Source organism: Adiantum capillus-veneris, chromosome 7, assembly GCF_014529385.1.
Source record: "Adiantum capillus-veneris isolate H3 chromosome 7, ASM1452938v2, whole genome shotgun sequence".
Lineage (NCBI taxonomy): Eukaryota > Viridiplantae > Streptophyta > Polypodiopsida > Polypodiales > Pteridaceae > Adiantum > Adiantum capillus-veneris.
Genome location: NC_140937.1, coordinates 115,883,889 through 116,028,067, shown reverse-complemented (window position 1 = coordinate 116,028,067; position 144,179 = coordinate 115,883,889). Strand labels below are relative to the sequence as shown.

Genomic DNA, 144,179 nt, shown 5'->3' with positions numbered 1-144,179 from the left:
ATGAGACCCGTTGAAGGCGTGTTGATCCCCTTGTTCTGTCTCTCTAGCTCAATGACTCTATGGATGACCTCACAAACTCTTTGTTGTTGATCCTCCACACTAGTAGCACCCATTGTGGATTGCAGGACATCTAACCAACCCACGTGATAGGTGTGACTTGTGTATAGATCGGTTAGAGTTTCTGTTTGTAGTTCGTACTCCCACTTCTCATTTAAGAACGCTCCATCTAGGATTAAGGTGCTAGGGGTGTCCTTTGAACTAGATGCAATGTGGCTCTCTAGGGGTTGGCCCTTAGCGGTTGCTAAGTCAGGAGCACTCGATTGCTCTCCTAGCAAGGATATTGACATAGGGGATTTCGCTTATAACTCTCTTCGTTGCTCCACCTTACGTAAGCTCTCTATTTCCTTTTCCCTTGCTGCAAGGATATACCGCTCAACCTCTTGCACTTCTGCAAGGCTTCTACCATCAGGTAATATAACCTCAGAGGGAAATAGTTCTGAAGGGTCAAGGGGTGCAGTGAATGGAGTATTCACATGCACATGCTCTAAGGGCATAGGGTCTACGTTGGTCATGAATGGAGAATTTACTTTCCCATTCCCCTAATTTACATCATTAGCTCCATGTTCGGAGCGAGTGGCTCTACTAAAGGTTTCCTTCAAGTGGCTAAGCACGCTCGGCCTTGACCGTGGGCCCATGTCATGCATGTCTTGGCTTAAGCTATCATGATTAGGCATTGGGAAACCATCCATGACGTTGTAGTCAGAGGAAGAGTCACTAGCTGCTATGTTCGGGTCTTGGTTTGTACTACCTTGGATCCCCGCTGAGGGCCCGGAACCTAAGGTAGGTGGATATTGAGAACTCGCGTAAGTCGAAATTCTCTCTAGTTGCTCTGTCTCTAGCACACGACCAGAGCGCAGATGCATGTGCCTTTGGTACCCTATAAGCATTGGCGAATAACTTCGAAGGTCAACCGCTTACTTTTTTAGGCGTCCGTTTTCACTCGTTTTTTAATGTTTTTAATGATCGGTTTTTTTATTAAAGTGTGTGATAGCTCAAAACGAGCGTATCACTTAGAGGGTCGCGGTGCACTTTACAGCACAATGTTTGGTCACCTGAAGCTTCGTTGGTCATAAAAAAAGTCAATTTTTAGCTACGTGTGAAGCTAAAATATGTAATTTTAAAGGGCGACTGAGGCCTAAGCCTGAGCGTGAGCTTGGGCTTGGGCCTGGGCTTGGGTTTGGGAGATATTCCCTATCCCGACCTACCTTTAAATTTTTTTTAAGTTTTTTTTTTTTGTTGGGGTAAGGTCACCGCGGCCTGCGCGCGAGCACACACACACTCTACCTACCTACTTACAACTAATACACCTACTGTTACACACTAACACACTTCATTAGCTCTCACATATCTACTTCCTACTTACTATAATTTAGATTACACAAAACTAACAACCTTAATACTAAGACCTTATCACAGAGAAAACACGGTAACCTTTCAAAACTTCATGAACAAAGAAATACACAGTAGCAACACAAAATCCTTCTTCTCAACACACACACCTTCCTTCCCTACCTTTCCTACAATTGAAATTGCACCACAAAAGAAGCACAGGGTGCCATTCAAGCTTAGTGTATGGAATTCCCCGGCAACGGTGTAAAAAATGTGCGCATATGTCGCACGTGTCAGTGCAAGGAACTTGCTAATACACTGTGTGCGAGCCACAGATGGCTCTAAGCACGCAACTAGCCTAAACTAGTAAGCTCAAAGAAGACAATGGTGTGTCACTCACCCCTCTACGCTTGCTGTCGTGGAGGATTCCTCGCCGCGAAGAAGAGGGAGATACCGCTACGCCGCGCTCAACCGCCTCGCCGCCATCGTGTCGCCGCAATGCTCGATTGCACACACACACACACACACACACACACACACACACACACACACACACACACTTTCTCTCTCTCTCTCTCTCTCTCTCTCTCTCTCTCTCTCTCTCTCTCTCTCTCTCTCTCACGCATACACACACACACAAGGAGATGAAGAAGAAGAAGATGGAGATGGAGCAAGAGCACTCTTCAATTGCACAAAATGAGAGAATGAGTGAGTTTTAGGTTTAGTTGACTTTTATATGAGCTCGCCCCATTCACACTTGGGCGTCCATGCTTAGCCAACTAATCCCTTGAATGTTCCAGTTAGAGTGTGCCTCTCATCGTTGATCACTCTTAACTTTTTCCTATTGGACTGACAAGCCCGGTATCTGACTCTACCAAATAAATAATACAGTGTTCGTCGTAGGTGATAGGAATGTGCGTGAGGGTTAACAGTGAAGGTCAGATCCTGCCCTCTCCACTGCTAAGGCTTGCTTCCCACGACATCGTCGTCATGTTCCTCACACCACATGCAAAAGCTTGTCTATAAAAAAGAAGACAACACCCTTGCTTGTTCCAAAAATAGCATGTGGCTATGATACCAATATGAGGCAGGGGTATTGAACTCTCTGCTCTCCTCCCAACCTCTTGCCATTAAATAGGCAACCACTAAGTCAAGTTCGGAGTTGGCCCCTTGCCTCTAGGCCCTTCGCCCAACACAATGTGCGGCTTTCACCTTGTTGTTTATGTGGAGCTATTTGTAACATATAAGGAATTTGTGATCATGTGTGTATAATGGAAATACAATTTTATAATAAAACACAAAAAAAATGACGCGTGATTGTAAGCACTCATTTACCTTTGTGACTCCTCATCTTGTTTAATGTTGAATCTTTAGATTGAGAAAACCAAGTCCATTCTCTTTGCCTTTGAACACTCTCTCTCTCTCTCTCTCTCTCTCTCTCAAATACTATTCTTTATTTATTAAACGTGACATTTCTTTTTTTTAGGAAGGCCTTCTTCAATTCTTTAACATTTCTTATGCTTGTTCTTATATTTTTCCATGGTGAAACTCATGATGCTATGCCACATGAGATAGCCTAAGCTGGTTTCATAGGGAATGAGGAAAATTGAAGAGGTAGCTTAATAAAGCATCCATCTCTAATTTAGCAGTATTCTAGTATTCTTTGATTGCACACCAAAGTGTCCTATTTTTCTACTAGCCTTTTCAATTTATTTTGTGAAGCTAGAAGCAAATTATTGAGGCATTGTAGAAGGACTACATCACTAGAATAACATTTTGCTGTCCAAAATTTTTTTGAGCCCTCATATTGTTTTGGGCATGAAATGCTATTTTGGCCCTATAGTGGGCCAGTGTGGTCTTTTAGACCCATGAGGACACATAGATGTGCTTATCAGAAGGCTTCTAGATCTAAGTTACCCTCTAGTGCCTCTACTCCTACCAGTTGGACGAGACCATGAAAGGATCCCATACAAACCATATTTAAAGGGGAAGTAGTATGCGGTTTGGAGGAAGCCAATTCATGTGACACTATATGAAAAAATCTACGACCGAAACTCTAGATAAGACTAGCCATATTTGTTGTGAGCACATTTTTTATTCCCACATAAATGTTTTCTGTGTGGATATCTACAAAATGGACAATAAAGCCAATGTGGTAAGAATAGGCAGAGGAGACCATTCACTCTCACGGTTGTAGAAGACAAGGGGGATCATCTAATTGAGCATGGGAAAGGCATTATCTTTCACAAGTGCAACCATTTAAGTAATAAAGAATGAGGCTAATTAAGTTTCATGCATTCAAAATGACAGATGTAGGCCCACTAATCACCCATTCGTATGCCCCAACAAGGGGAGGGGGGACATCTTGTCCTGTTTGTACATGGCCATAAGGCCACTCACACACATGTGAATGCATGCAACTTACCCCTCATAAGACAATGATGGACAATTATAGGGATTGGCTATGTGGATGGCTCTTTATGCATGTTTTTAAAAAGCGATCTTCTACAACAAGCATTAAGGAGAAGGGAGCTAGACATAAAAAAATCTTGAACATTTTGTTGTTTTTAGTTGGTCAAAGGGTCCCTTTGATATATATATCGGCTTCATCTTGAGCTTCTCCTATTTTAGAAGGCCCGCTTGGGTCCAAATTATCAAAAAGTTTAGATGGACCCAATGACCATTCTTTGGTGCGTGCGTGCCGAGGGGGGACCCACTGATAAAGAGAGTTTTGGAGGACTAGGTTCCCATGCCATTGCAGCATAGGTCCACCTTTTTAGTTTTAAAATGTAGTCAAGCCTTAGTGCTCCCTCTAGCACCTTATGTCTTTTCCATCCAAAGAATGGGATGACAACGGTCAAACGTATAGGCCACTTGACTTATTCGTTTGGGAATGGTAAACGGTCCACAATAGCATGGTGAAATTTTAGCAACTTTTTTCGTCTTCAGACTTTCTAAATGCTCTAGAACTTTGACGAAAACCTTGTCTCCTTTAAAAGTAGCAAGATGATGATGCTCATCTGCGTACTTCTTATATCGATCTTGAGCTTGCTTAACATTCTGTATAGCAACTCAAAGCATGTCAAAATGGTCTTGGAGAAAATCCTTCCCTTGTTGTATCTTCTCCTTAGCCAACCCCACCGTAACGGGTGATCTAGGTTGAAATCTATATAAAAGCATAAATGGACTAAACCCTGTAGTCACATGCTTTGAACTATTATAAGAAATTCCAATATAGGTAAGTAGTCTTTCCAATTGATTTGCTTCTTGCTAACATACGCTCGTAGCATATCCTCTAGCACTTGATTAACTCTTTCGATTTGACTATCTGTTTTTGGATGATCATTCGTACTTAGATTAAGTTTAGTTTCCAACTTTTGAAACACAGCTCTTTAGAAGTGATTATCAAACTTTCGATCTCTCTCACTAATGATACTAGCTGGAAGCCCGTAGAGTCTATATATATGCTCTACAAATAGCCGTGCTTAATTCTGGGTTCTTAACCGTAGTCTTAGTGGGAATGAATCGACCCATCTTTGTGAGACAGTCTACAATTACCCACATGGCATCATGGCCACGATTTGTAGTATGTAGTCCTACTACAAAATCCATAGAGATACTCTCCCACTTACCTTCTGGAATCTCTAAAGGATGTAAAAGGCCACCTACCTTGAAGTGCTCTACCTTATCAACTTGGCACTGTTGGCAGTTTAGTACGTACTCTTGAACATCATGATTTAAACCCGGCCAATAAAATTGCCCTCGAAATAAGGCATATGTCTTACAAATACCTGGATGACCAGCACTTGGACTATCATGACACTCAAATAAGATTTGGCGCCTAGTGTCTCAGTCCTTTGGCACACGTACTCTACCCTTGTGGAGTAAGTAGCCATCATCAATGGAAAAATTCTACCATCACTTAAGCTCTTCCTGAGTAGGGGTGGAGCTCTGTGTGTTGACGTTTTTATTTGCGCATGCAGAGACATGTTGATTTGGCTGTACAGAGACATGTGAGTGTGAGGGATCCCTTTTTAAAACTGCACTCCACACTTTAGCATATGATTGATCTTGTGCACACTTGCCACATAATGACTCCAAAAATCCACTCTTTATTTCCGTGAGAAAGCAAGTGAATTAATTTGAGGCATCCGACTTAGTGCATCCGCTACTACATTATATCACCCCTTGCAATATCGTAGCTTACAATCATAATATTGAAGGATTTTGCCCATCTAGCTTTATGGTCCTTCAAGTCCGTTTGAGTAGTAAACCATTTGATACTCTCATGGTCAAAAACTACTTCAAACTCGGCACCATATAAATAGTGTCGCCACTTTCGTAAAGCGTGAATTATGGCATAGAGCTCTCTCTTATAGACATAATAATTCTGTTGAGCTCTATCTAACTTTTTACTTTCAAAGGCTATAGGTCTTCCATCCTGGCGAAGTACCGCACCAATTGCTTTATCACTAGCATCAGTCTCTACCACAAACGGCTTAAGTGGGTCAACGATTGCTAGGATGGGAGCAGTGGTTATAACTACCTTGAGCTATTCAAAACTGCGTTTTTTGGCTTCTTCCCAAGAAAAGGTCTTACCTTTTTCTTTAAGTTGAACCGTCATAGGAACAACGATTTTGACATAATCACGGATATACTGTCGATAAAATCCAACCATGCCAAAAAATATTTGAAGCTCCTCAACCGTGTTGGGATGTGGCCATCGAAGAATGGTAGCGACCTTGTCAGCGTCCATTTTGATGCCAGAATAAGAGATCACATGACCGAGGTAATGTATCTCTGTTTTAAAGAAACCGCACTTGCTTTGCTTAGCATATAGCGCGTGAGTTCGTAGTTGTTTGAACACTAATCGTAAGTGTTCTACGTGTTTATCTTCAGTCTTACTGTAAATGAGAATGTCATCAAGAAGAACCACAACAAATTTTTCAAGATAGGATGTAAGACACTATCCATGAGTGTCATAAATGTAGCTCGAGTATTGCTTAAACCAAAAGGCATAACCAAAAATTTAAAATGCCCGAACCGTGTTCTAAAGGCAGTTTTGGAGATATCTTACAAAAGGATACACACTTGGTGGTATCCTGAACGAAGATCTATCTTTGTATAGTATCTTGCCCCATGGAGTTGATCAAACAACTCATCCACTCTTGGGAGAGGATACTTGTTCTTTACGGTTATGGCATTTTAATAAGTGATAATCTACGCACATGCACATAGTACCATCTTTCTTTTTTACCAATAGAATTGGTGATGCCCAAGGCGAAGTGCTAGGTCTAATGAAACCACGGACGAGGTAGTCAGCCAACTAACTCTCAACCTCCTTGGCTTCTTTAGCACTCATACGATAAGGTGGTTTACTCTCACCGGTTTAGTGCCTGGAAAGATATCTATGCCATGCTGCACATCACCTGTAGGGGGTAAACCCGACAGTTAATCACTTGAGAATACATCACTATACTCCGTGAGTAAGTGAGTCAGATTTTGTCGTGCAAAAGGAGAGAGTAAACTAGAGTTATGATGGGATGGAGAATCTTGTAATTCGTGTAATGTTTGTTTTACAGCAGTTGCACGTTGCTCTAAAGAATTTAAATTGAGAGCACTTTGCTCGTTAGATTTGTTAACACTTTGCTAATCATTAGAATTCATTGCACTTTGCATACCATCACAAGAATTCACCGCACTTTGCTTTTGAGAATTCACAAGACTTGGAGACAAGCCGTAACACAAAAAGACTTTATCTATTACATCTGCTTTCTGCAAATAGAAAGCTCGGCTGTGTATATAAGAGGTGCATATGGTGTATTTTTCTCACCAAGCAAAAGCACATGTTTACCGTTGGCCATAAAGGATAAGGAGTTGTGTTCATGACTAGTGTGCAATGTGTTTCCTAAACTATGCACCCACTCTCATCCTAAAACTACATCAGCACGGTCCATGTTCATAACTTGAAAGTCAAGGGTCATCATATGATCTTGAACAATAAGCTCAACCCTTGAACTACCGTGTCCCATACTTCTTTATCATTTCCAGACATCTACTCCACCACATAATTGTGGGAGCAGGGAGTCTGTGTAAGCTTCAATTTCTTGACTAGCTTATAGTTCAAGAAGTTATGAGTTGCACCATCATTCACAAAAATACGAACACATTGTCCGTTAATAGTGCCATGCATGCGAATCAAATCATGGGGGCCAAAGGTGGGTTGCCACCTTTGCCACATTGAAGCACGCACACAACACTTGTGCTTTTCTTCCATATGAAGAACCTCTACAACACAATATTTAGGAGATGATCTAATGTGAGGTGTTGCGCCGTGTGCATGGCCTTTTCTTTGCCTTGCAAAAGAGGACAATCTTTCTTGTTATGTTGGTCTAAAAGACATCTAAAACACAAATTGTGTTTCTTTGCACGCTCAAATTCAGCAGTGCTGAGAGATCCACATGGCTTGATTGCTTAGGCTTCTTAGCCTCTCGGAGAGGTAGACTGTCTCTTATTCCTCTTGGAACGTGTGGGAGATCCTCGCCATTGGCTCTTAGCCACATTGCTCTTAGCAAAATTATTCTTAGAGTAGGGAACATTTCCTTTCCTCTCTTGGTCATCATCATATCTTTGGGCATGACTGACGGCTTCTTCCAAAGTTTTTGGATGTTGGTCTTGACATGAAGATGATAGTCTTTGTCAAGACCCCTATTAAAATCCCGTATCTTTTGGAATTCATTTAGACCTTCTAGTTTTAATATGATTTCCCGATGCTTCAAAAGGTATTGTGTGAGGGAGAGGCCAGACATGTGGCATGCATCCCATGCTAACCAATTCTTATCTTCTTCATTGGAGTCCAAAAACTCTTTGGAAAAAGAAGCTTGAAACGCAACCCAAGATGGAGGACGAGCATCTATTGGAAATGTCATACACCACTTATATAGGCCTTGTCTTTAAGAGATAGACTTGTTTCCACAGTTGTCTTTATATCCGGGGCGTGTCTCAATCTATGAATATCACTCCATTTGTGTAAGAACGTATTGACCACATCCTTGTTGCGATCACGCTCTTCGCCGTGAAACTCGGGAATGGTGATATTCTTAAGTAATGCATTGCTACCTTCTGCATCTTTTTAAGAACTTTTCTCTTGGACTCCTTGGGTAGTGCGAGCTTGGTTCCCTTGAACCGTGCCACTTGTGGCTCCTTGAGCCGTCTATGAATTCATAAATTTCACAAGTAGCTCTGTAATATTTTTAACATTTGCATTGAGTGCAGAGAGATTGCGTTCAAGTACGCTTTGGCGATTTTCCAAAGTCTTGAAAGCAGCCATATCTACAAGGCAATGATCTCTTATATCATCATTGTCATGTATTTTAGTGTTAGCAGCACCAACGGTGCCCTGATTTTGATCTACATGCTCAAAATCAAAAGTGTGTGTACTGGCCATGGTAAACACACACTAATGTAAAGAGAGAAAAAAAAAATTCAACTTGTACCTTGTGAAATTGAAGTCTTTGTGTTTTTTATGCTCCGTGATTTGCAATGCATGCAAACCTCGCCTTGCGAAAATTGTAGCGTTTCACGTGTCGTTCGTCGTAAGAACACCTTTGTTGATTCTTCACAAAAACTCCTTGTTTTGTGAAGGCTTTTGTTCACTTTGAAGCTACCTCCAGAATTTTGGAGGAAAACTTGCCTTCCTCCAAGAAGTGAAAAGGACGGGTGCAACTACTTCCTTGAAGTTTGAAGCTTTTCCTTTCCTTCTAGCTTTCTTTTCAACACAAGTATGCTATCTTTCCTTGTTATACACAACAAGGGTCAATAGCTTGATGGTAAAGTGTTGGCCTCTTACCATCATCGGGTGGATTCAACCCTCCTTCATGCAAGGGTCAAGTGGGTCTTCCTATGCGCGTAGCACGACGCCAACGAAAGCCTTTGGAGCCTCGTTATCGTAGAGTTTCCGGTCGAGTTTGCCTTGGTTGCCCATCTTAGTTGTACGTTGTGGAGTGTGGTTGCGATTGGTTGTCACTATCACGCACGCTACGCACAAGAATGTGTGTATGCCTTCTTTTGCTATACAGTGGAGACCTCGCTATCTGTAGATCATGGGAGAGAAGCAACACGTCGCATGCACATGCAACCCCTTTCTCAAAAAATAGCTCGAATACCAGTGAAAGGGTGGTGGTAATGTGTGTGCTAGTCTCCACCCAACCATGCTATCTTATAGCCTCCCCCTACCGTACACATTGTCCGGCCGTGCTGGTGGCCTTGCCCATAGGACCCATATCCTTACACATTCGATTCATCTTTTGTACAACTCCATTATGATAAGGTGTGTACGGTAAAGTACACTCCCTCTTAATACCTCTCTTGCGATAGAAAATTTGGAAGTCCTTGGAGACATATTCTCCATCATTATCGGTCTACAAGCTTTTGATCTTCTTTTTCAGATCGATTTTCTACCAGTGCTAAGAATTTTTGGAAAGTAGAGAAGACATGATCCGTATGTCGCAAAGGATAAACCCACACCTTTCTAGTGGAATTGTCTATGAAGGTCACAAAATAGCTAGCCCCCCTAGAGACTTCGCTGTTATAGGACTGCAAACATGATACGGACAAGCTCCAGTGGCTGCAAACACATCCTATTCAATGGTGATGAAGTGGTTCGAGTTTGTTTAACATAGATGCACTACTCACACATAGAAAATTTTGAATAACATAACAAAGGAAAGTAACCAAAATGAGCTAGTGTTTTCATTCCCTTTTGGCTCATAACTAGGCTATGCCACAACTCACTAGACGACAACTCACCTATGGATATACAATCCTCTTTTACAGACAAAAAAAACATAAATCATTCCATGCTTTTGACCCCTAAGAATCACAAGATTTCCCTTCTTGATTGACCATGAAACATTCCCAAAGGTGTTTTTGTAACCCAAGTCGTCAAGCTGACAAGTAGATATCAAGCTCTTCGCTAACTTGGGAACATGTTTGACATTCTTCACTATGCGTGAGTAGCCTAATGTCTCCAACACCATGTATCTCAAGCTCATAAGCATCACCAAGCTTCACTTTGACACAAGTATCCGCATAAGTAAAGAACCATTCTCTATATGAGGTGTCACATGAAAAATGGTTCCATAATCTATTCTGATCAAACCAAGCATCTCATGCAATAAGAGCATCTAGACTAAAGACTAGAACATCAAAGGAACTAGGACCTCATGTACATGTGCAATCTTAGGAGATTCTAGCACATTGAGCTCCTCAATCTTAGATTTTCCCTTGCTATCAATGTTGTCTTGAGACTTTTTCTTGTCTCTCTGCCATGTACGACAATCTTTCTTTAGATGTCCTTTCTTGTGGCAATTGTTGTTACCATATACATGTGGTAGTGATGTGTGTGAACACACTAGGACCGTCGGGGCATTTTTCCCTCTTTAGGAGGTTTTTTCCCCCGTGCATTATATATAGGCCCATCACTCTAGGACTATCTATCTTTCCATTGCACTGTGCGTTTCTTTGCAACCCTAATTCAGACAATTTCTATCAGAGCAGGTTGCGTCCTCCCGAGCTTAGTCGCTAGCAGCTCGAGCACATGCCTGCTCACTTTCTCTGATTTTTGTGAGCTTTTGCGAGCGTTCTGCTCCGGTTTCTGATTCGGGCTCATTTTGGCCTCTGTTTCCACTACAGGCAGGTCTGCATAGGCAATTTCACCACTTTGTGCAGAATTTCTGGCAGTATCGTTTTCTGCATAATAGGTGCCTTACAATCTTCTACGGTTTGTGCTATATAGCACGTGTTGTTCCTGCTCCATTTCTCCTCTTTTTGGGCAGTTTTCACATCAGGTGCAGCATTTACCATGGCTGATAACAACACAGATGTGTTCAAGATGTTTACTACTGAGGACAGGTTGGATGGGGACAATTACCCTATGTGGGCTTATATGATGCAACATGTTCTTGTGTCAAAGGGTGTCTGGAATATTGTGCAAGGCATTGATGTACGTCCTGGTTCTGATGATGTAGGCGATGTTGAGGATGTTGCAGGTCTTGCTGCAAGAATTTTTGCTATTAGAGTTGTTTTGCCTATGGCAAAACAAGCTCGTTGGGATGTAAAGGATGCACAGGCTCATGCATTGATTGCATTGTCTATGAAGCACAGCATTACTCCTCACATTCGTTCAACGAAATCTACAAAACAGGCTTGGGAATATTCTAGCAGGTCTTTATGCAAGCCGCAATGAGGTAAAATTGCTTTGTTGCATAAAGAGCTGGAATCGAAGATTATGCATGAGGAAGATGATATGGACACTTTCCTTGCTGGTGTCAAGGATATCAATGAGAAACTTATTTCTGCAGGTTAAGTCATTCCAGAAAGTTCCCTTGTGGAGATTGTTCTTGATGCATTACCAGATTCTTACCAGACTTTTGCTAGTACTTGGAGACTTATGACCCAAGGAAATCCTGAAGTTGTCAAGTTTGATGCATTATGCACATGGCTGTTGCAAGAGTCACTTTCCAAAAAAAACAAAACTAGGCAGCGTGTAGTTGAACAGGCAATTATTGCTTCTCAAAGAAAGGGTGGTAACAGCAATGCATCCACTTCTTATGGTTCTGCTGCGAGTGGCAAAAATTATGTTCCAAATGCTTCTGCTGGTAGCAATTCGTCTGGAAATTTTGGTGATAAGAGCAAAAAGAAGATGCATTGCCATTATTGTAAAGTTAACAATCACTTGATCAAGCAGTGTCCTAAGTTAAAGGCCAAAGAGGCTAAGAAGAAAGAGGGTGGTTCCACTGCTAATGCTGGTTCCACTACGAATGCAGTCATTGTTGTGTCTTATGTGAAAGGAGACTGTGATGCTGATGTTGATGCAGAATGGGCTTTTAGTGCAGAGTGCACTTACAGTCCTATTGTCCATGATGCGTGCATGTCAGTTGCTGCAGATTCACACGTGTGGTATTTCGACAATGGTGCTACAAAGCACATTACCTCACATTGTGAATTGTTCACCTCTCTCGAGTCTGTCCCTCATGGAAATTCTGTCACTGGTGCCAACAATTCCTCGAATCATGTTTAGGGAGTTGGAAAGATTGTGCTTATTGCTGCAAATGGCAGTTCTTTCACACTTGTTGATGCACTTTATGTACCTGGGATCAAGAAGAATCTTTTGTATGTATCTACACTTGCTAGACTTGGACTTGTAGTCAAATTTGTGGATGACAGATGTACAATTCATGATCTCAGTTTTGGGGATGAAATTGTTACATTTGGCCTTTTGTGCCGTGGGTTGTATAAGCTCACTTTGTATGACAAGTGTGGACACAATTTTGCAAATGCAGTTGCAGATACAAGGCCTGTTTTAGATGCAAAACTGTGGCATGCACGTTTTGGTCATCTGAATTTTTCTAGTTTGCTGCGTTCGCAGAAATTTGATATGGTTGCTTCTTTACCGCCTCTTGAAGCACATGTCAAACATGTTTGTGAAGGCTGTATTTTGGGTAAAATGCAGCGTTCTAAGTTTTCAAAGGATGGTTCAGTTAGGGCCGCATGCAAGTTGCAGCTTGTGCATAGTGATGTTTGTGGGCCCATGCAAACTCTGTCCTTAGGAAATTACCTGTACTTTGTGACTTTCATTGATGCTTACTCCAGGCATGCATGGGTATTCCGCTTAAAGCAAAGTCCGAAGTTTTTATGTGCTTCAAACAATTTCTGGCTATGGTTGAAAATGTATCAAAATGTAATATGAGCACCCTCCGTTCCGATCGAGGGGGGAAGTATATGTCTCATGAATTTAATGCATTTCTGGCTAGTCGTGGGATAAAACACCAATATACAATGCCTTATACACCTCAGCAAAATGGTGTTGCTGAGAGGAAAAATAGGTCATTTACGGAAATGGTACGATGTATGGGCTTGAGGCCATCATGTGTGCCACTTATGTACTTAACAGGTGTCCTCCGAAAGCTTTGCAGTCTATTACTCCATATGAAGCATGGCATGATAGAAAGCCTTCTATTGAGCACATGCGTATTTTTGGCTGTTTGGCATATGCTTTGGTGCCACAAACACATCACAAAAAATTGGATGATAAGGCTGTCAAATGTATTTTTGTTGGTTATACTACTAAAAGCAAAGGTTACAGGCTGTATCATCCGCAAAAAAAGCGAGGTTCTGGTTTCACGGGATGTAGTGTTTGTGGAAGATTTTGTTCAGCCCTTGTTGTCAAGTACTAGAGACAGTAATGTAAGCTCACAGGACATTTATGACACTCTGTTGCCTCTTTTCAATGGTGGAAGTTCGAATGTAAATTCCAATGAGGCAAAATGTACATCCTATGGGGGTTTTCGAAAATGTTGTTAGGAAATATGACGTAGCTAAGTAGATAATTGAGTAGATTACTTAATGGAGAGAGATAATTTACACACACAAGAGATTATAGAGTAGAGAGAGAGAGAGAGAGAGAGAGAGAGAGAGAGAGAGAGTACACACGATATACGTGGTTCACCCAATGTGGGCTCCGTCCACGGGAAAGTAGCCACTCAATGGCTTTAGTACTTCAAAACAAGAAGTAGGTTACAAAGGGATTATACCCTTTTGGAGCTCTCACCTTGCTTCACTCTCACCACCTCACACCCACCTTGTTGCATCAACTTCACACTATAAAATCTATGTAGAAATGGCCTCCTTTTATAGGCCAAAAGGGCTGCCCTCTCTCATGAGAGGCAGCCATGTGTAGCCGCCCTTGTGTAGATAAGTCCAAAATCGGACCCTCCAACCTGCCCATGTGTGGCCGCACCTGAGAAGACAAGTCCGCTTTTGAATTCGGCCACCGGCCAACCGGCCATTGACTTCCGACCACCGGCCACCGGCCATTGACTATCGGCCACCGGCCAACTGGCCAACCGATCGATTGTTTTTTGACCACTTTTCGACCGCCGTCTGGCCATAATATTCCGACAAAAAGGAATATTTCGACGGGCGTTAAAATTTTGGTTTCCGGCGAGTTATTTTTCTTCACGCACGATGGCTTCTCCTTATAATGGGGGCCTTACAAATGTGTGTTTTTAACATAGAAAATTAAGAGGGGTAAATCAAGCTCCATACTTAACAAATGTTACAGATCATACTATCACTGATGCAGATGTGCATGTACTTGATGAGGAAAGGGCTGAAAATGAGCAGGCTAGAGGAATGCCTAAATGGCTGGTGCATACATTGCGTGACTGTAAATTGGATGCACCTTTGTCTAGTCGTACTCGTTCAAGCTCTGGCCATGTATCTTATGCGGCAGATTGTTATGCTTTTGTGTCTACCTTACATGATGTTGAGGAACCTCTCTCTTTTGATGAAGCACAAAAATAAAAAAAATGTATGGCTGCCATGCAATCAGAATGTGATGCACTTATAGAAAATGACACTTGGACTTTATGTGATTTTCCTCCTGGTAAAAAGGCCATTGGTATGAAGTGGGTTTACAAGTTGAAATGCAAGCCGGATGGTGAGATCGATCACCATAAGGCTTGACTTGTTGCAAAGGGCTATGCACAACAAAAAGGCAAAGATTATGAAGAGACTTTTGCTCCCACCTGTTGAATGACTACTGTGTGTTTTCTATGTGCATTGGCAGCTCATTTTGGTTGGGATGTACATCAATCTGACATTGTTACTGCTTTCTTGAATGGTGACATATTTGAGGAAGTTTATGTAACGCAGCCTCGCGGTTTTGTCAAGAAAGGACAAGAGGACAAAGTGTGCCTAGATTAGAGAGTACACAGCAAAATAACCATAGCTTAAGAGAGTAGAGAAGAGAATCTGCAAGAGAAAGGCCTAAATCTAGCCCCAAACTCCACGGCACCTCTCTTGTGGAGTTGGTATTTAATATATTATTTTTGAGTTTTAGGTGCCAAAAATTGAGGCCCCTCTTTTACAACCACTTCACTTTTGTAAATGAGTGAAGCTCATTAGTTCTTGCATGACCCATAAGGGGAGTTCCCACTACAAATATTTACAGAGCCATAGTGGCTTATTGAAATGAGATTTTAAGATACTGTGCAACTATAAAATGGCCAAGAATAATTTCCGTCGCCTCTTCATCAACTCCCCGCATTCCACTCTACAAAATCATCATCAACTCAATTAGTAAAATAAATAGACAGCACATAATTAACCATTACGCCCAGCTATCCCAATTGCAGTTAACCACTACAACAAGAGGGTGCCCAGTCTCGTAACATCCCTCCCACCAGGGATAGCAACTGTCCTCAGTTGCTCAATAGAGAAATCAACTGGACCGTGAGTGATGGAAAGTGTAGAGAAGGTTGGGAAAGTTGCGAAAAAACTTTTCAGGCATCCATTTGGCATCCTCTCTAGGGTGGCCCTTGAAAGTCAAAAGGTAACGGTTATAAACCATTCCAGTGCGTGTAGTGGTGGTCTCATGGTCAACTATTTTGTCAGGGATGAGTTGCTCTTCTTGGTCTACAAGTGAAGGTGGGTCTTCGTAAATGTGGTGTGTAGGTAGGGGTCCTCTGAATGGTCGTAAAAGACTAATGTGAAATGCATTGTGAATGTGCCAATGTGCAGGTAATTCTAAACGAAAAGAAACATCATTAATGACAGCTGAAATTTTGAAAGGTCCATAAAAACGAGGAGCAAGCTTAACAAAGACATTAGTATCAACACTTTTGATCCTTCGTTTTTCGATGCGAAGTAAAACATGATCACCTTCTTTGAATTGGCGTGCCTTGCGGTGCTTGTTAGCATGCTTGGTGTAAAGTTCTTGTGAGTGTTTAATGGCAGAATGCACACTTGCATAAATATCATGAAAGTCAGTAGTGAAATCATCAGCGGCAGGCACAACATTAGAAAGACGTGAAGGAGGAGTAGGAAGTGAGTGACCGTATACAATTTCAAATGGAGATTTACCCGTGGCAGTGTGAGTGGTGTTGTTGTATGCAAATTGCAAAATATGTAGGTAGTCATCCCATTTCTTAGGTTGAGAGGAAACATAAGCCTTCAACAAGTCAATAATAGTGCGGTTGGTGACTTCGGTTTGACCATTAGATTCAGGATGAAATGCAAAAGTAAAGTCAAGTGTAGTGCCAAGATTTTCAAATACAGTAGTCCAAAAAGCACTACAAAATTTTGAGTCTCGATCGGAAATAATCACTTTAGGCAAACCATGATGTTGAAAAACAGTCTTCAGAAACAAAAGTGCAGCTTGATGTGCTGTGAGTGTTTTCTTACACGGAACAAAATACGCTTGTTTAGAGAAACGATCAATAATAGTCCATATCATGTCATGTTTGTGCATTGTGAGTGGGAAACCAGTAACAAAATCCATGGAAATATGTTCCCAAGGTCTTTGAGGAATGGGGAGAGGGTGTAAAAGTCCCAATTTCTTACCTGTAGCTGCTTTGATTTTTTGACAAATCAAACAAGTTGACACATACTGTTTAACATCCATTCTCATAGCAGGCCAATAGAAATCACGACATAAATTTTGAAAAGTTGCAGCAAATCCTCTATGTCCAGCATAAGGTGGTTTGTGCAATTCTTCAATAATTAATGTACGAAAAGATTTAGTCACACACAATTTTTGTTTGAAATAAAGGAAGTTTTCTTGAATAGTGTATTCGAGAAATGTGTGTACAGAATTATCAAGCATGTGCAACCATGTCGTTTTGAAGTCATCATCATGTGCATAAGTGTCAGGCATAGTGTCAAATGAAGTTCCCGTAATGGTTGATAGATGATTAAGTGAGGGTCATCTACTCAAAGCATCGGCTACAACGTTTTCTTTACCAGGTTGGTATTGAATGTTGGGCTGAAAACTTTGAATAAAAGCGGCCCACTTAATATGTCTATCATCTATTAAAGGCTGAGAAAGTAAATATTTGATACTTTGTTGATCAGTTTTAATGATCAAGTCAGTACCCATTACATAGTGTTTCCAGATTTTCAATGCATGTACCACAGCAGTCAATTCTTTATCATAAGTACTGAACTTTATTTCAGACGGTTTGAATTTACGACTTTCGAAAGCAATGGGATGGTTATCTTGCATAAGGACTGCATCGATACCTTTACCACTAGCATCAGTGACTACCACAAAGAATGGTCGTTCAAAATCAGGCAATTGCAATACATGTGCATTAGTCAAAGCATGTTTAAGTGCATTAAATGAGCTTTCTTGCAAATCAGTCCATTCATAAGGCGTGTTTTTCTTCAACAAGAGAGTCAAATAATGTGCTTTGTAAGCAAAATTACGAACAAATTTCCTGTAATAGCTGCAAAGACCAAGAAAAGATCGTAGCTCATGCAAGTTTTTGGGTCTAGGCCAGGATTGAATGGCTTCAATTTTCTTTGGATCGACATGAATTCCTTTACCCGATACAATATGTCCCAAATATTCAATTTCAGATTGGAAAAATGAACTCTTTTCAGGATTCAAATACAAGTGATTTTGTGCAAGCAGATCAAATACACGTGTTAAATGTTGCTTATGGTCTTCTTCAGATTTACTGAATACCAAAATGTCATCAAAAAATACAATCACAAAATCTTGATGGTCAATGAAAATTCGATTCATCATGCGTGTGAATGTAGCTAGTGCATTTGTCAAACCAAATGGCATGACAAGAAATTCATAGTGCCCAGTTTGTGTTCTGAAAGCAGTTTTGTAGACATCATGTTCAAACATTTTGACTTGGTGATATCCTGATTTAAGGTCAATTTTGCTAAAGATGTTTGCCCCTTTCAGTTTGTCTAGTAGATCATCCACTCTAGGAATAGGAAACCTATTCTTAATGGTGATCTTGTTTAAAGCCCTGTAGTCAATACACATACGAAATGTTCCATTTTTCTTCTTGACAAGAAGTACTGGAGCTCCGTATGGTGAACTACTAGGTCGGATTAGGCCTCGGTCAAGTAAATCAGTGATTTGAGTTTGTATTTCCCTGTGTGCGGTAGGATTTACACGATAAGGTGCTCTACAAGGAGGTTCACTACCCGGTATGATGTCAATTTTGTGGTCTTCTGGGCGTGATGGTGGAATTCCAGGTGGGAGATCATGCATGAAACAATCTTTAAATTGTGAGAGAAATTCATCGGGTGTGGAGTTACGTGAAGTTTCAGTTTCAAGAGAAATTTGATTTACCAATACTAGATATGTTTTCCCCTGTTTTCGAATTGCTCGTTTGGCTTGAGTGTGAGAGAGGAGTGGAAATTTTTGATGTGCCAGTGTTGCTTGGATGGAGAATTTTTTATTATTATGAGTGAGAGATATTGTACGTGTTTTATAATTAATCAACGGGTCAAATTCATGACGAAATGGCATTCCCAAAATCATATCGAGTCCATGCAATGGTGCTACCAAAAATGTACGTGCTTGTGTGAATTCACCAATGCAAACTTCAACAATGACTTGAGTTTTACAATTAAAACGTTGATTATTAAAAACAGTTTTGACCTTGTGGGGTGATGAAATTTCAGAGAGTGATAGTTGTTGTGCCAATCGTGTGGAAATGAAATCATGGCTACTACCATCATCTAGCAGAATGGTGACATTTTCACCCTTAACAGTGCCTTGCACTTTAAACAAAGTGTGAGGAGATATAGGAGTACCTGAGGATGGGTTGTCATCGTTATCATAATCAGGATCATATCCCTCACCGTAGTTAACTTCCACTTCATTGTCGTCGGGTGTAGCATCTTCGATGAGGTTAAGAGTAGCTCCGTTGGGGCGGTTGTTGTTGAAGGGTTTTTGACTTGAATTCCTGTTGACTCCATTTGAATGGCCATTGGATTGACCATTGCCCTTAGCATGACCATTTGGGCACTTATCTGCATAGTGACCATACTGAAAGCATTTAAAACACTTCACCTTTTTGTTACCATTAAAATTTGGAGGAAAACGCTGGTTGAAAGGATGTCGGTCGCCTCGTTGCTGAGTGTTGTTGTGGTTGTTGCTCGTATAAGGTTGAGCAGTGGCAGGAGGATTGTCAAATCTTCGTCTTTTGAAAAAGGTACGGCTTTGGTGTTTGCTTCTGTCAGAGTTAGGAGAGAAAGGAGGTCTCTTGTTGCGGTTAGTGTTAGCAGGTTGATCAGTGTGAGAGGAATGTCCACCTTTCTTCTTTTCTGCGTTGAGAGCCAAGTTAATGGCCTTTGACAGAGAATCTGGTTCGAACATATCTACCTGAGCACTAATTTGTAGTGCCAAGCTTGATATGTACTTTCGCTTCAATTTCTTGCGACTAACATGTTCAATAGCTTGCAATTGAATTAGACAATTCCAAAAACGGTCAGTATAACCCTGTACATCTTCATTTCTACCCTGTCGAATTAAATCCCATTGACGTCGTGCTTTAGCTTTGTACTGTGTTGGCAAAATTTGGGGTAAAAACACTTTTTAGAATGCATTCCAGGTGCGTGGTCTTCTTCCATGTTGTTTGGTGGCGTTCCACCACAATGCAGCGCTGTTAGTGAGATGATTGGATGCACACTTTACCATTTCACGCTCGGGAAAGTCTTCATCATGAAAGTAGTCATCTAACTGACTAACCCATGCTAGAACCGTGCTAGCATCTTTAGTGCCATCAAAATCTTTGAAAGTGAAGGCTTTTCTGCTAATTTTGTTTTTCTTGGGTGCCGGTGCAGATTCGGTGCGTGCAGAATGTAATAATTTATCTTCAAGTTCTTGCCTTCGCATGCGTTCATATGTGAGTGACTGCTGCAAATTTTGAAGTTGCTTTGCAATCGTGGGTGCATGAGGAAGATATGCCATGATTGCGTGCTTTTCTTTTTCTTTTTTCTTTTTTTTTCTTTTTTTCTCTTTTTTTCTTTCTTTTTCTTAAAAAAAAGTAAATAATTAAATGGTAATGCTTAAAAAGGCTATTTGGTGATATTCACAGATGCAATATGCGGAATAAAATAAAATAAATAACAGAAATGTAATGTACTTAGCTGAAAAAGAGCGGTGGCGTCCAGTCCAGAATGGCGATGCGCTAGGAAATTGCCAGAGAATAGACAGTCCGACGGTGTGTCACCGAGCCAGTTGAATTTCGTGGCACCCGATCTCCCGTATCTCAAAAGCAATGGCAATCAGCAATCCCGAAAGACAGTCGAAGATTTTTTTATTTTTATTTTTTATTTTTTTTGAAGGTTGGCGGCCCAAGAATTCTTAATGAAGGGCGGAGTATGTGATTTTTACGGTTGTGTTTGTAGTGGTGCCGACCAAGGGGTGCAAGGCTTACTAATTGTGTCCAAAGCCAAAGTGTTGAGGATATTGAAAGGGTGTTTGTCTTCTTTAAAGGTTATTAAGCTTGAAGATGAAATGGACGGCTAACTGAAATACCTCTTTGAGCTTAGCTTTAAGTCTTTGAAGTTAACTTTAACTTTTAAGTTTGCATGGGATTCTGTGGAAGAACAACTCAAGCCAAAAAAAATTGAGATGGCGACCTCTAGAAGTTTTCCAGGCTACAAGACAAAAGCAAGAATTGATGCATAAACTAAGCCAATACTTTTGACAGTATTTTCTGCAGCTTTTGATGAGGTTGACATTTAGCTTTTCTTGTGTGCAGGAGGGTGTTCTCGCAGATTGTTCTCGTCCGTATCGTCATGTATACGCAAGCTTAGCGAGTGCTTAAATTTAACCGTTGAACATACCCGTTCTTGATCGTCTTGAAGCCGAAATTGAAAATTGATTGCCGATTAGCCACCAATTAACAATCGAGTTTTTCTTTTGTGAACTCGCTCAATTATACTTCAAATTTCCACGAACCCTTGAATCCTTGAATTGCAAAGTCGATGAATTGCAATTGGGGTTTTGTCGATTAGAGAAAACTCCTTCTTAAAACTGAAATCTGGTGCCGATTAATCCTCGAACCTGAGGCTCTGATACCACTGTTGGGTGAAGAGGGGGAGATCGACCGCTTAAAGTACTCAACATAAGCTTTCAAGCCATCACCATCAAACTGTCCACCTCTTCTTCCAATTTCCAAGCACACACACTCACCTAGACTATGACACACACACACAGTAAACAGAGAATTGATATAGACAAGCTTGTAAGGAGGTGTAAGAGATGTGTAAGAGATGGAGACTAGATTAGAGAGTACACAGCAAAATAACCATAGCTTAAGAGAGTAGAGAAGAGAATCTGCAAGAGAAAGGCCTAAATCTAGCCCCAAACTCCATGGCACCTCTCTTGTGGAGTTGGTATTTAATATATTATTTTTGAGTTTGAGGTGCCAAAAATTGAGGCCCCTCTTTTACAACCACTTCACTTTTGTAAATGAGTGAAGCTCATTAGTTCTTGCATGACCCATAAGGGGAGTTCCCACTACAAATATTTACAGAGCCATAGTGGCTTATTGAAATGAGATTCTAAGATACTGTGCAACTATAAAATGGCCAAGAATAATTTCCGTCGCCTCTTCATCAACTCCCCGCATTCCACTCTACAAAATCATCATCAACTCAATTAGTAAAATAAATAGACGGCACATAATTAACCATTACGCCCAGCTATCCCAATTGCAGTTAACCACTACAACAGGAGGGTGCCCAGTCTCGTAACAGTCAGAGCGCATTGGCAGTTGCGAGGAACCCAATTTTTCATGCTCGCACAAAGCACATTGAGGTGCATTACCACTATGTCAGGGAGAGGCTCTCAGCAGGAGAGGTCAGCTTAGCTTATGTGGCAACACACGACAACCTTGCAGATCTTTTCACAAAGGCATTGTCTCGTGAGAAGCTTGAAGCTTTCCGCAAAGCTTTGGGCTTACTCCCCTTTGTGGATTGATCATGTCCTCAGGGCATGGCACTTCCCTTTACTCATGTACCAACTCTCGTTCTCACTGCATCACTCCACGGGGGATTTGTTACCATATACGTGTGGTAGTGAACACATTAGGACCGCTCGTGCATTATATATACGCCCATCACTCTAGGGCTATCTATCTTTTCATTGCACACTAAGTAAAATACTCTCAGTTGTGTGCCTTCAGCTTCCTTCGTCTTCTCCAAGTTGTGTGCGTTTCTGTGCAACCCTAATTCCAACAATTGTAGCACTCGACATTACACAAAGAACCTTTAGATTTTCTTCAAGAATTCTCTAGATCCTTAATGTTGGCACGGTTATGAGTGTGACCTCTCTAACCTTTGTCACTGGCAACAACCTTGCTTTGTAGACTCCATAGACTTCGTGCGTATCTCTTCACTAAGAATACTAGAAACTAAAACATCATAGGCCAACTTGCCCTCAAGTGCAGTGTTGCTAATTGTTGTGCAAAATATGTCTCATGAAGGGAGTAAAGAGCACAATTAGAAGATGAACCACACTTTGTCGTCAAATTCCAGTCCATGTGTTGTCAATTGACTGAAAAGTACATTTAATGCTTTCAACTGCTAAAAAACTATCACCTACTTTCATGCACACCTCAAAAAAGCTTCTTCATGAAGTACACTTTGTAACTTGCACTTTTGCTCTCATATGTATTGCATAGCTTGTCCTAAAAGGATTTAGCACTAGCTTCACCCACTATGGTGAAATACATAGATTTGGCTAAGTGTAAGTGAATAGTGAAACTAGCTTTTGCATCTAGCATTTTCCACACTGCACTTTTGTATAGCCATCTTCCTTTGCACACTCAAAGATGGCTTTAATTCACATTTTTGGATAAGCACATCATGGATTTTCTATTTCCGCATACAGAAAAACGAACCATCGAACTTTTTGATACTGTAAATATCCTTCTCAACAAAAGATGACATTTTTGGAAGACTCGAACACTATAGTGAGAATGCCATATGGCAAGAAGATCTGGTGAGATTCTGACAGAACCTCCTTTGTAACAAGGGAAAAATCTGAAGCCAAAATAGTGCTCAAACCCTCATAAAATGCATTAATAAACTCGCAATTTTTTTTTCCAATAGTCTCCTTTGTCCGAGAAGTGGAAACTGAACCCAAATGATGCATAAAACCATAAAATCAACGCAAAAAAGTGAATCTAGTCATAAACTATCAATTGTCACACTGAAATGCATGAAATCAACTCAAAAGAGTGACTTTGGTCATAATTTGTCAACTGTCACACCAACAAGCGATTGCCATACACGATGTCAAGTAAAATATCCCATCAGATACATAACCTATGGCAAGGATGTCATAATGGGGAACTCCACCAACCTGTAACAGCGAAGGCATCTTAACATTTGAAAATACCTCTCGCTCAAACTCATGCAAGACCCTCCAAAAGGCTAAGTAGACACAAAAAAAACTAGCCATGATCTAAAAAAGGGCTCTTGCGGTCCGAGTCTCAGAATGGCCAAGAAATTACCAAAGAACACCAAAAAATGGCTCCACACAGTGTACAATGGATAATATCTACAACTCAATGTACATGAGTTAGAAATCATGCATTAACAGACACAAGAATCTGATGCAAACAGAAGACAAAAGCCCTGCGGAGATATCTGCTTTCAAAAGAGCTCAATAGAATTGTGTGTACTCAAAAAAATACGAATCTCCCAATACATAACAACCGTAGCAAAACTGCTACCAAAACCATTACCAAAATACCTGTGAAGGTTCTGTACTTGTGTGTCTGAAACCTAGAGATTGTGCATGCACACTAAAGCCTATCAATGTGTGTCGGGCCACAAAGCGAGTGGGCCCTTGCGGGCTCCAAAGCCCCCATATAAACCTGTTGTGAGAAAACTTGTATGTCGGTGTCAACTAGAATCCGATGCTGACTTCCTCTGTACGGGGGAAGTGCCAAAACAATGCCCACCCTCAAAGCCGAAGCATATTCAAAAAATGCTCCCTATGTGTGCGAGTATATGCAAGCACACTAGCCAACGTCAAGGGCCGGATGTCAAAAATCCACCGTGTAATGTGTAGGATGTTAAGATAAACGCCGATGTGTGCCATCCGATGAGCTATGCCTGGCTAGAAGGCTATGCACACTCTATATGTGTGCCAAAAAATGACCCAAAAAATTGACCGTCGTGGGTAATAATTGATGTCGAGGTAGCGAGGATGTCAAAATTGTAGGGTGAGGCGGGGACGATGGCAAATTAGAGAGAATATATATATATATATATATATATATATATATATATATATATATATATATATATCCCAATCGAGGGGTCGAGAACGTATTGGATGTCGCTAATGTGAAGCTCAAAGAAGCCGTTCTTCCTCACACACAAGCTCGTGTGTGTGTATATGTAGGCACACACTTACACACACTTACGATCCTCTGTTTTGATCCTCCTGTGCGAAGCCTTGCTTCTTTATCTCTGAGTTGGCGAAGAGGAACCTAAAGCCCTTCGCCGATGCTCTATGTGAGTGTGAGTGTGAGTGTGTGTGTGTGTGTGTGTGTGTGTGTGTGTGTGTTCACGCACTCACTCTTGGTTAAGCTCACTTTCAAAGCTCCAAAAAACTACCCAAATTCTATTAACTCAAGTATGTGGTCCCAATTTTCGCAGCAAGACACATTAGTTAGAATCTATGAAGATGCTCGCAAAGGTTTAAGGCGAAAAGCCGGCACGTGGAGAGAGAGAGAGAGAGAGAGAGAGAGAGAGAGAGAGAGAGAGAGAGAGAGAGAGAGAGAGAGAGAGATGCCAAGCATTGCAAGCTACGAGCTGGAACGTGGAGAGTAGAGAGAGAGATGCGCCGTCGTGATCATGACTGTCTAATGGTCTTACGGAGGCATTGCAAGGAGAGAGAGTTTTTTTCTTCCTGTGCATTGAGCCCGTAGAGACAAGCGAGCTTGGCTTGCACCTGTGCTTTAGGACGAGAGAGAGAGAGAGAGAGAGAGAGAGAGAGAGAGAGAGAGAGAGAGAGAGAGAGAGAGAGAGAGAGAGAGAGAGAGAGAGAGAGAGAGAGAGAGAGAGAGAGAGAGAGAGAGAGAGAGAGAGAGAGAGAGAGAGCTATCTGATGGCGAGGCCCGTGAGTAGCATAGGACACAAGAGGAGAGAGAGATCGGCTCGATACGCATCAGGACCAGTAGCTGTGTAGGTGCTGCGAGGAGATGGACATTTGTGGGCACACATACATCTTCTTGATGAGCATTTGTTGCACAGGGTGGATATCCGAGCGTCGCCAGCCAATAGGGAGAAGGCTCTTTGTCGTGAGCAAGGAGGCCGGTGGAGTTACCTTGTCATGCACAGAAAGCAGCGAGAGGCAGGGAGAAGCAAGTGCAAAGACAGCTTGAGGAGAGCAGGCGGAGGGTTGAGGACTCCATGGCAGCGTGTTTTGGGGGGGTGGGTTTGTTGACGGGGCATGAGTTTTGCCTTTGAAGCCTTGATTCCAAGAAAGGATCTTGCGTTGAAATTAATTAATGGAAACGATCTTAGACCCAGTATGGAGCGAGCTTCTAAGCCCAAGTCCTGTGTTGCTGTTTCTTTTTTCCAATGTGCGTTACAAAGTTGTCAGGCCCCCCCCCCCCCGTTCCTCGTAAAATTTTAGCATTGCTAGATTTTCACTCCCTACCCGCTTAATTTTTGCCCGATTCTTCACTGCCCAATTTCACATATTTTACCAAACTGCCTTATTATGTAGAATTGCCACTAGCACTGCTCTATGGTTCCATTCACACTACACGATTATGCTTTGCTACTCGATTCCCTAGAAATGTCAATTTGTGGCAATGTGCATGCGTGCACGTGTGTGTACGCAGAACCAAATTTTCCACCCTCAAGTCTTGCTACTTTGATTCTACTGTCTTGCTACCCGAGATCTACTCTACTGTGATTTTGTTGCAGATCGAGAATTTTCTAGTTCTCCCAAGCTCCAAAGGAAGGTTCTTATGGGCATGGCGAGGGGGGAAGCTTTGTCAAAGCCGCTCTGATACCGGTTGTGAAGTCTTAGAGGGCCTAGTGCTTTCGCGTGTAGGGAAGGGAAGAGCTAGACCAAAAAGGGGGGAAACACCACACACCTAGAAGGAGTAGTGTGTGTAAGTTTCAATTTTGTATATATTGAACAAGGGTTAGTAAAAGAAGTTAATGGGGTTAGGATCAGTCTAGTTGGGTGCACTCACGGGCCTTCACCCAAGAAAAGTGGACTAATTTTTATACCAGCTCTTTTAAATTGTTTCCAAGAATAATCCCATATGTAAAATTGCCCACAATTGATGGCTTTGATAACACAACCTTTCTAATTGCGTGCATAAAAAGATAATGTGAAAGAACTAGTTGCCTCGATCAATCACTCCATCAATCACGCTTCATAGATAACAGGCTTAGAAGTGCATCCCCTTGTATCCCCATGAGTGAAGGCGGCAAGAGTCTTGTAGATGTTCCTTTCCTTCAACCAGCCATCTATTAAGATGATTGCTAGGTGCTTCCACTCTTGTCCATATGAGTCAGCATGGCAAAAGCCCTATCCACTTTAAGCGCAAGAAGATCTAGTGAGATTCTGACAGAACCTCCTTTGTAACGAGGGAAAAATATGAAGCCAAAATAGTGCTCAAACCCTCATAAAATGCATTAATAAACTTACAATTTTTTTTTCCAATAGTCTCCTTTGTTCGAGAAGTGGAAACTCAACCCAAATGATGCGTAAAACCATAAAATCAACGCAAAAGAGTGAATCTAGTTATAAACTATCAATTGTCACACTGAAATGCATAAAATCAACTCAAAAGAGTGATTTTGGTCATAATTTGTCAATTGTCACACCAACAAGCGACTGCCATACACGATGTCAAGTAAAATATCCCATCAGATACATAACCTATGGCAAGGATGTCATAATGGGGAACTCCACCAACTTGTACACAGCAAAGGCATCTTAACATTTGAAAATACCTCTTGCTCAAACTCATGCAAGACCCTCCAAAAGGCTAAGCAGACACAAAAAAACTAGCAATGATCTAAAAAAGGGCTCTTGCGGTCGGAGTCTCAGAATGGCTGAGAAATTTCCAAAGAACACCAAAAAATGACTCCACACAGTGTACAATGGATAATATCTACAACTTAATGTACATGAGTTAGAAATCGTGCATGAACAGACACCAGAATCTGATGCAAACGGTAGACAAAAGCCCTGCGGAGATATCTGCTTTCAAAAGAGCTCAATAGAATTGTGTGTACTCAAAAAAATACGAATCTCCTAATACATAACAACCCGTAGCAAAACTGCTACCAAAACCATTACCAAAATACCTGTGAACGTTCTGTACTTGTGTGTCTGAAACCTAGAGATTGTGCATGCACACTAAAGCCTGTCAATGTGTGTCGGGCCACAAAGCGAGTGGGTCCTTGCGGGCTCCAAATCCCCCATATAGACCTGCTGTGAGAAAACTTGTATGTCGTTGTCAACTGGAATCCGATGCTGACTTCCTCTGTACGGGGAAGTGCCAAAACAATGCCCACCCTCAAAGCCGAAGCATATTCAAAAAATGCTCCCTATGTGTGCGAGTATATGCAAGCACACTAGCCGAAGTCAAGGGCCGGATGTCAAAAATCCACCCTGTAATGTGTAGGATGTTGAGATAAACACCAATGTGTGCCATTCGATGAGCTATGCCCGGCTAGAAGGCTATGCACACTCTATATGTGTGCCAAAAAATGACCCAAAAAATTGACCGTCATGGGTAATAATCGATGTCAAGGTAGCGAGGATGTCAAAATTGTAGGGTGAGGCGGGGATGATGGCAAATCGGAGAGAAAAATAATTTTTTTTAAAATAATATATATATATATATATATATATATATATATATATATATATATATATATATATCCCAATCGAGGGGTCGAGAATGTCCTGGATGTCGCTGATGTGAAGCTCGAAGAAGCCGTTCAACCTCACACACAAGCTCATGTGTGTGTGTGTGTGTGTGTGTGTGTGTAGGTACGCACTTACACACACTTACGATCCTTTGTTTTGATCTTCTCTGTGCGAAGCCTTGCTTCTTTATCTCTGTGTTGGCGAAGAGGAACCTAAAGCCCCTTGCCGATGCTCTATGTGAGTGTGAGTGTGAGTGTGAGTGTGAGTGTGTGCATGCACACACTCTTGCTTAAGCTCACTTTCAAAGCTCCAAAAAACTACCCAAATTCTATTCACTCAATTATGCAGAGCTTCTAAGCCCAAGTCCCCTGTTGATGTTTTTTTTTTCCAATGTGCGTTACAAAGTTGTCAAGCTGCCCCCCCCTCCCCGTAAAATTTAGCATTGCCATATTTTCACTCCCTGCCTGCTCAATTTTTGCCCGATTCTTCACTGCCCCATTTCACATATTTTGCCAAACTGCCTGATTATGTAGAATTGCCACTAGCACTTCTCTATGCTTCCATTCACGCTACACGATTATGCTTTGCTACTCGATTCCCTACAATTGTCAATTTGTGGCAATGTGCATGCGCGCGCGCGTGTGTGTACACACAACCAAATTTTCCACCCTCAATTCTTGCTACTTTGATTCTACTGTTTGCTACCCGAGATCTACGCTACTGTGATTCTGTTGGGCAGATCGAGAATTTTCTAGTTCTCCCAAGCTCCAAGGGAAGGTGCTTACGAGCATGGCGAGGGGGAAGCTCTGTCAAAGCCGCTCTGATACCGGTTGTGAAGTCTTGGAGGGCCTCGTGCTTTTGCGTCTAGGGAAGGGAAGAGCTAGACCAAAAAGGGGGGAAACACCACACACCTAGAAGGAGTAAGTTTCTTTATTTTGTGTATATTGAACGCGGGTTAGTAAAAGAAGTTAATGGGGTTAGGATCAGTCTAGTTGGGTGCACTCACGGGCCTTTACCCAAGAAAAGTGGACTAATTTTTATACCAGCTCTTTTAAATTGTTTTCAAGAATAATCCCATATGTAAAATTGATAAAATTGCCCACAATTGATGGCTTTGATAACACAACCTTTCTAATTGCGTGCATAAAAAGATAATGTGAAAGAACTAGTAGCCTCGATCAATCACTCCATCAATCACGCTTTGTAGATAATAGGGTTTGAAGTGCATCCCCTTGTATCCCCATGAGTCAGGACGGCAAGAGTCTTGTAGATGTTCTTTTCCTTTAACAAGCCATCTATTAAGATGATTGCTAGGTGCTTCCACTCTTGTCCATCTGAGTCAGCATGGCAAAAGCCCTATCCACTTCAAGCACTTCTTAGGTGATTTGTAGCTGCTCTATGGAATGCAATGAGTGCCACTTGTAGTATATTCTTCCACCCATATGTAGACATAGTTCCATTTGGATACTAGTCACCCACTTTCCACTCCACACTCACCCATCCCTTGTGGCTAAGAAGGATATCACCTTTTGGCTCAGTTACATGTATCTACATAATAGTAACAAGTGCAATATCTAGATAGTCACTCTCTACTTGCAAAAAGAATCGTGACAGGAAATGTTCTTCCTGGAATAGTGAAAATGTTACACTAAAAAAAGTACCCAGATAACTTCTCAACGTCAAGTGTAGTTGATGTGACTATAAGACATAAATCTTTTTGCCACCTTACTAGTTTATTTAGCAGTCCAAAGAGGACATTGATGTGGAATGTTTTTCATGTGCTTCATCAAGCATGATAAAAAAATCCACGGAGAGTTGGCTATCCACAAGCACTTCTCTCAGAAGCATTCCATCTCTCATATACTTGATAATCGTCTTGGGCTCCACACAATCCTCAAGCCTAATCATGTAACTAGCCTCTTCACCAATCCTACAAGAAAATTCTTGAGCAACCCCCTTAGATATAGACGTTGCAACCATCTTCAAGGTTGTACACTTTCTCGATATATGTGTAACATGTGTTGTTTTCCCTAAACCAATTTCTTCAATGACAATTATGATCTAGTTTTTATGGACCACTCTAAGCAGCTCGTATTTTCAGCTTGTAAATGGAAAAACTTTGTCTTTGCTCCTATATCAGTAGCTTTGACCGCTGGCCAAATATGGTTGCCATACCAAATGCATCCTTCTTCCACTCCTGCATGTCATATGTAGAGAGTCCTACACCACCGAGTTCCTCAATGAGATGGTGCTCTTGTGTCTTTGGCATGGGATCTTCCCAAGGACGATTTAGATTGTTTGGGATGGAATCCAATATGGCCCTTTACTGTTGCTCTCACAACACTCTCCTCTTTTTGACTAAAGCGTCTTGTGTCATTGCAACACTTTGAAGCTTGGCATTATCTTGTAGTAGCCTTATTGCACAACCACTACTCCATTACAAGCACAAGCATTCAAGGCACATATTCAAGTCACTCATTGCATTTGGAATGATACCTCACTCTGCATTTGGCCAAAGCAAAATAATGCTTGCTAACCTTGAACTCTCTTGTCCACAATATGCTATTAGTGTGTTCCAAAGTGACAACATTTAGAGAAGAAAGATTCTCCAACATCTTGTGTGCCATCACATGTGTACCACACGAGACATTAATATCCACAAGGCCATTGCCTCTCAAGCAACATTATTTTGTAGCAACACCATCACAATATTACTTTGCAAAACTCATGCCTTTCATTCTTGTCATGGATCTGTTGCTTTTTGTCCAAGGCCCGAAGTGTGGCACATGCTTTCAAGATGTAGACATAAGTCATTGTGTTTGGAGATACGCCCCTCATGAAGCATGCACTCAAAACAAGCTAATGCAATTTGGCCTTGATCCTCTTTGGCATAGGTGGAAATTACTATAGTCCATAGTACAATATCTCAAGGTGTAGTTTGGTGTCTCTGTGGGGGCACTATAAACTTGAAGTATAATCTGGTTTGCAACAGTGGGACCCAACCCCTTTAGTCTCTCACACAAGATTTGGCACGGCGTATCAATTTCTTCCTATCCTGCTAAAAAGAGAAGGTTATCACCTTTTGGCTTAGTTAAATGTATCTAGATAACAATAATAAGTACATCATCAAGATAGTCACTCTCTGGTTGCTTTGCATATACAATCTCGACAAGAAACCTTCTTTCCGGAATAGTAAAAACGTTATAGGGCAAAAAAATTACCTAGAAAACTTCTTAGCATCAAATGTTGTTGGGGTGACTATAAGCCACAAATCTTTTTGCCACCTTACTAGGTCCTTCAACGACCCAAAGAGGGCACGAGTGTGTCTTGTTTTTTCATGTGCGTCATCAAGCATGATAACAAAATAACTTGAGAACTAGCTACCCACATGAAATTTTCTCAGAAGCATCCCATCTGTCATATAACAGACACACACACACACACACACACACACACACACACACAATGGATAGAATTTTAGCTCAACATTGCCCTCTTTTTCACCTTATGACATGCTGCCAAGTGACACGGCTCTCTTTGCAACATTCTCTAAATCACTATTGCACAATCTAAACTAACAAGGGGTAGCCCTTTACACGTGTAGAAATCTGCGACATGAAGACTAAACTCCAAAATTGAGAGAAGCCCTTTTGCACGCGATAAAGAGGGAGAGAGAAAGAGAGAGAGAGGCCCCCGAAGGCAGCCGGCAGTACTAGTCAAGGTATACATGGATGTGCCCCATGCTAATTGAAATTTTGGCTCTATTTGCAACATTCTCTAAATCACTATGCATACATGGATGTGCCCGATGCTAATGGAAATTTTGGCTCTATTTGCAACATTCACTATGCATACATGGATGTGCCCAATGCTGATTGAAATTCTTTCTCTACGTTGTCAGCTTCAGTCATATTAACAGCCAACACAGGAATACAGGCCGCGAGCGCGTACTCACTTTTCCACCCCCACTCTCTCACCCTCTCTCTCTCTCTCGCGCGCGCGCGCACACACATACACACGCCGGCACTCACGTGCAAGATGAAAAAGCTGTGTAGATGGGTGCATCGCAAGATTTTCTTGTACAATGTTACATTTGGGCTCTACATGTTGGATTGGTGGGAGCGTCTACTCTTCAGTATCCTAAACTTCTCTGGCTTTCGTCAGAAGGAGAGAAAAGTCCTGTGAACTTATGTTACTGATACTTCTGTAATGATTTGTATCCTTAACAAGAGTGCAGATTTGTTGGTTATATTACTGATCTGGTTTCTTTGCTATAATGGGTCGCAGTACACAGCAAGCATCTTGAGGGGGTCAGTGCTCGTTGCCTTTTCTGAAAATCAATTCTTCTGCCATAATTGTTTAACTCTGGTGTAGATTTTTTTTTTCTTGGGCGGGAGGAAGTCAAGGTGATTGCCCACACTGAAGGTTTTTTGCCTTTAGTACTGACTTAAGTGACAATGCTTTCGAATCCTGTAAGTTCCTGGAGTGAAAGAGGCCCAAAAATTTGCACGTCCAAGTTCTGCAAAGACTGGTGATGCTTGCCTATTTTGACAAGCTAAAAGTGAATATGTTGAAATACCTTCAACAGCTAACACTGATCGCCTATGTGACACTAACCGGCACAAATATTAATAAGAAGAAGAGCCTTTTACCTTGGTCTGTTCTTTCTAAGGTTTTTGTCTATGCCCATGCTTGAAAGAGCTGAAGCACTCTTTCCCCTTGCATCTTATCATCCTTTCCTTGATAGCACTTTCTTACATACTGTTAAATCTCCTGAGCCACAATCAAGCTTTGATTGACAAAAGCATCTAGCAGCAAGAAGGGTTTCAATTCTCTTGCGAATCATTAGATGCAGCAGCAGCAGATGCCACCCTATCTGGGCCTTTTTGGGCAAGAATCCAGCTTTCTCAGTTATGGCGGCCAAAAGTCAGTTTTGGATGTGTGCAGGGGGGATTTGGTTCCTAAGGTGCAAGAGGCTTTGGACCATATGAAGCAGGGATGCCTAGCTTTATGGGAGGGATGTACGACATGATATGCAGGGATACCCTTATGGATTTCACCAAGATGGGATTGGTGGTATTTGTCAAAGATGGATGCCTCCAACTTTAGGCTTGACTCTTGGTATCCAGAGCAACACACACACTTCTACGGTCTAATGCTTAAGATCAATTGACTCCGATATAGAGTTAGCAGGAGTACAAAGAAGGAGGCGAAAATTCAGTTTTAGATGCCTGCAGAGAGATTCGGGTCTTATGGAGTAGGTGGCTTTGGACCATACAGAATAGGGATGCTTTTGGACCATACAGAATAGGGATGCTTGGGTTTATGTGAGGGATGTACGAGGTGGTGCCTGGCATGCAAGGATACCAACCCTTATGGATTCCACCCAAATGAGGAGGGAAGTCTCCAACTTTTGGCACTTTGGGCCATACACTTCCACGACCTAATGCTTATGATTAGGTTACTCTGATAGAGGGTCAGAAGGATTACAAAGGACACGGCCAGAAAGTCAGTAATAGCCTTGAGATGAGAAGAAAGCGCCTGCTTTTATCTAGTATTTTGATACCTCTTTCTCGAGAGGCAACTTCACAGAAGCCTCTAAAGTCAGAAAAGCATCTTCCCTTTTTAAAGCGAATGCTTTATAGTGCTGGTCGATCTTATCACTTCATGGACATGCGCTGAAGACTTGGGTGGGATTCAAACAATGTTTGCTTCCCTATGGTTGATACCAGAGTATGAGGCAAGTACTTTGATTGTGTGGAACCATCTACAGTTCAAGAAGAACGTTGCCCTTCAATCATACAACCAAAGTTATCGGATTCATTTCTTCTGGTGGCTTCTTTTTGGTCTGTCAACCTCGATGAGCAGACAGAGAGGTATTCATGTGGGTTGGCTCCCAGCATTGTTACTTGTGTGAGAAAGCACCTTACCGACATCTAACAATTTTTAACTCATATGAACTCCTCAAAGCTTATAGTTTTTGCCATATGGTAGTCTTGGTTTGTAGTTTAAATTTTTGCCTTATGAATATATCATGAACATATTACACTATTGCAGATTTTAGGCGTTGTTTAAAGTAACGAACGAATTTTACGTACCTTATACCCGTTCTGTTTAATGCTACGTACAAGATGCACCAAACACGTACCGAACACTATGTACCTTATCACCTTGCTATCTTGTGCGATTAGCAGTCATTACCTATTTTTCTACTCTCCTCTTTGTTTTTTTGCTCTCCTCTGACATCTCTCTCACAGCCAGAGGCCCTGCGCCTTCCTTGTGTCCCTTAGAGAAAAACTCACTTTGACAACGTTTGCGGCACCAGAGCATGAGGCTGTAGTTACTAGTGACACCTTTGATTGCAAAATTCCATTTGCATGTTCAAGGGTATGTTGGAATGGAGTACTTGCATATCATGGCCTTTAGAGGGGGGTCATGACACATGTTCTCTTGGGGATGCCATGTTAAGATATATGCCACGTTGTTGCTTCACTATGCTTTAGGGAATGCTTGTACAACTTGTGCATCTCCCCGGTTGACCACCCGTTGCATTTGCATTTAGGTTGCATCATGTCCTGCTCGGACAATTTCTGTCTGGATGCCCATGTTTTGTCCGGTTGTGCACCTAGGCCTATTTTTCCATAAGCGCCCCCATATTATTTATTTATGGGTCGTTGGGTTTATTGCTGAACATTGCCAGACCCAACCCTGACTTGGTATATAGGAAGTGGTTGGGGACGCTAAGCACTTATTCCACTGTCACGCTAAGCACTTATTCCATTGTCACACTAAGCACTTATTCCACTGTCAGGTGCAACGAAATTGAAGTGGTGAAGATCTAGGTTTTACACTTCCACAAATCTTTTTCTTTCTTTGCTTGTGTAAGTGATTTTTTTTAGCTTGAATGACGATTCCTTTTATCTTCCTTGAAGAGAACGAATGAGAGAGTGCAGTAGAGAGAGAGAGAGAGAGAGAGAGAGAGAGAGAGAGAGAGAGGGGAATGACACCCGATGGGGTCCCAACCAACCCTCTCAAGGGCTCCCCACACCGTTGCCGATTTTGTATTTGCTTTAGATTGTTTAAATGAAATGTACACAATGCAATACCTCAAATTTGGGTTATAAACTAACTAAGGGCTAGGTAGGGCAAACTGTCCACCGGACCCAACAAATAAAACATAAAAATGATTTACTAGTTAGTTCGGCAAGGGGGTTAGTTTCTTGGTGAAACTGTCGCACATTTGTCCACCCAGGAATCCAATCGACGTGGGGAATGGCTTGTTGGATTTATCTAACTAAAACTTTATGCACGTCATGCCAGATGCCCACCGTAGTGTAAAAACATATGTCAAAATGTGTGTACGAACCATTTATGCAAGAGGGTTCTAAAATTGGAAAACCTAATCTAATGGACTCGTTCGGACATGCAGGTCCTGCGAACAGACTCACAAAATTGTTGGTATTAATCCTCCTAGGATTCTAGACACTAGGAGGAAGGAGAAAATTGGCTCTGGAAGTCGATGAAGCATGTCCATGTGGCACACAGAGCCATGTGCATGTGACATCCACAGACGCCGTATCTATGCCTGTCGTGGGCTTCGTTGGTCTATGCCGTTGGGGGGCTGACAGTAGTGGGACATGTCCGCACTCCTGAGGGGACATCTAAGTCGATTTACTCCACTATTGGGGGGAAACAAGTTTACCCACTCTTTCGTACTCTTTTTGGTATTTCATATTACATAGAGAGCGAGGGTGGTAGAGGAGCACAGTTGGCAGGGACATGGTTGTATTGTCTTGTGGGTGACTACGATAGTACCATGAGTCTATACCTTGCACTTTTCTCTAAGGGTGAATCTGGGCTTATCCTTGATTCATCTAGGTATATATATTCATTCATTGCTGCTATATGCTGATGATGTTGTGTTGATATCCGACACTCAAGAGCGAGGGCGCCGCTTGGATGCCCTACACATTTTTGCTCAGGATAGTGGCTTGTTTGTGAACCTTGGCAAGATCAAGATCATGGTATTTAACATTACACCACAATGGGTCAAGAGGTCAACACCCACCTTTACCTATCGTGAGGAGACGGTGGAGTTCATACACTTATCTTGAGGTGGTATTTAGTGGCCCAACGTTCTCCTTGAGGAGAGCAGCAGAGACTAGACTGACTAGAGCGTATGCAGCTTTGGGGAGACTAGAGAGTATGAGTTCGTAGGTTTAGTTTCAAGAACATTCATACACTTATCTTGAGGTGGTATTTAGTGGCCCAACGTTCTCCTTGAGGAGAGCAACAGAGACTAGACTGACTAGAGCGTATGCAGCTTTGGGGAAACTAGAGAGTATGAGTTCGTAGGTTCAGTTCCAAGAACCTGGAATGAATCTTTGCCTTTTTGGGGTTGTATTTAGTGGCCCAGTGTTTCCTTGAGGAGATCAACAGAGACTAGACTGACTAGAGCGTATGCAGCTTTGGGGAGGCTAGAGAGGACGAGCTCGCAAGTGTAGTTCCAAGAACTTGGAATGAAGCTTTGGCTTTTTGATACTCTGATGACTCCATCTATGCTTTATAGAGTGCATATATGTCATATGAGGGCCTTTTGTATCCGGTAGCATTGAGGATGGAGATGTATGGAAAGGTCGTTGGTTTCTATGATATCTCGGATGATTCGTACGAAAGCTTCAATACCACATGAGATTACTCGGACAGAGCTAGTTGCCGCCCCGTTGATGGTAGGGGCACGTACTAGGTCAATTTCCTTTAGACATCCTAGAGACAAATATGTTCGACTAGCCCCGGAGTCCTCCCATCAGCTAGCGTCACACGGAGATACATCTTGCTGGTATGCACAGATGACATCCCAGTTTCAACTACATGGTTTTAGTATGGACATACTTCCCCCCTTCCAATACTCATTGGATGCATCATGCATCCTCCTTGTCTCTGGCGCAGACAGAAATCATCAGACTCATTAGACAGGACTTGATTTAGCTAGACACCAGACTAACATGGATATAGTTGACACATGAGTTGAAGCATGAGGGTGGTTTTCTACAGAGAGCATCTTCTTCAGCTTATGGAGGATGGGTTTGTGACCAATTCTAGCTACATGGACACTCCCCCACTTCGAGTACTCATTGGATGCACCCTCCTTGTCTCTCCCGCGAACAGAGATCACCAGACTCATTAGACAAGACTCGATTGAGTTAGACACCAGACTAACATGGATACAATTGACACATGAGTTGGGCACGAAGATGGCTTTCAATCGAGAGCATCTTCTCCAGCTTATGGAGGATGGGTTTGTGATCAAACCTAGCTACATGGACGCTCATTTATTTTATGGGATACGATGTGCTATTGGTTAGATTCACACTAGATCGAGATTGAGACTGGTAGATTTGGAGGAGTACCAGAGGAGGCTACCATGTTAGCTGTCATATGGAGCTAGAGACAAAGGTGCATTATATGCCATTGTCCAGTGCACTACGCGATACGGGGTCGTTTTCACTCTCTTTTCAGAGAGGGTTTGGACCACTGTCTAGAGTTATGGGATATCAGGATCAGAGATGCCTTGGCTTTATCTTTTAGAGCTGCGTTGCGCATACACAGGGGGTTTACTGAGGGGATTAGGCAGAGAGAGACAGTCCCAGAGACAGATCATAGACTTCTTTAGACTCGCTAGTGTGCAGCTAGAGGAGCAGCCACCACAATAGCGGTACATTAATTGACCAAGCCCTTGATCTCAAGAGATTCAGACACCCACGACTACGAGGGACATCACGACATTGACGGAGATTACATCAGAAGATCAGGACTACTCTACTACAATACAGGAGACCCCCAGTTAGAGTACTTACCATGGAGGACATCAACGAGATTCGCCAGCGACCGAGGCTGGAGATCCTAGGACACCCACTATGTTGATGATGATGGTAAAAAAAAAAAAACCCCTCTTGATTCCTCATGAGATTGTATCTTTGCTCTTCCTAGAGAGCTCCTAGTCACCCCCTCATAGTGCCCTACAATTCTATTTTAGCTTTTTTGCTTTCAGTTTCAGTTTCTCTTAGTTTCTTCCAGACACTTTATTAGATTCTCCTGAGATGCAACTTTTTGGGTGCATAGGTCATTTTGGCCGTTTTGAAGACGTTTATTATAACATTTCATTTCATTTCATCTCTCTCTCTCTCTCTCTCTCTCTCTCTCTCTCCCCCCCCCCCCCCCCCCCCTTCATGCGCGCGCGCACTCTGAGGTGTCCATCTATGGCTCCCCTTGATGACTCCCCGAGTCCCCCCTCACATTAGGTTTCCATTGGTAGTGTTGCTTTTTTTTAAAGCGAAAGACAATGGCTGCATTTTTTAATAAACATCCAAGGACTAAAATTGCGCTTACAGCTTTGTGCACCTATAAATACAACCCTTGTCACCAATATCAAGCAGAGGAGTAGAGCAAGGAGCCTCTCAAGTACCAAGCAGTACCCAGTACTCGGTGTACCTATACACCAGCGTTTTCAGCCATCAGTACCTAGCGTTTTGCATCAGCGTTTTCAGCCAGCAGCATTTTTGCTTCGTCATCAGCACCACGCAGCAGATCAGCAATATCTCGTCGTGGTAGCCATTCCCATTGCGGCCAAGACTCCATTTTCAGCTTTCAGCCAGCAGACCAGTTAGCGTTTTTCAGTTTTCAGTCGTCGTCGTCATTGTCGACGACAATTTTGCTTGTTGTGATCACGTAACCCAAGACCACTTGGGTGTGTCGGTTCCTAATCTGTGTTTTTTTAGAATGGCAGGTAACCCAGAAACGGAGGGCTTGTTCAGCCTCCCCTCGTTCCTCCTTTCCACTCATTGAGAGCGGACCTTGCACTTAGCGGGAGGCCAATCGATGTGAGGTGGGAAAAAGCAAGCTTGGTGTGACCGCAAGGCCGCCAAGGGGTGCACCCGCAGGAAGGAGGTTAGCTTTGGTAAATGAGAAGCCTTCTTAAACGTAGATTGCAAGCCGTACCAAGTACCAAGAACCCAAGAACCCAAGAACCCAAGTAGTCAAGAACCCCAAGTACCCAAGTACCCCAAGAACCCAAGTACCCCAAGTACCCAAGTACTCAGTGCATAGTCATCACCAGAAGCGGAGTGGATACTTTTCGTACACCAGGACGATTGTTCCCCGAACCTCCCCCATCCCCATCTACGCCATGGATTGCACCAAGTCCTCTGGAGACTTTGGTCACCTTTGTGAGCCTGTACGCAGGACGTGAATGTCCAGGCATTTAGAGTAGCTGCATACCCTTTGATTGCACAACCCATTAGCACTAGCATCAATAACCCGCACCAAGCATAAGTATTTTCACCGCATTGGACCATTTAGTGGCTACATAATTGTGAATGGCAAGCTAACTCCCATGTGCATTGCATTGGTTTATCCACTGCTCTACATGGACGCTATTCCAAAAACTTGAAATGAGCGATGCTTCACATGGTAAACCATGGCAAGTGGATAAATAGTTTCACAATGAATGATGTCCAAAACTATGGGTTCATCTTTAACCTGTCGAACCATTGTGGGTCCATGCAAGTGGACTTAAAGATCTTTGCAGCATACAGTGGATCTTTAAATGCAGGATGGGTGACACCCACACCCTTCACGTGTGACCATCTTCTATCTCCCAAATTTTAAGCCTGTATGTTGAAGATTGCAGTACTAGGCAAAGGATGTAATACGTGGGGAAGTTGTGACTAATTTAAAGTGATAGAAGCCTCTTAAAGTGCATTTTATTAATAAGTGACTTTTCATTTACCATATTGTGGGATTTGTTAGTTTCAAGCAGAGGAGCAGAGCAAGGAGCCTCTCAAGTACCAAGTAGTACCCAGTACCTGGTGTACCTATACTTCAGTGTTTTCAGCCATCAGTACCTAGCGTTTTGCATCAGCGTTTTCAGCCAGCAGCGTTTTTGCTTCGTCAATCAGCATCTTGCAGAAGTACCACAGCAGATCAGCCATACCTCGTTGCGGTCGCCATTCCCATCGTGGCCAAGGCACCATTTTCAGCTTTCAGCCAGCAGAGCAGTTAGCGTTTTTTAGTTTACAGCCGTCGTCGTCGTCGTCGTCGTCGTCGTTGTCGTCGCTGATGACAGCAGATCAGTGGGTAGCCTCACCGCACTTGGAGAAGTCCATCAACATCCCTAGTGTTTTCAGATTCAGCCATTAGCCTCGACATCGTCGTCGTCAAGCATCACAACATTTAGAACCATTGTACCAGACTTTGTGCAATCTAAAGCAAATACATCTCTAATAGAGAAGGGTGTGAGAGCGCGCGTGCGGAAGCGTGAGAGAGGAGAGAGAGAGAGACAGTAGACACAAACGCAAGAGATGGTGAAGAGGGGGCGATCAGCCCCTCATGACTACCATAAGCAGAAGACCCTCAGTAGAATCAGATGTGCGATCTCTGTGAGATGTGTGATGTGGAAGTGGGTACCCCCCTAGCCCTATAAATAGGTGCCAAAGGGGATGTAGGCAAGGCTTGATAAAAATCCTCACGACCCAACAAAAAAATGATTTATGGAAATATATGAGGGCGCCCTGACAAAGGTGGGCAGCCAGCCTCAAACTCGGCTGGCCGGACCAGGAGCAACCTAGACTATGGGTGGCCAGCCCGGAGACATACTAGCCGTACAAGTATGCCCTAGACCTGTGAAGCAGTAGAGTGGCGTAAGTCTAACACCCCCTCTCAGCACCGGATGCTGAACAAACCGCGTGAAGCCGAAGATGTGAGGCAAATGATTAAGATGTCTGTTGCGATGTCCAGTGAAGGACAATACTCCATGAGTGTAGCAGCAGTCTAGGGTGTCCCGACGGCCAAGAAGTCTCCGTGGTAAAGTGCCGTCACAAGCAGTGTAGCAAACTGCTGTACTGCGCCGATACAGTGTGAAGGTACCGCGTGAAGGTCCCGAACTGAGTGTGAGAACAACTCCTTGTCGTGAAAGAAGTGTCAATAGACCTGCAAGTGTCCTGCCCAATAGGATCTGTGGTGTCTGTAGTCAAACCGTCTGGAGAAAACGGAGAAGCTGCCCAGGAACCTTCATGAGAATGACCGGAAGCCTGTCAATGCATGAACCTGCAACCTAGTGTGGCCCGGTGGCTAAGCTGTGTAAAACTCCAGCAAGGCCAGATGTAGTAATTTGCGCAATACATGTCCTCCAAATCAAGGAAAGTCAGACTAAACAACATGCACTATAGAAGCTACCGTAAGCTGCAGCAGTCACCAGGAGACCGTAGGACCACCACCGGATGGTGTCCTTTCAGTAGGTAGGGTAATCCAAAATGAGGGGAAAGCCAAACTAAGCAATTGGCACTGTGAAGATCCTCTGAGAAGAGGAAAGGCCAGACTGGTGGTCTGCGTCGTCTTGCTTGTACCTCCTGCCTCCAATCCTCCTGTGTCAACCAAAACAGAATCCGCGCCAACAACGCCACCAAACCGCATCTCGGTGTGGCTCTCAATGTGAATGAACTCAGAGTGGTCTACTGCCCAGGTCGGGGGATAAGTCTGCTGTAAGGTTATCGAGGGTGATTGTAAGCAACTTTGAAGGTAGCAATCCAAATGATCAGGAGTGTAGAAGAGCAACTGCAGTATCATCCAAGCCAAGCTCCTGGTGACTCCGGATGTAGTCGTGTAATGATGCCTGATCTCCCGCATCTCGCAGGGAAACTCTCCAAGAGAGTCCAAAGCAGTGAAGTCCCACTCCAGTTTGTAGATCCAAGCAATGAACGTGTCCAAGAAGAGATCCAAGATCCTCTCCCTAAGTCCATGTAGATGCTCCTGTGTAAGCAAGTGATCTGACATGTCGAGGTCGAGTGGTAAGTGTCTTTGCCATGAGCATGGCCATATCTTGTGTGAACTCCTCTGATGAGTGCATAGGTGTGTCCATAGTAAACCACAAGTCACACCCCCTCTGGAGTGCGCAACTGCCGAATGACGGCTGGAATGAATGGATCTCCCAAGGATCGTACGCCCGTAGATAATCAAGCTGATGTCAAAGATACCGTGTACTGCAGCAGTCACAGAGGGATCGCACGAACCACCACTGGATGGTGTCTTGGCAGGAGGTAACTTCATCCTCTATGAAAAACACAAGCCATGTGGCTGCTGTCCACCCAAAAACGCAACTGCGAGGTGATGAAAATGCTGCTGTCCAGCGATTTTCAGCGTGCTCGTACGCTCCCGGCAAGGTCCGGAGCGGTGCAGAGGAGTATGGAAAGGGTGGTGAATCACTGTCACTGTCCCAGATGGGCTGAAAACAGAGAAAATTGCAAGGGGTAATGGCTGAAATCTGATGAAGAAGGAGAGGATACTCACCGGCAATGCATCAAATGCAAAGCCGGGTAGGTGGTGGCGAGATCTGAGGTCCAGAAGCTGAGCGTTGTCCTCCTGCTGCAAAAACGCAGGTCAATTTGCAGCCCACTTTTGCTGCACTTTTTTGCACCAAATACCTTCTGTTTGTTGGAAAAACAAAGGCTTGATGGGTACCCTAAGTACCCAGTAAGTTGTGGAAGGTGTCAATGACACAAAGTGTGTTGGGTTAAAGGCCTAAATAACCCCCTTTTGTACATTTTTATACTTTGTCGAACCTGGATACATTTTTTTAAAGTCACTTATAATAAAAGTGGGAAAACGCAAAACTCACTTATTGAGTTTTCTCCAAAAACGTGAGCTCTCTCTCTCTCTCCCTGTTTCGATCCCTAGCGCTTCCTCTCTGCTGCACTCCGCCTCCTGCTTCTTGCCCCAATCTTGCACTACATCGCAACGCCACCTATCGGTACCCTCTGCTTCGCGCTTTCAACTGGTATCAGAGCCCTAGGGTTTCACAAGGACTTGCGCAGGTGGCTGGACAACAAGCAAAAGGTGTTTTCTTGCGGCAATCTCCACTTCTATCGCAAACCCCCTTGCTTCCCGGATCACCGGGATACCTAGAGTGCCAAAGCAGCTTAAAACAGGCTGTTTTTAGGTCAAAAACAGGTTATTACAGCAAAGTACAGGTTCTCTCACGATGTATTAAGTTGTGGGAACACTTGTACTTGGTCCCTACTACCCTAAATCAACCAAATTTGCTGAAAAACAGGTTCTAAAACAGGTTTTTACAGCAAATTACAGATTTACGCAGGTTTATGCAAATGTACATTTGATGTATTTGGATTGGGGTTTTTGGGCAAAAATTTGCTTGCTGAATTTCCCACACAAAAAATTCAGAAATTGCTATTCTTGCCTAAACTTGCATATTTTTGACTCAAATTGCTTCTGTGACACTTTGGAGCTGTTGTGCACATTGCAGTGAGGTTATATTCTGTTTTTGGTGCATTTTGCCCAAAAATTCCAGCATTTAAGCCCCCTTGTTTGTGCAACTATGGCATCGACTTCCTCTGACGCTAAGAATCTCTTTGAGATCAAGCGGTTTGAGGGAACAGGTTTTCATCTTTGGAAGGATAGGATTCAAGGAATCCTCCTTCTTAAAGATTGTGACAGGGCACTTGGAGCAGAGAAGCCAGAAGATATGTCGAATGCAGCATGGCTTACATTGAACAAGAAGGCCATTACCTACATTAAAATGGCCGTCTCTGACGAGATCTTGGTAGATCTCAAGGGTCTTGTCAATGCATTTGAGTTGTGGGAGAAATTGAAGGCAACGTTTGTGAAACCGGCCCGTAGGCGTTGGCTTTCACCCGAAATTCTTTACTTTAGACACACACACAGAGCACTTTGCAAAGGAGACCTGTAACGGGAATTAACACTTAATCACACACACGGCTCGGAAGCTAGAATGCTCCGAGCAGACGCCGACAACCTGTAGGTCCCAAAATTGGCGCCCCTTTCGGTATTTCTTTATTCTTTAGGAGGGTAAAGTACAAAGAAGAGTCCTGGGAATCCTTTGACTGTATCCCACTATATACCGCCTGTTTTGGCCAAATTTCGGCAGCATAACAGCCCCTAAACTTGCGCGAAACCAATTCCCCTACTGGAACTCGCTTCTACTGGCGTATACTCTCTGATTCCTGCCCAAAAACAGTAAATTCAGCACGCTGTATTTACTGGTGTTTGCCCTGTTTTCAGCCCCAAACAGTCCCCTAATTGTCCTCTGCCAATGGGGCATGATTCCCCAAGGTTCTGGCGTCCGTATGGCTGAAAAACAGTAAAATTACAGCACATACACAGCGCTGATTTTGCACCTGTACGGTAAGGTTATGACCCTCACCAGTGCCTGCTTTGGAGTAGCAGCTAGCTACCCCTGTTCCTGCTCAAGGAGGCTCTTGCCTCAGCACAAAAGCATGAACCCACACAATTGTACATCAGTCAAATGAGGAGCCCTCTTGTGGGGCATCACATAACTGCACGTAGGGGAGAGAGAGAGCAGTGTGTAGTGTGCAGGGCATCACTCCTAGCACCACACTGTACATGAGAGGGAAAGGAAGCACTCCATAGCTCTTAACCTGTGACAAAATGCATAATGGACCTCCTCCTAGCTTAAATTTCAGCGCCCATTTTTCTGGAAGAGGCAAGTGCATGAGAATTTGCCACTTGGCGCATTTACAAGCATTTTCTCGTTTCGGGTTCGTCGCTTAAAAATATCCCGACCGGTTGCCCAGTTGACTTCGTGGCAGAGTTGTAAAATGTTCCCCTAGTCATACCGGAGGTAATGACGCGAACACATTTCACGGCCCAAAATAGCAGTTCCCTAAATTTTAGGAGATGCTTCCGTTGGGCTCCCACTGGTGTGCTGACCATCTATCCTCATTGGGACCGCATCCAAAAGTGCAATGTGGCCCATCTATCGGATACTTTTTGTTGGTAGTCCCACCTTGACTTTACGCCTTAATTGAGTTCACTTCCTAGTATCCACCAACTTGCTAAGTGCGACGGGGGGACCTATATGATCTTGCTCTGAGCCTAGACATCCTCTTACCATACGAATTCCAGTGCCGACCACTACCCATCTGCGGGTGAAACTACCGTTCACATTGGCCATGCAATGTCCGACCGTTTGCTACTTCAACAAGAGGGTCTCAAAAACAAAACAAAACCCCTTGGAAAGAAACCAACAACTAAAGTTAGTAGTTGCCACGTCCTCGTGACATAGTTAACAGTTGCCACGTCCCCGTGACATACCCCCCTCTTGAAATCGCAAACTTCCTCGATTGCATACCATAAATACACGCCCCTGATGATCTTGTGCTATTAACACTCTTTTATCATCGCATGTATCCGCAAGAAAGGTCATAACATATAGATACAAATGACTTAATGAGGCCTTCATACTTTTGTCATTTCCATCTATTGCACTGAATTCATATGTACATTTGATGTACTAGCTCTATCATTACCCCTCCTTTGCACACGTTGGGTTGGGGCATAGGTAGGCTGTAACCCAAAGGCTTCAAGGTAAAGCTGCAATACATTTGGTGACTCTGACAGTTCATGCTCTTCCATCCACTTTGCATCCATAGGTGGATAGTTCTTGAACTTCACCAAATAGCGTCTTGCAACTTGTCCTTTAACTTTTCTGTCCTTATGTGCCAAAACTTGCTCAGGTACGAGGATCTCATCAAGTTCCTCAACTTCTGGCTGATCCTCATCTGGCATATCTTCTGGCACATCACCCACGAAGGGTCTTAGAAGACTCACGTGAAACGCATTATGAATCTTCCATGCATCAGGCAATTCAGCCTGTAAGCCACATCGCTGATCTTGTCAAGCACTTGAAAAGGCCCATAGTAACGCATGCTGAGCTTAGGAAATAACCGTTCCTTGCCCTTCATCTTCTTTAACCTTGCCTTTTCGAACCTTAACAGAACCCAATCACCAGGTGATAGTAGCAATTCACGACGGTGACGATCAGCAGCCTTTTTTTGCTTTGCCCGAGTCTTCTTCAAGGCAACTTTAATCTTCTTATACATCTCATCCATGTTCTCAACATATCGATTTGCCTCAAAGATCTTGTTCTTTGTATGCAAAATGGGAAACTTTTTTGCCGCCCTCCACAATCTCGAAAGGTGCTTTGCGAGTAGACGAATGCACCGTATTATTGTATGCATATTCAAGCATAGGCAAATACTGTTCCCACTTGCCCTTATTATCTGACACATAGCATTTCAGCAGATCTAAGACAATAGAATTAGCCTCTTCTGACTGTCCATTGGTTTGTGGATGAAACGAAGACGAGAACTTGGGCGTAGTGCCCATGTTCTCAAACAATCCTCTCCAGAACAAACTGGTCATGCGAGGATCACGATCACTGACAATCGATTGTTGCGTACCATGGTACTTAAACACATTGTGCATGAACAAAGCATGCCATCTGATCAGATTTTATCTTCTTCCTGACAGGGATAAAATGGGCCTGCTTGCTAAACCTGCAGATAATGGTCTCATTCCCTGTTGGCGTCCTTGGAAGATCAAAGATAAAGTCCATAGCAATGCTTTCCCATGGCTTATCCGGAATCGGCAGTGGTTGTAACAACCCTGGTGCCTTTTGCCTGTCAAGCTTGACCTTTTGGCAAACTATGCATGCTCGCACAAAGGCATCCACATCTCTCCTCAAGGTAGGCCAATAGAAGAATGTCTCTACCGCTTTAAGTGTTGCATCAATGCCACGATGCCCTGCATACGGTGGGACATGACTCTCTTCCATGACCTTTTGTCGCAGTGGCCTAGTGACACAAAGTCTGCCATGCATCATCATAAAACCATCTCTGAGGAGGTAGTGCTCGTGATGTTGCCCCTCTTGTAACTGTTCAAAGATCCTTGCAAAATCTTCATCAGCAGTATATTGTTCCTTCACGATGATAAGGAATTGACACAGCTGAAATTTGTGGCTTTCTTGATAACGCATCAGCCACAACATTCTTCTTGCCTTTCACATGCATAATCTGGAAGTGGAACATGGAAAGAATGTTTGCCCATCGCATATGCTTTTCGGATAACTTTGACTGTGTCAAGAAGTATCGCAAGGTCTGATGATCTGTTTGGACAACAAAATCTGCACCTAAGAGGTAGTGCTTCCAGCTAGAAAGCGCATGAAGCACGGCCAAGAGCTCTTTCTCATAGACTTGCATAGTCCTCTCTGGCCCTTGCAAAATTTGGCTTTCATAAGCTACTATCCGTCCGTCTTGCATTAGCACTGCTCCGATGCTATTGCCACACGCGTCACACTGGACCACAAATGACTTCTTGAGATCTGGCAAAACAATAACTGGATCTGAAGTCAACTTTTCCTTTAAGAGACTAAAAGCTGAAATCTCTTTTTGGGTCCATCTGAAAGTGACCTCTTTCTTTTGCAATGCGTGAAGAGGCGATGGTATCTCTGCAAAATTTCTGATAAACCTTCTATAGTAAGAACACAATCCCAAGAAGCTTCTGACATCGTGCACAGTCTTCAAGTCTGGCCATGTCTTGATAGCTTCGATCTTTGCGGGATCCATTCTAACACCACCCTTTGAGACTATGTGGCCCAGAAAGTGGATCTCTTCGAGGAAGAATTCACTTTTCTTAGGATTGACAAGTAACCTGTGACTGCGTATAACCGGCTTGTACAACGTAGAGGGCGGTACTATTTCAATTACCTGTTAACTTTACACAGAGCACTGAGAAGGGAAGAGAACACAATTGCGTCCAGCGACTAGAATGTCACTGCGCACACGAGACCGACACCCTGTAGGCCCCAAAGACTGGCGCCCCTTTCTGTATTTCTTTATTCAAATTAAGGTAGACGATCCGACCACTTAGCACAAGCTTTCACAAAGCTGTCCAAACCTGGCGAGGGCTGAAAACGCAGGTTTTCGACCGGATTTCGAGAGCATAACGGCGCAAAAACCCCTGTAGGTCAAAAACACCTGTCTAGGACGGATTCCCTCCATATCTGGAAGCTTTCTGGTGAGCTGTCACAGAAATTCAGCGGGCTGTAATTCTCTGTTTTTCACTGCCGGGAGCCCAAAAGCTTGTACACGCATCCCAAGGCTCTCACGAGGCTCCCCCGATGTTCCCTTGCAGTTTAGGTGCGAAACCCTAAACCTGCAGAAAAACACAGCAGGCTGTAATTCCCTGTTTCGGATCGTTTTTAGCGGAGCGAACACGCCTACGCGTGTCCCAAGGGCTCCCGCACGCAATGGGACAGTTCCCCTGTGAATTGGACGAGTTTTCACGAGAGAAAACTCTCCAAACTCGCAATCTTTCGTGATGGAACTCTGCGTACCTGTAGGGGATCAGCAATTAGCTAATCGGGTTCCTGTTCAGAAGGCTCTTGCCTTGGCAAACGCGCATAAACCCCGAGAACTGTACATAGGTCAAATGAGAAGCCCACTGGTGGGGCATAACATACTGTGCGTAGGGGAGAAAGAGAGCAGTATGTAGCGTGCGGGGCATCACTCCCGTCACCATACTGTGCATAGAGGGCAAGGTAAGCATTCCATAGCTTCTGTACCTGCTACAATCCACCTGAGGCTGAAAATGGTGCCCCCTTTGTTGACATGCAGCTCGTTTTTGCCTCCGAGAGTGGCAGAATCGCTCACAGGCTGACACGTCGCCCAGTTTCCGAGTTTGGGCTTTCCCTGCTAAAAATATCTCAACTGGTGCGTCAGTTGACTCGGCAGCAGAGCAATAAAATGTTCCCCTTGTCATTCCAGAGCTAATGACACGAACACATTTTCCAGTCAAAAATAGCAGTTCCCTAAATTTTAGGAGATGCTTCCATGGCGTCCCTATCGGTCTCGTGACCATCATTGAAGACTACCATTTGACCAACATCTACAATGTGGGTTAATTTACTGGCCCCTTTCAACTTATAAAGTTGCAGTGACTTGACGAATGGCCCAAATTCCAGTTTGGCGCACACGAGCTTCCATACTCATCAGAATTCAGTGCTAACTGGCCCGGGCACTCCTTGTCTGAACGACCTAGATCCCCGATGTGAGAAACCCATTTGGCTGCAGCCGTTTCACACTGGCCATGCAATGTCCACTTGCACCTTTTCAAGGGTTTTGGGACAAACAAGTAAAAATAAAATAAATATATCTAATACTTATTTACGGAAGGCAACAGGAAAAATACACCTCCTGGTGACACACCCCACCCTTGAAATACTGCAAGCGACCTCGCTTGCATGCCAATAATACATGCAGATATCTCCTGATATCACATATATTCTATGATGGGAAATCGAAGATATACATGCTTCCGGAAATGTAGCGTTGGACGATTAAACAATCCCACCAACCTGGCTACGACACATATATCAAGCATAGAAGTCTTCTAGTGTACTCTTGTGCACAAACTTCTCTAGCTAAATTCTGTATGGAAAGAGTGGATACAATTGCTTAACTACTCTCTTGAGCATCATGAACCATGCTCTTGCCTTGCTCCAAAAAGGCTGCATCAAGTCACTGTGGGTTCCATTTGAAAGGCTTCAAGATACAATTGGAATAGCTGAGGTGAATCAAGCAATTCAGACTCTTCCATCCATTTGGCATCTAATGATGGATAGTTCTTGAACTTCACCAAATAGCGTCTTGCAACCTTTCCTCTAACCTTTCTTTCTTTATGTGCCAATATCTGTTCAGGAACAAGGATTTCATCCAATTCTTCCACTTCGGGTTGTTCCTCATCAAGCATATTCTCTGGCACATCACCAACAAAGGGCCTTAGAAGGCTGACATGAAAAGCATTATGTATTTTCCAGCCTTCTGGTAGCTTTAACCTGTAAGCTACATCGCTGATCTTTTCTGAAATCTGAAAAGGACCATAATATTGCATACTGAGCTTAGGAAACAAGCGTTCCTTGCCTTTCCTTTTCCTTAACCTCGCCTTTTCAAAGCTCAAAAGTACCCAATCACCAAGTGAAAATACAAGTTCACGACGGTGACGATCAACAGCTTTCTTTTGCTTAGCCCGAGTCTTATCAAGAGCAATCTTTATCTTCCTGTATGTTTCATCCATATCTTGCACATATTTGTCTGCCTCAAATATCTTGTCCTTTGTCTGCAAAATGGGCGGGACTTTCTTTCCTCCTTCCACTATCTCAAATGGTGCCTTACCTGTTGATGTATGCACAGTGTTATTGTAAGCATATTCAACCAATGGGAGATGGTATTCCCAAGTTGCCTTGTGCTCTGAGACATAACATTTGAGTAGGTCCAAGACAGTAGAATTTGCCTCTTCTGAATGTCCATCAGTTTGCGGATGAAACGAAGAAGAGAACTTGAGCGTAGTGCCCATGTTCTCAAACAATGCCTTTCAGAAAAGACTCGTCATACGTGGATCCCTGTCACTGACAATTGACTGAGGCATCCCATGATATTTAAATATATTGCTCATGAATATCTTGACCATGTGTTCTGGCTTTATCTTCTTCCTAACAGGAATGAAATGGGCCTGCTTACTAAACCTACAAATGATAGTCCAAATCCCATCATTTCCTGTTTGCGTCCTTGGAAGATCAAAGATAAAGTCCATTGCTATACTTTCCCATGGCCTATCAGGGATCGGCAATGGCTGCAACAATCCCGGTTGCTTTTGTCTGTCAAACTTGACTTTTTGGCATACTAAGCATGATCTTACAAATGTGTCAACATCTTGTTGCAAAGCTGGCCAATAGAAGAATGCCTCAACCCCTTTCATTGTCGCATCAATTCCACAATGCCCAGCATAAGGTGGAGCATGACTTTCCATCAAAATCTTTGGCCGTAACTGTTTAGTAACGCATAAATTTCCATGCATCATGAGAAAGTCATTCTTAAGCATATAGTGCTCATGATGTTGCCCATCAACAAGCTGGTCATAGATCCTTGCAAAATCTGAATCTTCAGCATATTGTGTCTTCATTTCGTCTAGTTCACAATGGTACGGAATTGACACTACTGAAATTTGGGGCTTTCGTGACAACGCATCAGCCACCACGTTCTTTTTCCCTTGCACATGCACAATCTGAAAATGGAACATTGACAAGATGTTTGCCCATCGCATGTGCTTCTCATACAACTTCGTCTGTGTAAGAAAATATCGCAAGGTTTGATGATCCGTTTGGACAACAAAATCAGTCCCTAGCAAATAGTGTTTCCAACTAGTGAGAGCATGAATTACTGCCAGCAATTCTTTCTCATAGACTTGCAAGTTCCTTTCAGTCTTCAAAAGAATTCTGCTCTCATATGCGACTACTCGGCCATTCTGCATTAAAACTGCACCAAGACTATGGCCACACGCATCACATTGAACCACAAAAGGTTTAGAAAGATCTGGCAAAATAATTACCGGATCTGAAGTCAGCTTCTCTTTCAAGTGTTTGAACGCTAAAATTTCCTTGGCTATCCACTTGAAAGTAACTCCTTTTCCTTGCAGTGCATGGAGTGGAGAAGCGATCTCAACAAAATTTCGGATGAACCTCCTGTAATAGGAACATAAGCCTAGAAAGCTTCGAATGTCATGACTTCAAGTCTGGCCATGACCTAATTGCTTCCACTTTAGCGGGATCCATGCGTACCCCATCCTTTGAAACAATGTGCCCAAGGAAGTGAATCTCTTGCAAAAAGAACTCACTTTTCTTCGCATTAATGAGTAGCCTATTCTTGTGTAGCTCATTGAAAACTGCGGTCAAGTGATCCCTATGCTCCTCTTCAGACTTTGAGTAGACAATCATGTCATCAAAGAAGGTACCCACGAAGTTTCTATGTGGTCTAAAAATTCTGTCCATCATTCTATTAAATGTGGCAGGATCATTTGTGAGACCAAATGGCATGACAAGAAACTCATAGAGACCAAATGTTGTCCTGAACGCAGTCTTATGGACATCTTCTGGTCTAATGCGTATCTGATGATACCCGCTCTTTAGGTCTATTCTTGTAAACAATGACGCTCCCTCAAGCCGATCAAGAATGTCATCTATCCTCGGTATGGGGAACCTGTTCTTGATAGTATTCTTATTCAAGGCACGATAGTCAATGCACATGCGCCATGAACCATCCTTCTTCTGCACTAAGAGTACAGGTGAACAAAAAGGGGATGAACTGGGCTGAATCAGCCCCTTCTCTAAAAGCTCGTTGACCTGACCCATAATCTCTTTCTACTGGGCTGCACTAACCCTGTATGGTGGTCTATTCGGTGGACTAGAACCTGGCACAAGATCTATAGTATGATCCTCAGGTCTCTCAGGAGGTAACTCCCCTGGCAAAGAGTCCGAAAAACAATCACTGAAACCACTCAAAAAAGTTGACCTGTCTTTATCTAAGGTAGAGAGATTAGATACAACTTGAGGTACTTCTTTTGCAAAGATCAAGTACGCAGAAAGATGATTCTTTATTACAGATGAAATAGCAGAAGCAGAAACAACTGGAACAGACTCGCCTTTAAGCTTTACATCAAGGACATGAGTCTTTCCTCTATGTACAAGGGTAATCTTTTTGTTGTAAGTATCCACCATAGCATGCAACCTGTAACACCATGGGATACCCAATAACACATCACAGCCCTCAAGCGGCATAATATGAAATTCTTCCGCATCCACATAGCTCTGAATGTGCAGACGAAGCTTTCCCAGAATGGGAGTAACAGGCTCTGAATGTCCTGGGCATGCCAAACCTGCTTCGCCTGTCATACCCATCTCCTCTGCACGAATGCCCAACTTTGATGCCAATTCTGGTGATATGAAATTTGCACGGGCTCCTGGATCAAAGAAAACCAGCATTGTCTGGTCTCTAACTTTGCCCCAAGCTCTGCACAGCTCCGTGGCATCTGTGTTTGGTTGATCTCCAACCAAATCTGGAACAAGTCCTGCACTCGGCTTTGGCTTCTTCCCTTTATGGTCTAACTTGTCATCCTTATCCTGTGACTTCTTCTGTGGGCACTCATTTGCGAAGTGTCTTTCCTGTTCACAAATGTAGCATTTCTTGGCCTCCCTAAGAGCTTTCCTTTCTTGAAAAGTTTTGCTAGAAAAATGCCTTTTTTGTCCTTGTCCTTGTTCCGAAGAAGACTTAGATTGCTTCTTGGACGTATCACCTTCTTCATTGGAGGGCTTCTTTGTGGGAGGCTCAGAAGGCTTTGCTGCAACATTGCCCTTGGCTGAAAACTGTTTGCCCTGGGCCCCTTTCTTGTGGCTATTAAATCCATCGGAATCTCCCTTCGACAGATTGTTGGCCACTCTTGCATTCTCTATCAATTGAAACATATTCATGACAGTAGTCTTTGTGCAGTAGTCCCTGATTTTCTTGGGCAATCCGCAACAGTACTTCTCACTTTGTTCTGACAATGGCACAAACCTGTAAGAGGTGACTGGCAACAGTGCGGCCCAAAACCGTTTATTGTACTCTTCCAGATCCGCACACTGTTTAGCATTCAACTCGTGCCATTCCGTCATTACATCCACTTCAAAAGTGTTTGTCAACCATGCAGGCGCAAAAAGTTGTTTGAATTGGACCCACGTTGTTGGGGCTTGACCCTGGTTCAACAATGCGGTCCACCATTGGAGCGCATTCCCTTTCAAGAAAGTGGCAGCCTTGCGTATCTTTGAAGATTCCGTGAAGTTTCCTCCAGCATAAGTTGCATCGAACTGCTGTATAAAGGTCAAAGCCTTTAATTGGTCCTCAGTTCCTCTGAAAGTTTCAAACTTCACTCCCTGCTCACCTTCCTTGTAATCCTTAGGCTGACTCAAAGGAGCCACATTATCATAAACAGGTGCCTGTAACAATGGTGCTCCATGAGTGTTCATTCCAGCACTCGCATCAACTGTTTTCCCTGTCATATCTGCATTTTGTACGTATGGCTGCGAAAAACCAGCCATACCAAATTGTGTTCCAGGCACTCGAAACTGGCCATAGGCACCCTGAAAACCTGGTTGGACACCCATGTTCGCGTACATAGGGTTACCCATGCCTGTTTGCATTGTCCCGAACACATTCCCTGGCATATAACCTGTGGAAGGTCCAGCCATAGCTTGAAACACTGAACCACCTCCAAAATAACGAGGATAAGTATTAGGTAATGGAAGGGTCTGACGCATAGCCTGTTCATTGCTCCCTTGACCATTCATAAACGGTTCCTGTCCAGCTAAAGCAAGTTGCTTTGGATCATTGGACACCGCTAGTTGCTCAACCACATGGGCTTTCCCTCTAGCATCATGAGTCCTCTGCGCATTGGAAATCTCCTTTTCCTGCAACGGCTCAGTCATGCCTTGTGTAGGAGGCTGAAAACCCTGTGTCGGAGCCTGTAAGAATTCCTGCATCCTTGGGTTGTTAGCCAACTGCTGAAACATGTCCATGCAGCAACGCAGTTGAGTTCTAAACAACCTGTCCTCTTCTTGAAGAGTTGAAGGAATTTTCTCTGTGCCATGTGAGGAAGATCCCTCTTCAGGTATTTGGTCTCTCTTCTCTGCCATATCGACAAGCTCTGTGTTGCTTTCACCCACAACAATCCACGTTGTCCTTTTTGAAGAAAAAGTGACTATCTCGTCGATGGAACCATATAACCGGCTTGTACAACGTAGAGGGCGGTACTATTTCAATTACCTGTTAACTTTACACAGAGCACTGAGAAGGGAAGAGAACACAGTTGCGTCCAGCGACTAGAATGTCACTACGCACACGAGACCGACACCCTGTAGGCCCCAAAGACTGGCGCCCCTTTCGGTATTTCTTTATTCAAATTAAGGTAGACGATCCGACCACTTAGCACAAGCTTTCACAAAGCTGTCCAAACCTGGCGAGGGCTGAAAACGCAGGTTTTCGACCGGATTTCGAGAGCATAACGGCGCAAAAACCCCTGTAGGTCAAAAACACCTGTCTAGGACGGATTCCCTCCATATCTGGAAGCTTTCTGGTGAGCTGTCACAGAAATTCAGCGGGCTGTAATTCTCTGTTTTTCACTGCCGGGAGCCCAAAAGCCTGTACACGCATCCCAAGGCTCTCACGAGGCTCCCCCGATGTTCCCTTGCAGTTTAGGTGTGAAACCCTAAACCTGCAGAAAAACACAGCAGGCTGTAATTCCCTGTTTCGGATCGTTTTTAGCGGAGCGAACACGCCTACGCGTGTCCCAAGGGCTCCCGCACGCAATGGGACAGTTCCCCTGTGAATTGGACGAGTTTTCACGAGAGAAAACACTCCAAACTCGCAATCTTTCGTGATGGAACTCTGCGTACCTGTAGGGGATCAGCAATTAGCTAATCGGGTTCCTGTTCATAAGGCTCTTGCCTTGGCAAACGCGCATAAACCCCCAGAACTGTACATAGGTCAAATGAGAAGCCCACTAGTGGGGCATAACATACTGTACGTAAGGGAGAAAGAGAGCAGTATGTAGCGTGCAGAGCATCACTCCCGTCACCATACTGTGCATAGAGGGCAAGGTAAGCATTCCATAGCTTCTGTACCTGCTACAATCCACCTAAGGCTGAAAATGGCGCCCCCTTTGTTGACATGCAGCTCGTTTTTGCCTCCCAAAGTGGCAGAATCGCTCACAGGCTGACACGTCGCCCAATTTCCGAGTTTGGGCTTTCCCTGCTAAAAATATCTCAACTGGTGCGTCAGTTGACTCGGCAGCAGAGCAATAAAATGTTCCCCTTGTCATTCCAGAGCTAATGAGACGAACACATTTTCCGGTCAAAAATAGCAGTTCCCTAAATTTTAGGAGATGCTTCCATGGCGTCCCTATCGGTCTCCTGACCATCATTGAAGACTACCATTTGACCAACATCTACAATGTGGGTTAATTTACTGGCCCCTTTCAACTTATAAAGTTGCAGTGACTTGACGAGTGGCCCAAATTCCAGTTTGGCGCACACGAGCTTCCATACTCATCAGAATTCAGTGCTAACTGGCCTGGGTAGTCCCTGTCTGACCGACCTAAATCCCCAATGTGAGAAACCCATTTGGCTGCAGCCGTTTCACACTGGCCATGCAATGTCCACTTGCACCTTTTCAAGGGTTTTGGGACAAACAAGTAAAAATAAAATAAATATATCTAATATTTATTTACGGAAGGCAACAGGAAAAATACACCTCCTGGTGACATTGCGCAGCTCTTCGAACACAATGGTCAAGTGACGCCTATGCTCCTCTTCATTTTTGGAATACACTATCATGTCATCGAAGAACGTTCCAACAAACTGTTGATGCGAGCGGAAAATCCCGTCCATCATTCTGTTGAACGTTGTAGGAGCATTTGTTAGCCCAAACGGCATCACTAGAAACTCATAAAGACCAAATGTCGTTCTAAACGCAGTCTTGTGCACATCCTCTGGGCTTATACGAATTTGATGGTACCCACTCTTAAGGTCTATCCTGCTGAAAATTGCAGCATCCTCTAAACGATCGAGAATATCATCAATTCTAGGAATAGGGAACCTATTCTTGATGGTATTCTTATTCAACGCACGGTAATCAATACACATGCGCCATGAGCCATCCTTCTTCTGCACTAGGAGCACTGGGGAGCAAAAGGGTGAAGAACTAGGCTGAATCAGCCCCTTCTCTAATAACTCCTCAACCTGGCCCATAATCTCTTTCTGCTGCGCCGCACTAACCTTGTAGGGAGGTCTATTTGGTGGGCTACACCCTGGCACCAAATCTATCCGATGGTCCTCAGGTTTCTCAGGCGGCAATTGTGACGGTAATGAATCAGAAAAACAGTCACTAAACTTTTGCAAAAATGCTGACCTTTCTTTATCTAACACAGAAATATTTGACTGATCACTATCTGAGACATCACGTGCAAAAATCAAGTACACAGAAAGATGATTCTTTATTACAGAAGTGATAGCAGAAGCAGATACAATAGGGACTGACTCTCCTTTAAGCTTTACATCCAAGATGTGAGTTTTGCCCCTATGCTGTACAGTGATCTTTTTGTTGTAGGCATCCAAGACTCCATGCACTCGGAACATCCACGGGATCCCCAACAACGTGTCACAACCTTCGAGCGGCATGATGTAAAACTCTTCAGTGTCCACATACGACTGAATATGCAGATGCAGTTTTCCAATGATGGGAGTAACACACTCTGAGTGGCCAGGACATGCCAACCCTGCCTCTGCTATGTACCCCATCTCTTCAGCTCTGATGCCCAGCTTCATAGCTAACTCTTGTGAGATAAAGTTGGCTATGGCACTTGGATCAAAAAAGATGAGTGCCGTCTGATCCCTAACTTTTCCCCATGCCCTGCATAACCCACTGGCATCTGTGCTGGGCCTGTCACCCACCATGTCTGGCACTAAACCTGCCGTGGGTTTTGGCTTCTTGCCTTTCTGGTCTTCTTTATCCTCTGAGTCAGCTGGCCTTTTCCTTTGTGGACAATTGATAGAAAAGTGACCAGGTTGCTCGCATATAAAGCATTTGTTCTCAGCCATTAGGACCTTCTTTTCCTCGAGCGACTTGCGCACAAAAGGCTTCCTTTTCTGTTTCTTTACCTGCGCTCCAGAAGTCCCGGCTGACTCCTTGTCTTTGGTGGCCTTTTCTGACTCCTTTGACGCATTAGGAGCCGTTTTCACAAACGGCTTCTTCGCTGAATTTTTCTTTTGCTGCCCTCCTTTGTCAATGCTCGGAAATCCACTGTCCTCTCCTTTCAACAAAGCAAGACCAGTGTTCGCAACTTCCATAAGTTGAGTAAGGGTAGCCCCTCTGTTCTTTGTAGAGTAATGACGAAGCCCTTTAGGCAACCCACATTAGTACTTCTCTATCTGCTTTGTCATCAGTGGCACAAATCTGTAGGAGGTCACTGAGAGTAACGCTTTACAAAACCTCCTATTGTACTCCAGCAAGCTCTTGCACGAAGCTGAAGTAAGCTGGTGCCAATCTGTCAGGACGTCGGCTTCAAATTCATTTGACAACCGAGCAGATGCAAACATTTGCTTGAAGTAAACCCAAGTGGCGGGTGCCTGTCCTTGCATTAACAATGTCGTCCACCATGTAAGCGCATTGTCCTTTAAGAAAGTGCCAGCTTTCCTGACCTTCAAGGCCTCTGTAAAATTCTCTCCCGCATAAGCTGTATCAAACTGTTGGAGGAAAGTGAGGGCCTTTGTCTTATCCTCGAAACCACTGGAGGTACTGAACTTTACCACTGGACCACCTTCTTTGTAAGCCTTCGGCTTCTATAGTGCCCCCAAGTTGTCATACGGAATGGTCTGCAACATGGGCACTGTAGTAGGCATGATCGGCACGTGTTGGCCATTCACATTTTGCGTCAGAGGTGCGATATCTGGCTGCTGTCCAGAAAAACCAGCCATGCCAAAATGACCCTGTGGCACCCCAAACTGGCCCTGGTTGCAGCGGAAACCTTGCTGCATACCAATACTCCCATACATGGGGTTTGGCATGATGCCTTGCATACCCCCGAACACTGTTCCTGGCATGTACGGCTGATTTCCAGGCGCATAACCAGCCATACTTTGGAACACTGATCCACCCCCGAAATACCCAGGATGTACCGTGGGTGGTGGAAAAACTGAGTGCATAGCCTAGTATCCAGCTCCCTGTCCATTCAAGAGAGCATGCTGGCTCTGAAAGGTGGCGTGCTGAACTGGCATAACCTGTGGAATAGGCGTTCTAGCCACCTGTTCAAGCACGGGAGGAACCTGCTTTGGAGCCCCCGACTCCGCAACATGCGAGTGTTCCCTTTCCTCCTGCGCCACATGAAGTACCTGGGCTTGAGCATCAACAAGCTCCGTACGCGGCGTAAGTTGCCTATTTTGCTGTTGCACTGGTGGCGCTTGCAAGAAGTCCATAAACCTCGGATTCTGCACCAGCTGCGAAAAGACATTCACCGCGGCAACTAACTGAGTCTTGAACGCATCATCCTCAAGTTGCCCAGTCATAAATCCCTGTACTACTGGAGGGACATTCACGTTGACAGGAGGTACAGACTGACGTGGCCGTGAGCTCTCGCCAATCTCAAAAACCATAGGAATCTCTTGCTTGTCGTATGAAGAGGAACCCTCTTCCATAATTCCCTTCCCCTTGCCGGCCATAGTGTAATCCCCGCGTTCCTGCACTCTGTGTCTTTACCCTAAACAATCCGGGCTCAGTCCTTAAGGCAAAAGTGATTGATGTCCCGGCAACGGAACCATGAAACCGGCCCGTAGGGCGGTAGGCGTTGCCTTTCACCCGAAATTCTTTACTTTAGACACACACACAGAGCACTTTTCAAAGGAGACCTGTAACGGGAATTAACACTTAATCACACACACGGCTCGGAAGCTAGAATGCTCCGAGCAGACACCGACAACCTGTAGGCCCCAAAATTGGCGCCCCTTTCGGTATTTCTTTATTCTTTAGGAGGGTAAAGTACAAAGCAGAGTCCTGGGAATCCTTTGACTGTATCCCATTAGATACCGCCATTTTTGGCCAAATTTCGGCAGCATAACAGCCCTTAAATTTGCGCGAAACCAATTCCCCTGCTGGAACTCGCTTCTACTGGCGTATACCCTCTGATTCCTGCCCAAAAACAGTAAATTCAGCACGCTGTATTTACTGGTTTTTGCCTTGTTTTCAGCCCCAAACAGTCCCCTAACTGTCCTCTGCCAGTGGGGCACGATTCCCAAAGGTTCTGGCGTCTGTATGGCTGAAAAACAGTAAAATTACAGCGCATACACAGTGCTGATTTTGCACCTGTACGGTGAGGTTATGACCCTCACCACTGCCTGCTTTGGAGTAGCAGCTAGCTACCCTTGTTCCTGCTCAAGGAGGCTCTTGCCTCAGCACAAAAGCATGAACCCACACAGCTGTACATCAGTCAAATGAGGAGCCCTCTTGTGGGGCATCACATAACTGCACGTAGGGGAGAGAGAGAGCAGTGTGTAGTGTGCAGGGCATCACTCCTAGCACCACATTGTACATGAGAGGGAAAGGAAGCACTCCATAGCTCTTAACTTGTGAGAAAATGCATAATGGAGCTCCTCCCAGCTTAAATTTAAGCGCCCATTTTTCTGGAAGAGGCAAGTGCATGAGAATTTGCCACTTGGCGCATTTACAAGCATTTTTTCGGGTTCGCCGCTTAAAAATATCCTGACCGGTTGCCCAGTTGACTTCGCGGCAGAGTTGTGAAATGTTCCCCTAGTCATACCGGAGGTAATGACGCGAACACATTTCACGGCCCAAATTAGCAGCTCCCTAAATTTTAGGAGATACTCCCGTTGGGCTCCCACTGGTGTGTTGACCATCTATCGTCATTGGGACCGCATCCAAAAGTGCAATGTGGCCCAACTGTCGGATACTTTTTGTTGGTAGTCTCACCTTGACTTTACGCCTTAATTGAGTTCACTTCCTAGTATCCACCAACTTGCTAAGTGCAACGGGGGGACCTATATGATCTTGCTCTGAGCCTAGACATCCTCTTACCATATGAATTCCAGTGCCGACCACTACCCATCTGTGGGTGAAACTACCGTTCACATTGGCCATGCAATGTTTGACCGTTTGCTACTTGAAGAAGAGGGTCTGAAAAACAAAGCAAAACCCCTTGGAAAGAAACCAACAACTAAAGTTAGTAGCTGCCACGTCCTCGTGACATAGTTTAGAGTTGCCACGTTCCCGTGACAGTTTGCCAGTTAATCAGGTGCATTTAAGCGGAAACTTGTTGGCATGCAGTTAGATGAGTCCAAGAGCGTTGCAGAGCAATTGTCATTGTTTACAGGCACTCTGTTACAGGACTCAGGTTTGCCCCCTGCTGCAGGATAGATCTAAAGAGTGGGTACCATCAGATCCGCATTAGATCAGAGGATGTGCACAAGACTGCTTTTAGAACGACGTTTGGCGTTTACGAATTTTTAGTGATGCCCTTTGGTCTCACAAATGCTCCTGCTACGTTCAATAGGATGATGGACATAATTTTCCGTCCACACCAGCAGTTTGTTGGTACATTCTTTGATGACATGATAGTCTACTCAAAGAATGAAGAGGAGCATAGGCATCACTTGGCCATTGTGTTCAAAGAGCTACGCAGTCATAGGTTGCTCATCAATGCAAAGAAAAGTGAGTTTTTTCTGGAAGAGATTCACTTTCTGGGACACATTGTCTCAAAGGATGGTGTCAGAATGGATCCTGCAAAAGTTGAAGCGATCAAGTCATGGCCAAATTTGAAGACGGTGCACGATGTCCAAAGTTTCTTGGGACTATGCTCCTATTACAGAAGGTTTTATCCGAAATTTCGCTGAGATTGCTTCACCTTTACAAGCTCTTCAAAAGAAGGCAGTCACCTTTAGATGGACACAGAAAGAGATTTCAACTTTTAATCTCCTAAAGGAAAAGATGACTTCAGATCCAGTCATTGTGTCGCGAGATCTTAGGAAGTCATTTGTGGTCCAGTGTGACGCCTGTGGTAGTAGCATTGGTGCAGTGCTAATGCAAGATGGCAGGGTAGTAGCCTATGAGAGCAGAATTTTGCAAGGGCCAGAGATGACCATGCAGGTCTATGAGAAAGAGTTACTGGCTGTGATTCATGCGCTCTTAAGTTGGAAACACTACCTGCTAGGTGTAGATTTCGTCGTCCAAACGGACCATCAGACCTTGCGATACTTCTTGACACAGACAAAGTTATCTGAGAAGCATATGCGATGGGCAAATATCTTGTCCATGTTCCATTTTCAGATTGTGGATGTGGAAGGAAGGAAGAACGTTGTGGCTGATGCCTTGTCAAGGAAGCCACAAATTTCAGCTGTGTCAATTCCTTATCATCATGAACTTGATGATATGAGAGAACAATATGCAAATGATGAAGATTTTGCAAGGGTCTTCGAGTAACTAATGGATGGACAACGACATGAACACTATCTTATCAAAGACGGGTTCATGATGATGCATGGCAGATTGTGTGTCACAAAGCCATTGCGACGCAAAGTTATGGAAGAGAGTCATGTCCCACCGTATGCAGGGCATCGTGGTATCGATGCTACAGTTAAAGCGGTTGATCTTCTATTGGCCTACATTGAGAAGAGATGTGGATGCCTTTGTGCGAGAATGCCTAATTTGCCAGAAGGTCAAGTTTGACAGGCAAAAGGCACCAGGGTTATTGCAACCACTATCTATTCCAGATAAACCATGGGAAAGTATTGCTATGGATTTTATCTTTGATCTTCCGAGAACGCAGACAGGAAACGATGGTATTTGGACTATTATTTGCAGATTCAGCAAGCAGGCTCATTTTATTCCTGTTAGGAAGAAGATAAAGCCAGATCAGATGGCACGCTTGTTATGAGCAATATTTTCAAGTATCATGGCATGCCACAGTCGATTGTTAGCGACCGTGATCCACGCATGACAAGTTTGTTCTGGAGAGGCTTGTTTGAGAATATGGGCACAACGCTCAAATTCTCTTCGTCATTTCATCCTCAAACAGATGGGCAGTTAGAAGAGGCAAATTCTACTGTCCTAGATCTGTTGAAGTGCTATGTGTCAGAGCATAAAGGAAAGTGGGAGCTGTATTTGCCATTGGTGGAGTATGCATACAATAATACAGTGCATTCATCAACTGGCAAGGCACCTTTTGAGATAGTTGAAGGTGGCAAGAAAGTTCCTCCCATACTGCATACAAAGGACAAGATATTTGAAGCAGATAAGTATGTTCAGGACATGGATGAAATGTACAAGAAGGTCAAAGTGGCCTTAGAAAAGACTCAGGCAAAGCAAAAGAAAGCAGCTGATCGTCACCGTCGTGAAGTGGTATATTCACTTGGTGATTGGGTGCTTCTACGCTTTGAAAAGGCAAGGTTAAAGAAGATGAAGGGCAAGGAAAGACTGTTTCCAAAGCTCAGCATGCGTTACTATGGGCCTTTTCAAGCGTGCGACATAATCAGTGATGTTGCATATAGGCTGAAATTGCCCGACAGTTGGAAGATTCACAATGCGTTTCATGTGAGTCTTCTCAGACCCTATGTGGGTGATGTGCCAGATGAAGATCAGCCGGAAGTCGAGGAACTTGACGAGATCTTGGTCCCCGAACAGATTTTGGCACACAAAGAAAGGAAAGTGAAAGGCAAGGTTGCTAGGCGTTACTTGGTAAAGTTCAGAAACTATCCACCAATGGATGCTAAGTGGATGGAAGAAGGTGAACTTGCAGAGTCACCAACTGTGTTATCACTTTACCTTGAAGCCTTCGGTTTGCAACCTACCTTGACCCCTTGAGTTTCAAAGCTACATGGATTGTCAGTGTGACAATGGCTTCTGAAACAAATGATGTACATGGTATTTAAAGTGAGCTCAAATGAAATACCTGTTACATGAATGTTAGAGCTGTACAGATTGTCAGTTTGGCAATTGCTCTTATGGAATGTCCAAAAGTTTGGTTAGTGCTATAGAAGTGAGTATTTCTTGTCAGTTTGTCAAGGATACAGTAATTGCTTCTATTAAAGAGTACATGTGTAACTGCATTCTTAAACTGTCGGTTTGGGTATGCTTGAAAGTGTTACGGGAACCAACGTGTACTATAAGACAGTGGCAAAATGTGTAGCTACCATTTTGTCATTGGAAAGTTAGTGACTCAAAGCAATGGCAGAGTGTGAAGCTACCACTATGTCATTGGGATAGGGTTCACACATAAGCAATACATGAGTCGACAAGGTGTTGAATACACCACGATTGACAATGAGCATGTATGTGTCGTACATGTGTCGACAGGTGTTGAATGCATCAGTGTTGACTGTAAGCATGCACGATATAGATGCAAACGAGGACGTTTGAGATTTCAAAAGGGGGGTATGTCGCCAGCGTGTGACTACTATCTATCCTTTTTGTTGATTTCTTTCTTATTATCTATTTACTTTCACTTTTTGGAAACACCCCTCGGGAAATCTAACTGCCCTGCATTGCATAGCTAGTGTGGAACTGTCCAGAGGGAGTCCAGGCCTGAGGGCAAGAGAGCACTAAGGTTGGACAAGGACTATGGTTAGCTAAGTGGGGTCATTGACTAGCCAAAGTGAATCCTTTGCTACAGAGGCTCCATTTCAGTTCTGGATGTGGCCACAGTGTACAAAGAGGGTCGGATGACCTAGAAAGATACAATGGCAGCATCTCCTAAAATTTAGGGAACTGCTATTTTGGGACCTGAAAATGTGTTTGCGTCATTACCTCCGGAATGACAAGGGGAACATTTTCTTACTCTGCCGTGAAGTCAATTGGGCAACCGGTTGGGAGATTTTTAGGCGGCAACCCCGAAACGGGAAAATGGTTATAAATGTGCCAAGTGGCACCTTCTGGTGCACTTTCCTCATGCAAGAGAAGGGGGCGCTGAATTTTAAGCTGGGAGAGGCTCATTTTCAGATTTTGTCACAGGTTAAGAGCTGAGTGCTTGCTTTCCCTCCTATGTACAGTGCGGTGCTAGGAGTGATGCCCTGCACGCTACGCACTGCCCTCTCTCTCCTCTATGGCAGTATGTTATGCCCCTCTAGTGGGCTTTTCATTTGACCAATGTACAGTTGTGTGGGTTCATGCGCGATTGCCGAGGCAAGAGCCTCTTGCACAGGTACTGGATTAGCTAGCGGCTAATCCCCTGCAGGTATAGGTGAATTCGGAGAGGTTTCACGCCAGAAATCTCGTCCGATTTAAAGGGCAAGTAGCCCTACAGGTGCGGGAGCTTGAGGACTTGCTACGGATGCGACCGGCACGCGAAACGGAGCCCGAAACAGTAAATTACAGCATGATGTGTATTTTTGCAGGTTTAGGGTTTTGGCCCTAAACGGTCCCTAATACCCCCAGGAGATTCGGGGACGCGAGGGGACCGCTGTATAGGTGATCTGGCGCATTTGGCAGAAAACAGAGAATTCAGTGTGCTGCAGATTCTCGCCAGGTTTTGTAAAGTGCCCGAATGCGTCGGGAAAGTCAGTCAATGCGTGGGAATACTAACTGTGAAGGGTCCTAGTACAGTTATGTTGCCGAAATCAGGTTGGAACAGTTGAAATTCAGCCGAGCTTGTGCGGGGCAGCTTGTAAGGAACCACATCGTTTATTCCCTCTTTTGAAGAAGAAAGAAATACCGAAAGGGGCGCCTAACTTAGGGGCCAATCTGGTGTCGGTCTACTCATACAGGTGCAATCTAGCAGCCTGTATCCCTCTCCCCTTTGTTGTGTCTTGAAAGTACAGGTAGAATAGACGACTAATAATGGGTGAAAGCTAAATCAAGGTTTGAAGTAAAGTCTACCCCCCTTTTTGGATTGAACAGGCCGGTTTCATATGCCTACTCAAGCATAGGCAAATACTATTCCCACTTGCCCTTATTATCTGACACATATTATTTCAACCGATCTAAGACAGTAGAATTAGCCTCTTCTGACGGTCCATCAGTTTGTGGATGAAACGAAGACGAGAACTTGAGCGTAGTATCCATGTTCTCAAACAATCCTCTCCAGAACAAACTGGTCATGCGAGGATCACGATCACTGATAATCGATTGTGGCATACCTTGGTACTTAAACACATTGTACATGAACAAGCGTGCCATCTGATCAGATTTTATCTTCGTCCTGACAGGGATAAAATGGGCCTGCTTGCTGAACCTACAGATAATGGTCCATATACCATCATTCCCTGTTGGCGTCCTTGGAAGATCAAAGATAAAGTCCATAGCAATGCTTTCCCATGGCTTATCCGGAATCGGGAGTGGTTGTAACAACCCTGGTGCCTTTTGCCTGTCAAACTTCACCTTTTGGCAAACTATGCATGCTCGCACAAAGGCATCCACATCTCTCCTCAATGTAGGCCAATAGAAGAACATCTCTACCGCTTTAACTGTTGTATCAATGCCTCGATACCCTGCATACGGTGGGACATGACTCTCTTCCATGACCTTATGTCGCAGTGGCCTAGTGACACAAAGTCTGCCATGCATCATCATAAAACCATCTTTGAGGAGGTAGTGCTCGTGATGTTGCCCCTCTTGTAACTGTTCAAAGATCCTTGCAAAATCTTCATCAGTAGTATACTGTTCCTTCATTTCATCTAACTCATGATGATAAGGAATTGACACAGCTGAAATTTGTGGCTTTCTTGATAATGCATCAGCCACAACATTCTTCTTGCCTTCCACATGCATAATCTGGAAGTGGAACATGGAAAGAATGTTTGCCCATCGCATATGCTTTTCGGATAACTTTGACTGTGTCAAGAAGTATCGCAAGGTCTGATGATCTGTTTGGACAACAAAATCTGCACCTAAGAGGTAGTGCTTCCAGCTAGAAAGCGCATGAATCACGGCCAAGAGCTCTTTCTCATAGACTTGCATAGTCCTCTCTGGCCCTTGCAAAATTCGGCTTTCATAAGCTACTACCCGTCCATCTTGCATTAGCACTGCTCCAATGCTACTGCCACACGCGTCACACTGGACCACAAATGACTTCTTGAGATCTGGCAAAACAATAACTGGATATGAAGTCAACTTTTCCTTTAAGAGACTAAAAGCTGAAATCTCTTTTTGGGTCCATCTGAAAGTGACCTCTTTCTTTTGCAATGCGTGAAGAGGCGATGCTATCTCTGCAAAATTTCTGATAAACCTTCTATAGTAGGAACACAATCCCAAGAAGCTTCTGACATCGTGCACAGTCTTCAAGTCTGGCCATGTGTTGATAGCTTCGATCTTTGCGGGATCCATTCTAACACCATCCTTGGAGACTATGTCGCCCAGAAATTGGATCTCTTCAAGGAAGAATTCACTTTTCTTAGGATTGACAAGTAACCTGTGACTGCCCAGCTCTTCGAACACAATGGTCAAGTGACGCCTATGCTCCTCTTCATTCTTCGAATACACTATCATGTCATCGAAGAACGTTCCAACAAACTGTTGATGCGAGCGGAAAATCCGGTCCATCATTCTGTTGAACGTGGCAGGAGCATTTGTTAGCCCAAACGGCATCACTAGAAACTCATAAAGACCAAATGTCGTTCTAAACGCAGTCTTGTGCACATCCTCTGGCCTTATACGAATCTGATGGTACCCACTCTTAAGGTCTATCCTGCTGAAAATTGCAGCACCCTCTAAACGATCGAGAATATCATCAATTCTAGGAATAGGGAACCTATTCTTGATGGTATTCTTATTCAACGCACGGTAATCAATACACATGCGCCATGAGCCATCCTTCTTCTGCACTAGGAGCACTGGGGAGCAAAAGGGTGAAGAACTAGGCTGAATCAGCCCCTTCTCTAATAACTCCTCAACCTGGCCCATAATCTCTTTCTGCTGGGCCGCACTAACCGTGTAGGGAGGTCTATTTGGTGGGCTACACCCTGGCACCAAATCTATCCGATGGTCCTCAGGTCTCTCTGGCGGCAACTGCGATGGTAATGAATCAGAAAAACAGTCACTAAACTTTTGCAAAAATGCTGACCTTTCTTTATCTAACACAGATAAATTTGACTGATCACTATCTGAGACATCACGTGCAAAAATCAAGTACACAGAAAGATGATTCTTTATTACAGAAGTGATAGCAGAAGCAGATACAATAGGGACTGACTCTCCTTTAAGCTTTATATCCAAGATGTGAGTTTTGCCCCTATGCTGTACAGTGATCTTTTTGTTGTAGGCATCCAAGACTCCATGCACTCGGAACATCCACTGGATCCCCAACAACGTGTCACAACCTTCGAGCGGCATGATGTAAAACTCTTCAGTGTCCACATACGACTGAATATGCAGATGCAGTTTTCCAATGATGGGAGTAACACACTCTGAGTGGCCAGGACATGCCAACCCTGCCTCTGCTATGTACCCCATCTCTTCAGCTCTGATGCCCAACTTCATAGCTAACTGTGGTGAGATAAAGTTGGCTTTGGCACTTGGATCAAAAAAGATGAGTGCCGTCTGATCCCTAACTTTTCCCCATGCCTTGCATAACCCACTGGCATCTGTGCTGGGCCTGTCACCCACCATGTCTGGCACTAAACCTGCCGTGGGTTTTGGCTTCTTGCCTTTCTGGTCTTCTTTATCCTCTGAGTCAGTTGGCCTTTTCCTTTGTGGACAATTGATAGAAAAGTGACCAGGCTGTTCGCATATAAAGCATTTGTTCTCAGCCATTAGGACCTTCTTTTCCTCGAGCGACTTGCGCACAAAAGGCTTCCTTTTCTGTTTCTTTACCTGCGCTCCAGAAGTCCCGGCTGAATCCTTGTCTTTGGTGGCCTTTTCTGACCCCTGTGACGCATTAGGAGCCGTTTTCACAAAGGGCTTCTTCGCTGAATTTTTCTTTTGCTGCCCTACTTTGTCACTGCTCGGAAATCCACTATCCTCTCCTTTCAACAAAGCAAGACCAGTGTTCGCAACTTCCATAAGTTGAGTAAGGGTAGCCCCTCTGTTCTTTGTAGAGTAATGACGAAGCCCTGTAGGCAACCCACAACAGTACTTCTCTATCTTCTCTGTCATCAGTGGCACAAATCTGTAGAAGGTCACTGAGAGTAACGCTTTACAAAACCTCCTATTGTACTCCAGCAAGCTCTTGCACGAAGCTGAAGTAAGCTGGTGCCAATCTGTCAGGACGTCGGCTTCAAATTCATTTGACAACCAAGCAGATGCAAACATTTGCTTGAAGTAAACCCAAGTGGCGGGTGCCTGTCCTTGCATTAACAATGTCGTCCACCATGTAAGCGCATTGCCCTTTAAGAAAGTGCCAGCTTTCCTGACCTTCGAGGCCTCTGTAAAATTCTCTCCCGCATAAGCTGTATCAAACTGTTGGAGGAAAGTGAGGGCCTTTGTCTTATCCTCGAAACCACTGAAGGTACTGAAGTTTATCGCTGCACCGCCTTCTTTGTAAGCCTTCGGCTTCTATAGTGCCCCCAAGTCGCATACGGAATGGTTTGCAACATGGGCACTGTAGTAGGCATGATCGGCATGTGTTGGCCATTCACATTTTGCGTCAGAGGTGCGATATCTGGCTGCTGTCCAGAAAAACCAGCCATGCCAAAATGACCCTGTGGCACCCCAAACTGGCCCTGGTTGCAACGGAAACTTTGCTGCATACCAATACTCCCATACATGGGGTTTGGCATGATGCCTTGCATACCCCCGAACACTGTTCCTGGCATGTACGACTGACTTCCAGGCGCATAACCAGCCATACTTTGGAACACTGATCCACCCCCGAAATACCCAGGATGTACCGTGGGTGGTGGAAAAACTGAGTGCATAGCCTGGTATCCAGCTCCCTGTCCATTCAAGAGAGCATGCTGGCTCTGAAAGGTGGCGGGCTGAACTGGCATAACCTGTGGAATAGGTGTTCTAGCCACCTGTTCAAGCACGGGAGGAACCTGCTTTGGAGCCACCGACTCCGCAACATGCGAGTGTTCCCTTTCCTCCTGCGCCACATGAAGTACCTGGGCTTGAGCATCAACAAGCTTCGTACGCGGCGTAGGTTGCCTATTTTGCTGTTACACTGGTGGCGCTTGCAAGAACTCCATAAACCTCGGATTCTGCACCAGCTGCGAAAAGACATTCATCGTGGCAATTTACTGAGTCTTGAACGCATCATCCTCAAGTTGCCCAGTCATAAATCCCTGTACTACTGGAGGGACATTCACGTTGACAGGAGGTACAGACTGACGTGGCCGTGAGCTCTCGCCAATCTCAAAAACCATAGGAATCTCTTGCCTGTCCTATGAAGAGAAACCCTCTTCCATAATTCCCTTCCCCTTGCCGGCCATAGTGTAATCCCCGCGTTCCTGCACTCTGTGTCTTTACCCTAAACAATCCGGGCTCACTCTTTAAGGAAAAAGTGATTGATGTCCCGGCAACGGAACCATGAAACCGGCCCGTAGGGCGGTAGGCGTTGCCTTTCACCCAAAATTCTTTACTTTAGACACACACACAGAGCACTTTGCAAAGGAGACCTGTAACGGGAATTAACACTTAATCACACACACGGCTCGGAAGCTAGAATGCTCCGAGCAGACACCGACAACCTGTAGGCCCCAAAATTGGCGCCCCTTTCGGTATTTCTTTATTCATTAGGAGGGTAAAGTACAAAGAAGAGTCCTGGGAATCCTTTGACTGTATCCCATTAGATACCGCCATTTTTGGCCAAATTTCGGCAGCATAACAGCCCCTAAATTTGCGCGAAACCAATTCCCCTGCTGGAACTCGCTTCTACTGGCGTATACCCTCTGATTCCTGCCCAAAAACAGTAAATTCAGCACGCTGTATTTACTGGTTTTTGCCTTGTTTTCAGCCCCAAACAGTCCCCTAACTGTCCTCTGCCAGTGGGGCACGATTCCCAAAGGTTCTGGCGTCTGTATGGCTGAAAAACAGTAAAATTACAGCGCATACACAGTGCTGATTTTGCACCTGTACGGTGAGGTTATGACCCTCACCACTGCCTGCTTTGGAGTAGCAGCTAGCTACCCTTGTTCCTGCTCAAGGAGGCTCTTGCCTCAGCACAAAAGCATGAACCCACACAGCTGTACATCAGTCAAATGAGGAGCCCTCTTGTGGGGCATCACATAACTGCACGTAGGGGGGAGAGAGAGCAGTGTGTAGTGTGCAGGGCATCACTCCTAGCACCACACTGTACATGAGAGGGAAAGGAAGCACTTCATAGCTCTTAACCTGTGAGAAAATGCATAATGGAGCTCCTCCCAGCTTAAATTTCAGCGCCCATTTTTCTGGAAGAGGCAAGTGCATGAGAATTTGCCACTTGGCGCATTTACAAGCATTTTTTCGGGTTCGCCGCTTAAAAATATCCTGACCGGTTGCCCAGTTGACTTCGCGGCAGAGTTGTGAAATGTTCCCCTAGTCATACCGGAGGTAATGACGCGAACACATTTCACGGCCCAAAATAGCAGTTCCCTAAATTTTAGGAGATGCTTTCGTTGGGCTCCCACTGGTCTTTTGACCATTTATCCTCATTGAGACCGCATCCAAAAGTGCAATGTGGCCCAACTGTCGGATACTTTTTGTTGGTAGTCCCACCTTGACTTTACGCCTTAATTGAGTTCACTTCCTAGTATCCACCAACTTGCTAAGTGCGATGGGGAGACCTATATGATCTTGCATTGAGCCTAGACATCCTGTTACCATACGAATTCCAGTGACGACCACTACCCATCTGCGGGTGAAACTACCGTTCACATTGGCCATGCAATGTCCGACTGTTTGCTACCTCAAGAAAAGGGTCTCAAAAACAAAACAAAACCCCTTGGAAAGAAACCAACAACTAAAGTTAGCAGTTGCCACGTCCTTGTGAGATAGTTAACAATTGCCACTTCCTTGTGAGAAGCTTACTGTTCCATACAGCCGCTCTTGTAATGGTGTGGCTGAAAGATACAATAGGACTTTATGTGAGAGGGTGAGATGCATGTTGTCCACAGCTAATCTCTCTCATGGATTTTGGGGAGAAGCTCTAAAAACTGCAGGGCATATATGTAATCGATCCCCTCACATGTCTCTAAAAGGTGACATCCCTGAAGAGGTATGGTCTGGTAAACCTGCTTCATATGATCACTTTCGCGTCTTTGGTTGCGAAGCGTTTGTGCATGTAAAACCTGAGTTGAGGAGTAAGCTGGATGCAAAGTCCATTAAAGGCCTCTTCATGGGTTACGGTGAAGAAGGTGAAATGGGCTACAGAATTTGGTTACCTCAGCTCAAAAAGGTTGTACGCAGCCGGGATGTTGTTTTTTATGAGGCAAGGCTGCTTAAAAACAATTGTGTCTCTAATGATGACCCTAAGTAGGTCAAATTTGAGCATGTACAGCCACCTATTAGGCCTAATTTTGACCGTCGAGATACACCACATATGGCTAAATATGTTGATGAACGAGTGGTGTTTGAGCCAGATGATGTTGGACAGCAATGAGGCTCCTGAAGGGCATGTGCAACCACATAACAATGCTGAAAACAGGGCTGAAAATGATGTACAACAGCCCTTTGCTGATGATATCATTGTTCCACCTGATGTAGACCCATTTCCAGATAATGTTGATCATTGGGTGAGGCATTCTACTCGTCCAAGGCGGAATGTGAGTAGATATGATCCCTCTTTGCATTATATTATGCTGACAGATGAAGGGGAGCCTCTCACTTATAAAGAGGCTAAGATATGTGAGTCAAGCAGTAAGTGGGTGCTTGCAATGCAAGAGGAAATGAAATCCTTGTATGCAAATGATACTTGGGATCTTGTGCCATTGCCTAAAGGGAGAAAGGCTCTTCCTAACAAATAGGTATACAAGATTAAGATTGTGGATGAAAAACACAAGTACAAAACAAGATTGGTTGCAAAAGGATATGCACAGAAAGAAGGAATTGATTTTCAAGAAATATTTTCTCCTGTTGTAAAGCTTACAACTTTACGTGTCCTTTTTGCTCTCATTGCGGTGCTTGATTTGGAATTGAATCAAATGGATGTAAAGACAACGTTTTGCATGGTGACATTGAAGAGGACATATACATGAAACAACCTGAAGGTTTTGTAGTTCCTACACGCGAGGAACTTGTATGCAAACTGAAAAGGGCTCTGTGTGGTTTGAGACAATCATCATGGCAGTGGTATAAGAAGTTTGACACTTTTATGTTGTCTCAAGGCTTTAAACGCAGCCATGCAGATCATTGTTTGTATACGAAAAGGGATGAAGATGGTAGTCCCATCGTACTTGTTCTCTATGTTGATGACATGCTACTTGCCGGGAAACATAAGACTAGTCTTGATGCTCTAAAACGTAAGCTAAATTCAGCATTTGCTATGAAGGATTTGGGTGATGCAAAGCATATTTCGGGCATGCGTATTAAAAGAGCTGTTTTTATCTCAAGAAAGGTACATTGCAAAAGTACTTGACAGGTTTAATATGGCTGATACTAAGCCTCTTGGAGTACCTTTACCTCCATACTCTAAGCTTAGCATAGCAGATTGCCCAAAAGATGAGGTGGCATTGAAAGCAATGAAGGGAATCCCATATGCATCAGCTTGTGGTTCTCTTATGTATGCTTGGTTGCCACTCGTCCCGACATTGCTTATACAGTGGGAGTTGTTAGTCGATACATGTCGAATCTTGGCAAAGCGCATTGGGAAGTTGTCAAATGCATTTTTAAATATTTGAAAGGTACACAATCAAAGTGTATTTGTTATGGAAAAAGTGACTTGAAGTTGCAGGGATATTGTGATGCAGACATGGCAGGTGACATGGATACCAGGAAATCTACCAGTGGATATGTATTTGCCATTGCTCGTGGTGCAGTCTCTTGGTGTTCTAGGTTGCAAAAAATTGTGGATCGAGTACTACTGAGGCTGAATATATTTCAGCCACAGAGGCTTCAAAGGAGGCCATTTGGTTGGGCAGACTTGCAAAAGAACTTGGCATGCCTGCTTATACACCCATGTTGGGTTGTGATAGCCAGAGTGCTGTCTATTTAGCCAAAAATGCCATGTTTTATGCACGTACCAAACACATAGATGTGCGGTACCACTTCATACGTCAGGTATTGGAGAATGGTCTAGTCACCTTGACTAAGATCCATACACAGGATAACCCTGCAGATGTTTTCACCAAGAGTCTTGCTAAGGCTCAACATGAGCATTGCATACAGCTGGCGGGAGTTGGTTAACTTAAAGGCGTCATTTATGCCTTTAAGTGGGAGGTTGTTGGATTAAAGGCCTAATTAACCCCCTTTTGTACATTTTTATACTTTGTCCAGGTTCACATTGAACTTGGACACATTTTTTTAAAGTCACTTATAATAAAAGTGGGAAAACCCAAAATTCACTTATTGAGTTTTCCCCAAAAACGTGAGCTCTCTCTCTCTCTCTCTCTCTCTCTCTCTCTCTCTCTCTCTCCCTGCTTCGATCCCTAGCGCTTCCTCTCTGCTGCACTCCGCCTCTTGCTTCTTGCCCCAATCTTGCACTACATCGCGACGCGCACCTGCCGGTACCCTCTGCTTCGCGCTTTCAACTGGTATCATGCTTCGATCCCTAGTGCTTCCTCTCTGTTGCACTCCGTCTCCTGCTTCTTGCCCAATCTTGCACTACATCGCGACGCACACCTACCGGTACCCTCTGCTTCGCGCTTTCAGAATGACCAATAAAACCGTCGGAAATGGGCTGAAAACCCAAGAACGCAGATGAAGGTCAAAATTGCAAATGGTTTGGAGGGGTTTTCCGTGACAAAGATGTCCGGAAATGGTAGCGCTAGCAAGGAAATCAACAGATCTGATGTTTCTTGCAAAAAACGCAGGTTGAGGTGAGGTCTTCCGCGACAGAAATGCTCCCGTTCCTTCGCTTGCCTGGCTGATGAAAAAACTTTGGCTGATCCAGCCCTTGGGAGAAGAACCTGATGCGATGTAGCGCCTCAAAACGGGCAGAGCTTGAAGGTGTTGATACCAATGTGCCCTGGCAACTGATACCTTGTGAGAGTGCATGTGTGCGGAAGCGTGAGAGACGAGAGAGAGAGAGAGACAGTAGACACAAACGCAAGAGATAGTGAAGAGGGGGCGATCAGCCCCCCATGACTACCATAAGCAGAAGACCCTGAGTACAATCAGATGTGTGATCTTTGTGAGATGTGTGATGTGGAAGTGGGTACCCCCCTCCCCCTATAAATAGGTGCCCAAGGGGAGGTAGGGCAAGGCTTGATAAAAATCCCCATGACCCAACAGAAAAATGATATATGGAAATATATGAGGGTGCCCGGACAAAAGTGGGTGGCCGGCCCCAAACTCGGGCGGCCGCGGACCAAGAGCAACCTAGACTATGGGTGGCCAGCCCAGAGACATACTAGCCGTACAAGTATGCCCTAGATCTGTGAAGCAGCAGAGTGGTGTAAGTCTAACAAAGGGGGCCCTTGGAGGGGGGTTTGGGACAGTGTCGATCTTCTCTCTCTCTCTCTCTCTCACTCACAACACTTTCTCTCACAGGTTTCCATTCTCTTTTGTTTTGGTCTATTGCACAATCTCTTATTAAGTCAAGGAAGGCTCTCCCTTCCCTCGAGTAAAAGGAACCTTGAGCACACATCTGATTACTCATCCTGAGCATACACCCTCATTCACTTCCGCTGCACCTTACAAGAAGAGAGATCATTGAGGTAGAAAGAGACGAGACATCTGAGAGAGAGAGAGAGAGAGAGAGAGAGAGAGAGAGAGAGAGAGAGAGAGAGAGAGAGAGAGAGAGAGAGATCTGGGGAAGGTTGCCCATGTTGATAACAATCTGCTCATACAAGTGAGCAAGGGTGGTCCGGCATAGATCTGACATGCCCAATGGATAGACACGAGGTGCATACAATTGTGATTGCTACTGACACTACCAATTGCTCCTACACGTGACACCACGACCAGTGACACAATCTCTAGATAGGCTCCCAACCCTCAAGTGTTCCTCCTCCTGACATCCACCCAGATCGAGAGAGATCGGCAACTCCCAAGGCTGGCCATTGGACGACTGCCCTCAACATGGTTGACTATCTCTGCTCTCCTAGGCCTGCACTGTCGTGGAGATGCTATGCCTAAGTCGGAGATCGAACACACGAGGATGCCATGTGGAGGACATGTGAGTGCGCGTGTGTGGAGAGAGAGAGAGAGAGAGAGAGAGAGAGAGAGAGAGAGAGAGAGAGAGAGAGAGAGAGAGAGAGAGAGAGGCCTGCGCACGAACCCTGCAGCGAGCAACCCTGCGCGCACGACCCTGCTGCTGCAACCCTGCGCGCGAACCCTGCTGCTGCCGCATATCGCGCGCGAACCCTGTTGCAGCCCGTCACCTCAAGTTCTTGCGCGCGCCATGCTGCCTGCAGCCCCACGCGTCTTGGCCTCCGAGTCCCTGCAGCCCTTTCCTCAACCCCTAACTTCTCGAAACCCTAATCTCTGCAAACCCTAATTTCTTGAAACCCTAATTTCCCAAAAACCCTAATTCTTCGAAACTCTAACAGTCTGCCAACCCCACCTGTTTCAAACCTTCCCGTGTGCATCGTTCTAATATCTGCAAGGGAAGGAGAGAACGAGAGAGAGAGTGAAAGAGTTCAAGTTTCGCTTTGGGTCTTGCTTTTCCGTTTACTAGTCTCGCCCATTCTTCATGGCGGCTTTGCCGGTCTTGAGTGCCACACACGGCGCTCCATCACCAATTGCCTGTCGCGTGGATTGTACTGGTGACCTGTTGACACGCATTGACTCCAAAATTCAACACTTGGCACAACATGCCTTGGTTGGCCGGATGATTGGACAGTCTCCACCTCGCTCTTCTATACGTGATTGGTGTCAGACTGCACTGGGCACTACTCAGGGACGGGTCTCGGAACTTACATTACTTGGCAGAGGCATATTCATGGTACGTCTTTCAGATCCCGCCACTGCCTCAGCTCTCCTAGCTCGCTCTCCGATACTCTCTGATCGCAGAATGATATACTTGACGAGGTGGTATCCAGAGTTCACTACTGAGGAGTTTAACAGTCGACATCTTATTCCCCGATTCCCTCTGACGCTTTCCTTCCCGGATATGCCTCGATTTTATTGATGAGCATCTCCTTCAGATGATTGCTGCTCATTTTGGCACAGTAGTTCCAGGATCTTGCATCTTCTCATCTGGTCCACCTCGCATTCAGGTCTTGGTGTTTGGGGATACTACATTGCCAGATACAGTTACTGTGGCTGTGCGTGATCGAGACTATTCTTGCCGAATGGTAGTCACTGGCCGCCCAGGACAATGTTTACGTTGTCATGAGATGGGACACTTGGCACGCGATTGCCCCACTCAGCCACGCCATCAGCGACAACAACAGACAGCTCGTGGCACCCACACTCAAGCCACGTGCTCAGCCACAGCCGGTTCCTACTACTACTACTCGAGCACCTCAGCAGCCTAAGGGTGCTCCCAAAGCTTCACCCGTCCATGTTCCTCCCTTTGCTTCAGTTCCTACTGAGACTGCATGGCAGACAGTAGGTCGTAACCATTCCTTCCGTCCTCGTCAGCAACCCAACCCGCAAGCAACCCCAAGTGTTACCTCTCCTGCTCCCTCTCAAGTTTCTGCCACTCCCTTACCCCCAGCTTCTCCTCGCCATTCTTCTTCCTCAGCCCAGGATCACTTACCTCTGCTACCAGCTCCTCCTTCACTTGTCTTTCCCTTGCCTTCTCCTTCCCCTATTCCCGAGGTCCCTATTCCCATGCAGATGGATCCTTCACCGTTGCTCCCTCTTCCTTTTCCTCCTCTCCCTCTCGCCCTTACTCCCCCCCCTCCACCTTCTGGTCCACCCCCTCCCTCAGCCGCCCATACTTATGTTCCACGCAGTTTTCTCAGCTCTTGCCCTCTTTCATGGGGCACTCATCGAGCTGAAATGTGCGGTGACTCAGAAGGACCATTGCGGGTGCAGCTCTACCTTATGCACCACAAGCCAGGTTGTGTTCCCTCTTTAATAGGCAATCGCTCTCAGCCTACCCATTCCTTTTTCCTTCCATTCCATGCAGCTCAAGAATGGACCGAGGATCAGGTTCTGCATTTTGTGCATGCACAGACTATGGCTCAGCTTAATTTATGGTTGACTACTTCCGCTCCAGATGTATTGTCTCCACACTTCCCTTCCTGTATTGGTGCAATGGAATGGAGTGATGTTTATGCTTGCTATTCATTGCCTATGATCATTCATGTATCCTCAGATGTGGTGCTTCCTATGTCTATGCGCATTTGGGGTGTTAAAGCTGCAACATCGGTCATGCAATGTAAACAAGCTGAGGTCCGCAGTTGGTGCAATGAGACGCCATATTTTAGAGAGGGCTTGCGGGTTGCTTTCCTCCCGCCAGAAGCTCATCCCTTGGATGGCCCAGCTGCCTCCAAGAAGATGCGCAGTTAGTCAGATGCTTTACCAATTCTTCCATGCAGACTATGGATTTACATGTAGTTTCTTGGAATACTAATGGTTTACAGACTTCTCGGATAAGAGGTTCACGCAAGCTTTTACTTCGCAGAGATTTACATGCTCATGTAGTAGGCACTGTGGATATATTACTAGTACAGGAGCATAAGATTGCCACTCCCTTTGGTAATCTCATGCCCTCCGGCGCTCACACTTTTTGGGAGCCTGCTCTAGGCATTCATGGACAGAGTTGCGGTGTATGCATTTCAGTGGGGCCACGATACTTGGCATCAGTTCAGCAACATGGCACCCTTGTCGCTGGCAAAGCAGTCTATGTTTCTATCCGGATTCGGGACTCTACCATTGGCTTTATGTCAGTATATGCACCCACTACTCCTCGGGAGAGAGATACTTTTTGGTCGTCCTTGGTTGCTGCTCTACCTGCTGTGGACTCTTGGGTTGTTGGAGGCGATTTCAACAACGTCGAGAGCGACTCTGATTGGCGATCGCTCACTCCTCCAGTTCTATCATCCATTTCTCTAGATGAGCAGCCAGCTTGGGATCGATTTCTTCTAGCTATTCAAGGTGTTGACGCCTGGCACATACCCTCTTTTGGTCATCACCCTGCTACACTTCATTACTCGTGGGGGTTTCAGAGACAACAGGGAAGACTATTAGAGCGACTTGATCGTTTTTACATTGGCCCTTCGGCAGCAGCTCTAGGTGGATTTACTACTATTTGGCGAGGGACCAGCCTCTCAGATCATTTTCCCATCTCATTGTTTATCTCTTTCACTAGATCCGCTGCACAGAGACGAGGCTGCCGCATCCCTGACAGTGTTCTCACCACTGAAGTTTTGCAGCAGCAGATTCGCGACTTGTGGTCCACGGGTGCTTCTTATTGTGGTCCCCCTGGAGAGTTCCTTGCCCATTGCATTACTCAGTCTAGTATTTACTGCCGTGATCAGACTGCTAGTATTCATCGTCAGTTGTGAGTACGTGAGTCTGACCTCCACATTCCTCTTGGTTCCACACAGCGCTTGCTTGAGGAGTGGCCTCAGGATGCTTATCTCGTTGCTAGACAGACAGAACTCACACAGGAAATTCGTAGCATGCAGGAGGCTAGGTCTGAGTTCACTCATCATGCTTCAGTATCTCATTGGATAGCTAAAGCTGATCGAATGAATAAGGACTTCTTCACTGCGCATAAAGAGCGTCCTCCTGGCACCACCCTCAGGATTTTGTGCGATGCTCAAGGAACACTTCATATGCATCCTGATGTTATTCTTGATATGTCTGCAGATTATTTTGAGGAATTGTTCACTGCTGACGTATGCACTACTGAGGTTTTACTTGCCCGTGAGCAGATCTGGCAGCACACTCGCCATCGTTGTACAGACACTATGGCAGAGATCTTGTTGGCCCCATTCACACTTGCAGAGCTTCATGATGTTATCGAGAGTCTAGATCCATCTTCCTGTCCAGGCGAGGACGGCCTCACTAGAGCTTTCTTTTTAACCTATTGGGATGTATTGCATATACCACTGCTTCGTGGTTGTCAGGATATCTTTTCATCAGGCTATATGCATCTAGATCTTTGTTCAGGTCTCATATCTCTTATTCCGAAAGGGGTTGACACCACTCAGCTTCGCCAGTGGAGACCTATTACTCTACTCCCTTCGGTCTATAAAATATTAGCGTTAATGATCAGCCATCGCTTACGATCGTTCTTACCAGATATTATTCACACTTCTCAGACAGGCTTTGTTATGGATCGATGCATACTGGATAATATCTTCACTTTTTATGAGGCAGTAGAGTGGGCCAGATCATCTTCTGAACCTCTCGCTTTTTTCATCCTTGACTTCGAGAAAGCATACGATCGTGTTGAGTGGGAGTTTCTCGAAGGATCATTGGCCAGGATGGGTTTCCCTTCGAGATGGATCTCAGGCATTTCCGCTCTCTTCAGAAGTGCCAGCAGTGCTATTACTATTGGTGGTCGTGTCAGTCGCAGTTTTGAGCTCTCTCGATCTGTCCGTCAGGGATGCCCTTTAGCAGCATATCTGTATCTGTTTGTGGGAGAGACTATGTCAGACTTTCTTCGTGCTTAGAGTCATGCATTTCGTGGCTTGCCCATGCCAGTACCTTCAGCTCCGGACCTTATCGATCAGGAGTTTGCTGATGACACTATGCTGATGTTGCGCTATTTGCTAGCAGCTCTTGATGCCATGCGGGGAGCCCTGGAGGTTTTTTGCATTGCCAGTGGTGCACGCATTAACTGGCATAAATCCTATGGGTTATTGGTTGGCAGTGATGACATACCTACTTGGGGGGCAACTGATGGTTTCACATGGCTACAGCCAGGTCAGACATGCAGATATCTGGGCTTTCAGGTTGGATTTGACGTTTCCTCACAGCAGCAGTTTGCACCTGTGCTATAGTCTATCGTAGGAAGCTTTGTCATTGGTCTTCACGTCATCTGTCGTTGGCTGGCCGTGCATTGGTCGCCAACCAGGTCATTCTGGCTACAGTATGGTATACGGCCTCCTGTTGGATGCTACATTCTGGTGTGATAGCTCAGCTACGCAGACTTGTGCGGAACTTTTTATGGAGTGGCACAGATGGGACTACTGATACTCGTGCTCGAGTTCGCTGGTCCACGATTATTCGTCCTATATCAGAGGGGGGCCTTGGCATTATTGATCCAGAATTACAGAGCCGCGCCCTTCTTACCAAGCTTATTGTTCGGGGTCTTTTTCCCGGCCAAGAACCTTGGAAGATGCTTCTTCAAGCCGCTCTTTCCACAACGACTCCGCGCCTCGGCACTAGAGATGGCCATACTTGGCAAACAGGGTATCGTTTTCTCTTTACGGATGCCCCCTTGTGCACCAGCACTCTCTCACCTTCCTTCGATCGCTCCTTCAGATTTGGGTATCCATGCGACGCGCTATCAAACGCTCACCTCCCTCATGCCGTGAGCAGATTGAGCGCCAGCCTCTCATTTGGAATGATGCAGTTCTTGATTCTTCGGTTAATCCACCCCGTCAGCTTGGAGAGAGGACTCACATTGACTGGGCTGCTTGGGACACTGGCCCTGCTGCCTCTATGCGGTTGTTTCATGAGACACGTATGCTGGATGCAGATTTTGTGGCAGAACATTATGACATTGGTCGCGGGGTAACAGACAGACTGCTTGAGATTGGCTCCGCCATTCCTTCACACCGGGACGCAGTCATGCGAGGCACAGTTCAGATGCCTCCACATTGTGGCTGGGAAGGCCTCTTTTCTCAGAGCACTCTCTTATTAGTTCGTTTCGACACTTTGCTATTCACAGTTGATACTGACTACTCTTCGGGGATGCATGCTAGGCTAACATATGCTACTGCTTCTCCGCGCCTTGTCTACCCCAATGCTCGCTGGGAGGCCATACGAGTAGTTGGCTCCCGCGGGAAGCGTCGTTGTGTTGACCCCCGTTTCGCTTTCGCTGATGCTGCACTTTGGAGGCTTTGGGTGTGGGAGGGTCGTGCCCTATCTCAGCTTTATTGGGATCCAGGAGAGTGGCATTGGCCTCACTCTAACCCCACCGGCGCACATGTATCATTCTTTGAGTATACAGTCAGAATTGGAAGATTCGCATTGATGAGACAGCACCCAAAGTAGCCCACTCGTATGCGTTTCTGGTTACATTCAGGTCTCTCACATGCCTATCTACGGCAATTTTGGTCAGCCATCTGGGATTTACATGTGGCTCGTCGTATCTCCTTTTTCCTCTGGATGACTGCACATGCAAGACTTCCAGTTGGGACTTGGTTAGCTTTTATGGGTCACGATCCGTTATGTACTCGCTGTTCTTTGCGTCTACCTGAGTCACCTGCGCACTGCCTTTGGTCATGCTCGTCTTCTCATGGAGTTTGGCTAGCAGTTTGCTTTTTACTTAGCAGAGCTGGTGTTCAGCATGGATTTCTCACTTGGGGATCTGTTTCCTGGTTGATGCCGATGCCCGGACCGCATCTTTTCTACGAGGGCTTAGACACAGATCCAGCTCTTATGCTTACCACGACTGGTTACCGACGAGGGACTTTCGCTATGTTACCGCAGATTGCTTGGCAGGGGGATCCTCAGACACGTGATGAAATCTTCTCAGTCATCACTAGCATTGCCCTCTGGAATGTTTGGAGAGCTCGTTGTCTTCATATTCTCAGTGCGGCACCTCAGCTCCTTCCGGATATCCTCACTGCCATTTGGCTGGACATCATTCACACCCTCATTTGGCAGTGGGATTCTTCCTCAGGTACATCTAGAGCAGCCGAGGCTCGTCGATTTGATTTCCTTCGGCGTTGGGCAAGATCTCCACTCTTCTTCACACTTACAGGTGGACAGATTACATGGCATTATGCGCCTCCTCAGTGGTTCCTCCTCCACTCATCATACAGACCACCATGAGATTATTCTAGTCGAGTTGTCACTATAGTGGCTCTCAACCTTACATTCAGCTTGTACACCCCACGTGATAGGCTATTTTGGCATCCGCTGGGGATTATCTTGTACTCAGTAATATACAACCCTGATTTTTCAAAAAAGAGAGAGAGAGAGAGAGAGAGAGAGAGAGAGAGAGAGAGAGAGAGAGAGAGAGAGAGAGAGAGAGAGAGAGAGAGAGAGAGAGAGACCACAACACCTATGAGGGGAAGGGGGCGTTCAGCCCCCCATTGACCCACAGCATAAAAACGCTATTCCATCAGAGAGAGAGAGAGCGCGGGATACATCTGTCAGATGATCGATGATGGCTACCCCCTTGGCTCTATATATAGGAGTGCCCAAGGCGGGCGGCCACCTTAAAACTGGGCGGCCGGACAATAGGTGCAGTCTATCTGCGTATGCTATGGGTGGCCAGCCCGAAACACCTGATGCTGAACAACCCGCGTGAAGCCGAAGATATGAGGTAAATGATGAAGATGTCTGCTGTGATGTCCACTAAAGGATACTCCATCAGTGTAGCGGTAGTCTGGGTGTCCAACCTCCGAGAGATCTCCATGGGAAAGTGCCGTCACAAGCAGTGTAGTAAACTGTTGTACTCCGCTAAAGATACCGTGTGAAGGTCCCGAACTGAGTGTGAAATCAACTCCTTGTCGTGAAAGAAGTGCCAATAACCTGCAAGTGTCCTGTCCAATAGGATCTGTGGTGCGTGTAATCAAACCGTCTTGAGAAAATGGGGAAGCCCAGGAACCGTCATGAGAATGATCGGAAGCTTGTCAATGCATGAACCTGCTACCCAAGGTGGCCGAGGTGGCTAAGCTGTGAAAAACTCCACGAAGGCCAGATGTAGCAATCTGCACCGTAAACATCCTCCGAATCAAGGAAAGCCAAACTAAGCAATTTGCACTGTAGAAGCTATCGTAAGCTGCGGTAGTCACCGAGAGACCACCACCAGATGGTGTCTTGTCAGTAAGTAGCGTAATCCAAGATGAGGGGAAAGCCAAACTCAACAGTCTGCGCTGTGAAGGGCCTCTGAGAAGAGGTGTGGTCAGACCAAGCTGTCTGCACCATGATCATCCTGTATGAAGAAGGGAAGCCAGACTAAGCAGTCTGCGTTGTTGTGAATATTCTCTGGAAGAGGAAGGGCCAGACCAACCTGCCTACGCTATCTTGCCTGTATCTCTTGCCTCCAATCCTTTGGTATCAACCAAAATAGAATCCGTGCCAACAACGCCACCAAACTGCAACTCGGTGTGGCTCTTAATGTGAATGAGTTGGGAGTGTCCTACTGGCCAGGTGGGGGGATAAGTCGGCTGTAAGGTTACCAAGGGTGAGTGTAAGCAACTCTAAAGGTAGCAATCCAAATGATCAGGAGTGTAGAAGAGCAACTGCACTACCATCCAAGCCAAGCTCTGGGTGACTCCGGATGTAGTCGGGGGATGCCTGATCTCCCGCTTCTTGTGGGTAAACTCTCCAAGAGAGTCTAAAGCACTGAAGTCCCACTTGAGTCTGTAGATCCAAGCAATGAACTTGTCCAAGAAGAGATCCAAGTCTCTCCCTAGGTCCATGTAGATGTTATAACAAACTTGGACACCCCAAGTCAAGATTTTACTGCGACACAGCAAAGATTCACTTCAAACTTATTCACAATCACAATAAAATCGACACGGCCCTACGTAGTTCCGTGCCAAGAGGTGGCTGATCAAGCATATCCTTGAAGCTTCTCTGATGAATCGTGGAAATAGCCAGAACTAAGGGCTTCCGAGACAATGTATCTGCCGGTATTGGCCCCAAAGATTGGCGCCCCTTTCAGTATTTCTTTTTATATTAATCTGTGTGCAAAGTACAAGCGAGTCCCTGGGAACTCACACTCAGACTCTACGTCGAGATGCTCTGAGTAATGAGGCCCAAAAGACCTATTTATCGTGGGGATTATAATGTACCTTTATGTAGTTCAGATAGAGATGATGTTCCTCTTGCTGGGCCTATGACTGAGGAGAACTTTCTTTTTCTTGGATCACAAAAGAATGTATATGTTAGGAGATTTGAGAGAATTTATTTGAAAACCAAGAAATATTCTTGAACATTGATTGTATATTTTATGGACAAATTTTGAGATCACACCTTTGTGATGATCGTTTTTGTACATTTATCTTGTTGTTGTGCCCTTGAAATGTTTATCTTAATAGAGAGTTAAAAAACAGTAGGTAGAGCTGAAAGAAAACCCTAATAATGCAAAAAACAGCCAAACGACCCCGCGCCCCCCCCCCCCCCCCCCCCTCAAACATAGAAGAGGGTGTCTTCTATCACTTGAAAGCCCGCCCTTAGTGGACGCCCAAATGGTGTCAATCAAAGAGGGGCAAGTACAACGTAATGCAAAGTTGACCTATAGGCAAAGAATTCTATAAGCGATAAACTAGCCGTTAGGGCAATTGAAGAAGTGAACAAACGCCAAGGGAAAAAACCTCTCCTAAAGAGAAAAAAAGTGTCGTAGCAACCTACAAATTATAATGGATAGAGGACTCCCAACATATGAAGGCTATGCACCTCAAACAGTATCTCCAAATACTGAATGATTTTCAAGAGTAGAAATGATGTGAGGCCAATACATAGTGAAGGTGCTTATAGCTGTCTCTAAGAAATTATAGTCCGCAATGTGGGCAAAAGCTTCAAACCAAGTTGAAAAGGTACGTAGTGTATGGTACGGATTCAATATGTAAGGTACGTACCTTTGTATTGTACTAGTACATATTGGTTTTTGAAACATAAATTATACACAAGTTCTACATTTTCATAAATATATGAGGCATGTATCTATTACATGTTGTTTTCAATGACCCTACTTCATAGACAACCATTCCCATATTTCAATTTCCATATCGCATCATGCATGAAGCTTAAGAATTCATATGAACACTAAATGATGATGAGTTACAATCATTAATGACAGAAATTGAAAGGACTCGAGAAAGAAATTTTGAATATTTGAAAACATCATGCATGAATCCAAAGAATTCATATGAACACTAAATAGTGACGAATTACATTCGTTAATGACAGAAATTGAAAGGATTCGAGAAAGAAGTTTTGAATATTTGAATATATAGAAGATTGAATAGATAAAGCCATGGCTGGAAGGTGCAATAATGTTCAATGTATAATGACTCTTGAATATGCATGAAACGTGGCTTCTTGCGAAAGAAGGTAGTGATCTTCATAGCATTAGAGACAATAGGTTGCACCCATGAAATTTACCTATGCCCTCCATAAGCAAATCAACACAATGTGCTACATATGGGGTCCACACAATGCTAGGAAACTCTGCCTCCACATTTGTCCCCTGGCCTTGCAGTTTGATGCATAGACTTTGACTTTCTGTACAATATTCTCCACTCCTACCTCAATGATTACCTATCGTATATGGTCATTGATGAACTCACTTGTAATTCTCTCACTTGCCACCCTTGCATCCACTGCATGCAGGAAGTAGGTACCCAAACAAGATGAAACAAGAATGTTGATGATGTCTTGCTTCCTTATGTCACTTCACCCGTTTGAATTTATTGTGCCCCTAAACTCTTGCCATCGAGCCTTGACAGGCATCAGAGCTTTGTCAATTAATGTCTGCTCATCTAACATTGTGGTGTGTGTCTTTGTGTAGTTGAGACTAGTCCATGACTCTGTCAGGCAATCTGCGCAATTGTCTATAGCATCCTCTTCCACTGGTCAATGCATAACACACCGAAGGAGGTGTGGCATTCTATGAGAGTGTGGGCAATCTCACCTTGGCAATCGTTTGTGATTCTTTCACTCAAAACTTAGGGTTCACACGAGAAGGAAACGTGGTTTGCCGTGCACTTGGGAGAACATTCTCCTCAACCTTATCATCATCATACGTGCCTTTTTTGTGCCACCGGAGGGTTGGGTTGCTGATCCTTCTGTACCTGCTTTAGTGAATTCTCCCTTCAAAGCATTGTGCGCGCTCTATCGCGTTTGTTGAGAACTTATTGCTAGAAAGTACTTTGCAATAAGCTAGTCTCTCAAAGGTTGTGATATGTTCTCAAATGGTTCGTGCAACTAATGCTTGTCAAATGCTTAACAACATGAGTAACAATTTTCATATGCACGTCTCCATAGTAATTATATTTCCAAATCCATGTTCTTGTCTTTGCTTGTCCTAGTGTCTAAGACCACCTCGAGAACACTAGTGTGCTATGCCCAGTACAGATTGGGCTTGCGTGGGCGGCGGCATGATGAGGCTTTCGCAACATGTGAAGAGAGTAGAAAAAATTTGCGGGAGGACCACTTGTGAGAGATACACGAGAAATCGCCAAGAACTCACGAGAGAACGGTGAGGAATGTAGAGAAATGTAAGAGGGGCATGGAAAATATCTTAGAAGGCCCGATGTCGACTTCGGCTCCAAGGGCAATGCCCCTGCAATTCTCTACAGCACTCACTTCTGCAATAGAGCTCTCTGTATTCTCTACAAGTTGACAACAGGTGTATAAGCCTTGGCAGCTGGCCCCTCACAAAACCCCTCGCCAATCACACAAAATAAGGTGCCCCTTGCTTTTTTAAAAAAAAATTGCCCGCATGTATTCGTATGGAACCGTACTGTATGACTTCATTGTGTTGTACGCATCCGTACATACGAATGAATGCAACCTTGCCTCAAAGTTTCAAACCACCAACGACCAAAGGCTGACCAAAGAGGACAAAGAGTTGATGGCAAGGATGAGTTGGAGAAGCTACAAGGCGACTCCAAGTACCTTCAACCAAATCTGCAAAGGATGAAGTTCTAGTATCAAGTTGGAACAACCTAGGAGGAATAGCAGCCTACTCAACGGATGATGATGGAGGCGAAGGTGATGGGCTGCACAATGGCATCAGTGCCATCCATGCAGGGGCATCATGCGGCCGTAAGAGCGAGCGGCTCGAACGGAGGGGCAGGGATGGCCTGTGTGGGGTGCGGTTCGTTTGCACAGGAGGGCAACTAGCCATGGCATGCACCTCTCTCTCTCTCTCTCTCTCTCTCTCTCTCTCATGTGCAGAGCTACAAAGAAAGGAACGGTGGGCTTTTATCTTGCAGTCGACGTGGGCAGTCTGCAACTAAGGATGAACGCATGGATGTAAAGCTTTTCAATTATAACTAAGGATGAACGCATGGAGGTGAAGCCTTTCAATTGTTTTAGGCCTATGTTAAACTCTACCACTTGTGCACCAAACCCATATAAATATTAAAAACATGCTGTTTCGGTGATGTTTCTATCCTTGGGAAACATAATTTGTTCGGTAGCGCAGAAATTGTTTGGTAGCGCAGAAACGATGTTTCCTCAGGAGGGCTTGATTTTTCTTGGAATTGAGTTCATCTTCATTGTTGAGCAATATGATACCGTGTCAAAAGCTCACAATGTCCTTATCTTACTTTCTTCTAATGACCAAAGGTCCCAAAATTAAGAAAGGAAGATTTAGTTTTTTCTTGTTTTCTTGTGTCCCTTCCTTTTGTATTTTTGTGAGTGTTTTATCCCCTCTTATAATTTGTGAGTTCAGACTATTCTGAACTTATGAAGGTATATATTATTTATTCGAATAGTAAAGCAGGAGAAACACAAGGCACAAAGATGTAAACATTACAACCACCCATAGGCAAGGAGTGTCCCATGTAGGGAAGGGATTTAAATGACCATGTATATAGACACTCATAGGATTATGGAAATTTGGGCTTATATACTACGATAACATAGGAATGCCAGGGGTTTTGTGCAGTTTTGAGTGAATTTATTGTGCTCAAGAAATGTGTGTCATGTATGCTAAAGTCTTTGTTTTCAATGTGCAGGGCAACTTCGGTATTTCATGATTGGCCTACATCATGGTAGGGCTACTTTTGTTACTTATCAACACTGTTTTTGTTACGTATCATACTGTATGCGTACTGTTTACTATACCTAGAAACATACATTTAGTGTATAAGTTTTGAGCTATCAAGGGGTTTTCATTAGTTTCTTCCATTCACTGATGGGTTATAACTTACTCATCTAGAAAGTCTCCTAGGCTTGCAACCAACGTGATGTATCCTCGACAATGAAGGAACCTTGCATCTTGTCACAAGCTCCTCCTTGTTAGGGTATAATGCGAAATACCTTGATGCTCACAACTATGTAGTGGAAAGGCAATTTGAACACAGCAATAATGTGAAATACCTTGATGCTCACAACTATGCCATTTGTCGTGGAAAGACACATTTGTACACATCAAGAAAGAAAGAAGGAATCGATTTATGTTTACACAAAGCCTAGGAGGCCATGTCTCAATACCAGTTCAGGAAGCGTCCATATTATTTTGTGTGTGCATGTGTGTGTGTGTGTGTGTGGTTTACTAGGGTTAGTGGGCAGCCTAGAGAGGGGGCAAAGCAATCATTGCAGAGTTCCATACGTCGCTCCCCAAGGAGTGAACACATCCTCTATCTAGATTAGCTACTTTCTAGTTTGTGTATTAGAACTCCACTGTAAGTATACCTCTTAGGTGTCGTTAAGAGGGGTTTTTCAAAAGCATTGTACTTTATGCTGTTTCTATGTGCCTTTATGGCATGGATGCCTTGAAGATGTAACCAAGATGTATCTGACCAACCTCTCTCTCTCATTTATATGGGGCGTCATTCCATTGTAATGTATGAGGGTGGTCGGACGAGTATGTTGTCCAGGAGGTTGGTGAGCAGAAATGGATAGTGCTATAGGGATGAAGCAGCGTTGCTGGCTCTCTCCCACATTGTTTGGTCAATATGTTGATGGGATTGAGTCTTCCATGAATTGAGGTGGCAAGGTATTTCTCTTGTAGGGATGGTGGTCTCTATCTTGTTGTATATTGATGACATTGTTTTAGTGTTGGATTCGGAGGAGGTCTAAAGAGACATATGACAGTACTTGAGGACTTTTGTCTAGAGAGGCGGCCTACTGTTTTCCTTAGTAAAACCAAGGTTATGGTTTCCCATACATCAACAGCCAAGAGATGAGCTACACACATGATATATGGGGGGCAAGAGGTGGAGATAGTGACTTCATAGATATATCTGGGGGTGACTTTCACTACACCGAGTGGCTGATTAAGCTAAATCAGAGAGAGAGCGCTATCGGTCCCATTGAAGAGAGAAAGAGAGAGCATGTCATGTTAGATGTATTCATGTAGTGATTACATGACATGTTAGGTCTATCCTATGATGTAGTGATCTATCCTCTGTTGATTGCATGTATGAGATTGTGGATTGGATGCAGGACATTGTCTCAGTAGTTTATATGCCTATTTGTCAGGGGTGGTGTGCTAGTAAGGCCTTGCCAGACGATGCATTGTTTGTGCCGTCTCTTTGGATGTATGCCATTGTGGTACTCAAGCTGTTTGCTTATGCTTTGGATGGGGTCAATGGTTCAACATATAGCATAATTTGGATTGGAGTACCTACAAGGTCCACGCCTTGCCGAAATATGAAGAACATGCTCATATAACTCGTCGATGGAGAGACCAAATAAAGTTAGGGAGAGGGGGAGGTACCCTTGCTTCACACTAATGGTGCGAGCAATGGGCTTTGAAATGCCACTTGGGTATCACACTCGGCCCGATCACCTGCTCGTATGAAGAGTAAAGTTCCCACATTATCTTTGAAGCCATACCAAGTATCTGAAGGTGCTAATAGAGCCTAGCTTGTGGGATGGTATCAAAGGCTTTGCGGAAGTCCTCAAAGCAACAATGTAGTCTCCTCTTTCGTGCCTTGGCTATAAGATCAATAGTGGAGAAGGATCGTTTGAAGTTGACCTAGCTCGGCACTCTTAAAGTCCCTCACTCTCTGCATAGAAACTCATCTTTGCCTCCAGCAGTACTCCATAAAACTTGACCAAAGTGTGGCCAATCATGATGGTCTTGTAGCTGTTGGGGTCAAGTTGTCCTCGCAGTTGCAAATAGCATAGTTACATGGGACTTAAAATTACAACACGGAACGGGGAACATGAGAGAGAGAGAGAGAGAGAGAGAGAGAGAGAGAGAGAGAGAGAGAGAGAGAGAGAGAGAGAGAGAGAGAGAGAGAGAGAGAGAGAGAGAGAGAGAGAGAGAGAGAGAGAGAGAGAGAGAGAGAGAGAGAGAGAGAGAGAGAGAGAGAGAGAGAGAGAAGAAAGATTTTTAACGTCTATGTCAGGCCGAAATCGGCCTATGAGACAAATCAAATGTACATGGTGTGTATGTCATCCGTCTATCGGAAAGACAAATGAAACAAAACTGAACTGAATGTAGGTAGTGGAGTATCTGAGGAGGGATGGAGCTCTATCTCTAGGGGTGTATGCATGTCTATATGCTCAAGGTAGTACAATCATGAGAATGCATCAAGCTATCTAGCTCCATCCTGTACTAATGGGGGGATGTAAGATGTGGTACATGGGCGGGTCTGATGCCAAGGCTACCCGGATGAAAGCTGTCGGGTCGGCCCTCATCTGAGCCACTCGCTCCTCAGTGGCACGGCGCTCCCGGGCTCGGATCTCCTCGATCTGTCGGTGGTGGGAGCTCGCGCCCCTGTAGCCTGTGACTCGTGGTCGTCGTCTAGCTCGGTTCACCTCCGCCTGTGGGAGTGTCACTCCCCTCTGAGTGTCTGGTGAGGGAGGGGCGGAAATCCTCTGAAAGAAGTCTGTGAGCTGCGACTGTCTCCCCTCTGTCTGTGTAGCTGTGTGTGGCTGTAGTAGTGTGTCCCGATGGCTCTGTATCTCTAGTAAGAAACGTCCGAGCTGTCTTTGATCTCGAGATTCCATGATCTCTCGGAGAGTGGGCTGTCCTCTGAATAAGGCCTCATACCTGCCTCTGATCTCAGTGTATGCTCTGCATCTACATACAAAGTGCTCCTCACTCTCCACCTCCTCTGTGCAGGCTCTGCAGATTCGCTCCTCCCTGGGAACACCAATATGTCTCCCGATCTCAATCTCTAACCTGTGTGAAGCCACTCTCAGCTGACCAATCGCCACCCGTGAGCTATGTGGCATATATGTGTCCATGTAGCGTGGTCTCTGTATGAACCCCCCAGACAATATGGTGAGAAACTGGTCTCTGTAATCTGACATCCTCGTCCCCAAGCCAGGTGCCTCCCAGACTCTCCTAGTGTATAGCTGCCACAGATCCTGTCTCAATACCAAGTTCCTCTCACTGCGAGAGAGGTGAACATATGGTGAGTGGGGGTCGTACTGGAATGGTGGTAGGCTCTCCATGTCAAGACCGTGTCCCTCAAACCATGCTCTGACCTGTGAGTACCATGCTCTCTCATGCCCATTCTCTGATAGCTGTATAGCTGCCTCAATTGCTCTACGGGTAAGTCTGTTAGGAGGTAGCTCTCTCATCCTCTGGATGAAGCAAACTGTCTGGAATAGTGCCTCTACAACCATAGGTGGTGTGGCGAGCTCGGCTCTAATAATGTCATGTGGCACTGTCTTCTTGCTGCGGAGCAAGCGTGAGATCATACATACCTGTGGTCTCTCAAGCTGTGTCCACTGGTCAGCTGTCAATCCTGGTGCCCATACTGCCGCCGAGTACATCAAGGCCGGGGTGACTAAGGTGTCGAAAAGCCACCCCTTCGTGCGGGGCTCCTGAAAGTTTGCCTGGTGGCATCTCCGCTCTAGCATGGCCAGAGCTGCATATCCTCGGGTGAGCCTGTCAACAGCAGCCTGCCTCATAGTGAAGGGTCCTGGTAGGCTGGTGAATGTGATGCCAAGGTAGACATAGGAGGTGACTACATCAACCTGTCCTCCTGCTGCTGTGAAGGTGGCGGCGCTCCTCACTGCACTGGATGTGTGAAAGATCATAACCTTGGTTTTGCCAAGGTTCACAGTCAACCCCCTGTGTGTGCTGAATTCGTCCAAGGCCTCAAGATGGCGTTGCAAGCCCTCGGGTGACTCTGAAATCAACACAATATCATCAGCATATAACATGATGTGGACCGGAGTACGTGCCAAGTCGCTCCCCTCTCCCCCTGCTCGCAGAGAGAGAGAGAGAGAGAGAGAGAGAGAGAGAGAGAGAGAGAGAGAGAGAGAGAGAGAGAGAGAGAGAGAGAGAGAGAGAGAGAGAGAGAAAGAAAGAAAGATTTTTAACGTCTATGTCAGGCCGAAATCGGCCTATGAGACAAATCAAATGTACATGGTGTGTATGTCATCCGTCTATCGGAAAGACAAATGAAACAAAACTGAACTGAATGTAGGTAGTGGAGTATCTGAGGAGGGATGGAGCTCTATCTCTAGGGGTGTATGCATGTCTATATGCTCAAGGTAGTACAATCATGAGAATGCATCAAGCTATCTAGCTCCATCCTGTACTAATGGGGGGATGTAAGATGTGGTACATGGGCGGGTCTGATGCCAAGGCTACCCGGATGAAAGCTGTCGGGTCGGCCCTCATCTGAGCCACTCGCTCCTCAGTGGCACGGCGCTCCCGGGCTCGGATCTCCTCGATCTGTCGGTGGTGGGAGCTCGCGCCCCTGTAGCCTGTGACTCGTGGTCGTCGTCTAGCTCGGTTCACCTCCGCCTGTGGGAGTGTCACTCCCCTCTGAGTGTCTGGTGAGGGAGGGGCGGAAATCCTCTGAAAGAAGTCTGTGAGCTGCGACTGTCTCCCCTCTGTCTGTGTAGCTGTGTGTGGCTGTAGTAGTGTGTCCCGATGGCTCTGTATCTCTAGTAAGAAACGTCCGAGCTGTCTTTGATCTCGAGATTCCATGATCTCTCGGAGAGTGGGCTGTCCTCTGAATAAGGCCTCATACCTGCCTCTGATCTCAGTGTATGCTCTGCATCTACATACAAAGTGCTCCTCACTCTCCACCTCCTCTGTGCAGGCTCTGCAGATTCGCTCCTCCCTGGGAACACCAATATGTCTCCCGATCTCAATCTCTAACCTGTGTGAAGCCACTCTCAGCTGACCAATCGCCACCCGTGAGCTATGTGGCATATATGTGTCCATGTAGCGTGGTCTCTGTATGAACCCCCCAGACAATATGGTGAGAAACTGGTCTCTGTAATCTGACATCCTCGTCCCCAAGCCAGGTGCCTCCCAGACTCTCCTAGTGTATAGCTGCCACAGATCCTGTCTCAATACCAAGTTCCTCTCACTGCGAGAGAGGTGAACATATGGTGAGTGGGGGTCGTACTGGAATGGTGGTAGGCTCTCCATGTCAAGACCGTGTCCCTCAAACCATGCTCTGACCTGTGAGTACCATGCTCTCTCATGCCCATTCTCTGATAGCTGTATAGCTGCCTCAATTGCTCTACGGGTAAGTCTGTTAGGAGGTAGCTCTCTCATCCTCTGGATGAAGCAAACTGTCTGGAATAGTGCCTCTACAACCATAGGTGGTGTGGCGAGCTCGGCTCTAATAATGTCATGTGGCACTGTCTTCTTGCTGCGGAGCAAGCGTGAGATCATACATACCTGTGGTCTCTCAAGCTGTGTCCACTGGTCAGCTGTCATCCTGGTGCCCATACCGCCGCCGAGTACATCAAGGCCGGGGTGACTAAGGTGTCGAAAAGCCACCCCTTCGTGCGGGGCTCCTGAAAGTGTGCCTGGTGGCATCTCCGCTCTAGCATGGCCAGAGCTGCATATCCTCGGGTGAGCCTGTCAACAGCAGCCTGCCTCATAGTGAAGGGTCCTGGTAGGCTGGTGAATGTGATGCCAAGGTAGACATAGGAGGTGACTACATCAACCTGTCCTCCTGCTGCTGTGAAGGTGGCGGCGCTCCTCACTGCACTGGATGTGTGAAAGATCATGACCTTGGTTTTGCCAAGGTTCACAGTCAACCCCCTGTGTGTGCTGAATTCGTCCAAGGCCTCAAGATGGCGTTGCAAGCCCTCGGGTGACTCTAAAATCAACACAATATCATCAGCATATAACATGATGTGGACCGGAGTACCTGCCAAGTCGCTCCCCTCCCCCCCTGCTCGCAGTATGTAGTCGGAGATCTCGTCGATGTAGAGCCCAAAGAGTGTCGGGAAGAGTGGGCATCCTTGCTTAACACCAATGGTGCTAGCAATGGTCTCTGAAAACCCGCCTGGGCAACGAACCTGACCCGTCACCCTCTCATAGAGAGCATATATGGCCCAAATCATCTCTGTTGGTACCCCAATGCTGTGAAGGCGTTGGAAGAGTCTCTCGCGTGGGACTGTGTCAAAGGCCTTGCGGAAGTCCACAAAGCAGCAGTAAAGCCTCTTCTTCCGCGCCTTTGCCCCATCAATGAGGCAGCGCAGAACGAAGATGTGGTCAGTGGTGGAGAAAGCTCGTTTGAAACCTGCCTGGCCTGGAGCTCGTAAACCCTCGATCTCTGTGTAGCAGCTGAGCTGTGCCTCAAGTACTGCTCCATATAGCTTGGCCATTGTGTGGCCAATCATGATAGTCCTGTAGTTCCCTGGGGTCAGGGTGTCGCCAGATTTGTGGATAGGCACTATGGTGTGCTGTGTCCACTCCTCTGGGAAGCCCTCCCCTATAGCCCGGTTGAAGACATGTGCAATCAACGGGGCTATAGTGGAGGCCGCATAAATGATGTGCTCACTCTGTAATCCAGTATGGTCAGCTGATCGTCTGTGCTGCATGCGGCGTATGGCCCTCTCTACTATCTCTGCTGTAAAGAAGGAGGAGCACGTGGGGCGTGGCTCGTGTGGCTGTGGGATAGGAGGCTGTTCTGGCACCTCATATAGTCGCTCTGCATAGTCATGCCATATCTGTGGATCCTCAATAGCTGTAGTCGGACCTGGCTCGCGCAGGGTGCGCCATGCCGTCGCGCTATCCATGCTCATGAATAGGCGGTATAGCTCAAGCTCCTGTGCCTCTTCGAATGCTCGCCGCTTTTGGCGTGTCAGCGTCTTCATATGACGTCTGGCCTCTCTCTCTGTGATCTCTCCTAAGGCTCGCCGTGCGCGGAGGTGTCGGTATAGCTCTCTGCACTCATCATCATACCAGCGGTTCTGAGGCATAGTCCCGGGGAGGGGAGTGCGTCCTGTGTGAGTGGTGTGTGGAAAAGAGCTAATAGCTGAAGTGTGGAGAACGGAAGAGATATGTGATGTGAGAACTGAGAGTGGTGTGGATGGGTGGAGGAGGCATAGGCCATGTTCGACCTTGGCCGAGTAAAGAGAGGCTAGCTCATGTGTGAAATGGATGGTGGTGTGTGGAGTGTGTGCTGTGGAGCTGTGTGGGATGGTATCTCCGGTGATGGAGAAAGAGAGGTATGTGTGGTCGGCTCCGATGGGTATGGGTGGAATGGTGAAGGATGTGATAAGGTGTGTAGCCTCCCTGGGTCCCTGAATATAGTCTACTGTACTCCCCCCTCCTTCTGCAACTCCATGTGGCATACAAGTCAGGCCCCCTGAGGTGGGCCACTGGACCATCCCGTTATAAATAACGAGACGGTGCTGGGAGCCAAGTCGAAGTAGATGTCGTCCGTAGGCTGTGACTGGAGCTCTTTCTGCTGTATCTCTCATAGCAGCCTCCTCATCTAGAGTGTGTAGTGCCTCTGGGTCCTCATGGTCATATGCCTCACACTGCTCACTGCGCGTACGAGCATTGAAGTCTCCCATAAGGAAGACTTCACCCAGTGTGGAGTACTCCATAATCTCCTCCGTGAGGCATGCGTACGGTGACTCCTGCTCAATAGGGGCGAATCTGGAGCCTGTGGGAGCAAAGTAGCAAAGGGCAATGTAGACGATCCTGTCTCGTGAGAGCTCGAGGCGAATCCACATGTAGCGGGCCTGTGGGTCCCGGGCAACAATCTGTAGTCTGCTGTGAAGCCCCTGTCTAAAGAGTATGGCCACTCCTCCTGAGCCGCGAGTGGTGTGCTGGCGCATACATCCTCGATGTAGAGACTCCCACTGGAATCCATGTATCCGTGGTAACCCTCTCTCCGGGCTCTCGTGTGTCTCTGTAAGTAGAATGATGTCTCGACCTCTCATCACCTCCTCAAGTCTCTCTGGGTGTGTCCATAGGTCTCCATTGCAATTCCAAACCGTGACATGAATCTCCTCGTGTGTCCCACAGGCCGCGAGTCCCTATGCGATGGTCTTGCCATCAATGATAACCCTACCATCTCGATATACTGCCTTCTTCCCTTCTTTGCGGGCTTGGTGGACTCGAGGCATGCACGCGCGACGGTGATCTTGTTGCATCTTTGTGAGGTCATCATCAAGATAAATCGGGGGGCCTTCTATCCCTCTCAAGATGACCCTCTTTCGGAGGAAGGAAGTTCGAGACTCCTCGGAGGCGAATTGGAGGATGAGAGCTCTCTTCTTTGGATCTTTGCCGGCTCTCCAAACTTTGGAGAAAGGGATCTCTTCTTCCTTGTATCCCACTTTCTTGCATAAAGCTTTCCCATCGCTCTCGGGTGTAGACCCTTCTTCTTCTTTGATGCCGGTCACTCGCACATTGAGACGGCGAGCTTGTCGCATCTTCTCCTCTTCGATGGTTGTGTGTACGATGAGTACCTCATCTTTTTGGGCTTCCTCTCTTGCTACCTTCTTGATGTTCTTTTTGACCACTTCGACCCATCCTTCTTTGGTGGCCTCTAATTTGTCCTCAATGCTTGCGGTGAGGGCTTTGGTGATCTCCTCCTTGAGGGCTTCCTTAGCCTCCTCTTTAATCTCTCCTTCCTCGGGGGTGAGGGATGTGATGGAAGCATGAAGGAGTTCGATTTGTGCCTTCATCTCTTCTTGCTCTTTCCTCCATCTCTCCCTCTCCTTCTCGTTCTCCCGTTCCCTTCTCTCCTTCTCCTCTTTGAGATTTTGGATTTCCGCTCTCATGTCCTCCTTCTCTTCGTTCCATAGCTTGATGAAGGTGGCTTTCTCCTCCTTCCATATCTCTCTCTCCATCCGCCATTCTTTCATGTCCTTCTCCAGTTGTGCAATCCTCTTGTTCGTGAGCATGAAGGTTGTCTTCGTTGTCGGTGTCGGCGTCTTGATGATGGGGGAAGACATGGTTGTCTTCGTAGCTACCCTCTCTTCATATTGTGAAGAAGAGGGGAGAAGGGGAAGAGAGCACTCAACGTGTGTGTGTGGGTATGTAACCGTGTGTGTGTGTGTGAGAGAGAGAGAGAGAGATGGCTGCGGGTACGGCAATAAGCTGGGTTGGAGGTAGCGCGCTGGCCGTCTTGGCGTGCAGGGAGCAGCGCACAGGGGGGGGGGGGGGGCAGCGCGCAGGAGGGAGCAGCGAACAGGGGTGGGGCAGCGCGCAGGAGGGAGCAGCGCACAGGGGGGGGGCAGCGCGCAGGAGGGAGCAGCCGGGCAGCACGCACAGAGAGAGAGAGAGAGAGAGAGAGAGAGAGAGAGAGAGAGAGAGAGAGAGAGAGAGAGAGAGAGAGAGAGAGACGGACACAACACCTGTGTGGGAAAGGGGGCGATCAGCCGCCCATTGACCTACAACAGAAAAAACGCTACTCTATTAGAGAGAGCTAGCATGTGATACAAATGCCACATGATATATAATGAGTACCCTCCTGACTCCATATATAGGATGTGAGTGTGCGTGTGCAGAAGCGTGAGAGAGAGGAGAGGAACAATAGACACATAATGCCGGTGTGGGTAAGATGGGGCAATCAACCCCCTTGACTACCAGAGCATAAGATTTGTACAAAGTAATGTCAGACTATGTGAAATGGGTACCTCCGTGACTCCATATATAAGAGTGTCCAAGGTGGGCGCCTAGCCCAAGAGGGCGACTGGCCCCCTAACTCGGGCGGCCAGACAAGGTACAACCTAGCCTATGGGCGGCCAGCCTGGAGACACTAGCTGTACAAGGAAGTGCCCTAGACCTGTGTGAAGCAGTAGAGTGGTGTAAATCCAACACCCCCTTTCAGTACGTGATGCTGAACAAACCGCATGAAGCCAAAGATGTGCGGCAAATGATGAAAATGTCTGCTGCGATGTTTGCAACAGTTTGGGGTGTCCCAACCTTCGAGAGATCTCCATGGTAAAGTGCCGTCACGAGCAGTGTAACAAACTGATGTACTCCACTGATACAGGGTGAAGATACGGGGTGAAGGTCCCAAACTGAGTGTGAAAACAACTCCTTGTCGTAAAAGAAGTGCCAATAAACCTGCAAGTGTCGTGCCCAATAGGATCTTTGGTTTCTGTAGTCAAAATGTCTGGAGAAAATGGGAAGGCCCAGGAACCACCATGAGAATGATCGGAAGCTTGTCAATACGTGAACCTGCAACCTAGTGTGGCCAGGTGGCTAAGATATGTAAAACTCTTGGAAGGCCAGATGTAGCAATCTGCGCCGTAAACGTCCTTTGAAACAAGGAAAGCTAGATCAAACAGTGTGCATTGTAGAAGCTATTGTAAGCTGCAGCAGTCATCGGGAGACCGCACGGACCACCACCGGATGGTGTCTTGTCAATAGGTAGGGTTTTCAAGATGAGGGGAAAGCCAGACTCAACAGTCTGCGCTGTGAAGGGCCTTTGAGAAGAGGTGTGGTCAGTCCAAGCTGTCTGCATCGTGATCATCCTGCAAAAGTAGGGAAGTCAGATTGAACAGTCTGCGTTGTGAGTAATCTCTGAGAAGAGGAAAGGCCAGACCAATCTCTCTACGACGTCTTGCCTGTATCTCTAGCCTCCAATCCTCCGGTGTCAACCAAAAGAGAATCCGCGTCAACAATTCCATCAAACCGCAACTGGGTGTGGCTTTCAATGTGAACGAGCTAGGAGTGGTCTACTGCCCAGGTTGGGGGATAAGTCTGCTGTAAGGTTACCAAGGGTGAGTGTAAGCAACTCTGAAAGTAGCAATCCAAATGATCAGGAGTGTAGAAGAGCAACTGCACTACCATCCAAGCCAAGCTTCGGGTGACTCCGGATGTAGTCGTGGGATGTCTGATCTCTCGCATCTTGCAGGTAAACTCTCCAAGAGAGTCTAAAGCACTGAAGTCCCACTTCAGTTTGTAGATCCAAGCAATGAACTTGTCCAAGAAGAGATCCAAGATCCTCTCACCGAGTCCATGTAGATGCTCCTCCTTAAGCAAGTGATCTTACGTGTCGAGGTCAAGTGGTAAGTGCTTGTCCACCCAAGATGGTGGTGTCTTTTTTGGGAATTTCGGAATCCCATATGCCATGAGCATGGCCATATCTCTTGTGAACTCCTTTGATGAGTGCATAGGTGTGTCCATAGCAAACCACAAGTCACCACCCCCTCTGGAGTGCGCAACCGCCGAATGATGACCGGAATGAATGGATATCCCAAGGATCGCACGCCCATAGATGATTAAGCCGATGTCAAAGGTATCGTGTACTGCAGCAGTCACTGAGATACCACACCAACCACCACCGGATGGTGTTCTGGTAGGAGGTAACTTCATCCTCTATGAAAAACACAAGCCAAGAGGCTGCTGTCTACACAAAAACACAACTGTTCGGTGATGAAAACGCTGCTGTCCAGTGATTTTCAGCATGCTCGTACGCTCCTGGCAGGGTTCGGAGCAGTGCAGAGGGTCTGGGGAGGGTGGGGAATCAATGTCACAACCCCAGGTGGGCTGAAAACATAGAAAAAACAGCAGGTGTATATGGCTGAAATCTGAGGGAAATGAAGAGGAATCTCGCCAACAAGGCACCGGATGCTAAGCTGGGTAGGAGGCAAGATCCAGATGGGTGTAGCTAGCGCTCCCCCTCTCTTGCAAAAACGCTGGTGAATCAGCCCAAAACGCAGATCTGGCCAGAACGCAGGTGCTGCTGAAAAATGCAGATGGAAAGAGGGGATTTTCCCGTGATGGAAAGGACATGTAGAGACCAGCGCTTGCTGCCTGGAGGTGAAGAGCAAAAACGCAGGTGGAGAAGGGTTTCTAGGCGACAAAAAACTCAGCTTGTTCCATCCTTTCCTGGCTGATGAAACGCTGGCTGATCTTCTTCTTGGGAGGGAGTACCTGATGCAGAAGGTGATGCGCCCGGTCTCAAGACCATGAAGAGCTGAAGCTTTGGTACCATGTGAGAGTGCGTGTGTGCGGAAGCGTGAGAGAGAGGAGAGGAGAGAGGGAGACAGTAGACACAAAATGCTGGTGTGGGTAAGAGGGGGCGATCACCCCCCCCCCCCCCCCCCCCCGACTACCAGAGCATAAGACGTGTACAATGTAATGAAATGGGTTTCCCCCCGACTCCATATATAGGAGTGCCCAAGGTGGTCGCCCAACCCAAGTGGGCGGCCGGCCCCCTAACTCGGGCGGTTGGACAAGGTACAACCTAGACTATGGGTGGCGAGCCTGGAGACACTAGCCGTACAAGTAAGTGCCCTAGACCTGTGTGAAGTAGCAGAGTGGTGTAAATCTAACATAGGAGTGCCCAAGGTGGGCCCCTAGCTCAAGTGGGCGGCCGGTCCCAAACTCCGACGGCGGGACAAGGTACAACCTAGACTATGGGTGGCCAGCCCGGAGACACTAGTTGTACAAGGAAGTGCCTAGACATGTGTGAAGCAGCAAATTGGTGTAAATTTAACACCCCTTCTCAGCACCTGATGCTGAACAAACCGTATGAAGCCGAAGATGTGAGGCAAATGATGAAGATGTTTGCTCCGATGTCTGCAGCAGTCTGGGGTGTCCCAACCTCCGAAGCAAACTACTGTACTCCGCCGATACAGGGTGAATGTGACAAATTGCTGAGGTGTCAAAGCCCTGAAGAAGGGAACCAACTTGTAGATGCCGGCCGAGGGGCCTAAACCCTAAGAAGAACAAGTAACAGAAGAAGATGTCCTACCAACTTATGGGGACCCCGTCCGATGGGGCCCCAAGTGACATAAAGGATTAAAATAAAGCAGGACCCGCTCACACACACACACAAACTGATGATGTGGCAGATTTCCAAAAATTGCGATGACGTGGCAAGCTGTACGGATTTCCGTGTTTTGCGTTGGCTGATGTCGTGGCAGGACTGTACGGATTTTCGTAAATTGCGCTGACAGCTTTTTGGCTGTGCTTTTGGACCAGATGCTTTTGAATTTGAAGGCTTTTCACTGTAATTGCTTTTTAGGCCAAGGGCCTTTAAATATGAGGTTAGGGCTCATTCTCTGGCATGCTTCCTGGAGAAGGTGCACCCCTCGTCGTCGTCGCAGTACCAATCATCTCTAGCAGTACCCATTAGTACGTCAATAGCACCATAGTACAACTACCCCTCGTCGTTGTCAACGCAGTACCCCAGCATCAAGCACCCCTTGCGTTTTGGCTTGGCTCCTGCCTAGCTCAGCATAGGGATCATCGGGACCAGCAGTATCTTTAGTACCGAGTAGCTTCCGCAGTACCAAGCACCAAATACCTGCAGTATCCAGTAGCCTCACAATACCCATTAGCATCTCAGCATCTCAACATTTTAGTCATTGTATCAGCATTTGTGCAAGTAATAAAGGCTAAAGCAAGTAATAAAGGCCGCATAAATGATGTACTCACTCTGTAATCCAGTATGGTCAGCTGATCGTCTGTGCTGCATGCGGCGTATGGCCCTCTCTACCATCTCTGCTGTAAAGAAGGAGGAGCACGTGGGGCGTGGCTCGTGTGGCTGTGGGATAGGAGGCTGTTCTGGCACCTCATATAGTCGCTCTGCATAGTCATGCGATATCTGTGGATCCTCAATAGCTGTAGTCGGACCTGGCTCGCGCAGGGTGCGCCATGCCGTCGCGCTATCCATGCTCATGAATAGGCGGTATAGCTCAAGCTCCTGTGCCTCTTCGAATGCTCGCCGCTTTTGGCGTGTCAGCGTCTTCATATGACGTCTGGCCTCTCTCTCTGTGATCTCTCCTAAGGCTCGCCGTGCGCGGAGGTGTCGGTATAGCTCTCTGCACTCATCATCATACCAGCGGTTCTGAGGCATAGTCCCGGGGAGGGGAGTGCGTCCTGTGTGAGTGGTGTGTGGAAAAGAGCTAATAGCTGAAGTGTGGAGAACGGAAGAGATATGTGATGTGAGAACTGAGAGTGGTGTGGATGGGTGGAGGAGGCATAGGCCATGTTCGACCTTGGCCGAGTAAAGAGAGGCTAGCTCATGTGTGAAATGGATGGTGGTGTGTGGAGTGTGTGCTGTGGAGCTGTGTGGGATGGTATCTCCGGTGATGGAGAAAGAGAGGTATGTGTGGTCGGCTCCGATGGGTATGGGTGGAATGGTGAAGGATGTGATAAGGTGTGTAGCCTCCCTGGGTCCCTGAATATAGTCTACTGTACTCCCCCCTCCTTCTGCAACTCCATGTGGCATACAAGTCAGGCCCCCTGAGGTGGGCCACTGGACCATCCCGTTATAAATAACGAGACGGTGCTGGGAGCCAAGTCGAAGTAGATGTCGTCCGTAGGCTGTGACTGGAGCTCTTTCTGCTGTATCTCTCATAGCAGCCTCCTCATCTAGAGTGTGTAGTGCCTCTGGGTCCTCATGGTCATATGCCTCACACTGCTCACTGCGCGTACGAGCATTGAAGTCTCCCATAAGGAAGACTTCACCCAGTGTGGAGTACTCCATAATCTCCTCCGTGAGGCATGCGTACGGTGACTCCTGCTCAATAGGGGCGAATCTGGAGCCTGTGGGAGCAAAGTAGCAAAGGGCAATGTAGACGATCCTGTCTCGTGAGAGCTCGAGGCGAATCCACATGTAGCGGGCCTGTGGGTCCCGGGCAACAATCTGTAGTCTGCTGTGAAGCCCCTGTCTAAAGAGTATGGCCACTCCTCCTGAGCCGCGAGTGGTGTGCTGGCGCATACATCCTCGATGTAGAGACTCCCACTGGAATCCATGTATCCGTGGTAACCCTCTCTCCGGGCTCTCGTGTGTCTCTGTAAGTAGAATGATGTCTCGACCTCTCATCACCTCCTCAAGTCTCTCTGGGTGTGTCCATAGGTCTCCATTGCAATTCCAAACCGTGACATGAATCTCCTCGTGTGTCCCACAGGCCGCGAGTCCCTATGCGATGGTCTTGCCATCAATGATAACCCTACCATCTCGATATACTGCCTTCTTCCCTTCTTTGCGGGCTTGGTGGACTCGAGGCATGCACGCGCGACGGTGATCTTGTTGCATCTTTGTGAGGTCATCATCAAGATAAATCGGGGGGCCTTCTATCCCTCTCAAGATGACCCTCTTTCGGAGGAAGGAAGTTCGAGACTCCTCGGAGGCGAATTGGAGGATGAGAGCTCTCTTCTTTGGATCTTTGCCGGCTCTCCAAACTTTGGAGAAAGGGATCTCTTCTTCCTTGTATCCCACTTTCTTGCATAAAGCTTTCCCATCGCTCTCGGGTGTAGACCCTTCTTCTTCTTTGATGCCGGTCACTCGCACATTGAGACGGCGAGCTTGTCGCATCTTCTCCTCTTCGATGGTTGTGTGTACGATGAGTACCTCATCTTTTTGGGCTTCCTCTCTTGCTACCTTCTTGATGTTCTTTTTGACCACTTCGACCCATCCTTCTTTGGTGGCCTCTAATTTGTCCTCAATGCTTGCGGTGAGGGCTTTGGTGATCTCCTCCTTGAGGGCTTCCTTAGCCTCCTCTTTAATCTCTCCTTCCTCGGGGGTGAGGGATGTGATGGAAGCATGAAGGAGTTCGATTTGTGCCTTCATCTCTTCTTGCTCTTTCCTCCATCTCTCCCTCTCCTTCTCGTTCTCCCGTTCCCTTCTCTCCTTCTCCTCTTTGAGATTTTGGATTTCCGCTCTCATGTCCTCCTTCTCTTCGTTCCATAGCTTGATGAAGGTGGCTTTCTCCTCCTTCCATATCTCTCTCTCCATCCGCCATTCTTTCATGTCCTTCTCCAGTTGTGCAATCCTCTTGTTCGTGAGCATGAAGGTTGTCTTCGTTGTCGGTGTCGGCGTCTTGATGATGGGGGAAGACATGGTTGTCTTCGTAGCTACCCTCTCTTCATATTGTGAAGAAGAGGGGAGAAGGGGAAGAGAGCACTCAACGTGTGTGTGTGGGTATGTAACCGTGTGTGTGTGTGTGAGAGAGAGAGAGAGAGATGGCTGCGGGTACGGCAATAAGCTGGGTTGGAGGTAGCGCGCTGGCCGTCTTGGCGTGCAGGGAGCAGCGCACAGGGGGGGGGGGGGCAGCGCGCAGGAGGGAGCAGCGAACAGGGGTGGGGCAGCGCGCAGGAGGGAGCAGCGCACAGGGGGGGGGCAGCGCGCAGGAGGGAGCAGCCGGGCAGCACGCACAGAGAGAGAGAGAGAGAGAGAGAGAGAGAGAGAGAGAGAGAGAGAGAGAGAGAGAGAGAGAGAGAGAGAGAGAGAGAGAGAGAGACGGACACAACACCTGTGTGGGAAAGGGGGCGATCAGCCGCCCATTGACCTACAACAGAAAAAACGCTACTCTATTAGAGAGAGCTAGCATGTGATACAAATGCCACATGATATATAATGAGTACCCTCCTGACTCCATATATAGGATGTGAGTGTGCGTGTGCAGAAGCGTGAGAGAGAGGAGAGGAACAATAGACACATAATGCCGGTGTGGGTAAGATGGGGCAATCAACCCCCTTGACTACCAGAGCATAAGATTTGTACAAAGTAATGTCAGACTATGTGAAATGGGTACCTCCGTGACTCCATATATAAGAGTGTCCAAGGTGGGCGCCTAGCCCAAGAGGGCGACTGGCCCCCTAACTCGGGCGGCCAGACAAGGTACAACCTAGCCTATGGGCGGCCAGCCTGGAGACACTAGCTGTACAAGGAAGTGCCCTAGACCTGTGTGAAGCAGTAGAGTGGTGTAAATCCAACACCCCCTTTCAGTACGTGATGCTGAACAAACCGCATGAAGCCAAAGATGTGCGGCAAATGATGAAAATGTCTGCTGCGATGTTTGCAACAGTTTGGGGTGTCCCAACCTTCGAGAGATCTCCATGGTAAAGTGCCGTCACGAGCAGTGTAACAAACTGATGTACTCCACTGATACAGGGTGAAGATACGGGGTGAAGGTCCCAAACTGAGTGTGAAAACAACTCCTTGTCGTAAAAGAAGTGCCAATAAACCTGCAAGTGTCGTGCCCAATAGGATCTTTGGTTTCTGTAGTCAAAATGTCTGGAGAAAATGGGAAGGCCCAGGAACCACCATGAGAATGATCGGAAGCTTGTCAATACGTGAACCTGCAACCTAGTGTGGCCAGGTGGCTAAGATATGTAAAACTCTTGGAAGGCCAGATGTAGCAATCTGCGCCGTAAACGTCCTTTGAAACAAGGAAAGCTAGATCAAACAGTGTGCATTGTAGAAGCTATTGTAAGCTGCAGCAGTCATCGGGAGACCGCACGGACCACCACCGGATGGTGTCTTGTCAATAGGTAGGGTTTTCAAGATGAGGGGAAAGCCAGACTCAACAGTCTGCGCTGTGAAGGGCCTTTGAGAAGAGGTGTGGTCAGTCCAAGCTGTCTGCATCGTGATCATCCTGCAAAAGTAGGGAAGTCAGATTGAACAGTCTGCGTTGTGAGTAATCTCTGAGAAGAGGAAAGGCCAGACCAATCTCTCTACGACGTCTTGCCTGTATCTCTAGCCTCCAATCCTCCGGTGTCAACCAAAAGAGAATCCGCGTCAACAATTCCATCAAACCGCAACTGGGTGTGGCTTTCAATGTGAACGAGCTAGGAGTGGTCTACTGCCCAGGTTGGGGGATAAGTCTGCTGTAAGGTTACCAAGGGTGAGTGTAAGCAACTCTGAAAGTAGCAATCCAAATGATCAGGAGTGTAGAAGAGCAACTGCACTACCATCCAAGCCAAGCTTCGGGTGACTCCGGATGTAGTCGTGGGATGTCTGATCTCTCGCATCTTGCAGGTAAACTCTCCAAGAGAGTCTAAAGCACTGAAGTCCCACTTCAGTTTGTAGATCCAAGCAATGAACTTGTCCAAGAAGAGATCCAAGATCCTCTCACCGAGTCCATGTAGATGCTCCTCCTTAAGCAAGTGATCTTACGTGTCGAGGTCAAGTGGTAAGTGCTTGTCCACCCAAGATGGTGGTGTCTTTTTTGGGAATTTCGGAATCCCATATGCCATGAGCATGGCCATATCTCTTGTGAACTCCTTTGATGAGTGCATAGGTGTGTCCATAGCAAACCACAAGTCACCACCCCCTCTGGAGTGCGCAACCGCCGAATGATGACCGGAATGAATGGATATCCCAAGGATCGCACGCCCATAGATGATTAAGCCGATGTCAAAGGTATCGTGTACTGCAGCAGTCACTGAGATACCACACCAACCACCACCGGATGGTGTTCTGGTAGGAGGTAACTTCATCCTCTATGAAAAACACAAGCCAAGAGGCTGCTGTCTACACAAAAACACAACTGTTCGGTGATGAAAACGCTGCTGTCCAGTGATTTTCAGCATGCTCGTACGCTCCTGGCAGGGTTCGGAGCAGTGCAGAGGGTCTGGGGAGGGTGGGGAATCAATGTCACAACCCCAGGTGGGCTGAAAACATAGAAAAAACAGCAGGTGTATATGGCTGAAATCTGAGGGAAATGAAGAGGAATCTCGCCAACAAGGCACCGGATGCTAAGCTGGGTAGGAGGCAAGATCCAGATGGGTGTAGCTAGCGCTCCCCCTCTCTTGCAAAAACGCTGGTGAATCAGCCCAAAACGCAGATCTGGCCAGAACGCAGGTGCTGCTGAAAAATGCAGATGGAAAGAGGGGATTTTCCCGTGATGGAAAGGACATGTAGAGACCAGCGCTTGCTGCCTGGAGGTGAAGAGCAAAAACGCAGGTGGAGAAGGGTTTCTAGGCGACAAAAAACTCAGCTTGTTCCATCCTTTCCTGGCTGATGGAAAACGCTGGCTGATCTTCTTCTTGGGAGGGAGTACCTGATGCAGAAGGTGATGCGCCCGGTCTCAAGACCATGAAGAGCTGAAGCTTTGGTACCATGTGAGAGTGCGTGTGTGCGGAAGCGTGAGAGAGAGGAGAGGAGAGAGGGAGACAGTAGACACAAAATGCTGGTGTGGGTAAGAGGGGGCGATCACCCCCCCCCCCCCCCCGACTACCAGAGCATAAGACGTGTACAATGTAATGAAATGGGTTTCCCCCCGACTCCATATATAGGAGTGCCCAAGGTGGTCGCCCAACCCAAGTGGGCGGCCGGCCCCCTAACTCGGGCGGTTGGACAAGGTACAACCTAGACTATGGGTGGCGAGCCTGGAGACACTAGCCGTACAAGTAAGTGCCCTAGACCTGTGTGAAGTAGCAGAGTGGTGTAAATCTAACATAGGAGTGCCCAAGGTGGGCCCCTAGCTCAAGTGGGCGGCCGGTCCCAAACTCCGACGGCGGGACAAGGTACAACCTAGACTATGGGTGGCCAGCCCGGAGACACTAGTTGTACAAGGAAGTGCCTAGACATGTGTGAAGCAGCAAATTGGTGTAAATTTAACACCCCTTCTCAGCACCTGATGCTGAACAAACCGTATGAAGCCGAAGATGTGAGGCAAATGATGAAGATGTTTGCTCCGATGTCTGCAGCAGTCTGGGGTGTCCCAACCTCCGAAGCAAACTACTGTACTCCGCCGATACAGGGTGAATGTGACAAATTGCTGAGGTGTCAAAGCCCTGAAGAAGGGAACCAACTTGTAGATGCCGGCCGAGGGGCCTAAACCCTAAGAAGAACAAGTAACAGAAGAAGATGTCCTACCAACTTATGGGGACCCCGTCCGATGGGGCCCCAAGTGACATAAAGGATTAAAATAAAGCAGGACCCGCTCACACACACACACAAACTGATGATGTGGCAGATTTCCAAAAATTGCGATGACGTGGCAAGCTGTACGGATTTCCGTGTTTTGCGTTGGCTGATGTCGTGGCAGGACTGTACGGATTTTCGTAAATTGCGCTGACAGCTTTTTGGCTGTGCTTTTGGACCAGATGCTTTTGAATTTGAAGGCTTTTCACTGTAATTGCTTTTTAGGCCAAGGGCCTTTAAATATGAGGTTAGGGCTCATTCTCTGGCATGCTTCCTGGAGAAGGTGCACCCCTCGTCGTCGTCGCAGTACCAATCATCTCTAGCAGTACCCATTAGTACGTCAATAGCACCATAGTACAACTACCCCTCGTCGTTGTCAACGCAGTACCCCAGCATCAAGCACCCCTTGCGTTTTGGCTTGGCTCCTGCCTAGCTCAGCATAGGGATCATCGGGACCAGCAGTATCTTTAGTACCGAGTAGCTTCCGCAGTACCAAGCACCAAATACCTGCAGTATCCAGTAGCCTCACAATACCCATTAGCATCTCAGCATCTCAACATTTTAGTCATTGTATCAGCATTTGTGCAAGTAATAAAGGCTAAAGCAAGTAATAAAGGCCGCATAAATGATGTACTCACTCTGTAATCCAGTATGGTCAGCTGATCGTCTGTGCTGCATGCGGCGTATGGCCCTCTCTACCATCTCTGCTGTAAAGAAGGAGGAGCACGTGGGGCGTGGCTCGTGTGGCTGTGGGATAGGAGGCTGTTCTGGCACCTCATATAGTCGCTCTGCATAGTCATGCGATATCTGTGGATCCTCAATAGCTGTAGTCGGACCTGGCTCGCGCAGGGTGCGCCATGCCGTCGCGCTATCCATGCTCATGAATAGGCGGTATAGCTCAAGCTCCTGTGCCTCTTCGAATGCTCGCCGCTTTTGGCGTGTCAGCGTCTTCATATGACGTCTGGCCTCTCTCTCTGTGATCTCTCCTAAGGCTCGCCGTGCGCGGAGGTGTCGGTATAGCTCTCTGCACTCATCATCATACCAGCGGTTCTGAGGCATAGTCCCGGGGAGGGGAGTGCGTCCTGTGTGAGTGGTGTGTGGAAAAGAGCTAATAGCTGAAGTGTGGAGAACGGAAGAGATATGTGATGTGAGAACTGAGAGTGGTGTGGATGGGTGGAGGAGGCATAGGCCATGTTCGACCTTGGCCGAGTAAAGAGAGGCTAGCTCATGTGTGAAATGGATGGTGGTGTGTGGAGTGTGTGCTGTGGAGCTGTGTGGGATGGTATCTCCGGTGATGGAGAAAGAGAGGTATGTGTGGTCGGCTCCGATGGGTATGGGTGGAATGGTGAAGGATGTGATAAGGTGTGTAGCCTCCCTGGGTCCCTGAATATAGTCTACTGTACTCCCCCCTCCTTCTGCAACTCCATGTGGCATACAAGTCAGGCCCCCTGAGGTGGGCCACTGGACCATCCCGTTATAAATAACGAGACGGTGCTGGGAGCCAAGTCGAAGTAGATGTCGTCCGTAGGCTGTGACTGGAGCTCTTTCTGCTGTATCTCTCATAGCAGCCTCCTCATCTAGAGTGTGTAGTGCCTCTGGGTCCTCATGGTCATATGCCTCACACTGCTCACTGCGCGTACGAGCATTGAAGTCTCCCATAAGGAAGACTTCACCCAGTGTGGAGTACTCCATAATCTCCTCCGTGAGGCATGCGTACGGTGACTCCTGCTCAATAGGGGCGAATCTGGAGCCTGTGGGAGCAAAGTAGCAAAGGGCAATGTAGACGATCCTGTCTCGTGAGAGCTCGAGGCGAATCCACATGTAGCGGGCCTGTGGGTCCCGGGCAACAATCTGTAGTCTGCTGTGAAGCCCCTGTCTAAAGAGTATGGCCACTCCTCCTGAGCCGCGAGTGGTGTGCTGGCGCATACATCCTCGATGTAGAGACTCCCACTGGAATCCATGTATCCGTGGTAACCCTCTCTCCGGGCTCTCGTGTGTCTCTGTAAGTAGAATGATGTCTCGACCTCTCATCACCTCCTCAAGTCTCTCTGGGTGTGTCCATAGGTCTCCATTGCAATTCCAAACCGTGACATGAATCTCCTCGTGTGTCCCACAGGCCGCGAGTCCCTATGCGATGGTCTTGCCATCAATGATAACCCTACCATCTCGATATACTGCCTTCTTCCCTTCTTTGCGGGCTTGGTGGACTCGAGGCATGCACGCGCGACGGTGATCTTGTTGCATCTTTGTGAGGTCATCATCAAGATAAATCGGGGGGCCTTCTATCCCTCTCAAGATGACCCTCTTTCGGAGGAAGGAAGTTCGAGACTCCTCGGAGGCGAATTGGAGGATGAGAGCTCTCTTCTTTGGATCTTTGCCGGCTCTCCAAACTTTGGAGAAAGGGATCTCTTCTTCCTTGTATCCCACTTTCTTGCATAAAGCTTTCCCATCGCTCTCGGGTGTAGACCCTTCTTCTTCTTTGATGCCGGTCACTCGCACATTGAGACGGCGAGCTTGTCGCATCTTCTCCTCTTCGATGGTTGTGTGTACGATGAGTACCTCATCTTTTTGGGCTTCCTCTCTTGCTACCTTCTTGATGTTCTTTTTGACCACTTCGACCCATCCTTCTTTGGTGGCCTCTAATTTGTCCTCAATGCTTGCGGTGAGGGCTTTGGTGATCTCCTCCTTGAGGGCTTCCTTAGCCTCCTCTTTAATCTCTCCTTCCTCGGGGGTGAGGGATGTGATGGAAGCATGAAGGAGTTCGATTTGTGCCTTCATCTCTTCTTGCTCTTTCCTCCATCTCTCCCTCTCCTTCTCGTTCTCCCGTTCCCTTCTCTCCTTCTCCTCTTTGAGATTTTGGATTTCCGCTCTCATGTCCTCCTTCTCTTCGTTCCATAGCTTGATGAAGGTGGCTTTCTCCTCCTTCCATATCTCTCTCTCCATCCGCCATTCTTTCATGTCCTTCTCCAGTTGTGCAATCCTCTTGTTCGTGAGCATGAAGGTTGTCTTCGTTGTCGGTGTCGGCGTCTTGATGATGGGGGAAGACATGGTTGTCTTCGTAGCTACCCTCTCTTCATATTGTGAAGAAGAGGGGAGAAGGGGAAGAGAGCACTCAACGTGTGTGTGTGGGTATGTAACCGTGTGTGTGTGTGTGAGAGAGAGAGAGAGAGATGGCTGCGGGTACGGCAATAAGCTGGGTTGGAGGTAGCGCGCTGGCCGTCTTGGCGTGCAGGGAGCAGCGCACAGGGGGGGGGGGGGGCAGCGCGCAGGAGGGAGCAGCGAACAGGGGTGGGGCAGCGCGCAGGAGGGAGCAGCGCACAGGGGGGGGGCAGCGCGCAGGAGGGAGCAGCCGGGCAGCACGCACAGAGAGAGAGAGAGAGAGAGAGAGAGAGAGAGAGAGAGAGAGAGAGAGAGAGAGAGAGAGAGAGAGAGAGAGAGAGAGAGAGAGACGGACACAACACCTGTGTGGGAAAGGGGGCGATCAGCCGCCCATTGACCTACAACAGAAAAAACGCTACTCTATTAGAGAGAGCTAGCATGTGATACAAATGCCACATGATATATAATGAGTACCCTCCTGACTCCATATATAGGATGTGAGTGTGCGTGTGCAGAAGCGTGAGAGAGAGGAGAGGAACAATAGACACATAATGCCGGTGTGGGTAAGATGGGGCAATCAACCCCCTTGACTACCAGAGCATAAGATTTGTACAAAGTAATGTCAGACTATGTGAAATGGGTACCTCCGTGACTCCATATATAAGAGTGTCCAAGGTGGGCGCCTAGCCCAAGAGGGCGACTGGCCCCCTAACTCGGGCGGCCAGACAAGGTACAACCTAGCCTATGGGCGGCCAGCCTGGAGACACTAGCTGTACAAGGAAGTGCCCTAGACCTGTGTGAAGCAGTAGAGTGGTGTAAATCCAACACCCCCTTTCAGTACGTGATGCTGAACAAACCGCATGAAGCCAAAGATGTGCGGCAAATGATGAAAATGTCTGCTGCGATGTTTGCAACAGTTTGGGGTGTCCCAACCTTCGAGAGATCTCCATGGTAAAGTGCCGTCACGAGCAGTGTAACAAACTGATGTACTCCACTGATACAGGGTGAAGATACGGGGTGAAGGTCCCAAACTGAGTGTGAAAACAACTCCTTGTCGTAAAAGAAGTGCCAATAAACCTGCAAGTGTCGTGCCCAATAGGATCTTTGGTTTCTGTAGTCAAAATGTCTGGAGAAAATGGGAAGGCCCAGGAACCACCATGAGAATGATCGGAAGCTTGTCAATACGTGAACCTGCAACCTAGTGTGGCCAGGTGGCTAAGATATGTAAAACTCTTGGAAGGCCAGATGTAGCAATCTGCGCCGTAAACGTCCTTTGAAACAAGGAAAGCTAGATCAAACAGTGTGCATTGTAGAAGCTATTGTAAGCTGCAGCAGTCATCGGGAGACCGCACGGACCACCACCGGATGGTGTCTTGTCAATAGGTAGGGTTTTCAAGATGAGGGGAAAGCCAGACTCAACAGTCTGCGCTGTGAAGGGCCTTTGAGAAGAGGTGTGGTCAGTCCAAGCTGTCTGCATCGTGATCATCCTGCAAAAGTAGGGAAGTCAGATTGAACAGTCTGCGTTGTGAGTAATCTCTGAGAAGAGGAAAGGCCAGACCAATCTCTCTACGACGTCTTGCCTGTATCTCTAGCCTCCAATCCTCCGGTGTCAACCAAAAGAGAATCCGCGTCAACAATTCCATCAAACCGCAACTGGGTGTGGCTTTCAATGTGAACGAGCTAGGAGTGGTCTACTGCCCAGGTTGGGGGATAAGTCTGCTGTAAGGTTACCAAGGGTGAGTGTAAGCAACTCTGAAAGTAGCAATCCAAATGATCAGGAGTGTAGAAGAGCAACTGCACTACCATCCAAGCCAAGCTTCGGGTGACTCCGGATGTAGTCGTGGGATGTCTGATCTCTCGCATCTTGCAGGTAAACTCTCCAAGAGAGTCTAAAGCACTGAAGTCCCACTTCAGTTTGTAGATCCAAGCAATGAACTTGTCCAAGAAGAGATCCAAGATCCTCTCACCGAGTCCATGTAGATGCTCCTCCTTAAGCAAGTGATCTTACGTGTCGAGGTCAAGTGGTAAGTGCTTGTCCACCCAAGATGGTGGTGTCTTTTTTGGGAATTTCGGAATCCCATATGCCATGAGCATGGCCATATCTCTTGTGAACTCCTTTGATGAGTGCATAGGTGTGTCCATAGCAAACCACAAGTCACCACCCCCTCTGGAGTGCGCAACCGCCGAATGATGACCGGAATGAATGGATATCCCAAGGATCGCACGCCCATAGATGATTAAGCCGATGTCAAAGGTATCGTGTACTGCAGCAGTCACTGAGATACCACACCAACCACCACCGGATGGTGTTCTGGTAGGAGGTAACTTCATCCTCTATGAAAAACACAAGCCAAGAGGCTGCTGTCTACACAAAAACACAACTGTTCGGTGATGAAAACGCTGCTGTCCAGTGATTTTCAGCATGCTCGTACGCTCCTGGCAGGGTTCGGAGCAGTGCAGAGGGTCTGGGGAGGGTGGGGAATCAATGTCACAACCCCAGGTGGGCTGAAAACATAGAAAAAACAGCAGGTGTATATGGCTGAAATCTGAGGGAAATGAAGAGGAATCTCGCCAACAAGGCACCGGATGCTAAGCTGGGTAGGAGGCAAGATCCAGATGGGTGTAGCTAGCGCTCCCCCTCTCTTGCAAAAACGCTGGTGAATCAGCCCAAAACGCAGATCTGGCCAGAACGCAGGTGCTGCTGAAAAATGCAGATGGAAAGAGGGGATTTTCCCGTGATGGAAAGGACATGTAGAGACCAGCGCTTGCTGCCTGGAGGTGAAGAGCAAAAACGCAGGTGGAGAAGGGTTTCTAGGCGACAAAAAACTCAGCTTGTTCCATCCTTTCCTGGCTGATGGAAAACGCTGGCTGATCTTCTTCTTGGGAGGGAGTACCTGATGCAGAAGGTGATGCGCCCGGTCTCAAGACCATGAAGAGCTGAAGCTTTGGTACCATGTGAGAGTGCGTGTGTGCGGAAGCGTGAGAGAGAGGAGAGGAGAGAGGGAGACAGTAGACACAAAATGCTGGTGTGGGTAAGAGGGGGCGATCACCCCCCCCCCCCCCCCGACTACCAGAGCATAAGACGTGTACAATGTAATGAAATGGGTTTCCCCCCGACTCCATATATAGGAGTGCCCAAGGTGGTCGCCCAACCCAAGTGGGCGGCCGGCCCCTAACTCGGGCGGTTGGACAAGGTACAACCTAGACTATGGGTGGCGAGCCTGGAGACACTAGCCGTACAAGTAAGTGCCCTAGACCTGTGTGAAGTAGCAGAGTGGTGTAAATCTAACATAGGAGTGCCCAAGGTGGGCCCCTAGCTCAAGTGGGCGGCCGGTCCCAAACTCCGACGGCGGGACAAGGTACAACCTAGACTATGGGTGGCCAGCCCGGAGACACTAGTTGTACAAGGAAGTGCCTAGACATGTGTGAAGCAGCAAATTGGTGTAAATTTAACACCCCTTCTCAGCACCTGATGCTGAACAAACCGTATGAAGCCGAAGATGTGAGGCAAATGATGAAGATGTTTGCTCCGATGTCTGCAGCAGTCTGGGGTGTCCCAACCTCCGAAGCAAACTACTGTACTCCGCCGATACAGGGTGAATGTGACAAATTGCTGAGGTGTCAAAGCCCTGAAGAAGGGAACCAACTTGTAGATGCCGGCCGAGGGGCCTAAACCCTAAGAAGAACAAGTAACAGAAGAAGATGTCCTACCAACTTATGGGGACCCCGTCCGATGGGGCCCCAAGTGACATAAAGGATTAAAATAAAGCAGGACCCGCTCACACACACACACAAACTGATGATGTGGCAGATTTCCAAAAATTGCGATGACGTGGCAAGCTGTACGGATTTCCGTGTTTTGCGTTGGCTGATGTCGTGGCAGGACTGTACGGATTTTCGTAAATTGCGCTGACAGCTTTTTGGCTGTGCTTTTGGACCAGATGCTTTTGAATTTGAAGGCTTTTCACTGTAATTGCTTTTTAGGCCAAGGGCCTTTAAATATGAGGTTAGGGCTCATTCTCTGGCATGCTTCCTGGAGAAGGTGCACCCCTCGTCGTCGTCGCAGTACCAATCATCTCTAGCAGTACCCATTAGTACGTCAATAGCACCATAGTACAACTACCCCTCGTCGTTGTCAACGCAGTACCCCAGCATCAAGCACCCCTTGCGTTTTGGCTTGGCTCCTGCCTAGCTCAGCATAGGGATCATCGGGACCAGCAGTATCTTTAGTACCGAGTAGCTTCCGCAGTACCAAGCACCAAATACCTGCAGTATCCAGTAGCCTCACAATACCCATTAGCATCTCAGCATCTCAACATTTTAGTCATTGTATCAGCATTTGTGCAAGTAATAAAGGCTAAAGCAAGTACTTGCTCTGGCAATAGAGCAAGGGGGCCCTCGAGGGTGGTTGGGACACGACATACCGTCTCTCTCTCTCTCTCTCTCTCTCTCTCTCTCTCTCTCTCTCGTTCATTGTGTTCAGTTCAATATCTCTTTTCAAGTGAAGTAAAGTAACCTTGTGTTTGTGTGAAGTATTAGATCCGAGCTAAATCCTTATACACTTCCGCTGCACATGACATGGTATTAGAGCTCTGTGCGTGCTTTGGCTTCGCGAACTCAAGGGAAGAACCCCAAGTACCCAAGTATCCCAAGGACACCAAGAACCCAAAGAACCTCTCCCAACTTTTCTCCCTCAAAGAAGCTCGTGTCTTGATCGCGGACTTATTAGCCTCTCTCATCCTTGGTCCATTGTGTGCCGGCCGCGCTCCCGTCCTCATCGCTATGTTTTTGAACGAAGATCGACATTGGATCCGCGAAAATCCAGATCTTGAATACCAAGATTTGCTTACCTTGTATGTGAATATAGAAGGAGTTGGAGAAAGGATCCCTAACCCTCTTCTGCATTCGCATGTAGCGTGCATCCACTTCCGTCGACAAGCAACCATTGGAAATACCTCTGAGCACCCTCACCTTTCATCTTCACGCGCAATGTTTTCACGATAGGACTATTCGAGTGGTCGTACTTGCTCTCAAGGCAAAGTTAGCATCAAGGCTGGTATTCTGTGACAGTAGTAAGGCTACCTAGTAACTCGGTTGGTTGGTGTTTACATCGCAATAGTACCTACATCCGCAATATCTACAAGTTTGGAGGAGTGTGTGAATTCTGCTTTTGTCTTTGGCTTCAAACTCCTGAAAACAAATCGTCGTGTCACATTTTTAACAACGGTTGTCGGACCTCATGGGTACTAATGCAAGTAACTGAGTACTGGTACTATTGTCCTTGTTAAGCTTGCCTTTGCCTTTGTCCTCTAGCGAACTCGTGCATTTGCTTTTAGCTTCACAATCCCGAACCAAACAATTTGTTGGTTACCTTGAGAACATCACCCGTGCATAGGCCGCTAACTGGGAAATGGTTGATCGGCTTTCCATAGCCGATAGCTGGTGTTGGTAGTTGGTGCTTGAGCAAGGGGGGGCCATCGCGCGGATACAAGCCTCTACAAGCCGGGCTTTTATTCTTGGCAAGCTTGGACTTCCACCTCGCGCACTCCCAAAAGTCTTTAAAAATTCCCCAAGCCGCTCCACAAAATCCTTCCAAAAGCTTGTCCAACAGACCGACCTCATCCACTGCATTTCAAATGCTGGCCATCATAGGAGCAAACCGGTTGGATCCCTTTGACGAGTAGCGTCTTGAGATGCTTGCGATAGCTCCTAGAACGAGCCACACAAGCCCATTGTTTTGGAACGCTCGCAGTGAATGCCTCCAAAATGCCTCCCTGCATGTAGTGTTTTAAAACGCCCTTCAGCAAACTACCCGCCGACAGATTTCAACAACATATCAAAACGCAGTTTTGGGCAACATTTCAAAAAGGATATTCCGGCAACATATCAAAATGCCATGGAAATCACCAATCATGAAAAACTCTACCAACCCTCTAGCTTTTCCATTCACGATCTGCAAGAGATCTTTTTGCCTTAGATCTTCCTCTTCTCCACGGTGCCACTGTCTCCCACGATGTTGCTGTAATACCATGTTAAAGTCAACGATGCGGAAGCGTAGAGCAATGGGGAGAAAATACGACAGATTGCTTGGCAGGGGGATTCTCAGACACGTGATGGGGTTTTTTCAATCATCACTAGTATTACACTATGGAATGTTTGGAGAGCTCGTTGTCTCCACATTCTAAGTGCGGCTCCATAGCTCCTTCAGGATACCCTCACTGCCATTTGGCTGGACATCATTCACACCCTGATTTGGCAGTGGGATTCTTCCTCAGGTACATCTCGAGCAGCCGAGGCTCGCCGATTTGCCTTCCTTCGGCGTTGGGCACGATCCCCACTCTTCTTCACACTTACAGGTGGCCAGATTACATGGCATTATGCCCCTCCTCGGTGGTTTCTCCTCCACTCGTCACACCGACCACCATGAGATTGTTTTAGTCGAGTTGTCACTATAGTGGCTCTCCTTGTACACCCCACGTGATAGGCTATTTTGGCATCCGTTGGGGATTATATTGTACTCAGTAATATACAGCCCTGACTTTTTCCAAAAAAAAGAAAGAGAGAGAGAGAGAGAGAGAGAGAGAGAGAGAGAGAGAGAGAGAGAGAGAGAGAGAGAGAGAGAGAGAGATTGATTTGGTATTAACGTCCGCGGGGGGCTAGAAATGACCCATGGGACCTCAAAGTGATACATAATCTCCCCTCACGGGGGTGTATTGTGTGGTGTGTGTTATTCTCTTTTTGTGTTCCTATGAGTGTCTTTTGATGCTCAAGTATGCGGGTGAGGTATGTGCCGAGAGCTGTAGGGGAGGGGTCTGTCTTGGATAATAGGTCCGCAAAGGTAGAGCAACCGCTTAGAAGTGGTTGAAAGTTAGCCCGGATGTGAGCGTATTCTGGGCATTCCAATGTCACATGTGCTTCATCTTCGGGAGCTTGCATTGTACATGATGTGCATATCCGTTTAGAAGCATCAATTTTCAGCCAGCCCTCTGTTTCTATTTTGAGCATATGTGACCTTGTGCGCATCAAAGAGATGGCTCTTCGTGCCATGTGGGGCATGGGTGTTCGTTTGTGGGCCCGAGCTTCCATTGGGTTTGTGCTATAGCCTTCCCAATACTTTGTGTTGACATGCTTGCAATAGTATTCAAATTTCGAGCGGTGTTGCGTTGTCTTCCACTCGGTGTGGAGGCTATTTAGTAATGCAATTTCACAATTCAGCATGTGTTCTCCCTCCTTGCCCTCCTCAATAAGCATGTCCACATATGCCTCTACATTCCATTTAGCGAACCATTTCTTAATGTCCTGTATGAGGCTCGATGACAGAAATTTGCTTTTTTTTGTCTTTTGCGGCGCACATCCCGTTTCCCATGCAATGCGGGGGATTCGGGTAGTAGGCATCGCTTTGACCTTCATGATATACGTGTACATTTTTTGCAATGCTTTCATTTCTAGTGGTCTCTTGCCTGTCTCCAGGAGTAGCACGGAGTATGGTGTCGTCTTTTTGACCCCCATGTGTCGACATAGATTTTTTTTTTGAATTTTTTCAATTTCATTCCATGTGTGGGCTGAAATGCTTGCTCCCCATATTTCCACTCCGTAGAGGATGGCTTGCACTACGCATGTCTCAAAAATGGTCGCTTTTATCTCCCATCTTTTTATGCTCCTTTGTGTGCACATGTTTTCAAATTGATAGTACTTGGCATGGCCGATGTCAATTCTATTATGTGCGCATTGTCCCCAAGCATAGTTGCACGGGATGTCAATCCCCAAGTACTTGAAACTGTCGACTTTCTCAATTTGTTTCCCTTGATACATGAGGGGGGCGTGGATATCCATCTTACGAGTCTTTACAATCATGAACTTTGTTTTGTCTACATTGATTGATAGACCCACATTTTCACAAAAAGCATGTAACGCATCGACCAATTTCTGTAGAGCTGTAATGTCATGGGCGAAAAGAGCCACATCGTCTGTATAGATGAGCATGAGAAGTGTAAACATCCCGATGGCTGGTTCATCCCCTTCTAGTTGAGGGAGGAAGCTTTCTATTTGATCAATGCACAATCCAAAAAGAGTAGGGGAGAGAGGGTATCCTTGTTTGACCCCCATGTTGCTTGAGAAAGCTTTGGACAGCCCTTCGTGCGTTTTTAGTTGACATATGACTCTGTCATAGAGACGTGCTACCGCATCTTGAGATGCATCGGTACTTTTATGCATTCCATCCTTTTCCATATACCCATTCTCGGGACCGTGTCAAAGGCTTTGGTGAAATCTACAAAGCAATAGTATAATGTTTTTCCCTTTAGCCGACTCTCTTCCATTAATACCCTGAGTGAAACAAGGTGATCAATGGTGCTATGTTTTGGTCGAAAACCTGCTTGTTCTTTTGCTCGTTTTCCATTTGTCTCTGCCCATGTGCTTATGCTTTGTTCTAAGATGCTTCCCAAAAGCTTTGCCATGCAATATCCGACCATAATGGTACGGTAGTTGGTAGGCTGATTTACATCCCCTTTTTTGTAAAGTGCTTTGATCCAGTTCTTTTGCCAATCCTCGGGTAGCCCTTGAACAATGGCTTGGTTTAGCATTCTATGTATCCACTCTCTGGCTCTCATACCTGACCATTTGAGCATTTCTGAGTTCAAGTGTAGTATGTCCGGAGCTTTCCCATTTGCAAGTTTCTGTATGCCTTTTTTAACCGTTTTGGGATCAAAGTGGTCTTGGGCATGGAGATCGGTTTGCATGTGTGGCATTTCTTCTGCATTATTATGCACATATAGTTGTTCCACATACATGTACATGTCATCTGAGCTTATGTCTCCCATAATGTCATGTCTCCGTCCTTTTATTTTCAGCCATTCTTTTTTGGGATTTTTCTTGAAGTTGGCTATGGCTTGTGTCTCCGTGTGTAGCTCATAGTTTCTTCTTTTCCGCCTCTTGAGATTTGTGTAGTCTTTTGATAGAGTTTCCCATTCCGTGTTCGTCATTGACAGTGCCCGCAATTGTTTTTTGACATACTTGCACTCTTCATCAAACCATGGGTTATGCGGTAGCCCTTTAATATGATTTCCTCGCTGATGCGCTTTTCCCATTGTTCCACGGCGTCACATAGAGCTTGTTTGAAAATTGGCCATGTTTGTGCGATGTGTGATGGTATGGGTACATGAGCAAGTGTATTGTCTAGATGTTCTGCATACCTTCTTTTCTTGTCCACTTGCATTTTGTATGTCCATGATTGGGCATGGGGCTGTTCTTGTGCTTTTTGAGTGGGAACTTGTAGCCATACATGGATTGGGGTGTGGTCCGAATTGGGTGACCTCTTCCCAATTGTAAAATTACTTACAATATGGGATGCCTCATATGCAATCAATACATAATCAATAACACTCATGCCTTTGTTGGCCGTGTAGCATGTGCATTCTCCGATTTTTCAAACTTACTTGTTCCATTGACGGCGATTAGTTGTAAGGATGTCATCATATTGAGCAATGCAATACCTTGCGGGTTGTAATGAGATCTTTCGAACATCTCTCCCATGTGGGATCTAGTATCTTATTATGTTCAAGCATTGGAGGTGTCATGAGATCCACCATTTGCATTTGCGCATGTGCTATGCGAGCATTCATGTCCCCAATAAGCATAATCATCCCTTCTTGTGCATAGGCATGGATATCGGCATACAGATCCTCGAAAGGGTAATTCTACATTGAAGGCACCATAGAATGGTGACTCTCTATGGGGGATGTAGCACCCGGCAATGAACATAGGTTTAGGTTTTGTGTCAAACTTGATCCATATGAACCGGTTATGGGCATTTGTCTTGCAAATTGTGATCCTTTTTCTGAGTTCCTCTCGGTATATCACTGCGACTCCTCCTTGTCCCCTCATTTTTGTACATGGCATCCGTAGGGAGTGTGTGACATATCCTTCAATGTGTGGTATTCTACATGCATCGTGTTCCCATGTTTCCAATAAAAAGAGAATGTCGGCTTGTGGTAGGACTTCTGTTAATCCTTCTCCTTTATGCCACGGGAAGCCTCTGCAATTCCAACTTGTCACGTGTAATTCCGTGAACCCATGGGTCTCGCATTGTCATTTTGTTTCCTCTTTTGCTTCCCCTTTCGTGTCTGCCTGGGCTGTTTTTTTGTTCATGCGAGCTTCGTATGCTTCACGTCTGGTCTTTTGTTGGTTCGGCGTTCTATCTTCACTGATCTAAGTAAAGTGCGCTATCCTTTAAGTAGATGCGGGCGTTTTCGAGGATAATAGCCCTCTTGCGGGCATCCAGAAGTGTGCATACGATTGCCCGATTCGCTTCTGGTTTCTTCTTGCCTACTCGATGTGCACCATATACCACCACATCGTGCATTCCGAAGTTAGTGGAGATCGTTTCCGTGATGTCTGTGTTCAAGGTGATGACCTTCTCGTTGTCGGATTCGGGGATACCCCGTATCACGATGTTCATTTTTCTTTTCTCTTGTTCGGTGTATTCTTTGTCATCCTCATTAGCATACATGTCTCTGTTCATTGAGGAAGTCTGAGGCATTGGTGTGTTTGTCATTGCATCTTTCCAAGAGCCCACATTTTCAGATACATTCATTTGCGCAGTCTTTTCATCATGTGTGGCTAGCGTGTCTTGCATTGTAGTTGTGTGCTTATCAAGAGCACTCTGGAGCTCTTGCTTCTTCTCCTCTTGGTGACGGACTCGTAGGTCTTGCATTTGGAGCTTGTGTTCCAATTCTTGGTTTTTTAGAGCTAGGTCTTTGATTTCATCACTCTGCTTCATGATGGTGGTGTGCATCGAGGAGATGAGTCCCCATATGTCTCGTAATGAGCATGGTGGCGTATTCCCTTCCATGATGTCCGGTTTCGGGGGGGTTGTTTGCTGTATTGGTTTGGGTCCCATGGTGCGTGTAGGTGAGGACCTGACAGAGAGGCCGCTTCTGGAAATTCGCAGGTTCACAGTGTCATTCATGTGGCCATGGTGTGCTCTTTGATGGCTCTGCTTGCATAGATGAAGCATATAAGTCTCAGCTGCTTTACCACCTGAATGCAAGGGAAAACCTAAACCCAGTATAATCGGGTTGAAGATCTGTTCGACTGTTCAAGTGTTCCAGTTGCAAGAATCCAGGCGCCTATGAACAGAGAGAGAGAGAGAGAGAGAGAGAGAGAGAGAGAGAGAGAGAGAGAGAGAGAGAGAGAGAGAGAGAGAGAGAGAGAGAGAGACGTGGAATGCTTACGTTCAAGCGCGAGGCCAAGCTCGTGCCGCGGAGAAAGATTCTCAGCGCCAAGTTTAGGAACAGCTAGCGAAGAAAGGCTCCGACCTCCTGTGGCGAAGAGAGCACAAGACGTGGTGGAACTTGAATCAACGAATGTTGGGAAAAGTTCCAAGAGTGCCAGCTAGTGCAGCCCCTTCTGGATAGTGCGGAGGTCTTACAGGCGGGCGAAGAAAAAACACTTGAAATCTGGCAAGGGCATTACACCAAAGTATTCTCGGATGAGATCGGTACAAGCCTGGATCCCCAAGCCTAGCAGGGTAAGTGTGTCAGGATGTGGCAGAGAATGACGGAGGTGAATGACCCTTTCACGTGGTCGGAAGTCCGTAAGGCTTGCCAAGGACTGAAGCGTCACAAGGTGGCAGGAGTAGATGGTATCCCGCCGGAAGTGTTCAAGCTCCTCGTCAAGGACAAAGGCGCCCGGAAGGATCGCGGTGTGCGTGGAACACTTATGGGAAAAGCATATCTCAGAGTTATCCAATTGATTTTCGATACAAGGGAGGTCCCAGCTGAGCACGCCGCAACAGTGCTCATTCCGGTTCCGAAAAAGGGAGACCCCACGGTTACGGATAACTACCAAGGTATCTCTCTCATTAATGTAGCACTTAAACTCGTGACTACTATTTTAGTGACGCGCATCGCTAGGACTCTAGAAGAGTGCGGCTTCTTCTTGAAGGGCCAAGCGGGCTTCCAATTTCGTGAGGAGTGCATTGGACAAGTCGCATGCCTAAAGGAAATTGTCCTACGACGAAAGAATAATGGAAGACCGAGTACGCAGTATTCATCGATTTTCGGAAGGCATACGATTCTGTTCCGCACGAAGCCCTTTTCTATAAACTCGAGGCCGCCGGGGTGGGAGGGAAAGACTTACGCTTTATTAAAGCCCTCTACAGCCACTCTCAAGTCTGCATCAGAGTTGGTGACCGTCTCTCTGAGCCCATTTAGATCGAAAGAGGGGTCCGACAAGGGTGTCCCGGGTCACCCACCCTCTTAACATCTTTATCAATGATGTTATAAATGAGGCAGCAGACTTCGGAGTGGACACTCCCGGATTAACTTAGAAAATTCAAGGTTTACTCTTCCCCGACGACCTAGTTCTTTTAGCGGACTCCCCGGCTGAGCTCTAGACTGCACTAGATCGACTTACGATGTGGGCTCAATCTTGGGGCACGAAGTTCGGTATAAGCAAGTGCCAAGCCACAGGCTTCTTTGGGGACCTTGAGGACCTCAAAAAGAATGATTCGTTCACGTTAAGACGGGGAACGCGTGGAGGTGACTGAAAGCTACAGATACCTGGGGATCATCGTGGATTCCGATTTCAGCTTGGAGACCATTATCCAAGATAGGACGACAAAGGGGCGGGGATGCCTCTTTGCAGCCAAGCACGTCCTCACCTCCCGTGCTCTCCATCTATGGACGAGGCTGAGCATTTTCAAGGCTTGCGTTTACCCCGTGATTACCTATGGAGCAGAGATCATGGGGGCACACGACCAAAAGCAATTGTTGCCACTCCAGCTCCTCGTTGCCACATGAATGAGGCGGTTGGTGGGAAAGCGGCAAAGTCGACGTCAGTCGTAGCGTCGACCTTGCATCACAAACTGAACGTCCCATCGGTCGTCGCCTTCTGCGGTGCCCAGCGGAAGCGTTCCTATGGTAAGTTTGGCTTAGTCAGCACGCTTATCAAGGACTTGGTAGCGACCACTCCTAAGTCTCGAAAGGGGTGGTCATGGACAACTAGGACGGATAGGTAGTTACGTGAGCATTGTCCAGCGGTTCCGTGAGCATTGTCCAACGATGATCGTGGAGACGGCCAGGGAACTGATATGGGATAAATGGGACTCAAGAGCCGTTTGTGCCTCTTTGACCAACTACAACCTCCGTGGGATGAATATCATGCACAAGTACCTTTTCCAGTGCAACTTATCTCAGAGCGTGAAGCGTGACGACGAGCGCCTCTTACTACTCGCTCGAGTAAGAGGATTAAGACTTGCGGATAAAGTCTTACCAAGGGGGAGTGCATGCCCCCTTTGCAATGACTTGGAGGGTGGGAAATCAATTGAACATATTGTGATGAATTGTCCGGCCCTGACCCGCGCTCGAGCTGATCGTCTCGGCCGGTTGTTGTGTACCATTCGGGACCTTCAAGACCCAGTGGGTGTCGCTATAAGTGACATCGAAGTTACCATTATCCTCCTTGGTGGGGAGGCTCGCGGAGTGAGGTTGACCTTCTGGGTTAACCCGCGTCCGCATTCGAAGGGAGCGACTGCAGGGCACTAGCAGCTTTCCTTGGTGAGGCAATTCCACAATATCAAAGAGCATTAAATGCTAGGTTGTTAACCTAGCGAACCGATTGGATGAATCGGAGATAAATCAGATCCCTTTGACGTCTAGAAGGGGGGAAAGGACGAAATTCTCCTTAATAGCAAAAAGTTATGAAACTATGTGCTAAACTCGAATATGACTTTATGATACTGATACATGGGTTGCCTTATCAATGGGCAAGAGGAGTGTTGGAGACTCTAATTGTCCCCGGATTGGGACTCCACCTACGAGCCGACGCCCAAGTTGGGTATGGCAATCTCTTTCGAAAACCCGCCGGGGTGATTCAAGGTTTTGGCGGGTGTGGGAAACCAAGTCCCGCAGTGAGAGATGCTTGGGATAGATTCGTTTTTGTAGTTTCTAGTATAAATGCCCGGCATATTTTTGACTCATACTGCACAGCATTTGCAAGGGGTTCAGGAGGTAGTTAGGCCATTTGCTAGGGCGACTAGCACATGGGCAACATCTCATGGTGGGACAGTTACAATTTGGCCTACTACAGTGCTCTTTGATCATGCCCCAGTTTCTTTGCATTTGAGATTCGAGACTTCCTCTATGCCTAGACGAGGATTGTGCATACCCAACTCAGTGTTATAGGATGCTTCATTGTCTGAGATGATTCAAGATGTTTAGGCACGCATTGATTTGCAGATCGTGCATCCCATCTGGCTACATGCATCACTGCCTCTTCCGAGGCTTGCAGACATATAGCTACAGAGAGGTGCCGAGGCCTATTCCGTAGAGAACGTGAGTTACATGACCATTTGGGTTGCATACGCTGGCAGCACGAGGAGTTTCCAAGTTTCTGGGTGAGGGTGAGGTTGACACAAGAGAGACTCACATTCAGATTGAGAAATCTGAATTAGTATATCCTGCTTCGGTATCGACATAGATATTCAAAGCAAAGAGGATAAATAAGGATTTCTTTGCACACTTTAGGGACATAATATCCGCATATTATGCTTCGATATCAACACAGATATCCAAAGAGGATAGAATGATTTACACACTCTAGGGAACATCCCAAGGGGGCTTCTATTAGGGCCTTACAAGATTCTGCAGATAGGTTGCACATGATCCTGATGAGGTCCTTGACATAGCTTCAGATTATTTTGAGCATTTTTTTACTGTAGATTAGCTGACTGATGATATTTTGCATTCCAAAGAAGAGGTTTGGTCTCATGTTCAGCTTGTAGTTACAAAGGTTATTTGCCACACTTTACTAGCCCCTCTCGCTATGCAGGAGATGCATGACGTAGTGGTTGGCCTAGGTGTCACGTGACACATCTAACCCTATGTGTACGTGGACAAGCTACTTCATGACATGGGTTTAGTTCAGTTCAGTCAGCCTAGATTAAGAAGTGATCTGGCACTTTTGTAAGTCTGTTCGCAGACCGTGCATGTCCAGACACTTAGATTAGATGCATATCCTCTGGTTGCACACAGCATGATCATCAACATTCCCATCAGAATCCATCAGGGGAATTTTCCAGTGCATTAAACCTATTTTCCTTATTTTTGACATTTTTCACTTATTTATTAAGTGACTTTTGTTGGGAACTAGGTAAGGCAATTTTGCTAAGATAATATATAAGCAAACCAAAGCTAGCACTTTCTGGTAGAAGAAGAAGGAGAGCATCAGGCACTCAAGTGCAGCAGGCCTTTGGAGACCCTTCTCAGCAAGACGACCCCCCCTTCAACCTGGCGTTTTTGGAGCCCTCCAGCCAGCGTTTTCAGCCCTGCTACATAGCGTTTTTCAGCCTTGTGCCTTGGGCGATTTCAGCAGGGTAATTCAGCCAGCAAGTGGCGTTTCCTACAACAACATTTCAGCCAGCATTCTAGCGTTTTCCACCAGCCTTTCAGCAGCTGCATCATAGCATTTTTGCAGCCCATGGACCAGCGTTTTGACAAGGACAACATCCGCGTTTTGCATCAAGTTCAGCAGATAGAAGCCCAACAGATTCAACGATTCCAAGAAAGAAAGGACAGCCCGACAAGAAGCATCCCAAGCATTCAGTATCCAGCCATAGTCTCGTCCCCATCGCCCACACGGTCGACATCGACATCACAACATTTTGACTCATTGCATTAGCCTTGTATCAGATTGTGCAATCAATAGTAGACCACTCTCGCCATCGAGAGTGGAGCCCTTGGAGGAAGGTTTACAACGTCTCTGGTGTCGTATTCTCTTCTCTCACTATCTATCAGTCTCATGCGCCTTCACGCACAGTGTCTATTCACTTTGTTTGTGTCCATTGCACTCTCTCACTAAAGGAATGGAAGGCTCTCCCTTCCCTAAGTAAAAGAAGCCTTGAGCACAATTCGGAGCACTCATCTTGAGCAAAGTTCAACATTCACTTCTGCTGCATCTTACATTGGTATCAGAGCTTTGGCAGTGTTCTGTATCACTTAAGGAAAGAACCACAAGAACCACATAATTTTTTTTTGCTTGTTGCGGTCGCACGTAACCCAAGTTCTCTTGGGCGTGTGGATTCCTAATCGTGTTTTTGAAGAGTGACAAGAAACCCAAGAAAGAAGGGCTTGTCCAGCCTCCCCTTGTGCCTCTTTTCACTCATTGAGAGCGGACCGTGCACTTAGCAGCCGGCCAATCAACGTGAGGTGGGAAAAAGCAACCTTGGTGTGAGCGCAAGGCCGCCAAGGGGTGCGCCCGCGGAAAAGAGCAGAACTCGGGTGAAGAGAAGATCCTTCTCTAACACAGATTGCAAGCGAAAGAAGAACCTCAAGAACCTCAAGACCCTCAAGACCCCCAAGAACTCAAGAACCCAAGACCCACAAGAACCCAAGTTCCTTGTGAACTTAAGAATCAAAGATCATAGTGTAGGGTCATCACCCGAAGCGGAATGGATACTTCGCATGGAGGTGATGGGCATGAAAGTAGTGAAGAAGAATTTCCTCACCACGGAGGTTTTCCAGACCCTCCCCGTTTACCATCTACGCCAGGGATTGCACCAAATCCTATGGAGGCTTTAGTCAAGTCGATGATGGAGATGATGGCACAACAACAAGAAGCGAATCGCGTTGTGCTAGCATAACAAGAAGCGACTCGCATTACCTTGGAACGCGAGCGCGATGCACGAAAAGAAAGAAAAGCACAAAGAAAGGAGGCAGTCGAAGAAAGACGAGCGGCCGTTCAGAGAGACCTACGCATGCAAGAATTGGTTCGAAAGGTTCTCGCCTCGAAGTTCGAGCCAGCCAAAGATGTTGGTAGTTGATCAAGTGGCGCAAGCCGAGATTCGGACTCCAACAACCCAGTCAGAGAGAAGATCCAGTTCAATAAGTATGATGGTAAGATGGATGCTACAGTTATTCATTCTAGGTTGCATCAATTTAATGCTTATTTTGCGACAACTAAGAAGACAAGAAATAGCAAGGTTTTGACGGCATCCATGTACCTTGCCGGTGATGCCATAAGTTGGTACCACGCATGGCAAGAGGCACAGTTAGCCGCACACCTAGAGGAAGCCGACGAATTCACGCCCCTTTCCTTCAATTGGGCTGATTTCCTAGACAAACTCAAGGCGCGGTTTATGCCCCCACAGTACCTAGTACGATGGAAGGACGATTGGCGTGGTCTGATGCAAAATGGTATGCCAGTTATGTCTTTCTCTGATCGTGTTTTGCAGCTCGGCACTCAATTACGCAAATCGGATGCGGAGTGCAAGGAGGCATTCCTTTATGAATTGGACGAGTATATCAAGTAGGATGTCAAGGTGCTCGATCCAATCGATCTCAACAAAGCGGTAGCGATTGCTCTCGCACAGGAGATGAAGCACAACAAGGGAAAGCCCAAGGAAAACAAGACTTCAACAAGTATCTCTCAGACTTCTGAGAACCCTCAGAATGGTAAGAGCGGTAACTCTTCTAACCAATCCAATAGTCTCTTAGAAAAGAACTCTCAAAGTGAACCTAAGGGTAAGGCTAACACAATTGCTAAACCTAAGCGTACTCCAGATGAAAAAGTAGCACAAGGAATTGTAGGAGGATACATCACGTCGAAAGAGCAAAGCACTTATTCTAAGGAAGGTCGTTGTTTTCATTGTCACATTAAGGGTCACATGAAAAGAACATGCCTTAAGCTTGAATCGAATGAATCTAAAGAATCCACAGAACCCCCTTCCTCTGTCAATGCAATCAATGACAATACGAGTGTGCCCCAAGTTGCTCATGACCCTCCATTGATGAGTCTCTCATTAAATGTTATGGTCATATGACGGGGCAGCGTTTTGTCATATTGTTTGACCCAGGCAGTATGCATGATGTGATTAGTCCCTCTCTTGTTGAGAGAGCCCGATAGAGGTTAGTCAGAAATCTCCTCTCGAGGTCTCTGGCTTCGCTCCTGGTATGGACTCTCTCATTACAAAAGAGTGCCTTGATGTATTGTTTACAATTCAACAAGCTGCTTTCCGAAGAAATTTTTTAGTCTCTCCTCTCTCAGGATGTGATATGATTTTGGGCATTCGATGGCTTCGTGAGCATAACCCTCTCATTGATTCCCTACAGCCAGCGTTTTCAGCCCTGCTACATATCGTTTTTCAGCCTTGTGCCTTGGGCGATTTCAGCACGGTAATTCAGCCAGCAAAGTGACAGCCTATTTAGCGTTTGCATCAGCCAGCAAGTGGCGTTTCCTACAACAGCATTTCAACCAGCATTCTAGCGTTTTCCACGAGCCTTTCAGCACCTGCATCATAGCGTTTTTGCAGCCCATGGACCAGCGTTTTGACAAGGACAACATCAGCGTTTTGCATTGAGTTCAACAGATAGAAGCCCAACAGGTTCAGCGATTCCAAGCAAGAAAGGACAGCCCGACAATAAGCATCCCAAGCATTCAGTTTTCAGCCATAGTCGCGTACTTGTCGTCCCACCGTCGACATCAACATCACAACATTTTGACTCATTGCATCAGACTTGTATCACATTGTGCAATCAATAGTAGACCACTCTCGCCATCCAGAGTGGGGCCCTTGGAGAAAGGTTTACAACGTCTCTGGTGTCGTATTCTCTTCTCTCACTATCTATCAGTCTCATGCACCTTCACACACAGTGTCTATTCACTTTGTTTGTGTCCATTGCACTCTCTCACTAAAGGAACGGAAGGCTCTCCCTTCCCTAAGTAAAAGGAACCTTGAGCACAGTTCGGAGCACTCATCTTGAGCAAAGTTCAACATTCACTTCCGTTGCACCTTACACTAGGTGGTGCATCTTGTCTTAGATAGGATGGGTTCACTCCACAGTTTTTCTTGCAGTTTTGGAATGCCCCATTATGCTTTCTGGCTTGTTGCACGTATTTGTCCGACAGTGGATACAAATCACTCTCATTTCCTAGTATAAGATCATTGCTGTTCATTTTACACTCATCGTATAGGCCACCTTGACATTTACATAGCCTACACATTTGACGTGGTTCTGCTTGTTGATTCACTTGAAAGCCTACAAACGAGCCTTGATAAGGTAAGTGAATGGTCCAAGACCTGGGGCATGACTTTTGGAATAGATAAGTGCATGGTCACGGTGCTCCACGGTGACCTGCAAGATCTCTCTATGAGGATCTTTTTTTTGGGAAGCGAGATGGTTGCAGTGGGTGAGACTTATAAGTACCTTGGTATCGACGTAGACTCCACCATCTCCATTGAATGCATCTTCAAGGAACTGGCGGACAAGGACAGGAAGAGCCTATTAGCATGCCCGCATCTACTGGCAAACCGAGCGATCCCCATCTGGTCTCAACTAATTGTCTTTAAGGCATGCGTGTATCCAATGAGTCGTAGTGACAACCCAAAACAGAAACGACAGAAATGGAAAGAAAAAGAGAAAAACCGGAGTTTTGGAGTTTCAACCTTGATCGAAACGGTTCAGAAACAAGGTTTTTTTATTTCTTTAAAAAAAATCAATATAATACTTAAAACAAGAAGCCTAGAAACATAAGTCAATGATCATAATGTCATATTCTACAACACTTGAGAATTTATACGACAAAAACTTAGAACCTTCAACCTACGGTCTACAAGAAACCTGCTGTCAGGCATCTCCCCAGTGTGCAAAATATGTTAGTATACACTACAGAGGTCTCAACCAGAGTACTCCAAGAAGAAACTCAGAGTCAAACTATCCTCCCATAGACAACTACCCCTCGGGAGTGCCTTGAGGACCTCCAGCTCCTCAATCTGAAGTAGGCACTCAAGCCCCTGCCTTTTCCCTTCAAATTGGCCCTTAAAAAAATTAAGGTTCGTAATGAAGTTTCTTCCGGTCCGAAACGGTGAAGAAACGGCGTTTCCATTTTGGGCCCTTGAAATGTCATTTCTTGTTACTATGCAGTGAGTTTTTATAGCACGGAGATTATGGGGGCCCACGATCAGCATGTCTTCCACTCTTTGCAACGGTTCCTCGCCATCGGGATGCGAATGTTACTCGGAAAGGGAGCAAGGTTAACCTCCGTAGAAACTGCAACTCTTCAGTACGAGTTTAACATTTCACCCGGCGGACAACGAGCTAGGGCTTTTGATAACTACCGCTTGGTTTCATCCACCTGGATAGGCTCCTTGGTAGAGCCTAAGAACCAACCATTCAAGAAGTGGACTTCGACAACCCGAACCCAAAATTGGGTGAATAAGTGTATCCTTGCGGCGCTCAGTTTGCTACCATGCATGGGACAAGTGGGACGAGAGGCACTTGTGCTTTGCGTTGGAACCCTATAAGACGGTCGGCTATGAACAAACACGTGGATACCTACTGTAGCTCAATAGGAGCATTGCCGTTTGATAGGAAGTAAGAGAGAGCGCTAGCTCTCGCGAGTAGGTGGGCTTGAACTGGTTGATAGTCGGAGGCGCGGACACATTGTCTGTCCAATATGCTCATAGTTGGAGGGTTTCAACTCCACCTTCAACTATTTTGACTCGCCGTTGGACCTTGAAGAGATGACCGTTATCCTCCTTGGTGGGAGGCTCGTGGGAAGCGGATACCCTTCTGGGTACACCGTGATCCGCACTCGAGAAACGTAACCATAGGGGACGTCTCTGTGGCGAAGTTCCTCGGTGAGGCTGTGTCCCAGTACTTGAGGGTTGTGCATAGGCGGATGGAGGGGTGTGCCCTCCTTCCTATGCTTATTATTATACTTCGATCCCTCTTGAGGGAAATGGCGTATTCTCCCAAAGCCATTGAACATCTCCAGAGGTCTCTTTTGTACACACACACACACACACACACACACACACACACACACACACACACAGAGAGAGAGAGAGAGAGAGAGAGAGAGAGAGAGAGAGAGAGAGAGAGAGAGTTATTCTTGCTCATTGTTTCAGGCAAAGAATGAAATCGATTAATGGGGAAGGATGAGAGTTAGTGGCAGAAGTGAAGCTATTTTTTCATTCAAGGAAAAGAAATTTTCAAGTCTTTCACATGGCCTCATGATTGGCTGTGCTTGTTAAGGAATAGCTCTAGCATTGTACTTTGAAAGTAGCAATATTTCTTATTTGCTGTGTATAGTTGAAGCGTGTTTCTTTTTCAGAGTTTGAGAAAAAAAAGCAAGGCAAGGTTTAGCTTGAAATCATGTGTGTGTGAGGTAGCCAGTGTCCAAAGTGCTGCATAGACCCTGTGTATGACAATAACTCATATACTTGCGTATCATGGGTATCGTAATGACTTCATTAATATTAATAAAGTGTTGGTGCTAAGATGTTTTGCATTCATCAATATTATACTGCATTTGGTCAGATAGCTACCAATTTTTTGTCCAAAAGTCTCTCCATATCTGATATCCAGGCATATTTTTTAGTCAAATAGCAAACATGCATACTTCACATTGTGAAGTTTTCGTCCGAGTTACAACCAACTGATTTTGTGCTAAGTCTTTCTATATTTTATGGTGCGTATGCCCTATCACCTACCTCATTTTTGTGCTGAATTTTTCAATTTAATGCGTCGTTTAGTGCTAAGACTTCATTATCGAGTCTCCCCTTGATCACTGGAGTCATGACAAAAACGCAATACGTTGAACTTTGTGTTGATGTATGCTCATGCGTTTGTGCATGTGGTGTGTGTTGTGTTTGGGAGCACATGTAGTTCTACACCCACTATTGGGCATTGACGACGTTAGTGGGGATGTTGTGGTATTTAGTCAATACTATGCATGATGGAGCTGATGGTTATATTGTCCTGTGGGTGACTACCATGGGTCTATACCTTGAACTTTCCTTTAAGGGTGAATCTGGGCTTCTCTTGGATTCATCTAGGTATATTGTTTTCCTTCAATTCAGGTGATTTGGTTTATGATTATTTATATTTTGCTTCCTTTGAAGGTACGTTTTCTGGAATGTTGTATTGCGGCTTTCTTGCAAATGTTTTGTTCTTGCCGCTAGCAGATTTTGTTTTTTTTTTTCAAATGCTTCTTGGTGTTCAGATAGGGGTTGAAAGTTGATGCTCATTCTTGGTTCATTAGTTGTTCTGTTTTCTTCACAATCCAAGATGCAAGGATTCAATATAGTGCCTTTTGTGTAATTGATCATGAATCTTTTCTTATCCCAATTCAATGTGGCAATCTACAGGATTTATGAATGGTCTTCTCTCATAGAAATGTCTCTCTCTCTCTCTCTCTCTCTCTCTCTCTCTCTCTCTCTCTCACACACACACACACACACACACACACACACTCAGTCACTGTTTCTATTTAGTTAGTTTCTTTCTTTTTATCTAGACCTTGTATCAAATTCACCATGGTGTAACTCTTTGGCCTCATATGTCATGTTGGCCTTTAGAAGAGGTTTATATAACACTTGATTTCATTACACAGACATGGGGGTCCTATACATATACATCAATGACACTATTAAGACCAAAAGTAATCGGCTAGTGCATGAAGCACAATAAGTTAGACAAACAATGGTAGCATTCACATTTTAGAACACTAATGAAACATTGGAAAATAAGGTGTTTATGCAAATGTGCTACAATTCATTACTGCAGAAGTCTTGACCATTACTACTACTTGAAAGCAAGGATGTGGTTGTAGTATTCCATGGACTGCATTAATAGTCATTACTATTTTTAAGAAAGATGTTTGGATAACTCTATGGAACACGCATATGCTAGTCATGGATTCATTCTTTAGGACCATGTCATGCTACAAATCATATTGTTGAACTTGTACCAAAAATAGCGGGCTTGATGGAAATAGCCTAGAGATAAAGTTGTGACGCTTAAGATGATACCCCCCAATCCTCCACATCCATGACTTAGTCATGAATTGGTTGTGTTGATTTTTTGAGAAGGTCAAAATGTTCTTGTCAAAGAGAGGAAAATCATTCATAAAAACTCCTCATGTTTTGCATATCTGTTGCTCGTCTCATCTAGCTCATGATGAAACACAATTAACATAGTAGCAGCATGTGGCTTCCTAGATAGACCATTCCTTTCCGCCATCACATTCTTCTTTCCATTAGTATGTTTGGGATTCAAAGATTTGCAAGTAATTAGCTCATGGCACATGCTTCTTGGAAGCATAGATTGAGGTAAGAAATATGCTTGGTTGAGCTACCTAATACCTAGGGCTATCTCTTTGAATTTTGAAACCTAGATAGATTGAGGTAAGAATTATCCTTGGTTGAATTACCTAAAACCTTGGGTTCTCTCTTTCGATATTGAAATCTAGATAGTGCTTCCACTACTTGAAATCATGAATTGTGGAAACTACCTTTCCATAGATTTGCATTATCTTTTTTGGTCTATGGCAAACCCGCATATGCCTATTCACTACAAAATTTGCAACATCACTTATTCACTGCACCTAAAAGACTAAAAATCTGATAGCGAGTTGGATCTATAGTAAGCTTTTTCCTACGAAGGCTCATGTAGTTTCCTTCTTTTTCCACTCCTACAAAGGTAAGGTGGTTTGACTAGTAGTCTGGCCTTAAAGGTGCTTTCACCAAAAAATTTCTCGACAAAGAGATTATCTGATTCATCAAAATTAGGGACCCCTCTCTCCTCATTTTTCTTTACAAAGATCTAAGAGGCTAGAAATATGAATTTTCATTAAATGAGGAACAATCGAAATTGATGCAAGAACAAGTAGTTCTTCCTTGAGTAGTTAACTTTCTTTTGCCCTTTGTTGCAAAGTTTTCTTCTTGTTTTTTTGTATCAATACAAGTCCATTAGTAGAAAACCAAGGAATAGGAGGCATGAGTGAGGGATATGCATTGCTTACCTTATACAAGAGAGAGATTTTTAAAAAAGCTATTCCCAATGGTTGGGCTATTTTCTACTAGTAAAGCTTGCATGTGCCCCATGCTCTACAAACCTCAGAAGATAGTTCTAAGACACCTTTTTCCAAAGAGATTTGGCTCTTGAAGTATTGGCCTCCTTTTCTTTCGGCTCCTCTTTTGCTTGTGCATGCTTCTCTTGGTTTTAAAGATTGACCAAGGAATGTGAAGACCTCACATACATATTGCAAATGAGAGCGTGGGCAAGTTAGAACATCTGTACGAGGTATACAACAATATAAAACGATACATCAAGAAATGTCATTCTGATTGGTTGCCAAGGGAGGGGTTCAACCCATAACCTTGGGCCCCCTAACAATAGGACATACCTTGCATGACTTGCTTCTTCTTCTTGACTTCTTGGAACTTTGGGCACTTGCTCTTACGTGTTTCTTATAGGTGCCTCTAGAAACTATACCCTCCTTATGGTCTTTAACAATTTCTCCATACTTAAAAATCTATCAACCTTACTAGGAAGCATGTGATAGTGAAAGATTTTCAACTTTAAACTTAATTTGGTGTAAGCTCGCTCACTTGCTGATAGTAACCCACAACAAAAGCCATGTGATAGTTGTTGCACATCATACTTAATGCAGTGGTGTAGTCGAGATGGCAAACATTTTTTCCGACAAGAAAAAAAGGGCACCCTTCAAATTCTCCCAATTTTAGGGTTTAAATTTGAAGCATTTGCTAGTATTTGCACTAAGAGTTGTACAATGTTACAGTTTTCTTCAAGGCCTGCCAATTGTGTATGAATGTGCGTGCTTGTATTTAATTTGTAATAACCTCATTGTCTACATTGCCTAATTGTCTAGTAGGAACTTTTAATTAAAATTTTCTCCACACAACAATCACAAGAAGATTTAGAAAATTTCTCATGTAGGAAAATGGAGTCTTTCTCAGTGTTTTTCATACAATGCATAACATCATGAGCTTCTGCTCGAGAGGCACCGCATACCTAGCTAGGTATGCGGCGCCTCCCTCACAGAAGCTCATGATGTTGAGGTAAGTCACAACGTGGGAAATATTGTGAGAATTTGTCCAAAACTTCTTGTGAAGGTTATGTTAGTAAATACAAGGTTGAAGTAGCTTCATCAAAATGCCATTCTCTTGACGATGATGTTAGTAAATAGGAGTTTAAAGTAACTTCATCAAAATGCCACTTGACAAGGCATTTTGAAAAGCCACGTGACATATTGAAAAGGGGCAATTGAGGAGTCTCCCCCTAGTGGTATGAAGAGGATAAAAGGTTCAAGTATGGTCACACTGCACAAGAAAAAAGTAGAGGCTTCAAAGTTGAATTCTCAATTAATAGTCTTCTTTAAGTACTCTTAATACTAAGAAAAAGGTGAGTATTAGTAGCTTCAGTGTCTTGTCTCCAAAGTACCACTAAATTGATTCCAGAAATGTGTGATTGGATTATAGTTGAATCACACTAATCTCATAAATCTCGCTAAGACATAGGGGGGCCCACGCACGGCACTAAAGAGCACGGGTAGAAAGAGATGGGATCAGCGGTGCAAGTCGAAAGGGGGAATCTCGAGGGGGATTGAGAGTAGAAAAAAATGGGCGCCCATCGCGGGCATGGAGACTCGAACCCTCGCCACACCATGAGAGCCCAATGCACTAACCGCTACACCTGCGACGGGGAAGTTGACATATGGGCAGACCGACAAATGATAAATAAACTTGGACAACCCCCCCTGCTTGTCCAAGTTTACCTTTTGGTATCCTAGTTTACCCCGGCATCCTACGGTTGCGCGCATCTTGATCTCCGTGTCCGAACTACGCTGCCGTGGATCCCACCGCTTGGGCTTCATTAAAGTGCCCGTGCCCTTTAGTGCTGAGGCCCTCCTCTAATCTTGGGTGGGTAAAATGTAATCCTAGGTTTTCGAGATAACATGGCCCCCCAAAACCCTCTCCCTACTGCACCATGATCTCCATGTTCGTGATGATGACTAATCTTTAATGGTATGCTTAATGTGCTTTGATTTTCTTTAAGTGTTTCTCATTTTTTATGGCATCATCGATATCAAACTCTGGCTAAATCTCTCTAGCCTCTCATTTATTATCTCAAGTGTAGCGAGTTTACCTATAATAAAAGCTTGTAAAATGTGATATATTCTACGTGTCTCCCTAAAAATAATTAATTTTTAATAAGAAATGAAACGTGTAAACGTCTCTCAGTTTCAAGGCCAAATTTTTAAAGGCTTTGTCGGTTATCACACTAAAATGAATAAGATTTTTTAATTTTCTTGAAAGAAAAGGACCTTACAAAGAATATTACCTCCAGGATCTCATCAAGAAATCCTTGCTTCTCTTACACAAGAAGATTTAGAAATTTTCTCATGTAGGAAAAGGGAGCCTTTTTCAGTGTTTTTCATACAATACAAAACATCATGAGCTTCTTTTCGGGAGGCACCACATACCTAGCTAGGTATGATTGGGGGCAGGGGACTGCCGGCCCCCCCACCGGGGCCGGCGGTCCCATGCCCCCAATCGTACCTAGCTAGGTATGCCGTGCCTCCCTCACAAATTCTTATTTTCTTATTTTCAATTCTAATGCAATCACTAGTGTGCTTTTTTCAAGCACAAATGTTTATCTCTCATGCCCACAATGAGTAGTATAAGAGTCCTCACCTTAATTGTAATGGCTCTGATTCCTGGAATCTTACTCATTATATTATCCTTCCTAGCCTTCATTCAAGTTGCCCCTAGCCAAATTCAAAGTCCAAGAATTGACTTATTTTAGGACATCATCAGTGTGAGATTGAAACCCACCATTGAAGCCCTATTGAATCCACAAATAATTAAGAGAGAGTGTATCTTTGAAATGAGCCATACTTTTAGAATTTCCTTGTTAAATAATTCAAGCATTGTTTGGCTAAGAATAGCTCATATTCTCAAGGTCCTTTGATGATTTCAACAAAGAATTGCAAAGCTCTATAATCTGGTTTCAACAATCCAAGTGCCCTCTGCATCAAAATAGTCTTGGATAAATCCATAGGCTATAGTTATATTTTTTATTTGTATTTATTAAGCTCAAAGATTTAATATTTGAAAGGTTCAAGTTTTTAAATTAAAGTTAATTTGGTTTAACATTGTATGGCGCTATGCCTACTCTATAGCACAAGGGAACTAGACACTACAAAACATGTTTGGTAAGACCTTTTCGTCATACTCTAAATTTTCGTACCATATTTTGAGAGGGACTTTGATTTTGGAGCTAAAGGAGTTGAAGAAGGAGCTCTCAAGGAGAAAGAAGCCAAAAGAAAACTTTCTGTGGTGGTACCTAAGTGACATGTTTGTTTACACAAGAAGTTTTGGACAAATTCTCACAATAATTCCCACATTGTGACTTACCCCAACATCATGAGCTTCTGTGAGGGGGGCACCGCATACCTAGCTAGGTACGATTGGGGGCAGGGGACCACCGGCCCGATGGGGGGGCCGGTGGTCCCTTGCTCCCAATCGTACCTAGCTAGGTATGCCGCGCCTCTCGAGCAGAGGCTCATGATGTTATTCATTGTATGAAAAACACTGGAAAAGACTCCGTTTTCCTACATGAGAAAATTTCTAAATCTTCTTGTGTTATGCCTTGGACATAGATCCAAGGTGCGCCATAGGGTGCCTAACTTTTATAATTGCTACCAATTTTGTTTGTATGGAGAGCCAACTCTCAATCGTGTTGATGAAGGAGTGTCTTCTCTTGCCAATGTTAGACCTAGACCACTTCATCGTATCTTCATTCTTACTTTGAAGATTAGTCTTTGAATTTTTTTATTTTTTTTTGAGGATTTTGAGTTAGAGGAAGGCCTTCACTCTTATTATTAGAAAGTGTATCCATGTAGGTGTTGTCTCCTACTCCTTACTCTAAAATGCAAGTTAATTATGATCCAATTCCCACGTTTGGCATGTTTTATGTGATCTTCCTTCCTACACAAAGTTCGTGTTTAAGCTAAAATTTAAGCCATATGGAAGCATTGATTTCTACAAGGCAAGGCTTGTCGTAAAAGCTGATACTCAACAACGGGACATTAGTTTGATGAAGCATTGCTCCTACTTTCCATATGATGCCAAATTGTATCATTTGGCATTGGCAACGTGTTATGTTTGAACAAAAATATTGCTGCTTGACATGTAACATCAACTCGTATCATTTGGCATTGACGACATATTATGGCTCGAACATACATCCATTGGATAGTAAAACAATATTTAGAATGGTGATATGTGTGGATTTGTAGCATTACAATTCTTTCAGAAAGAGTTGGAAACAAGAAAAGCTATAAGAGGACTAATACACATGATTTCTCATCATTTTTTGTGATAGCCAAATGGGAATGGTGAGTTTTATAATTCTAATTCATGTCGATGATTCTCAATCGCAAGTGCAAGTGAGATGCATAATGCTAAATCTAAGAATGATTTGTGCTCATTTTTTGAAATTTCAAATTCAACACAGGGGTTTGATTTAAGCATTGTGATGGAGGTTACATCTTGTATAGATTTGATGTTGAGTGCAAGCCAATTGCTACATTTATGGGAAGGTGTTTGTAACTTAACACACTTAGGTGTGGCTTAACATCATCGTTGGCTAGAAGACATCTCCTTTATGTATGCCTTATAATGCCTAAATGTATAGTACATACAATAAAATATACATTTTAATTTTTGCTACTTGGGTGGCAAACGCTTAGTTGTGGGATTACTATCAACTTTGGCTATCAGATGTCTCACTTAAGTATGAATTACAAGGCCTAGATGTATAGTACAGACATTAAAAATTATCTTTTACTACTTGAGTGTGGCACTATAAAACTTGGTTTGTTTTATCTCAAGGGTAGGTTACTGTAACCAAAGTTATCAGTTTTTCAAATTCAAAGTAGGCTCATTGTTGTCAAACACACCTATCCACAAGTGTTTTTGATTCCATGTTTGACAAAATTGGCATATCTTGGTGGAATAAGAAGCAAACTGAGCTCACAAGTACAATTGGAGCATTGTTGTATAGATTTGATGTTGATTACAAGCTAGTTGGTACATCTAAGGAAATGTGTTTGTAACTTAACACTCTTAGTTTTTGTATTTATATCATCTTTGGCTATAAGACATCTCACTTATGTATGCATTATAACACCTAGATGTTGGGTTTGCTGGTGAAGGAGTACGAGCGGAAGTGCGACGCGAGAGAGAGTGCGAGAAGAAGAGCACGACGATATGGTGAATTCGCACTACTGTAATGTGTAGAGCATAGTGAGTTCTTATTAGGTTTTAACAAAAGAATATGTGTACATACCTGGCGGCCCGCCCACTTACCTGGGCAACCACATTGGGCTTTATACCCCAACAACCTCCCACTTAAAGTCCAATGTGGTACTTTAAGTGTGAGAGAAGCTACTATACAAGCTAATATACAAGAGATGTAGAGAAGTGATGTACTACCCTACACCTAACTGCTTGCGAAAATGCGCAAAGCTCTCTGAGGGAAGTCCTTTTGTAAGTAGATCAGCAGGATTTTTTGTGGTGTGAACTTTGACAAGCTGAAGTTGCTTATCCTCGAGCATTTCCCTGATGAAATGATACTTCACATCCACATGCTTTGTCTTTGAGTGATAAACTGGATTGCGAGCCAATTGTATAGCACTTTGACTATCACAATATAACACAGGTATCTCTTCTTTGATTCCCAAATCTGTTACTAGTCGATTAAGCCAAATTGATTCTTTGCATGCCTCTTATGCTGCAACATATTCAGCCTTTGTAGTAGACTGAGTAACACAATCTTGTAATCTAGAACGCCATGATACTGCTCCACTAGCCAATGTAAAGACATACCCTGACGTAGACCTTCGGTTGTCTAAGTCACCTGCATAATCTGAGTCTGTAAAACCCTTTACACTTAGCTCCTGACTCCCATAGCATATACGCATACTCTTTGTAGCTTTCAGGTATCTCAATATTCCTTTCACTGCCTCCCAATGTTTCTTGCCTGGGTTTGACATGTATCGACTTACTACTCCCACAGCAAATGCAATGTCTGGCCGAGTAGCAATCATTGCATACATCAAACTACCCACTGCAGACACATATGGAATCTTATCCATTTCAGCATGTTCTTCCTCAGACACACGACAATCTTGTTTGCTAAGTTTCACATATGGTGGCAATGGAACACTCAATGCCTTTCCCTTCTCCATATTGAAACGTTGCAAAAACTTGTCAATATACTCTGTTTGAGATAACCAAATCAACTTCTTTGATCTGTCTCTCTCAATGCGCATACTCAGTATATGACTTGCCTCACCCATGTCTTTCATGTCAAACGATTTTGCCATCTTTGACTTCAAAGCTGAAATTTCTTCCAAGTGCTTGCCAGCAATCAACATGTCATCCACATACAAAATAAGGATCAGCCAACTGCCATCCTTAGCCTTCTTTGTATATAGACATTGATCGAACTCACTACGTTTGTAGCCTTGAGAAAGCATAAACTTGTGGAACTTATGGTACCATGCCCTCGGTGATTGTTTTAAGGCATAAAGACTCTTTAACAACTGGCATACCAAATCTTCCTTGCCTTTCTCAACAAACCCTTCTGGCTGCTGCATGTAAATTTCCACATCTAAATCACCATGCAAGAACGATGTCTTGACATCCATTTGGTGCAACACCAAATCTAATATGGCAACCAATGCAAGAAAGAATCTCAATGTAGTCATCTTGACCACCGGAGAGAAGACTTCATCAAAGTCAATGCCTTGTTCTTGCTTAAAGCCCTTGGCAACAAGCCTTGCTTTGTACTTTGGCTGACTATCATGAGCGGTGATCTTATACCTGTAAACCCATTTACAAGGTAGAGCCTTTTTGCCCTGTGGTAATTTAACTAGATTCCATGTCTGGTTTTTATGCAGAGCTGTCATCTCTGACTGCATGGCCAATTGCCAATTCTTGGAGTCCTTCATTTGCACTGCTTCCTTGTAACATGAAGGCTCATTGCAATCAGTCAACATGACATAGTTCATAGATGGAACCAACCGATCAGGAGGTCGTGAGATCCGTCCCGATTTACGCAAAATAGGTGGCTGAGGCTCAGCCACAACCTATGGTTCCACTCTATCCTGTCCTTGCTCCTCTTGAGCCCTGACATTTTGTCTTGTACGTGCAGGTCCATCTTCTTGGAAGACAACTCTTCTAATCTCCTCAACCCTCTCTGGTTTAGAATGATATTTGGCTTCATTAAAGTGAACATCATTGTTGCGGAGAACCTTTCTGGATTCGGGATCCCAAAGTCTGTACCCCATCTCACCAGAATTACCATAGCCTAGAAAGATGCACTTTCTACTCTTTGGCTCAAGTTTGTTCCTAAATTCCTTTGGAACATGAGTATATGCCTCACAGCCAAAGACTCTGAGATGCTTGTATGAGGGCACCTTGCCTGACCATACCATCTCTGCCACTGAATCCTTCTGCAAAACCTTGCTAGGATATCTATTTATAAGATGAACAGTTGTTGATACAGCTTCAGCCCAAAAACCATCTGGCAGCTGTGCATTAGACAACATACTTCTGACCTTCTCTTGTATAGTCCTATTCATCCTCTCAGCAACACCATTTTGAGGAGGATTGTAAGGAGCAGTAAGTTCACGTTTTATACCTTTTGACTCACAAAAGTCCTGAAAGGCCTTTGAAACATACTCTCCACCATTGTCAGTGCGTAAGCATTTAAGCTTCTTGCCACTCTGATTCTCCACAAGTGTCACAAACGTTTTGAAAACACTAAACGCTTCATCCTTGTACTTGAGAAAGTAAACCCATACTTTCCTCGAGTAATCATCTATAAATGTCATAAAGTAAGAAGCTCCCCCTAGAGATAGGTTAGGCATAGGTCCACACAAATCACTATGAACAAGTGCCAACTGTGTATCTCTTCTACTGCTTCTATGCTTATGTGGCTGCTGTGTTTGCTTACCATACAGACAATGTTCACAGAATTCAAAATCATTAAATGAAAAGCCAGGAAAATAACCAGAATGAGACAAGATTTCCTTTCCCTTCTTGGACATATGTCCTAACCAGCTATGCCACAAAGAAACGTTCGGCTGCTCGGTTACATTGATTACATTTTTAGAGACATTTGATACATAAATCATGTAAAGTCCTCCAGACTTTACTCCATGTGCTACTGTCATAGAACCCTTGGATATCTTCCACATGTTCTGTCCAAAAGTGGTGACGTAGCCAGCATCATCAAGTAAACCTGTGCTGATCAAGCTCTTTGTAATTGTGGGAACATGTCTCACATTTTTCAGCGTGAAAGAAGAGCCATTCTGAAACTTCAATTGAACATCTCCAACACCTAAGATCTCACATGTCTGCCCATTGCCTAGCCGAACATGATCTTTAGTGGTCACATAAGAGGTAAACCACTCCTTGTTTGGAGACACATGAAGTGATGCCCCTGAGTTTATAATCCAGTCACTCAGTGCATTTCCATCAGATGCTGTAAGAAGAGCTGAGTCCATTGTATTCTTCAAGAAGTAGATGTCTCCTGACACTAGACTGTCATCCTCTGCAACAGTGTTTGTCACATTTATTTCTTGAATCTTCACTGAGGACTTGTTCTTCTCACCATGGTCTTCAGCTTTCTCTTTGCCTTTTTCTGCTTTCCATTCTCTGCAGTCTCTTTTCATGTGACCCTTCTTGCCACAATGGTAGCATTCTATGTCACTGTTGCCTTTAGCACTGCGGGATTTGCTACGAGACTGATTCCTCTTTCCACCTTTGTACTTTTCTTTGGTCCTTCCCCTGACAACTAAGGTTGTTCCTTTACCTTTGTCCATTGTCTTTATGTTGGTTTCTTCAGTAAGCAGACTACCTTCTACACCTGCTATGGTCAAACCATCTGGAGGTGCAGAATTAATAAAAACTGTGCAAAAAGTGTAACAACTTTCTGGCAATGTGATCAACACGAACATAGCTCTAACAGGTTCATCAAACTTGACACCTTGAGCTGACAACTGACTGTATATGGTGTTGAATTCATTCAGATGATTGGACATAGGTGTCTCTTCTTTCATCTTCAAGTCAACAAGCTTCTTAAGCCACTATACCTGTGAAGCTGCACTCTGCTTCTCATAAAGATCACTTAGCTTTGTCCATGCTTCATAAGCCGACATCTCGTCTGCTACATTGAAGTAAACGCTTTCTGCCAAAGTCAGCATAATGGTAGAAAGTGCCAATTCATCCATTTCGCTCCATTCATCTTCGTCCAT

The 144,179-nt window shown here is 45.5% G+C and overlaps 1 protein-coding gene across 2 annotated transcripts; it reads left to right on the top strand.

Moving 5' to 3' along the window:
- The first annotated feature begins 32,014 nt into the window (after positions 1-32,014).
- Positions 32,015-132,324, top strand: LOC147454477 (uncharacterized). Of its 2 annotated transcripts, XM_086516415.1 has the most exons (4): positions 32,023-32,267; positions 32,370-32,442; positions 88,170-88,205; positions 131,953-132,324. In XM_086516415.1, the coding sequence occupies exons 1-4, from the start codon at positions 32,171-32,173 to the stop codon at positions 131,984-131,986; spliced, it is 240 nt and encodes a 79-aa protein (XP_086372541.1). In that variant the 5' UTR covers positions 32,023-32,170; the 3' UTR covers positions 131,987-132,324. The 2 variants fall into 2 exon arrangements, with proteins under 2 accessions (XP_086372542.1, XP_086372541.1); XM_086516416.1 differs by lacking the exon at positions 88,170-88,205 and having other exon boundaries at positions 32,015-32,267.
- The last annotated feature ends 11,855 nt before the right edge of the window (positions 132,325-144,179 follow it).

Bases quoted from the DNA above. Each gene is read 5' to 3' on its own strand.
- LOC147454477 (XM_086516415.1), top strand. From the start codon at position 32,171: ATGAAAAAGCTGTGTAGATGGGTGCATCGCAAGATTTTCTTGTACAAT. The intron at 32,268-32,369 runs GTATCCTAAACT...ACAAGAGTGCAG, and splicing joins GTGGGAGCGTCTACTCTTCA to ATTTGTTGGTTATATTACTG. The intron at 32,443-88,169 runs GTCAGTGCTCGT...TTCAATGTGCAG, and splicing joins ACAGCAAGCATCTTGAGGGG to GGCAACTTCGGTATTTCATG.